A 137,418-nucleotide genomic window follows, 5' to 3' on the forward strand; every position below is an offset into this window, starting at 1 on the left:
ACTTCGTCTAGCTAGGGGGAATACTAGCCCCTTTGTTACACAATAATGGACTTAAGTCCGTAAAGAATTATCTTTCAATATAAAGGATCTATAAACTTAAAATTGACAGCCTTTATCGTGCTTTAATGACAGATAAAGATGTGAACGAAGCAACTTTACGTAGAGCATAAAGTTTGTAGCTCCTATATCTGAAAATATTCTTTTATCTTTTACGATATCATCAAAATTTAATTAGTACTAACTACGAGTAAGTTAATAAGGTATCTTCATCAAATAAAGCCCTTTCTTATTTGAATAGAGTGAAATAGAGAGTTAACGTTTGTAAGGGTCACCCATAAAACCAAGTGATATGAAAAGTCAGAGCTGTTTTTGGCAACAAAGAGTGATTCAAAGTCCTATTATTAATGTGAAACTGTTGAGGATGAATGGATATTGGTTACTCTTTCACACTAAAGTTTATTATTATACTAGTGACTCGCGCCAGCTCCGCATGGGTGCTAAGTATACATTAAACCTTCCTCTTGAATCACTCTATCTATTAAAGAACACTGTATCAAAATTCGTTACGTCGTTATAAAGATCTAAGCATACAAAGGGACAGACAGTGGAAAGCGACTTTGTTTTATACTATGTAGCGATTTATTCAACAGAATACATGTTGCGATATACAGAGTGTTAGGTAAATGAGTATATGAGCCGACACTAGCCCACGTAAACATAGGCATACAAAATAAATTTTATAAAATCCATTTGTATGAAAATTAAAATAATTAAAATGAAGATATCAATTTTCTGACTTCACCATACCATTTATATGCCCATGTTAACATGGGCTAGTGTCAGCTCATATACCCATTTATCAAACACCCTGTATAGGCGACAGTATCTTTAATCGCGTTCTTCTAAGACTTTCAATGAAGCGGGAAATCCTCAGACAAAAGCTTGTGTTATTATGTATAAAATATAATTATTGTGCACCCATTGTAACCCCGACTGTCTTATTACATAACGACAGCCCCGCACAATAACCACCGACAATGGGTTTAAATTCACAGCCAAACAACGGGTGGTATTGTCCCCGTAATGCCACCGTAATACGTCATTATCAGAGTAGCACAAAGAGAACAGACAGCACATTTATTGGACCCGTGGATGTACTTATACGCGCGATTCGGGGAGAAAATCCTAAACTCGTCTGGCCAGAGCGTGTAGACTGCAGGTCAAATCCTCCCTTTTGCCTCTTGTAATTATAAAGAGTCGTCCTCCTACAGTGGATACTAAATAACCTGGTGATGATAATGAAACACACAAAACAAAATCTGGGTACAGGTAGGTAGACGGCGTTGATACATAGGATGATAGTTATTATTTCGTCACCATTGAGTAATCTGTGGTTGAAGTCGATGAAGCACATGGTGCCGTGCCCTGCGTGCCCAAGCAACTGCACGCAGGAAGATTGAATGAATGCTACTGTCAATGCCTCTCTTGTAGCGGAGTTTTGGGCTGACACTGTGTAGGTTTGTTTTCGACACGACAAGAAGAAGAATCTGTGGTTTTAATTAATTCGTGTGCTGGCTGTTCTCTTTGATTCGCTGCGGTCAACAAATCACAAACCCGTGCTAGTCAACATTTTGTTTACACCGTGTTAATTAATGGTCATTAATTAATTGGAATCTGCAGCCCGGTATAATTAGTTTGGAGCTCTCGGGTTTGATACTAAGCTCGATTGATGCGAAACACAGTAAGAATATTTAAATGTAATTGCTTTAGGATTCGAGTTACTTAATTGTGGTTAATATAATTGATTCAGCGAGAATTTTAATTATTATTGATCTTGTACAAAGTTTAATGTATTGCTCTTGATCACAATCTCACCCTTTCACTAAGTACAACGAAAATTATAACAATTTGTAAAAAGGCTAATTTAATAAATTCTATTTTTATAATTCTTGCCCTCTCCTAAAATGCTGTGCCCGACAGGGTCCTTAATTGTATCTAAAATAATACCATACCATCTCTGTAACATTATGGATGCAATAAATAATTGAGTATTGCGTAGGTATAAAACATGTTTATGCCTTATGATCATTTAATGTACTCGTAAGTTTCGTGGTCTCAATAAATCATCCCATCACGGCTTTTCGCCCTTGTGCACTTATTTTAATAATTGTTGCTAATTAGAAACTACTTGTATTAGTAATATTTAGTAAACAACATAAAGTCCCACTGTGTTTAGCTTGATGTACTTATTTCAATCTGTAGAAGAAATTAACATAGTAGGTACAATGGAAGCCCTTAAAATAAGCCTGAAGTTTATTCTAGAAGGATCTTAACGTATCTAATGTCTTCACTGATGTCTTCATGAGCCCTTCGCGATGCATGATTAAATAAGGAAATTGGTTGCATAACAGCATCTATTCAACTACATACGATCCCACTGTGTTAAGCTTGATGTGCCTTCATATACAATCTGCAGAGAAATTAATTAAGTCCCCTAAATAAATGAGCCTAAAGTTAATTCTAGAAGGGTACTGAGGTTGGATGTGTACTCGATCGTTAATATAGACAACTTTCAATTGCCCCCGTTTCTGAAAATGGCCCAGTCGGAACAAGGTCCATCGGTTCCTTTCTAAACGATAGACCCATCGCAAGGTCGGGGCTTAGTGTCCACTCTTCTCTACAGTGGCAAGTGATAAGCGAATAGGTACTACCTACCACAAACTAAGTTTCAAACCTTATTTAGTTTCTTCTCTAATAAAATTGTTTTGGGGTTTTGCTCTCTACCTCTACCTCTCTAAATAATTTTAAACGTTTTTTGAGCGGTCATGGGATTCTGGATGAAATTAATTTCCAATCAACCAAGATCTACATCGATATTCGTACACATAAGAATGTTTTGAGAAAATGTACATACCATAAGTTTAGATAAAAATATTGATTTACCTATTACATACATGTTTGGTTAGAAATCTATAGATTTATCATGCTTAGAAGTCTTGATGTATGCTGAGCGGGTGCTTTTTTGTCAGCTGGGCACAAGCAGTTATCTGTCCACTTGCGTATCTCTCTCTCTCTGTATGTATCTCTGTCTTGCCTGCTTGTATACCTTTCTTTCAAATAAAAAGTTTTCTATTCTATTCTATTCTATTCTATTCTATTCTATTCTATTCTATTCTATTATAAGTCTATAAATATTGATGCAATAAACTGCATACAAATGCACTTTACACTTTACTAAAGTCGCTTAGAACTAATAACTCGAGCCACACGTCAAGTTAACGGCCCATTCGCGAAACGGCATAAGCGTCTGGGAATTTCCCACCATTGTGATATGGGCAGCCATTGTCGGTGCACCTTGGCCGAATTCATAGGATACGGTCAGGGGTCCATGATCGTAAAGGTTTCTTCTTTCTGAAGAATCATGATGATGGGATCAGCTTTGAAAAGGTAAATCCCATTCTGTCTCTGGTGTGAGACACTTTGGTTAAGAACTTGGTGGTAGAATTGGGGGGAAATCGCTTGATGAATTTCAAGATATTTCTTTGGTATTCTACTAATCCTATTAATATTAATATTATAATGCGAAAGTTTGGATATCTGGATGTTTGTTACTCTTTCACGCAAAAACTACTGAACGGATTTTGATGTAACTTTACAGTATTATTGTTTATAATCCAGAATAACACATATAATTTATGACGATATGTGACAAAATAAATTTCACGCGGAAGAAGTTGCGGGCAAAAGCTAGTGTACCAATAAAGTACTATGTACGAGTAAAGTTGTTTAAAATACTGCAGATTGGTGATGGATGTTAATTGAGGAAACCTCTCCAATAAAAAAACATGACTACACCATCACATAGTCCCACTCTGGATAGTTTTATAACGGTCAGTTTTTGGGGTTCCAGGAGAATCTCTTTTTTCCTATCATTTACTTAAAACTAATTTGATATTTCCTGTTTTTTTTCTAAATCGAGCTGTATCAAATTGTACAAAGAGATGTTGTGATTCGTTCAATCGTGCCAACATGCAAGACTTTCGAAGCACGGATAAGTATCAAGCTAAATCGGACCGCATAAAATTATTATTTGCCTAATATTTCTGTTCTGGAAATCAAACTTAGATTTTCGTCGCAATAAAGCGATACTGTACCGGAATCGGTACAGTACAGTTTGCTCCGAGCTTTCCTGCCTCGTGACAAGTTTCACCATTGACATTCAGCTATCGGTACTTAATCTGTGGCATAAACTGGAAATGTCTCTCTTGTCCACGTGTTTTAATCGTGCAGGAATTTAGAAAACTTTATCTCTCTAAGCTCTCTCTATAACTCGTGCAAATCATTTTGGCAGTTGGTAGGTACAAGATAATAATAAAATAGGGAATTGATAATATTAACAGTTAAAATTTCACAAAAATAGGAAGTGAAAATAATTACTTACAAAAAATATATTTCCAGGTTGCAAGCTTTAAGAGCTGTATTAAATTATGAAGGTAACTCATTGTCGATATTAATAGTAATGCATATTGCATGAAAGTAAACTTTTAATGAAAATATAGGTAGGCATTGTATCCGAAACTTTTGTTACAGAAAATTCATCCAGTTTCATTACGAAAACAATGTTGTTAACTTGAAAATTGCACTTAAAACTTTGGGGATTTCGTAAATTACCGACAAAAGATCCTTTGTTACTTGTTATTTAGATGAATACTTTAATGTAATGTAAATTGGGTCGGTTTTTGCCTGAAAATTATTTACTGAAATTAATAGATTTACAAAATTTTATACATCAAAGGAATCGATCGCTTATTAATTTGAAGTTTAATAAAATGTTCCCGAGGCTACCATCCTAATTGTCGCATAGGGAGATGAGATTGGCACATACATATTTTAATTACAAGCATAGCAAATTAACAGCACAACAATGCATTACGTTATTTTATTAATCTTATTACTTTTGAATACAAATCGTGCAACGTAAATTGCATAAATAATTATTAGTTTAATGTATCAAAAATAAATACTAGTCTCTATGAGCATTTTTTTATGCAATAAATGATCAGATGTCCTGGCGACTCTGCAGTCTTTATTAAACAAACTTAGTAGGTACCTACCTACGTACTAGGGCTGAGTTGCACCACCTAACTTTTACCGTAACTATAACGATAACCGATGTTTTTTGTATGGAGTTAGACAGATTTTTGACGTTTGTCAAAGTTAAAGTAAGATGGTGCAACCCAGCCTAATAAGTAAGTGTAGTTTAATAGCAAGCTTCCAACTCTACCTGCGGGGTATACAGACTAATTTCTATGGCATAAGATACAGATCTTCTGTCACTGACACCGCAGTCTGCTCCCAAATATTATAATTCCAGTTTCAAATAATTTCAACTTTGAACTCATAGTGTTACCAGATGCAGTGGGTTTACTGTTTCTTTTCATGTTTTTTGAGAGAGAAAGAGAGAGGGTTGAATTTATGTAAGTTTTATGCTGAAGTCAGATACTTACTGACCTACTAAAGACTGACTAAAGGTAGAAAACATAGCCATACCTTTATCTTCCTGCTAAATAACAATACAACTTGGTTTAGTAGGATTTGAATGTTACAAATCTTAAGCTTCTAAACTAACAAATTGAAAGAAAGAAAAAATGTTTATTCAGTATCATCGACAACACACTTACAATACTTAACATTATTTAATGAGAATTGCTGGATGATCTACCTACTTATAGACTTTGCTGACAACAATGTGCACACTCTCATTTTCAATGCATGGTTCTGACGGATTTAATTTCCATTTTATCATTTACTTATAAAGCCAACCGTACCTTCTTCCACTGTGAAGGTAAGGTTACAAACTCCGGTTATTCGGGCGCTACGAGTATGAACACCGTCCTCAACAAATTAATATTTAAGCGGGGTATAGGGGCTCGTGACGGCTGAGGTGATGGTAATTATTCAGTAATTAGCCACTGAAAAATTCATTAAACACCCTTATGGTAGAGCGAGATGCTTAAACGGCTGGAAATTGGTTCAAATAAGAAATTACACTTCGAATTCATTAATATCACAGATGATTATGTAAGTGCAGTCTTATTAAGGAATTTTCGGCTCTAGAAACTTAACTAAATTATCGTTATTACAGGATCATAAATCTGGCAAGTAGTTAATTAAATAAATTGAAGTTATGACGCTAAATGTAGACCGCAGATCCAGTTTTTAGCAAATTGTGGAAGTTTAAATTGAAATAAAGCACACACAACAACTTTTTTCTGTATAACCAGCAATTTATTATAGCAAATATTCCTAACTTCCTATTCCAAAGTGATCGAAGTTTTTAAGTGACGTTTAACTATTAGTTTTTAAAGTGAGCCTTTTAAACAATGCAAATAACATCTAATAAATTGAATTTAAGTTTAGTGTTATGAGAATAATTTCTCATAACACTTAACTCATAGTCCTTAAACATATAATTACGTTTAACCTCCTGAGACTCCCGGTGTCACTCGTGACACTTGAGTATAATATTTATTTTACAGCGCCATTTATTGGTATTTATGAAAATTAATAAAAGTGTGTGAAACGTTGGAATATGTTACATATCCAAAACATTGTGTGCCTCGCACGAAAGGGTTTTTGATTTTGTAAACATTAATTGAAATTTTGAATTCGCGCGATGTTTAAAACAAGTTTTTTGGTATTGTTTTGTGTTTTCTGTGTGCTACGGTAATACATCTCTCAGATTTTGCGATAAAACTATTAAAATGTCTCTATTGTAATACGTATTTTCGTCAATTAATTCGAGTGTCACTGGTGACACTTTGGGCACTCGTGACTTGTCATATGGTCCTTTTTAGGATTGTCTGATGGTAACGTCAAGTCAATGTTATGCAACTTTTATGAGACAGATGATAAAAAAAATTATGCTCCATCCTCAGATCAGACCCTGGATATCATCCAAGACCAGAGTACTTGTTACATCGTATAGTCACAGAGTTTCTATGGCTACCTTCCGTCTCCATCATCAGATCAGCTCCATGACCTCATTATATTAAAGTCTCATCTGTGTTACATGTCTATGCAAAATTTCAGCTCAATCGGTTGGCAGGAAGTAGCTCTAATTCAGCTTCCAAGATTTTACTCAAACATACATTCACACATTTATTGCAAGTTAATTAAAGTTTGTTATAACAAGTTCAATAAAAGCTGTTAAAAAGTAAATCTTATACGATTCTAAACAATTGCAGATCAATTTGAAACTAAAAACACCTATTTTACCATACCTGAAGTAATTAAAATATTAATTAATTCAAGCCCGTTTTAATGTCTTTGAAACCCGTAGTGTCACTGGTGACACCCCCCATTTTGGCGTATGTAGGGGGGCTAGATTTTTTTTCGCATTTTTTGTTAGTTGTACATAATATAAATATGAATCTTAGCCTGCCTTTCAAAATTCAAGACAATCCGACAATTTTTAGGGGTCTGGATCTCAGGAGGTTAATGCGAGAAACACGCACAAACCGTCACAGTTATGGTATTCTGTGAAGTAGTAGTCCTGAATCGAATGTACCTACTACTGCTATTTCTATTTATTTATATTAACCGACAGTCAGTGGTGACTGAGTTTGTTGCGGCGCTTCTTCTCAGCACTTGCCAAATGTTGGTCTCGAAGCGCTGGTAGGGTAAAAAGATTATGAGACATGTAGAGGCTCCTTAAGAGCAAAATGACGATTTGTAAGAACTATTTATTAATCTAAACAAATAAAGAAATTTTGACTTTTGACTTTGACATTAATGTGTTCGCAATAGTTATACCACCCAAGCATTAAACTATTGAGTAGATCCTGTTCGGAGCCTGACCGCAGACCCGGGAGGAATCGATCCAGTCATTTGTTAGTTTCGGCATTCGGTTAAACTATAACTGAGAAGGGTTAAGAGTAATACCAATCCATATCACAAAACAACTCTTTAAACTCAACCTGACTTTCGAAGATCTCTTGGAAATGAAAGGATCGAGTAGAAAATTTGCTATTATCTATTATTCATTTAAATAATTTGTATATACAGGGTGGAATTTTGAAATGCCACCTGAAAGTACTCTTAATAATGTAGATAGAAAATTTTACTCAAAGAAAACTTTTTTTACTAAAAGATTTTAGTTGGTTCGATTCCCGGGTGTGGCAAGCATATTTTTGGAAATCTTTGAATGCAGTTCTCTTTCTTTTCAAAAATGAAGGAATGTTTTCTTTGAGTAAAATTTTCTATCTACAGTATTAAGAGTACTTTCCCTCCAGGTGGTATTACAAAATTCCACTCTGTATAACATTCAACTAACTTTTCTTTTCTTCGTCAGATCTTGACTTTATAAGGTACCTACTTATAAAAACACATTGTTTGATATCTCCATTTGAAGACAGATTTAAAATTCTCTATTCAGCCCTGAAACATCTTGTTTTCAGTTTTTATTAAAAAAAGTTGCAGCTTAAAAATACTTACCAAAAGCTCACTTCACTTCACCTTCGGCTTGAATATTATTTTCCATCTTTTGGTTAAAAGTTAGTCAATTGAGTTATTATATAAAAATTATTGTGCTCGAAAAAATGGGTTTCTCTCCTTTGCTATTTTGTGTTACATCAAACTCCAAGAGTAGGTGTTCCCATATTTGATTAGGGAATTTGCGAACGTTGCCGCTTGCAAAATTGCGGTGGAATTGCTGGATCTGTTAATGAAGTCAAGTTTGTTTTAATATCATATCGCTCAATAAGGTACATGAGGATAAACATCGTGGTATCTTATGTGACTGTACTTAGATGATGCCAAATTTTAGGTACTCTATGAAGAGTCAGATTTGAAGAGTGAGACATGAGTAGAATGAAATGTTAGAAGAACCTACATGCAAAAAGTGTAGTCAATGAAAAAGGTTATTAATAATACAGCTTGAATTAATATTTATTTCTATTTCTAACTAAAACTTCAACATAATTATACAGAATAGCTAAAAAAACCTGATAAGTTTTCCAAGAAAATTTTACATTTACAGGATTTTAACAAAATAAATCATTTCACTCTAGTAACTCTGTGTGAAATTGAGTTACGTAAATAGGCACCTACCCACCATTTAACAGCAAACCTTTGTGCTTTTCCGAGTACCCAAGATTTTTAGAAATTTCTCTGTATAACGCCGAGAGTCCTTTTTAAAGGTAGTGCAGGTCTCTTAACGAGGGTTTGGCCCTATTTGCCTCTGAGATACCTTTGGTACACGACTTTTGTACTGACGAGCTCCCTTAGAAGTAAAAGTAAAAGAATTTCATGTAGAGTCGAGAATTCAGGCGATCTTCAATGTGTATTGTGTGTGATATTTAGTAAAGCGAGCTGTAGTTTTAAGCTATTTCTTGTTCTTAATACATGTACTCGATGATGTGGCGACCACGGGCTGGAAGACGTAGCGTGGGCAGGTTTCCTACTAGGTGGACCGACGATCTGGTACAGGTCGCGGGAAGAGCCTGGACGCGGGTATCGCAGGACCGTTCATTGTGGAAAACCTTGGGGGAGGCCTTTGTCCAGCAGTGGACGTCAATTGGCTAAACGATAGTTAAGTTGCTTTAAAAAGTTTTTCTTAATTAATAAACAACTTATAAACTTATCATAAACAAATAAATAAATAAATCAAAACATCAATTTGCAGTTCGCAGCTGAATCTAAAACAGAGCACGCAATCCCCCTTTTATAAGCCCTACTGATAGTTTTATCTATTTCTGGTTTGTCTATGAAAACAAAAGTACCATTTACTCTGCCATTTAACAGCACTTCACTTTGTCAAAGTACATTTTAGCTCGCTAAAAGAGCGTTTAGCCTTTTGCATACGTTTTCGGTGGTTATTTCGTTTCGTTCCACGGAGGACTATTAGGTACGTACGTATTCCCCAAACAGTCCGGATACTGAATGTGTAGAAACGGCACTTTAAGCTTTACACTGTGGCATCTTATGTAGTCTTAATAGGGGCGATTTTGGAACAAAAATGTACAGTGTGATATAAATACCTACTTTGTACAAACGCCTGCAGGCAAACTGAATGCAAAACTTTCCCCCGGCTGAATTGCATTGCCAGTTTAACCAGTAAAGATCTTTGTTGGTGTAAAACTTTTCCCATTCAAAACGCTTAACGGATAAGTGGAAATTGTCCCAGGAAAAGTTATCAGAAATTAAATATAAAGTGAGATTTGTTTGCATTTTATACTGCGTTGGAGTTTTAAAAGTGTTATGTATCGTTATTTTATATCGGTATTTAATTTGTTATTATAAGCGCGTATCCAAACGTAGCTAGTTTAAAAGCATTATTCAGGATGTGTATCCGAGATTCTTTCTTCTTGATACGCCAGACAAAATGGCGATAGGCAATCTTGTAAGCTCTGTGTTTAATCGAAAATAAAAGACAGTATCTTCAAATAGAAACAACTTTTATTTACGTCTCCAAGGCGGAGACATCACAAATATGGCGACGAGCAAAACATTTATCGGCGGCCAAGGCGGCATAGGCCACAACTTGAAACCCTACGAGGAGGGTGAGGACATAGCATGTTTCTTGGAACGCATGGAGCAATATTTCGAAGCAAATGCTATCCCTGAAGAAAGAAAAGTGGCATCTTTACTTGTAAGTTTGCATGAAGAAGTCTACAAAACATTGAAGAACGTTCTGCACCCAGATTTACCATCTACCAAAACCTACAAGCAAATCGAAGATGCACTCAAACTTCGCTTTAAACCTCGCATCTCTCACTACAGAAAGGTGATTGAGTTCGATAGGCTTCGACAAGATGACGGCGAGAGTGTGGCGAAATTCTATTCTCGAATTCGTGAGGCATCGACAGATTGCAATTTTCCAGCCAGCAGCATGGAAGCCATTGTCAAATATAAACTGGTGACAGGTCTGAGGCCAGGGCCTGTGCAGGATAGACTTTGTGAGGAGGATTCACAAAAGTCCCTGAAGGAGTTACTCGAAGTGGCGCTAAACAAGGAGTCAGCAATCGCGAGCAACCACAGAGCAGTCAACAAGGTATACAAGAACATAAGCGGCAAGGAGCACAACCAGGGCAAGGAGCACCATCAGGGCAAGGAGCACCATCAGGGCAAGGAGCACCACCAGGGCAAAGGACAAGGAAGCGTATTACAATGCGTTCATTGCGGTAAAAGTAATCACAATTTTTCTAAGTGTAAATTTAAAAGTTACAAATGCAAAATTTGCAAAAAGATTGGTCATTTAGCGGCTGTTTGTAAGAATAAAAATGCCAAATTAGTAAATGTTATTGAAGAAACAGTAGAACCTGTGCAAATGTTTACAACAAATGTTCAAAATGTTAACTATGTAAATCCATTTGTGATAAATTCACAAGCAAACGGTAAGTCGTTGCAAATGGAATTGGATACAGGGGCAGCAGTGTCATGTATTCCCGAGTCAATTTTTAAGGAAGTATTCGCACATAATACTATTTTAGAACCAACTGAAATTGAATTAAAAACTTATAATGGTGAAATTTTCAAGCCTACTGGCAAGGTTAATGTATTATTGAAAATAGGCAATAAAGAGTTAAACTGTGGATTATTTGTCGTAAATAATGGTCAAAAATGTTTATTTGGGCGAGACTTAATTGAGAAATTTCAGATTAATTTGCAAAAATCAGTACCTATTAACTCTGTGAAAGATTACACATTAGAACAAGTTTTACATGAGTATGCTGAAGTTTTCAAACCAGGTCTAGGTGTTATTAGAGGGGAAAAGATTAAGTTGGAATTAATAGATGAAAATGTTAGGCCCATTTTTCACAAACCCCGTTCCATTCCATACTCATTTAAAGACAAAGTTGATGCAGAGTTAAGTAAATTAGAAAAAGAAGGTGTTATTGTAAAAACTGAAAATTCAAAGTGGGGTACACCTTTAGTCCCAGTTGTCAAGGAGAATGGGAACATTAGATTGTGTGCTAATTATAAAATTTCAGTGAATAAATATTTGAAAGAGGTCAACCATCCATTGCCTAGAATTGAGGATATTTTTACAGCTTTGCAAGGGGGACAAAAGTTCACAAAGCTAGATTTGCGCAATGCATTTAATCATTTAATCTTGGATGATGAGACAAGTGAGCTATTAGCATGGTCAACACCGCAGGGTATTTTCAAATTAACAAGGTTACCTTATGGTACTAAGCCTGCTTCAGCTATTTTTCAGGCTAAGTTAGAAAAAGTGTTGTTAGGCGCTCAGGGAGTAGTCAATTTTATTGACGATGTCATAATCACTGGTCATGATGACATTTCTCATTTGCAGAACCTTAGGGAGGTCCTAAGAAGATTCAAAGATGTAGGCATTAGACTGAACAAGGAAAAGTGTTTGTTCTTTCAAGAGGAAGTCAAATATTTAGGCCACATCATTTCAAAGCAAGGGTTAAAGAAAGATCCATCAAAGTTAGAGGCTATTATTAATGCTCCAGCTCCTACAAACACAACTGAAGTTAGATCATGGATAGGTATGGTAAACTACTATTCCAAGTTTATTTCAAATGTTTCTATAAAATTAAAGCCCATGTATGATTTATTACAAAAGAATTGTAAATTTAATTGGACAAAGGAATGTCAAGAGAGTTTTTCAACTATAAAAAAGGATATTGTATCTGACAATGTACTAGTTCATTTTAATAGGAACCTGCCATTGAGACTAGCTTGTGATGCAGCTCAAAATGGAATAGGGGCAGTCTTGAGTCATGTCATGCCAGATGGGACAGACAGACCTATAAGTTTTATTTCTAGAGTTTTCACTAAGGCAGAGAAAAATTATTCAATGATTCACAAAGAAGCTTTAGCTATTTATTGGTCAGTACAAAAGTTTTATCAGTATCTAGTAGGTACCAAGTTTGAATTATTATCAGATCATAAACCTTTACAGGCATTATTTGGTGAGAATAAAAGCTTACCACAGATGGCAGCAGGGCGCTTGCAAAGATGGTCTTTGTATTTAGCTTCATTTGATTATACATTTAAACATGTAAAAGGTTGTGATAATGTAAAAGCAGATTGTATGTCAAGAATGCCATTAAAATGTAAAGAGAGTTTTAATATTAATTGTAAAAAGGAATGTGACTATATTAATTTTGTTGAAGAGCAAAGTGCAATTGATTTAAATGTCATTAGATCTGAGACTAGGAAAGATTCAATTTTGAGTACAGTTTACAATATGATTCGATATGGTTTTCCTATGGCAGTGAAAAATGAATCTTTAAAACCATTTTTACAAAGAAAAAGTGAATTGTACATTGACAAAGGTGTAATTATGTGGGGGTATCGTGTTGTTATTCCACATAAATTACAACAGCATTTTTTGAAGGAATTGCATAGTACTCATGAAGGAATAGTCAAAATGAAGAGCAATGCTCGTTCATACTTTTGGTGGCCTGGTTTAGATAAATCTATTGAAAATTATATTAGAAATTGTAATCTGTGTATGTCGGCCAGACCAGAACCTGAAAAATGTAATGTAATTCCATGGCCAAAGTGTAGTGCACCATATGAGCGTGTGCATGCAGATTTTTTAGGACCTATCAATGGCAAAACTGTATTAATTATTATTGATGCTTATTCAAAATGGCCGGAAACTTTTGTCATGAAAAGTTTAGATTCAAAAAGTACAGTAGAAAAGTTCAGGGAATGTTTCAGTAGATTTGGTTTACCTAAAGTTGTTGTCACAGACAATGCAGCTACATTTATTAGTAAAGATTTTTCTGAATTTCTTTTCAAAAATGGTATCAAGCATGAAACATCTCCACCTTTTCATCCTGCAACTAACGGGCTAGCTGAAAATGCTGTAAGAAATTTTAAGTTCAGTTTAAGTAAGGCACTTAAAGATAAAGCAAATTGTAATGTATCATTTGAAACATTAATGAATCGTTACTTATTTCATTACAGAAACTCAATACATGTTGCCACGAATGAGACTCCATCTCAGTTAATGTTTCAAAGGAAATTAAGAACTCGTTTTGATTTATTATTGAACAAGGAAAGTAATTGTATGTACAAGGAAGGGAACTTAAGTAGAAGAGAGGAATCGTTTGAGGAAGGGGAATATGTTTATTGTAGAGATTACAGAAACCCTAATAAGAAAGTTTTTACTAAATGTGTTATCGATGAGGTATTAGGAAAGAGAACATACTTGTGTAAAGTTTTAAATGAAGGTTTAATTTGGAAAAGACACTTAAATCAGATTATTCGTTCTGTACCTTCAGAAAGTAAAGATATTAATGATTCCATAGATTCTCAAACTTTACCTTTAATTAAATGTAATGATAACTTTAATAGTGAAAAAGAGTCTAGTATTATTTCAGAAAATGTTTCAATTCCTGTAAACGAGAAAACAATTCAGGCATCTCCAATTGTTTCCTCGGGTAGAACTGTAGAAGATTTAAAGTTAAATAGTGATAATATTCATTCCCCAACAAATGTAACTAAGGATAAAAATGTACCAGGCAATTCTCCAGTTCCTGTAGTCCGTTCACAGAGAGTCCGGAGACCTCCTGTTAAGTTAGATTTATAAGTACTGATTGGAATTGTAAGAGGGGAGTATATGTTATGTATCGTTATTTTATATCGGTATTTAATATGTTATTATAAGCGCGTATCCAAACGTAGCTAGTTTAAAAGCATTATTCAGGATGTGTATCCGAGATTCTTTCTTCTTGATACGCCAGACAAAATGGCGATAGGCAATCTTGTAAGCTCTGTGTTTAATCGAAAATAAAAGACAGTATCTTCAAATAGAAACAACTTTTATTTACGTCTCCAAGGCGGAGACATCACAAAAAGGACTGTAACTGTTTTGTTTTATGACTACCTTTTTCATCAACAAAGTAACTTGTTTTTTTTTATGCATAAAATTAATGTACAGGCTTTTCAAAATAAAAATGCAAAGCTTTGTGGAAATTCTTAAAAACGCAATCAATCACGCAGGTCGTTAGCAGCGCCGTGTTTCATCTTGGCATGATATAATTATTGTGCTTTTTTGTTCAGGTATTTCATAAGTAAGGGAGTGATCAATTTACAGAAAAGTGCAAAAATTGTGACGTAAATTAAAGTAACGCAGAAATTCAGGGTAACTGATTTTATGCACAAATGGATACCGATTTTAGTATTATGATTTAGCAGTAATTTGGGAATCCTACCAGATTAAAGCCGTGTATTTCCAAACTAATTTTAAACGTGGTCCATGAATTTGACAGCTACAAAAGCCTGCAAGAGAGCTGGAGGCATACCACAAATGCTCAGCATTTCCAACTGTATCTAGCAGGTGATTTATTTATTTATTTTTTATTTATTTAATAACAATCTTAGCAATTTATATGCTATCTCTCAACAACACTGCGTAGGTAAATCAAATTTCTATTTTACTATTCTGCATAAATAAAGCAGATCGCTGCTCGTTTCTGATTTTACTAGAATTCATTAATCATAATTATCACTGTAGTAGACTGTAGTGATGACAAATGGTGAAATTTCCCTTCAAATGCGAATCAATTTAACGGGATAGGGAGAAATAAGAGAGGTAACTCCGAATAGCTTTTACCTAACTCTCAGTTCTTAATAAAATTTTAAAAATTATATTTTGGTGATTTCTCCTGAAACTAGAACTGTCCTCAGTTCTAGGGAAAATTTGTAGAGCCATCTGGCAAGATAGTTTTAATCAATTCTTCACATATTTAATAGTAGAAACTTAGCTGCGGTTCCCGAGTTTCCATGGTTCACAATACATTTTGACACGAAAAAGGTAGGCTTAGGCTGTGGATTGACGGTGAAAGTGATTTTTCACGGGAGACCTTAAGAAATACACGCCATAAAGGATAGAAAGGGCCCTGGCTATAAAATCGTATCAAAAAGGTGTAGATGGGGACAATCTATCACGCTCACATGCGACGCCACACGTACGCGTTTCTTGTGTATTTTAGAGGCTTTTAAAATAATAGTTAATTTTTTTTAGGCTTATGCCGTACAAATGCTGCAGTTGTTAATCATAGCGATTTTTTCAGTTATAAATTGGATTAAATACTAACCAATAATTTATCAAACATTCATATAAGTTCTCTACAAATTGTCAAAACAATAACTGAATTCAATTTTCATTACCAACACCCACACGTCCAAATGGAATTACAAACAAATATGATTTAGGTACGTTTGTTATTTATCCAAAAATAAACTAAGTAGCTTTAAATGCTTATTCAAATCTAAATGTGCTAAAATGAATAAGTACTAGTAAATAAGTACTACTATTTTACTTGCTTTTAGAAAATGATATCTACGTATTTTATTACCTTTTTTTTTTTTTTTTTTTTTTTCTTTGGGTACCTACCTATCAGATACCAAATGTCATATAGGTAATAATTGTAATCGTAATAGGTATTAAGTGGGTACCTAACTAGGTAGATTTCTTATTTTAAGTACTGGCTTACCCCGCAAAACTTGGCATCACCTAACAGACTGGAATACCTTTTTTTTCGTCAGGAAAATACATTGATTTGTATACCCACCAGCCGCGGGGGCGGTTAGTGGGTTATGTGGGGTTCTCCCTGCCAGAAGGGCAGGGCCTACCCACTAAAAACCTGACGTTGCCCTCGGTAGCCATATGAGTCGGGAACGCGGGCCATCACTATCGGCATTTTGCCTCAAGCATTCGTCCGCGTTCCCTGCTCGGCATTTCACTCGCTTAAACCAAGCCCAGCCCAACCAAGGCGTTATTACGCCTTCAACCTCCTGCGAGCGGCACGCAGGACACGTGCTGCGCCGTCGCGGCCTCTTTAGACGCCACCAGACACCCCCGTATCTGATGGCCGAGGCCTATTAGGAAGGGGCAGATGGAGGTCATAGAGCCTCCTTCTTTGCCCATGACGTCGGCGGCGGGCAATGGGTGCGTCGGGTGATGCTTCCCGCTCCCTCTCCGCCGCTTCCTTCTGTGAAATGACTGCTTCACAGAAGGTGAGAACTCCACGCCACGCCTCCTCTCCGTTGGTCATATGGTGGACTAAGACCGGTAGAGAGAGGTCATTTCCTATACATATATTGAGGGCCGCACGCTCATCCGCCCAAGCTGGGCATTCTTGGAGCGTGTGCTCAGCTGTATCCACAATGTCAAGGTTGCAGTGATGTACGTATTTTATTACCTTACCTGACCACATTGTAATAAACTTTATTTGGTCATGGTACAAGTGTTTATTTTAGTTAAAAAAAAAAACAATTTTCTTAACTTCTAGAGGCAATTATGAAGGCTGAAAATGTTTCAAAATTACTTAAATGAACTGGAAAATGAAGACAAGTTAAACTGGCAAAAAGGTACCTAATTTATTAACGGTACCTTTGTAAATTATTCAGTCATGCAAATTGAGTTAAGGTCCCGGCACCGGGTTCCGTATCATAAATCGTAATGAATATTGTACTGCAAGTTATGATATGTGATAAAGTGGACGTTTTACCTGTGTTGTGCTTATATCACACTCTGAAGTCACCTATAATATTGATGGATTTATCAATAATAATTATGTCACTTTATGAGATCAAATCCACGAAGATTTTGATCTCATAAAGCGTCCCTATTAAATTGTAGTAACTAAATTTTTTCAATACTTCCAGCTACGATTTCTTGTTATTTATAATTTACAGAATGTTCCATTATAATAACCTACAATTTCCCAAAGTACATTGTACCCAAAGAGACAAATAAAATATGAGTATGTAAATAATTATTTCATTTAAGTAAAGTAATTTAAAAATATATTCTTACATATAATACCTACTTAAGTATTAACATTTCTAATCGGCCTATCGACATTTCATCTCCATGACTGGTCCTACCTTATTAGCTTCATTTTTGTAGACCTTGAGGACTAAGGCAAAAATTAGTACAGACAGACACATCTTTTTTCTTTTTAGGTATTTCTTACAGCTTGGAGACGGAGTTCAACCATCCATCCCATTTCAAAATTATTTTTGTCAATTCTAAGACCGCAAAGCATTTTTTCATGGAATTTAGTCTTACCTCGAAATTACTTATTCTGAAATCGTGACTTCACTTTGAACTTCAGTAAAGCACTTATTCCAATTTTTTATAATAAGTTTCAAGTGTCGAAAGTCTGGATCCTACGATATTTTAGTAAGTAAATTTATAAAACTAACTTTATTATGTAGGTACCTAGTTGGGTATTCAGTAGTAATACATAGTACTCAATCTATTGTTGATGTATGTACTTGTTAAAAAGGGACTTGACTTCTTCTTGATGCAGTAATAGAATGTTTTTCCTTGTCATAATATCATATAAAAAATGAGGACAGAAATGGCCAAGGCGCGGCGTAGAAGCGCTTCTCCATATAAAATGATAAAATGGGCCATCACGCGCTGAGTGGTTAAAACGACAAAGATAGACCCAAATGCTTAAAAGGCTCCAAAGTTTTTAGATGGAGTACTTAAAAATGTATAACAAAGTCTGAAAGAAAGATGCAAGCAAAAACTCAAACTTAATTATTTTAATTTAGTCGTGTGTGAGTTATGAGAACTAATATACCTGGCACTTAAGTATCTCAGTCAGAGACTGAGATGTGGGAGCAGCCGGGACGGGTGATTTTGACATATTATGATGTGGTAGAGCATTTAGGCCTCAGCCTCGAACATAGCGGGCAGCGGCGCGGGAGCGGCAGGATCTTATGCGTAAAATCAAATAGACCGGTTCTCGAACACAGCGGAGCGGCAGCGGCGCCGGAGCGGGCAACGAGCGGGCAGCGGCCAGGGAGCGGGCAACGAGCGGGCAGCGCACTCCTTCTTTTGCCCACAATAAATCGAGCGTAAGGAATAAATTTGAATCGAAATAAAATTGTCGCCGTTGTTCAGACATTTCGTTCGCGAATAAAAACAAATATCTCGACAACACAACCCCGAACACAACACTTCGCCGCTAAAGCGCCGCGCGAGCTGCCCGCTGGTTTCGAGAACGGGTCTGCGTTGCCCGCCCCACTCTCGCGCCGCCGCCGCCGCCGCCCCGCTGCCCGCTAAGTTCGAGGCTGAGGCCTTAAATCTGAAGTCTCGCTGACATTTTGCACAAAAACACCCTCCCGTGTCGCTCCCGTACCTCAGGCAATGAGTTAAGCGCTAGAACTATAGTATCAAACTCCTAAAGCTATAAAAAAACAAAATTAGTCTTTTACGAGCAGTCAGCTAAAACTAAAGCCATTTAAAGATATATTTATTGTTAACTAAATATTATGTTTTTCTAGTAAAAAATATAACAAAAGTACATTCAAAATTGTCCATCTTAAAAAAATCGGTAATAACAAAACAATCAGATGTAAATTAAAAATAAAAGTAACATAACTAGAGATAAATAGTAAAAATATTATATTATGGCAATTTATTCTTAGAATTACGTATAAGGTGCAAAGGACAGCCGGAAAATTCGTAAACCATAAATTCAAAACAAAATCCCGATTTCGGTATCATTTATCATTTTTCCTGGAAACAGGAGCCGAGCTTCTTTCATTTTTATATTTTTTTCTGTTCCTTATTTTAACATCTGATTTGGAGCTGATGTTTTATCGGTTAAGTTTGACATGTTGACACAGTTTTTGTTTTTGTTAAGGTAAACAAGGTAAAATGTCAAAATAACGATTTGAATCAAAGACAAAAGTGGTCCAATTTTACCGCATTTTTGTTGTTTTGTTTTATTAAGAAAAATAATCGTATTTCAATTTTCGCCAGTGTTACTTACTGTTACTTATATATATATATATACTCCCAAGCCGCTTTCGGCTACGGTAACCACGACAAAATTCCTTTAGTCCGCAATAAGAATATATAACTGTTACTTATACAGGGTGTTTCTTGTAAGGTGTCAAGCCGAAGGCAGGTGATAGGTGAGGACTAGACCTATCGATTTCACCCCCATGTATGTTTTACGATTTTTCATAGTTTAGAAGTTATCGTTAATTTTGTGATTTTTTCAAATTGTATGACCTAGTAGGCTTTAAATTTTTTTATCTTTTTTTTGGGTCGACTTTTCTCAGATTTCTTTTTTTTGACAGATTTCCTATTAATTGCAGATTTTTGAAAAAAATAATCAACTTCCTATCTTTGATGCAAGATACAAAATTTTTGCTAGAAACTCCTCGTTGTGGATAAAAAAATGTTCTGTTCAGTTATTGTCTTTAAATGTGTTCTAAGTAACGTAAACTTAGAGAATTGCAATCATTAGTTAGTCCTAAGAAAGTCAAAAACATGTAACGGAATCTCCGACTTACCACATTAGTGGAGCGATTACAGAAAATAATGGCCTATTAAGTACATGTTTTTTTGTGTTATTATGAAAGTTCAGAAAACTGCGCAGTTTTTAAAATTATTTTGGACCTATGGAATTTCTTCTTTTTTTTTAACTCTTAAGTTGAAAATTTTAGAATGTTCCGCTAATAGCATATTTTTTATGTTTCTAGCAAAAAAATTGTATCTTGCATCAAAGATAGGAAGTTGATTATTTTTTTCAAAAATCTGCAATTAATAGGGAATCTGTCAAAAAAAAGAAATCTGAGAAAAGTCGACCCAAAAAGAAAGATAAAAAAATTTAAAGCCTACTGGGTCATACAATTTGAAAAAATCACAAAATTGACGATAACTTCTAAACTATGAAAAATCGTAGAACATACATGGGGGTGAAATCGATAGGTCTAGTCCTCACCTATCACCTGCCTTCGGCTTGACACCTTACAAGAAACACCCTGTATAATCTGTATAAAGAATATCTATAAGTACTTTACTATTTTTATAAAATTGCTAACTATTTAGATTTACCTCACACATACATAAGTAATTTTGTATTTTCATACCACAGGGCGTAGAAGGGACAGTTTTATTGTGAACTAACTGTACCCGCGACTTCGTACGCGTGAAAACCCGTTTTAGCAATTTTTTTCATTTTTGCTCTGCAACTATTACTCGTAGCGTGAAGGTATATAGCCTATAGCTTATTCTAACACTGAAAGAATTTTTCAAATCGGGCCAGTAGTTTCTGAGATTTAGCGCGTTCAAGTATACAAACAAACAAACAAACTCTTCAGCTTTATAATATTAGTATAGATGATTAAAGGTTGATAAAGATGTGAATTGCTAGTGACTTGTGAACTAGGGGTTTACTCGTTACTTACTTGCTAACATGGCTGCTTGCCCAAGTACTTAGGGAGAGTTAGTTGGCCTGGAAACTCTAGTAGTTCTATACAAAGGTAATAAGCTATATTATTATCCAGCTTAGCTTAAAGGACGTAACTTGTTAACAAGCAACAAACTTGTGATATAAGTAATTGCTGTATAATATGCCCGTCTACTTTGACTTATTATCTACATCACTCAGTACTTGCTTTCAATTAAGTAGAGCTACTTATTAAACAACCTACTTACTTAAATCTAGCTATGTGCCTGATTAATTAAAACGAAAACTGTACCGTAATCTACTTATTTTTAGAATTCCAAAATAGAGTCAGCTACCTAGAAAACCGTCTGATCTAAATATATTTAATTTCACCGACGGCTAACAACGGATAAATATTCAAATCCCTTCTTTAAAATGTTTTTTAAGAAAATCTGCGAAATCCTATCCTACTAATATTATAAATGCGAAAGTTTGGATGTCTGGATGGATGTTTGTTGCTCTTTCACGCAAAAACTACTGAACGGATTTTTATGAAACTTTACAGTATTATTGTTTATAACCCAGAATAACATTAGGCTATAATTTATGACGATCTGTGACAAACTAAATTTCACGCGGGTGAAGCCGTTTTTTTTCGTCGGGAAATGCTTTGCGCATACCCACTGGTCTATGGGGACGGCCAGTGGGTTATGTGGGACTCTCCCCGCCTACCCACTAAAGGCGGGTTCTACCCACTAAAACCAGAGCCCAAAGAAACGGAGCCGCGAGTTATTGTCCTGGTTGGACATTCGTCCGCAGCTCCGCCTCAGGCTAGAGGCTCGCGAAGCCTAGTCTAGCCTTTCTAAACCGACCTTTTTGGAGCAAAGTCCATACTTCATTCTGTGTTTTTGAAAAAACAAAACGTCAAATAAGCTGTATGTAGGTCGGTTTGTCCCCCGAGTTGTTGACGTAAAACTTTTTTATTAAAAAGTGTAAACTGTGTAGAACGGTTCATTTGGAGAAAATGGCGCCTTGGGACCACTACTGCTGATGTACGGGCCCGTAAAAAGTTTAAGTGTGCTTTTGAGATTGAGTTAAGATTTATGCAACAATATTGTGAGTGGTATGGTCTTTTATAAAAGGAACTACAGAGGACAAAATAATGCTACAGTATAAAAGAAATAAAACATTTTATTTTAATTTTGATTTTTTTTTTAAAACTGAACGGAATTATACTATTAGAACTCTCCAAGGAATTATTGTTAAGTAAAATTAATTAAAAGCTCTTCCACTCAAAAAAGAAAGAAATATGTATGTTTTTTTTGCAGTTCGATTTAATGGCCAGATTTTCATTAACAATTTCTGAATACAAATACCTATTAACGAGCTTAATAAAAAAGTCTCATGACTAAATCTTTATTGCCTGATAGGAAATAATAGGAATGTACGCCACTTTTCCATAAACATTGTTATGATCACCAGATTTTCAATTCCAAAACATTGTCCTTTTACACGTAACCAGTTTCAGTCCAGGTTCAATATTAAATGAAATACTACTCGATTTCTAGACCGCTATTGAAATTCCCAACGTCTAGGTCCCGAACTAAAAGCACTTCGTATTCCTTGAAAAATTGGTAATATTTCAAACTTTATAATATTTTCAGATTCTTTTTACTGCAACGTCATTTTTCATTAATATTTATGGTAGAGGAGGAGGAAACCAATTTATGGAATAAGTAGAACCTAAGATCTTGAAAATTGAAAACACTTATTATATTGTAAAAGTATTATAATAGTTTACGATAAAATATCGTCTCCTCTTTTGTTCGTTCAATTCAAATAAAAAATTTACAATCGGCGAACAAATTTGTATCTGCTGTTTTGTTTTAATAAAAACGCAGTGTTTTGCTGCTGCGTTCTCCCTGCTGCCGGACTTGTGGACTCCTTTCTCCTCTTGCATCTCCGTCAGCAGGGGTACGCCGTGACAACAGAGGGCCCCCGCTGAAAATCAGTTTCAAGACAAGCCCTGGCGGTCTTGATGTACGCTGAGCGGGTGCCTTTTTGTCAGAGGGGCACAAGCAGTTAATTGTCCACTTGTTTATTTCTCTCTGTTTTAATCTATGTCTTACCTGCTTGTATACCTTTCTTGCAAATAAAAAGTTTTCTATTCTATTCTATTCTATTCTAGGGAATCGGCTTCGAGTGAAACAAAAAAGTTATTGTTTTGTAACTGTTGGAAAAAATCTAAATATGAAAAGCAGTTTCCAAAACGTCAACTAAACAACGAATCGATACAAAAACAAAATTTTCTGTATAATAGACAAAGTTATAATATTTAGAATGATTCATTTTTGTAAAATAATTTTATGGTATTACAAAGTAAATGTCACGAAAACAAATTGGCATATCTTTGTATGCAACAAAGTAACTAGAAACTACACATTGTCAAAAGCACATAATCAACTAAAGTAAGATTTTATGGTAGAGTTATGTGTATTATAATATTTATACAAATGCATTTATTATTCATTCTTACGCGACATAGGATAAAATACTAGAAACATCTTTCTAACAAGAAAGAATGCTAGAATCTAGAATATAAAAGGGAAATGGTATTACCTACTCCATACTAAAAGAAGACCATTTCAGCACAATTGAAAGAATTCAGTGACTCTGAGCATTGAAGTAATAAGAAATAAAGTCCAAGTCCAAAATACACAAATTCCAACACACATTTAAGTAATTGAAGGGCCCTAAAAAGAGCAATAAAAAAGTATGTGCTACTTAATATCTATCATTCAGATTGCTGTTAATAACATTAACTTTTAAGTGGATGTAACTTTTAGATTAGGAAATTTATGCCTTCAGTTCAATTTCATTCGTGTCAACGGCTCTACAGTGACCGCTTCCTAAACTGACCCCAATTGTATTCCCCTGGGGCCTATAGGCTTTCCCTTGTGCAGGCGTTGGGGCGCAAAAGGTAAGGAGGTAGGTTACTTTGAGTGACAATACCTCCATCACCTAAAAAGTTATTTGCGATTCAGTAACAAAGAATAACTTAACTTTAGAAGTATTGAGCTGAGAATGTACGTTAATTTATACGAGTAAATAAATTAAGTATGAAAGTAGTTTTCTTTTAACCCAAGTACAGAAGACGGCACATCAAGCAAACATCGTGGCATCGTTCTTTCGTTCGTTCGTTTCAGCTGAAAGACGTCCACAGCTGGACAAAGGCCTCCCCCAAGGATTTCCACAAAGACCGTACCTGCGTGGCATCGTATATCGTTGTAATAGTAGCCCTTTTGCCACCAAAAATATCGTCAGATGTACTAAAAAATCAGCTAAGTATTAGTAAATTTTCGTAAATGTCACAATTTCTATGTTTTTCGTTCAGCTCTACCGAGCGTGTAAGAAAATAACTCTTTATTCTTGACTGCGAGACTTTTCTTACACAATCTTACTCAGATAACTCAAATGTAACAAAGTAGATTTTATGACAAGCGCGTAGTAAAAGGATAAAGTCATTTTATGTCACTAGTTTAGCTTTAAAAGACTAGAATTGGTAACCATTTTTCTGTATGTTAACTGAGAACTCCCTTTTATATTTATTTTTAGAAACTAAAGACAGAACAAGAGACAAAATATGTTGTTCACATGCTACATTTGATTAAGTTTCAATAAAGGCATTTACTGGAATCTACCAAATTATAAGAGATTTTGACATACTAAGCAGGTACATACAATATGTACAAATAAACTAGAACTGGGCTAAAAAGCTTTACTAATTCGTTCTAAAAACTAATGTTATCATACCATGGCCACATTAACTGGCCACAAAATACGGCACACAAACATACAGGTAACTACATACTTGTTGCATACGAAAGTTTCAGTCTTCAGTTTCGTTCGGGCCCAGTCGGGCTTTACGTGGCGCACCGTGCGATCGTCTGCGCTCGGTCTTAGCGCGCGAGTTCGAATTTTTGAAATCGGAACGCAAAATCATTTGAAAATAAAAAAAGTTTACTATCTGTGACAGTTTTGGCGGGAGTTTTTTTTCTGTTTTTTTTTATGATGACGTGTAATGTTTGTTTTTAAATTGTTTTTGGATTAACGTATTGTGTGCACTGTGCAGTGAATTTGCAGTTTAATTTTTAATTTGGAGAAAGGTGAGCAGTTATTTTTTAATTCACCGAGAAATAAAATTGTTATAAATTATAATCGTCGCTTGTTAATTAATAATTAGAAATAAGAACAATATATTATTAGTATCACTCTGAATTAAACTTTTACATTTTTTTAATTTCGTAAATCTTCCTGAAATAATAAAAAAGTAATCCTACATTATTATTTTTTTCGTAATTATTGTCTGAATTTCTTACAAAACGTACCTACATAATTAATAATCCACCGTAGTTATCTTATACCATAAACGTGTAATAATTATTTTGTCAAAGTCAAAGTCAAAGTNAAATTTCAATCCAGTCTTTCGATTATCGATAGGTAGGGCTTTGCGATTCGATTTTTTGCAGTTTGACTGAGCCTTTTTTGTTATCGACCTCTTTTGCGATTTGTTTATTTGTTTGCGACTGGTTTGCGATGGGTTTGCGATTTTAAAGTGCGTTTTGACTAGACCCACTGGTCAGGCTATACCTTTTGAAACTATGTTACAGAATAATCTCGAGTTAGAGAAAATAATCTTTAACTGTTCGTCAGTAAAGTTCAAAATTATTCAGATCAAAGTTGTTTGACGATTTATCTTGTCAAGATTAATTATGATTGATAAACTAAAACCTTGTTGGTTCAACCTGCCATTATTATTTCTATTAAATAAAAAAAACTACATTTTGTAACATTTCATGGGATAGAATTTTTTTTTTTTTTTTTATTTTATTTGTGGCAACCAAACCTCTCTGGGAGGTTTATTTCTGCCAATGTCGAGTGAAAAATATTGACATAGTTATCAATAGAACGTGGGTGTTTCAGTTCTATTGATTTTTCATGGATTCCGTGGAGTTAAGTATGCCCGTAAGCAGGTTTCGAGACGCCACCGGGTCCAAAGCGGGTTGTTCATACGACAACCCACTCGACACTCGATGCGCGCTCAAATTCGAAGTATTTCAATGTTTTTTATAATTTATCACTTCACTGCACTTTAGAACACAAAATAACACCAAATTTGTACACTAAAGTCCATTAAATAATAAATTGAAACCATTAAAACAGATCGACCATGCTTCCCGTTCAACTACCCTCCACGGAATCCTCCGGATAGAAAATTAAACAAGCAAAACCTTATTCGTTAGCAAACGTCATATTTATTTAAATGTTAGCAGCACTGTTTCTTGCACTGTTATGTTGGCAGGTTTGACTCTTACAGTACCTAGTGCAAGCGAAAAAACCGACACTAAGGTGACGAACCTATTCATTCCGCGACTGTACATTGTGAACCAGCTGCACAAATCAATTTAAGGCAATTTATTTGTCAAGTTTTATCAAATGTTTATATATTTATTTATTTATTTATTTAAGGACAACCAACAAAACATACACCATACATTCACAGTTTCCTTATAAATAAATTAAGCTAAGATGTGCAAACCTCCTTGAACATGCCCGGGATGACGAATTTGTTCTCCACCTCCTGGATATCGGAGCGAGTGGGCCAGATGTCCCGGAGGAAGACTGGGCTGCCATCGGGACGGTTGCCTGAAAACCGATGTACATTGTGGTTTTAGACAAAATTGTCATAGAATTTAGAATTCATGATGCATTATGAACAATGTATAATGCATGATTTAAGATGCATTATGTATGATGGGGGAGGCCTATGTTCAGCAGTGGACGTCCTTTGGTTGAAATGATGATGATGTTACATTATACATGCTAGATAATGAATGATGCGTGATGCCGATGAATGATTGTACGATAAGTGATATAGGTTGTATTATGTAGGTACTATTAGAGGCCGGTAGATCTATTCTCATAAATAAAACACTGGATACTAAACTTTCACATTATATTGCCTAGTGTCTATGCTCGTATTATGTAAGAACCTTTGTATTCTAACATGGAGTAATAAAGAATTTGAAATTGATGATAATATGTGAACTTACCGAGAGGCTCTGTCCAAATCGATGTCCAGCTATCAACAGCAGAGGCGAGGCTAAGTAGTTAGCTCGCATATTTGGATGGATAGCTTACCAAGCCTTGTGAGTGACTCAAGTGTTTTGCTAGATAATAAAATATGGTAATAATTCTTGATACATAATTGATCATGCCTGATAGACGATACATGATAGGTACTTGATGCATGATTCACGATGCATGCATGATACTTAATGCATCTTGCTTACCGAGCGGCTGTGTGTCCAGAACTATATCAACTGTATCAGCCAAAGCATATGTAATCACCAATTTTTTATTTTTTTGATGCATAATGGATGATTCATGCATGACACTTGATGCATCTTGCTTACCGAGCGGCTGTGTGTCCAGATCTATGTCTATGTGACTGTGCCAGCTATAGCGTAAGCTATCACCAGAAGTGGCGAGGCAAGGTAGTCGGCGAGAGCCGACTATAGAGAGAATACGAGAGTATTAGGATGAATACGGCCTTCAAGTGGCTGAGTGTTACATTAGATAGTAAAAGAAGTATGATGATTATCCTTGACGTATAATGGGTTATGCCTGATAAATGATAGGTACTTGATGCATGATGGACGATGCATGCATGATAAATGATGCGTGAACTTACCGAGCGGCTGTGTGTCCAGATCTATGTCGACTGTGCCTGCTAAAGCATACGCAATCACCAACAGCGGTGAAGCAAGGTAGTTGGCTCTCGTACTAGATGATTACGGTCTTCCAGTGGCTAGTGTTACATTAGATAGTAAAAGAAGTATGATGATTAATGATTATTCTTGATGCATAATGGATTAGGTATGCCTGATTGGTGATGCCATGATAGATGAATATCATAGACGATGCACGATACACACGCTGCATCACTGATAGATGATGCATTATTTAAGCATGATAGATAATGGCTGACGACTTACCGAGCGGCTGTGTGTCCAGATCGATATCAACTGTGCCTGCTAAAGCATACGCAATCACCAACAGCGGTGAAGCAAGGTAGTTGGCTCGTGTATTAGGATGGATACGGCCTTCGAAGTTTCGGTTGCCCGATAGAACACCGCAGCAGACCAGCTCGTTCTGAAACATCATCATCAGTCATTTACGCCCGTTTTCACAAACATTACTATGAGGTCTCACAGTGCGCGTGGACGCACAGGGTGACACACGAACTAACCACAGAGATCTATTCAACGCTGTGCGTTCGATTTGCTGCTTCACTTAAGCAAGCATCGTTTGTGAATACGGGCGTTAGTCTCCTCGTTTAGAAGCGACGATAGCAGAACGGTGACGGTGTCGGATTGGCCTCGTGATCCGGGGAACGCGGGTTCGATCCTCGCCGCTGGACTATTGTGGTGAACGCACTCGTAACACAAACATATTTAGCTGATCGCGAGGGGTTAGCGGGATTGTTATAAATCTAGCGCTAACTCAGTCAGTGCTTGAGATATAGGAGCGGCACGGTAGGGGTGACATTGATATAATGAGGGCTATCGTTTTAGCGCTCACCAGTTGGCGCCACTGTAGAGTAAGGTCCTGTCACTTGCTAGTAGCGAAGACAGTGGCGCCAACTGGTGAGCGCTAAAGTGGTAGGAGGACTATCGCATTTGCACTCATCAAGATGGCGCCACTGTAGAGTAAGGTCCTGTCAATCGCCAGGGGTGCCAACTGTTAAGTATAAAAACGATAGCCCTCATTATGACGTGATGGAGCACATAAATCTGAAGTCTCGCTGACGTTTAACGTCTCAAATCACCCTTCCGTGCCGCTTGGATACTTCAGGCACTGACTGAGTTACTAGACCTATAGTAATTTGTATTTAAAGCCTGGTCCGTGAGCACGTAGAATTTTGTCCAATGACCCCTAGCTACCCATCCTTATCGCTCGCGCGTAATTATGCTGTCGCGACTGTGCGACGCGCGCCCGCAGTGAGTGTGCGAGCGCGACAGCAACATAATTACGCGCGAGCAATAAGGATGGGTAGCTTGGGGTCATGGGTCAAAATTCTACGTGCTCACGGACCAGACTATACAAATTGTTATTTTTATTTAAAAAAAATGAAATATTATGATGAGTTTAAATATAAATAAATATGGAATATTTGGTTAGATCAACAAAAGCCTAAGTAAAAAACTTCAATTTCAATTTTACCTTCTCTATGGTGTTGGCTATGTTGTCATCAATGGGCCCTGAGTTGCCGATGCACGTCATACACCCGTACCCCACAATATCGAAGCCGAGTTTCTCCAGGTACGGGATCACTCCGGATTCCTGCAAAAAAACACAAATTAAAATGCTATTACAAAGTTTAAAAAAAAGTTTGACTCGCGTTGATCACTAAAGTCTGGTCCGTGAGCACGTAGAATTTTGTCCAATGACCCCAAGCTACCCATCCTTATCGCTCGCGCGTAATTATATTGCTGTCGCGCTGGCACACTCACTGCGGGCGCCCGTCGCACAGTCGCGACAGCAATATAATTACGCGCGAGCGATAAGGATGGGTAGCTTGGGGTCATTGGACAAAATTCTACGTGCTCACGGACCAGGCTTTAGTTTAAATTGAAATTTACGAGTACAACCCGAGCAAGCTAACTGCGCACCTCGCTAGAATGCGACTCTCTCTCGCACTCACCCGCACACCCGCGTTCGCCCCGTCCGTACCAGAGCGGCGATGTGACGTCACGGCTGCCTGGTGCGCAGTTAATTCGACCGGGTGGAAATAAGTCACATGCAGTCCACGCTAGTAGTAATCTAAATATATTATACAGGGTGTTAGGTAAATGGGTATATGAGCCGACACTAGCCCATGTTAACATATGCATATAAATGGTATGGTGAAGTCAGAATACTAATATCATATTTTTTTTATTTTAATTTTCATACAAATCTGATTTTATAAATTTTATTTTGTATGAACATTTAAAAAAAATAAATGATGATATCAAAGGACAATGTTCATTTCTGGCCTGGCGTGGACAAGCTGCTAATGAAAATATGAATTTGCCAAAACTTTTTAATTAATTTTTAAAGAATTCACTTAGTGTAACTTTGTATCAATTTGCCTTTATAAAAATCCAATAAAAATAGTACTTTATGTGATAATTACAACTTCCTGTCTTTAACACTCAATTCAGTGTTGCCAAAATGAATCTTATCGGTAAGAATCGATTCAAATCGATTGTTTTTCGACTATGACAATTAGTATTTTTTTAAATACGTATTCATTAAAATGACATTTATAAAACCTTTTTAATATTCCAATCACACTACCAAAAATATTTAAATAACTAAATGAAACCTTATTTCACACACACCTTATTACACACCTTATTTCGAGTCATCAAAAAATACAATCGATTTTTATATCGATTATTTTTATTCATCACCACATTATTAACATGGCAACACTGAAAATATTCATCACAACTCACAGCTGTTTATCTGTCATTCGCTTTGTTTTGTATTTTTAATCGTGAGTGTTGTTTAGTTCTCAAAACCAAGTCTTTGCCAAAATAAAAGCAGAAGAGTGTTGTATAAGTTTCCCTTTTGACGACTTTATTTTTTTGACCATGGTCCTCGATGCTTCCCTTCCCGATGACCCTGGCATACTCTCGAACTTCGAATCTCACTCAACCAATGACCAAAGGCTCACTTTCGGACATCGAACCTTGCCTAAACGCCGACCACGGCTTACGTATGGACTCCGACCCGAGCCCCAATGTTAACCCCAGCCTGATTTTGGATAATGCAACCAGTAATTCCTCAATCTCATGAGGAACCTATGATATGTATCAATTGTATAGCTGACATGATGCAGAGGAGGTGACATAGCCTAGAGCTTATTCAAGTTCAGTTGGTTATAATGTCAGTGGATGACTCCTCAGCTGGTAAGTTATTGAATGAGCGTGTGGACTTGTTGAATACCTTTTACAATGTATTTGATGAACTACCTTTACCGTAGATTACCATAATCCTAATAAAACTTTTTTTTTAGATTGATAACAGCAGTTTATGTTGACACTCATGTTGGACCGTGGCCACGGTGTGGCTCTGCACCAATCAAGGACAAATAATATTTTAAATGAAGAAGCAACCACTAGCACTGGTCACATTTAACGTGGATTATCTGTTACAAATACGTTCCATAGACTGCATATTAACACGGAAAGAGAATCACATATTCGAAAATAATGTAATAATGGAACAGATTTCACCTTGTCAAGTAAGTTTTTTTTATAATTATTTTCATTATATTTTATTAAAGACATTGGCTTGATATATTTGAACAAAGTGTATATTTTTTTCTATACAAATATTTCTTACTGATAGATAAAAATTGACATCATATCTCAATATCTTAAAGAATGAATTTTGAATGATACCATAATTAATTTCTTTGTTTCAGCTGCGGGGATCTGACCAAATATGTCATCCCTGATGGCAGTGAGCTGATCGAGCTGCTACACATGCTGTGGAGCCCCAACAAACACATGATGGGACGAGGATTCATTTGCCCTTATATTGGCCGAATAACAGTAGGTTGCTGTGCTCATGTTATGACAATTTTGTGGTTTTTGAGCTGGGCAAGGTATCAGGAACATGTATTTCCACCTGCCTAGTTCCTAGACAATATTTTATTGGCCCGTGAGTCAGATTAAAAAAATAATATTAAAAAAAATTGTGTTTTATTTTGCTTCTAACCTTTCTAGTCTTAAGCAAAAAAAAATTTTTTTAAGGACTTGGATACAAAATGATATTTATATTCTGTTTCTTACTGGTATAGACTATTTAATAAATAACAAATTACATGCTGTAATGTCTGTCCACCTCAGGCCAAAGGTCCCATACTAAGTGGGCATAACCCTTTCTGACTTCGCCATACCATTTATACGCATATGTTAACATGGGCTTAGTGTCGGCTCATATACCCATTTACCTAACACCCTGTATAATTCAAAGGTGACTGACTGACTGACTGACATAGTGATCTATCAACGCACAGCCCAAACCACTGGACGGATCGGGCTGAAAGGCATGCAGGTAGTTGTTATGACGTAGGCATTCGCTAAGAAAGGATTTTACGAAATTCCACCCCTAAGGGGGTAAAACGGGATCCACGTGTACGAAGTCGCGGGCGGCCGCTAGTTATTATGATAAAAATCGAGTTAAAAGGAGATTCAACTGTCTCAAGTGTCCTTAAAATCACTACACTTTTCAAGCTAAGATAAGTCAACTGGTATCATTTGATTCGTCATAAATTGTTACGATCGTTTCAGCCACAGTACGTCCACTGCTGAACTAGGCCTCCCCCAATGACTTCCACATCGCCCGGTTGGTAGCGGCCTGCATCCAGCGCCTCCCTGCTACCTTTATGAGGTCGTCGGTCCAGCTCGCGGGTTACAACGTACCTTCAGATAGTAAGTAACCACTCCAGACCCTGGCGAGAGAGACGTCTTGATGTATGGCATCACGCTCAGACCGTTCTTCACAGCATTCTTGGCCAGGAGACCTGCGAAAGAATATTATTATTATTTTTTTATGTGACAGGAGGCAAACGAGCAGACGGATCACCTGATGGTAAGTTAGTGATTACCGTCGCCCATAGACACCCGCAGACCCAGGGGCGTTACAGGTGCGTTGCCGGCCTTTAAGGTGAAGATACGCTCTCCTCTTGAAAGCTTGCAGGTCGTATCCGTCCGGAAACACCGCAGACGATAGTCCATCCATTCCACAGCTGTATTACGATGAATAATCACGAAAAAGACAGAAAAGTAAGGATGTAAGTACCTACACTAGACTAAAGAACGGAGCACACTTAGTAAGTGCCGTGACGTCAACTCGAGGTCACAACAAACGAATAAGTTTTGCCCCTAGTAAAATGAAAGACTACGAAATTTTGCGTGCGTTAAAAAGGGTAGCGCATTTTCTTACATAACTTTTCAATTCCTATCATTGGAGGTCCGAAAATATTTCTCATACAATTTGATACCATAATGATCATTCTTCATAAAAAAACCTACATATTTAAAAACATAATCATTGATATTCATAATATCAGTAATCATACACTATTAGTTTTTACTAATATTTGTTTTCATATATTTTTCTATACTAATAATCGAAACTCATAATCATTCGAATAAATAACTATAATATTCATAAATGTGATGTATCCTAATATTTGTTTTCATAAATTTATTACTCATAAGTGTATTTATCCAATTATTGAAAATCATGATGTCTATATTCGTCTTAAATCGTATTTTAACATTATATTAATTTGAAATGGTCCAAAACAGACAATATTTTGTGCCACAAAACTAATCGCTGCAAAACCGACTCCACGTAGTCTTGTCTGCCCTACCCGCAGCGCCGGATACGAGGAGATACCAATGCATGCTGCGTGCTTGCTTTCATGCTGCATGCTCTACATGCTTATCTACTCTATTAAATTATATATGATTTTTTTTAAAGATACGATTATGTCTGATAAAGTAAATTATTCTGAACAACAACATTATGAGTTGAAGTATGTTCTTAGTAACAACATTATTAATTAAAACAATATGATCAATGAATGTTATGAAGAAAAAAGATCTGAAAATAAAAATTATGTATTTTAAATAGTTCTTGGTAGTAACAGTATTGATAAAAAAAATATGATTACTAACTGTTATGAGCTCCGATGGTAGTAATAAAAATGTATGAATAAAAAAAGTATGAAAAATAAAATTATGAAGAGAGATTATTATGAACNTGAAGAAAAAAGATCTGAAAATAAAAATTATGTATTTTAAATAGTTCTTGGTAGTAACAGTATTGATAAAAAAAATATGATTACTAACTGTTATGAGCTCCGATGGTAGTAATAAAAATGTATGAATAAAAAAAGTATGAAAAATAAAATTATGAAGAGAGATTATTATGAACACAAATCGGTAGTAAGACAAAGAATAGGATTTAGAATTTTATGTGAGCCAATATGGAACCGTTAAAAAGAAATACAGATAAAAAAGGCGTTCGGAAATGTTTATACAAGAAAATAAATATTCCAGGAAATTTTCTACAATGAAAAAACTAGATCGGAATTTTTTATACAAGTAAATAATAATATTGGAAAATGCATCTAACAAATCGCCGGTAACTACAGGGTGTTAGGTAAATGGGTATATGAGCCGGCACTAGCCCATGTTAACATGGTCATATAGGTAAATAAATAGTATGATGAAGTCACAAAATTATCTTCATTTTAATTATTTTAATTTTCATACAAATCGAACTTTATGAAATTTATTTTGTAAAAAAATTAAAATGATGGTAGGTACCTATTCAAATTTCTGACTTCATCATACCATTTATATGCCCATGTTAACATGGGCTAGAGTCGGCTCATATAGTACCCATTTACCTAACACCCTGTATAGTCGCACGTTGTCTGTAACTATAGTCACACGTCACAGTGCCTGGCTCCTAGAGTCCCCCTAATTCCTAGAGCCCTAGCTAGCTCCTAGAGTCCCCCTAGTTCCTAGAGTCTCTAGCCAGTTCCTAGAGTCCTTAGATAGTTACTAGAGTCTCAAGGTAGTTCCTAGAGTCCCTAGCTAGTTCCTAGAGTCCCTAGTCGCACGTCGCCTGTAAATAGTTGAGCGGACGACGATGATCACCTGCGCCCAGCATGACGCTCGGGTTTGAAGTGTTGGTGCACGAAGTGATGGCAGCGATGATGACGGAGCCGTGGGTGATGGTGTAAGTGTTGCCGTCGCTGAAGGTGAAGCTGCCCGATGATGACAGCTGCGCCGGGGACAGGCCATAGCCTTTGAAGCCGACCTGGTAGAGAAATAGTTCTTTTAGACAATAAAACTCATAAAAACTCATTTATTTCTGTAAATAGGCTTAAAAAAAGCACTTTTACACGTCCCAGTATTAACCCTACCACTGCTTCAGGACAATAAATGGGCCAGTGCTGAGAAGAAGCAGCGCAAGAAACTCAGTCACTATTGTCAGCCTCTTTTTCAAGGGTTTACAGGCTTTCAAATGTACAAAGTTATAAATATTTATGCGAGCTAGGCAGTAACGCATCCCAAACATTTTTATCTTTTAAATAATCTTATGTTTACTAAGATATTCCAGGGCAGGCCTTCGCACTAGGTTGACCGACGATCTGGTGTGGAAATCCTTGGGGGAAGCCTTTGTCCATCAGTGGACGTCGAACGACAAAAATAACGCAGACTAAAGACTTTTTGATCTCTCAAAAGCTTTTGAGTGCGTAGAACATCTAACGCTAATTCGCAAACTGCATTATTATGGGGTAAAGAACTCGGATTTGAATTTAATACAATCCTAGTTAAACTGTACACTTAAAAAAGTTGACATAAATGGTGTTTTGTCTTCTGGGTCACCTGTGAAAATAGGAGTTCCGCAGGGGTCCATTCTGGGTTCATTCTTGTTTCTTATATACATTAATGATCTACCATATTTTGGAATACCATATGTATGAAAAGTATGGTTTAAGAGCAAAATATTTGACGATTTGTAAGTACTATTTATTAGTCTAAACAATCCGTCTGCTCGTTTGCCTCACATAAATATCACATAAAAAAAAAAAAAAAAAAAGAAATCTTGACTGACTTTGTGGGCCGATAGTTGAGTCGGGCTGTTAATCAGTATGAATGTTACAGTCAAAACCACTTTTGACTGCAAACAAAAAAGTAGTTTCGCCCGATTTAAAATTTTACCAATCAGTCCAAATTCATATAAAGTTATGAATAACTAGCTGACCCTGCGAACTTTGTTCCGCCTTAGTGGCAATAAATAAGCAGACTTTTTTTTATTTCGAACGGGATAAAAGTATCCTATGTCCTTCTCCTGGCTCTAAACTACCTCCCTGACAATTTTCAGCTAAATCGGTTCAGCCGTTCTTGAGTTATAAGTGGAGTAACTAACATGTGGTGATCCGGCTCGAAGGACCAGGAAAATGTGGTGATCCGGCTCGAAGGACCAGGAAAATGTGGTGGACTGCAGTGGACTGTATGCGTTTGTGTGTGTTCGAGAGCGCTGACCGGACGATGATGACTGCCGTTGAGAGCTTGCCCTTACTATGTCAGGCGTAGTAGGTGCTACTTGCAGGAATAAAACCACTATTTCACTTGCTGAGACTTCTCGCGTTTATTATTCGCTTCCTTTTCTCAGTTCTTGCTTCTTCAGATCACTTGTTGCTTGGAGCACTTGTTCTCTGAACTGAACAAAACAATACATGCCAGCTGGAGCGGTCCATTCCGTATTTATGGGGAGCGGCTATCTCCGTCCCGCTTTCACACGCTATTGCTATCCCTGTCTTCGGGAAATCCACAGATTTTGCTAATTTTCTCCAACTGGCAGGTAGTTTTACAATGGTTTCTTATTTTCTACAGATGCGTAATTAAATTATCTACATTATACAAAAAGTTTCTTCACAAAATTCCCAAAATTGGCGAAGTTATTGACAAAAAACCTAAAACGGCTCTCTTTACGGTATTGCCTCGCGCAACGGACCATCCGTGCAAGACAAGGACAAAACATATTTTTGTTGGGGTTGTCGACCCCGAAGTGAGGTAAGTACCACGTCCTATCAGTGGTGGTCGCGGGGTCCATCAGCTCACTGGCGTAGTCGTTCTCTAATAAATGATTCACTCGTTCCTCATACCTTTTAGCGAACCCTGGGTCCTTACACATCTTCCTCTCGATACCCTTCATCCTGGTGAGCGCGGCGGGGTAGGCGTCGGGCATGCGGCGCGCGTCGCGCCACGGCAGGCGCACGCGCCAGCGGCCATCCCGCAGCGACGCGGACTCCTCCAGCAGCGCGACGGCGCGGACCTCCTCGGCGTTCTGGCGCGGCCTGCACGACACTCCTACAGAATCTAAAATAAAAGACCGCCGGACCTCCTCGTGCAGCTCCCGCAGGGCGCTCGCCTCGTCGCTCTCTGAAATAAATAGGTTAGTCTCGGCGTCGGCGGCGGCGGGACGACGGCGGTGGCCGGGGGCCCGGGTCAAACACATTCTACCATGTACACACCAGCCCAGGGGGGTAAGAGTAGCGGACGGCTCGTTTAATTTACCTAACTTAATTTGAGAAGGTAACAACAAATGATGATTGTCCTGTCCTATTAATAATTCAGGTTTCAAGTCAGACTTACACAGTTTCTCTTTTATATGTTTCAAGTGAGAATAATTTACACAATTCAAAATAGACAAGGTTTGTAAAGGTAAATTTAACTCGTCAACACAGCGCATCCTTATATTATGTACCTTATTGTCCATACCCGTAAGGTCCACATTCACAACCGTCGAGTCACATTGCAGTTCACTATCGCCGAATGCGCCCCGCACACGCATCGCGCACCTGCGGCCTCGGAGGCCGACGCGGGCCGCCAGGGAGGCGCTCATGAGCGACACCGACGAGCCATCGTCCAACAACGCCGTACTGTCCACAGCACCGTTAGGCCCGGAAACGCGCACTGACACTACTTTTAACAGCACTCGATCACTCGCGTTAATGAACGTTAGAGTCTCAGGTGGCACAGACGTAATTGCCGAACTCCGTTGGTCTTGAACGTTCGTCGTCGCACTAGTCGGTGCGCGCGGACTCGATGCCGCGGCCGGCGACTGCTCAGCTGTTGTAGGCCGGCGCTCGGTGTTGGATGCGTTGTTGTTGTTGTTGTTGTTGTAATGCAACAACCAGTGGTGCGCTTGCCCGCAGCCGTCTCTGTCGCACACAGGCGCCTTGCACGTATCACGTTCGTGTTTACTTAGTAAACATTTGAAGCACAAGCCATTTCTCTTTATGTATTGCCATCGTGTTTTGCGTAGGGCCTTTTTGAATTGCTTGCAGTCAGTCAATTTATGCGTAGACTTTTTGCAGAACTGACACATAGATTCGCTTTCTTCGGCTTGAACTAACACAGTGTGTGAACGTGTAGGTTTTTGATGATCAGGTCGTATTGACGTTTGACAGGTGGCGGATATCTTTACGGCTTCTTTGTGTAAGAACTCAGATAGAATTACCAATCTCGGTTCCTGTCCGTCCGTGATGATGTTGTAACTATAATCTGCCCATTTGGCGATCAGCACGGTAGGTAACTTGTTCAGGATTGTGTTGACGATACTGAAGCCTCGCAGGTATTCCTCTCGGCCCACCGCTCTGACCGCCTCCACGAAGCTCTGGACCTTGACGGCGAATGCGACTATGTCTTTATGATAATCCATTTGTAGCGGCTGCAGCTTATTTAGGTCTTGTAGGATGCGAGAAATAATGGCCTCTGGGTTTCCAAACCGTAGCTCTAAGGTGGCCATCACTTTATCCGGTGTTGTGGCGCTGATGAACAGGGCGGAGACAGCTTCCTTGGCGGCGCCCCGTAAACACTTTCGTAGCCTCCACAGATTTTCTTTTTCAGTGAAATTACAAACAGCTGACGACTCTTCGTAGGCCTGCTTGAATTGCAGCCACTCCAGCAGGTCACCCGAGAATTCAGGTAGGTCTTTAGGCGTACTGATGCGGCTGAGCAAACTGGCATTGGGCACAGTATTGGCACTGGCAGTGGTGGAAAGTTGCTGGAGAGCACTCGCCAAAAGGTGAACCGTACTATTGAGCGTCGCGAGGGTGCTGTCGAGCGCAGGGTGCGCCGGGACAGCGGCGGCGGCGGCGTGCGCCGGCGGGCACGTGGCGTGCGACGCCGGGATAGCGGTGGCGGCGGCGGCGACGACGGCGGCGGCGACGTGCGCCGGCGGACATGTAGCGTGCGACGCCGGGCCAGGGTGGCACCGCTCGCGCGTGGTGACGCCATGCTGCTCTTCGGGTTCAATATGTGTGCTCTGATGTTCCACCCACTGTTCTATGTGACGAGGAAGTTCATCTCCATCGATGAGCGACGTGTGTGGACTGTATACTTCTAGGTCTTCCTCGTCGCTGAGTGCCGCCAATTTTGCCTCTAGAGCTTTATCTATTAGCTCCATTTTTATCTTTGCCTTTTCCTTGGCGGCCTCTAAAATCAGTTGTTTTCGCTTGGCCGACGACTTGTGTGAATCCTTGCTGCGCGATTTGGTGTCACAGGAAGCAGTTTTCTTGTTTTTCACGTAGCCAATTTGTTGCACAGGTTCAGATTTCACGCTGTGCACTTTTTCGCAATCGGTGGCCACGTGCTCGCCGTCGCGTCCCAACATGGCGGTGCCGGTTTTTCGCTGTTGCAAAGCCGCACGCCGAGTTGTTGGCGGCGTGTGAAGCATGATCCTGGCTCGAAGACCACTTTGTTGCTTGTGTAGGGGCCAGGGGACGCGATGACAAATGAAAAACTGCTTATTCCAAACTGCACTGTTTTTATTGCACACGAGTCACATGCTAAGTACACTGAGAGTGACAGACAAAAAAGGACTGACAAATTTTTGCACAATCGGTTCGCTCCTTCCCCTCCCCGCCGCCGTGCCCGCCCCCCCTCGCACGTGGCGCCGCAGGGCGGCGGGTAGCGGAACCAAACGAATTTAAATCTTAGGCGCGAATTAGTTTAAATTTTAGGCGCGTCGCTAACAGTATATAAAAGATTTTTCTATTTATATCTCTATACCACTATAACTGAATATAGCTAGAGCAGCTTTTTGATACCTATCAAAAACTAATAACTTAAACTCATAAGCACCAATTTAACACAAGCTTTTTTCTTAGTAAATTAATTATCTATGTGTCATTTATTACAGACCTCTGAAGCTAGAACTTTGTGAAGTTTCATCAAAATCTATCCAGCAGTTTATGCAAAATTTATGCAATATGCGCTGACAGTATCACCTATTAGTAATAGATGTGAAAGGAGGATCATTTCAACTGATTGAGAAAATTAAAACTGCAATTCGACTATCAGAAGAAACAAGAGAAATGACTCAAAAAAGTACCAACTGAATTGAGAACCTCCTCCTTTTTTTAAGTCGGTTAAAAATACTTCCTAGGTCGGCATTGCCTAGGTCATGGCTGGCGGAAATCAAGTTAATTTTCTGATAAGAAAAACGATTCCGTGCTATACCTACCTCGGTCTAAGAGGTATTCTTTTTTTTTTATGTGATAGGAGGCAAACGAGCAGACGGATCACCTGATGGTATTCGTACGAAATCAATATTTATGTGCACACGCTGCCTTTATGTACTGATCTTATGCGGTTTTAATATATTGTTATACTCGTATGTGCTCGTACTATCTTGGAACAAATATGTAGGGAAGACCGAGGAGAGTTGTAACAGAGCTGGGTTATAACAAAGTCATTTTTTTTAATGCATGACAAGGCAGGTATTTGACCGTTATCGCACCTGGTATTAAGTGAGGTGCAGTTAAGGATGGTACTTACATATATCTGCCCTGTAAGTGCATATTCACTCTTGCCTTGAAAAGGCCCGGATTTTTCTGAATCCAAGACTAAGCTAGCAACTTCACGAATTCGTTGCTCTTTCGACACTCCACAGTGCGCAAAATTGTCAACTCGCTAACTGTCATAGGCGCCGAGAAGTCGGCTTTGTGACAACTCACATGTTAAGCATCCTGTCATTGGTCGCGCTTCCTGTCATTAACCTATGCACGCGTAATATTCGCCATCGCCGCGCCGACGCGATCTGCACGCGTTGGTTTGGCTGAACCTTTTATAAGTTACAATGTCCTCGGTCTCCCCTATCTGATGAGCACATACATTATTGATTTCTTGCTTTGAATTTTGGATGTCGCAATTAGGAAGTTCTTTTTATCTAGTTAAAGAAGCTTTCGTAAAAAGTTATTTGATCTTCGTTACACACGAATTGCTCTGAAATCTTGGCAACTGGGGCATTTCTGGTAATTATATTTATATTTATTTTTACAGTCTACTGCATGTCAAGTACAGAATAAAATTGATAGATCTTTTGTTATTGTTCCTAAAAAACAAACTTTGGAAATTATTAGGCTAATGACCCCTTTTATCAGTTTATCGGAAAAACGACAAAATTAATGATTCTTTTCGAACTTCCTAACAGACAATTTCACGACAACAACTTTGATTTATTAATTGTTAGTGCTAAGTTTCATTAGTTTCACCAGCGTTTTGTTTTTCCTCAGTTTACACATTCCAATACAAAATTATTAACAATAACCCTGCCACCGCCATTTATTACTTCAATGGCCACTGCCAAAAAGAAGCAGTGAAAGAAAAATAGTCACCATTTTCAGTCCCTTTCAATAACTATAAGTTTTTTATAAAATGTGCTGAAAAAAATTGGTTTTAAATAGTCACATTATCATCAGTCTATCAATTAGTGTTCTAATGTATTATGGTCCTTAATATTTAATTAAAACATTTACAAACGTTTCTCTATAATTTAATTAGTCATCCTTTGAAGCCTAAAAATATGGAACGGAATGTGTATTTTTATTCGTCATGAGTCATGACATGACACACTATTTTTAATTCCTTTTTTTTGTCCTTCTTTTCTTACGCCAGTATTCACAAAATATTACTATGAGGTATGACAGTGCGCGTGGACACACAGGGTCACACACGAACCAATCACAGAGCTCTATTCAACAATTTCTTAAATATAATAATTCATTCTTACGCCCGTATTCACAAATATTACTAAAAGATCATAGTGCGAGGGTGACACACAAACCAATCATAGAGATCTATTCATCGCTGTGCGTTCGTTTTGCAGCTTCACTTGAGCAAGCATTGGTGGTGAATACGGGTGTTATTCTCTTTGTTTTTTCCTTTCCTCTTTTCCTTTTAATCTTTCCACGTCCATCAAACATAACTAAAATGACCGGTCATTTGGCTATGTTAGTTTTAATATCGATGCGGCTGCGTGATTGGAAATCGATACTGTTCAAAAGAACTACACTGCTCATTTATTTATAGCTCGGACATCGTTTGTGTCAGATTGTCATAATGTAAAATAGAAACGAACAGTAGGTTTGAATGCGTTTTTTTCTGTATTAAAAATTTTTCTTCTGAATGATTTAATACGTTCAAAAGGAAGCAAGTGGTGAAGCGAAAAAATATTCTTTTTGCAATACCATCTGATGAAAATTAATAAGTTGGCGCAAGATAATAACATCTAGGTTAGGTGTACACTATCCCAATACCATGGTATCTCGAACTATGGGGTCCTTCATGTTATCGTTGTCCCAAACCCTTTCCCGACTCAGGCCTCTGGGAAATGCTTATCTACTGATTAGTTTTAATTACCATAAAATATGTATGTATTTACCCTATACGTATTCAAACATTAAAGCTTTTTGTTTATTCATGACAAGGGAACCCTTAAACAGCATCTCAGTGGAAAGGTGAAAGCGAGCTTCACCCGGAATCCTCACCCACAGATGAACTAGCTTAGCTATCTTACCTCTAACTGCCGGAACACAATAATGCTGTTTACATTGTTGTTTTTGCGATAGACTTAGGTAAGATGGTGGTAGCTATCATGTGCACTTAGCAAAAGCCCTACCACCAACCAAACCAAGCAGAAAATTTTGCCCCTACCGAGAATCCAACCCGGGACCTATGGGCTAGGTGGTCTTACTAGACTAAAGCCGCGGTTAAAATAATCTCATCTTATTTCACAAGCAGAGCTACTGTTACTTTTTATGTTGTAGTTAGATAAAATAGGTAGCTTTGCCACGCTACATTTTCTTATTGCAGCCTTAGCTTCGCGATTTCCATTGTCTCCGTCTTGAAAAGTTCTTTTGTGCGGCTGGTATTAATTACGTTTGTTTAATTAATCTCATTATAGCAGTGAAAAGGTTTATTTAAGAAGGTGGTTTAGCGGTTTTGGTAGACATGAAAGGAAGTTTAACTGTTTTCATCAATCTTGGTGTTTATATTTTTCCAACATATGTAGTTGCTTTAATGTAACGACCTTTAAATAAATGGTAGTTTAATGAGCATGGAAAAATAAAAATAATACGATCAGACACGACAACGAAAGAACTACAGAGAACGTGTTTTTTTAATGAAGAAAAAAGGGTATTAGTCATACCTACCAATATAAAATTGTAGGTACTCGTTCGTCACTCATGATAAAACTAGGAAGGTAGAGTATCCGCAAAAACCATTCAATAACCTTCCCAAATCGGGTATAGTTACCGCAATACATTTTTGATACCGGTCTGTCGTCCAAATTCTATCAAGGGACCCGCTTAGCGCCCTAAAGGTTCCCTTTGATGATTAATCGATGCCTTAGAGACGTGACTATGTCCCCAAATATGTACAGTACTGCACACTAGGCTTGATATTTTTATTAGAAAATCACACCTATTACAACTACGCAAGAGTTCAAAGTGTTTAGGTTGAAGTGCTGTCGTCTGTATAACTTTGTTCTGGCAAGATATATGAGAGGTTAGGTACTGAGGTAGACCATATACCTTGAAGTATATAAGGGCTACCTATGTGAAACGACGCAAAAAGGTAAATAGTATCTATGTTTACGCTGAAAATTATGTAACGGAATAGAATTAATAAGAAAGTAACAATATTAAATACACGTACCTAATACTACTTTCAGTAGGTAAGTTGGCAAAATCTATATTTAGAGAAGCTTTATGAAACTCCTACGAGTATTCGCAGAAAATACTTGTTTATTTTGTTATTTTATTTGTGGAAAACAAAGAGCTTATATTTCATGTTACAGCGAAATACCTAGGCAAAACGTGTAATTTTGAAGCCTTATGTTTTTCACTGACTAAAATGTAAGTTGAAAATTGAAAAAGCATACACTCGAATTGAGAACCTCCTCTTTTTTTAAGTCGGTTAAAACGACGAGCTAAATGAGAGTGAAAACAAAATATGAAACAAGTACATTTAAGTAGTGTACTATGTTCATTACCCTTGTACCACTCATAGTCAATCAACTAAAAAGAAAAGGCGGTTATTAGTCCTTTTGCGTTATTAATATCGTATCATGTCTTTGGATTTTTTTACCATGTACGTACGAGTATACTTATAGTTTTCATTCACAATACATCCACACTGAAATTTAGACAAAATTACATTGAATATCAGGAAAAGATAACAAAATCGCGCAAACTTCTGTGAATAATGTTGATCTCATAAGATCTTAATGTATTATTTATCACTCTGGTATCTAACTTTGCGGTCAGTCCGTCCTTGACTCTTCCAGCAAACATCCTCTCAATGGATCCCACACTCAGAACTGTCGGGAACACCTAAATAGCATGTGGTACTCATAAATCTAGATCTTCAGAGCTGGAGTGACACCTGTCCGCGAGATCTAGGCCAGAGCCATTACCTAAATAATGACCGGGTTATTTTCGTCCTGCCACAAAGATGTTCGTTCACACTTCACAGTGAAAAAATTAAATAGTAGTCTTAGGCTGAGTTGCACCACCTAACTTTAACGGTAACTATAATGATAATCGGTGCTTTTTGTATGGAGTTTGACAGATTTTTAACGTTTGACAAAGTTGAATTAAGATGGTGCAACCCAGCCTTAGAAATCTAGCTTTTTAAATAATTGGCTCAATCGGTAACCGGGAAGTGCATGAGTCATTAATTTGCAAGATTTGATGACAAACGTCAGACAGGTGAAACTAAATAAAAGCTTGTTAAATACGTAGTAGTCTTATCAGGAAACATGTGAAGCTTTACATTAATTTTCAACCGACTTCAAAAAAGGAGGAGGTTCTCAATTCGACCCGTATGTTTTTTTTTTTTTTTTTTTTTTTTTAAGTATCAATCATGGTATACCTACATAAATATTAATAATTCGTCCTAATAAATAAGTAGGTAATTAGTAATTATTTTTCTACGTTTTAGTGTAGGTTTTTTGGAGTCGGTTTTATTTTTTTTTATAAAATTTTTTCTATTAATTATATGTAGTATCCTGGTTTTACACAGCAAATATGGATTTTCCTCTATGGATTATAGGTTTAGGGATGTTTAATTCACCGAAGGCAATCGTTTTAGTGGTGGTGGTTACGTACGCGCGTTGATACTACGTCACTAATTAGGTAAGTCTGTGTGTTCTGGAAAAAGGCGATTTACTAATTCACATACACTGTGGTTCATGAATACCCGTTTTAATGAGCGCAAATGAAAAATCATACATAACCAATTACATCGTCAGGTTGTCACTTTGTATTTAAACATCATTTAGTCATTATTATTCCCTTTGGATCGGACATTTGGTGATTGAATGCAAATATTATTAAAATATCAATCATGTTTTATGAAAGTGTTGCCAGCTGGGCTAGGATGCGCGCTGTGATAAAATCTTATCGATGATTTTAGACGACAAATGTATGGGCCTATCGCGTAAAATCGATAAAACAGCGTGATAAATGCTTATCCTTGTAGGCCAGGACTCGAATAAGTGAACAGGTTTGGATTGAAATGTCATTTTCATTTACACAATAATTTATCCATATAACATAATCTAAAAGAGATAAACCGGATTATATCGGGTCTACTTTCCTTATTAGTATAGGTACCTACTGATTGATAAGATAACAAAAGATTCCATTAGCGGCGTGTTAGCTTTTACTTTGTGTGCTATCTAACACGCATAGCAACCGTAAATGTCAAACTATTCAACGCAAATGGTGTTTTATGGATTATAGTCAAAGGTTCAAATTTCTACGCCTGTCCAAAAATAATTGTCGCCTCCCACTTGCGACGATTTCGTTTGTCCTGAAATTAGTGTCAATGTTACGGGATTATTCCCACCACCTCTATTTCCTTACCTCTGCAACTCCTGTGTAGCCATAGTCTACAGTTCGACCGCCAATAAAAACCCAACCATTGAAGGTCAAGTTTGTCCCGGGGGAAAGTTAAACTGTCATAGGACCCGCAACGAAATTAATCAGAAGAACATAGGAGGAGTTCGAAGTGTCAATGTACCCGCAGCGAAATTAATCAGATGAACATAGGAGGAGTTCGAAGTGTCCATGTTAGTCTATTTTATTTGTATTAGATTCTGACCCAAGGGAAGTAGATGATGGAGTGTATGTAAATGGTAAGTTAAAGCAAATCGCAGCCTTTGAGTTTCAGTCCGAGGAATTAGTTTCAATAAGTTGGATGGGAAACTTCGGGAGTCTCGCTCGATAGTTCAGCAAATAGTATAATCCGGCGAATCCCTTTCGTTATTCATTTGTTTAGTTATGATTCCTGGGAAATCAAATCTTGGCTTTAACTTAATATACAAGTTATAGGGCAGGCCTCCTACTAGGTGGACCGACGATCTGGTACAGGTAGCGGGAGGAGCCTGTATGTGGGCAGCGCAGGACCGTTCAGTGTTGAAGGCCTTTGTTTAGCAGTGGACGTCATTTGGCTGAAACGAACGAACGAACGAACAAGTTATAGGTAGCCAGCATTTATAGTTATTACATTAATCACATTTTAAAGGATAAAGCTTATAGACAGTGTAAAGGATGACTGTCATTGGCAACAGGTTATGTTGTAGATTCTTCAGCTACATGTTAGTTATAGACAAGCTGTTAAAAGTTTTAAAATAAACAACAATAAAATAAAATGCCGTCATTTCTGCTGTTACGATGTATTGTCGTCTACATATAACTTTTCCTTCAACCAATGCGTCAAAGTTACTGAAAAAAAGAACTCAGCGCCATAAAAAGGTTCCAAAAGGAAATATTCCTTTTTATCTAGTAATTCCGTTCTGTGCGCCATTATCAGAGTTTTCTTCCAAAATATTCCTTTGCTGCGTCTGCCGCTGGAAGTAAGTGGTACTTAGCGCGATCTTTATACGCTCTCAGTTTGGCTGTTTAAATAAGTAATCGTCTATTCCTATGGTTTGCTCGCGTGGGATTTGGATTTTTGGCATTAAAAATAATTTGGCAGTAGCTCTATATTTTTGTCGGTTCAATATTGTTAAAGATTAAATTTTGGAAGCATAGTTAGCCGCAAAAATCTTTGAAAGGGTGAATATAAATGTGAATCAGAATCAGAATCATCATTTATTTGCTTTAAATGTGGTACAAAAGATGGATACAGTTAATGGTTAGGTCTCACAATTAGTCATTTCTGACATGCAAATATTAAATTAATTATTATTAAACATTTCAATAAATTCCAATATTATTCATGTAAGATGTTAATATATTTTATGCTTCGGATATTAAGAAAATTTTCAATGTTCAAGATCAGAAATAGTTTTTGCGATACGCAGGTAGTTGCAAGTACAAAATATTCTCAGTCAGACATCCTTCGGGAACTACTACTATCCGAAATCACCTTGTATCGATTTATTTAAGCTTGTATCGAACGAATTTCCCAGAATAACTATTCGCAACCAAATGCACTAGCCAAATGTGCAAATGTACTCGTACATCATAATACCTTGTCGTCTCAGAATATAGGGCAGCTCGTATCGAGAACTCGAAATCGTTCAAGTCCCGATTCTTTCTCGATTCTCGATTTAAACTAGATCGCAACTCGAGCGAGACGAGCACAATGCGACTGCTTGAGCAGATCCACCGATAAGTACTTGCGTCCTATTTTCAGATGCTTTAAACTTTCTTATTTCAATGCAGGTTGAGTTTAGAAATCGAATGGAGAGTCTGTACTTCAAATGAAATGGACGACCTTTTCATGTTGATCAGTGAAGTGGAATTAAAATCACAGAACAGTACTGAATTCGTTGGGGGCTTATCGAAATTAATAGACAGACAATTTTTGGACCGTGCACAATGTGAATACAAGGCTTGTATTCACATTGTGCACGGTCCAAAAATCTTGTATTACAAGCACATATTACAAGTATCAATATTTTTTGTCGTGAAAAATCGTTACGTAGTGTGTTTACACAACATAAATAAAGGAAAAGGTTTCCTACCTTTTCAGCCAAACAAAATGTCAAGGTCAAAATTTTACCTTACCAACAACTTATGTTCCAAGTATCAAATTTCTGTCAACGTTGCCTCACCTTGACCCGTATTCGAGGTATGGCCCTCTGAAGGACCCCATCCTCTGGTCCCTTGGAAGGACCCTTTGAGTGTGCCTAAGGGCGCAAGGTTAGGTTGGTCCTTTTGTCACCGATATTACGTCAGCATTGAGTTAAAATTGAATTTAAATTGAAATTTATGAATTACCAGTACTAAAACAGTTAAGCCTTAGTTTGTTTAGGCCCGTTTCGACCAAACTTTTATCTCGAGAATAACTCCTATTATAACTGGCACATTGACATTTTCAGTATGGGAAATAATATGTTAAAATGACAAGTTTTTTCTGACACTACCTTTCCGCCCGCGGCTTCGCGCTCGTGGACTACATTATCTAAATATTTTACGGAACACTATTTTTTTCCAAAATAAAATTTTGCCTATGTTACTCGTGGATAATGTAGCTTTCGAATGGTAAAAGATTTTTTTAAAACGGTCCAGTAATTTTTGAGCTTATTCATTACAACCAAACATTCAAACAAACAAAGTTTTCCTCTTTATAGTATTAGTGTAGATTAATATTAATCTTGTTTGGTCGAATCCACCCTTAGATGTGTAGTTTAGTGGTTAATCAGTTACACTGATGGAGGTGGCAGTTCTGGGTTCGACTAAGTAACAAGGAAACCGCAGCAGTCACTTTTATTATTGTGAAATACTTACGCATGAGAACTCGATGGAGAGACTGGTAGTTCAGGGCCAGGTGGAAGGCAGGAGAGCACGCGGTCGATCGCCAACCCGCTGGATAGACGCCATCACGAAGGCCACTGAGTCCACCATGGTCCAGTGTACTCGCGACTCCTCTAACCGTCAGAAATGGAAGCACATCGCCAGGAGAGCTACCCTCGGAGATAACATCACCCCACCATGTATCTCGTCAGCGCAACCACGACCACTCTGACAAGAGTGCCCGACTAAGAAGACCTACGCTTATCTTCAGCATTTATTTAGATAACAGATCCTATTCATCGATCATCGCGTGTTTATGCAAATTTTTATTATTTAGAAACTTGAATGAGTTATTCTGCTTTATGATTATAATTAGGTTAAATTAACCACAAAATAGACTTATCCATATTATGTACAGTTCACAAAACAGAAACCGCAGTTTAAATTGCCCATGATGCCGAATAATTTGAGTGGATAATGCTTGTTGAAGTGTTAAATTGAACGAATAACGTGCAGTACAGTCTGATACAAAAGTAAATTTGTCCCTTTAAAGGTATTTTGAAGAGAAGAAGATGAGAGAGATGCGTGAAAGGATTTTAGAGTGGCAGCTTTTCATGTGTCTCCAAAGAGGATCGAAAAATGTAGAAGATTTCGGTTTGCTATCGGTTTCTATCAGTTTAAACAAAATAAAACCGACTAACTGTGTGTTTATTATGAGTCAGTCATAATAAACACACAGTTATTATATGTTAATGCATTTTCTTGTTCTACTCAAAATTAATTCATCAAAAATCAGTTTTTTAATTTTTTTATTCTGGCTCTCACCTGGCACGAAAGCTTATTCTCCATGTTCCACGCACGCTTTTCTCTTTGATTCCGTATGCCACAAGGTAAAGGACACTCATATTGTTTTTTTAGGGTTCCAATTTTAATAAAAATCATAGTTTCCCACTTCTGAACGTGGCAATACTTTAAGTGGTCGCATGAATCATCGTTAAACATTAAACTCTCTCAATCTGGTGTCGCATTTCAAACAGAAATGAATAGATTTCACTGGGTGTTTTGATGTTAGAGTGCAAGTATACAGGGTGATAGTAAATTCTAAAGCCGAGTCCAGACGGGTGTAATGTGTATTGTAATACAAATTCTACGTGTGGACTGCATTACATGTAAAGTGCTGCCCATACTATTTCCATTAATTTACACGGTGGACTACATTACGCGTTACACCCATCTGGATCCGGCTTAATCTTCTAAACCTAGACCATTTTTTTACGAACGTTATATAGAATAGAAGCTATTACCATCTACAACGTGACAAAATTGAGAAATTAAATAAAAGTGAGTAAAGTGACGTCATAAGTAGCTGCTCTCACTTGGGGTTCTTTTTATCGTATAGGTAATTTGCGTAATTTATTCTAATAACATGACGTCATTTTACATTTTCATAATGTACGCAGTAAAATGTATTATAATATTTATCGTAAATGCCTTAGGAGATCTTAATATCTGGATAAGTTACTCGTTCAGTCTCATCAAGTTTTGTACAAGTTTTCAACTCACAGAAAACAGATTTATAAAAACCTTGTATTACTTATTAAATTTCCATTATTTTACTTAATTAATGGTTTTCGCTGGGGCTGAATAATTTACAAAGCTAAAGGTCGCTGTGGGTGTAAATAAATTGGAAATAAGCTTAATGGGTATTGCCGAAGATAATAAAGATACAAGCGGCTTATCTGCTGCACAACAAAATTGCAACTTTTGGCTGATGATTGACTTTCATTACATGATGTTTACTAATTTGACGTTGCTGATTCTGAATCTGCCGTCCATTTTTTCGTAGCAGCTCTTGTTTATGTGTTATAGCTTTCACTCAAAAATTGCTAAATTTCAGTCTTAATTCGCCGACAGTTCAAAAAATACTATGTTTTCTTTGTATAATTTAATATGGTAGCATTAAGAAGTGTTTGTGTGAATTATCTAAATCAATTTTGTTTCATTTGCGGAGAGGATATGTTTAAATAATCCGTTTAAATGTGACAAAGTTCGTAAAATTGGCTTAAAAAAATTAGTTTGGGGACCCAGTGGAAATGAAAGATAAGCCTTGAATTCCGCAAAAGGCGTGGAAAAGATGCGTTGAGTTTTTACGTTTATAAACAAATAAGAATATGTGTAGATTTAGGTACGAAACCGCTATGATCTGAAAGGAACCCTTGAACCATCGCGACGACTGTTATTTTTATTTTTGAACAAAAATGGTATTAACCAAAAAATATTGAACTAAATAGTAATTCCTTGCATACGTTTGGCATGTAGACGTCTTTTCAACCCTAAGAAGTCACCTGAACCTCATGTTGATACTTCACATGAGGATTTTGAGGCGAAAACTGTCAGTGTGGTAGAGACTTTGAATGTGACCCGAAATTTTCAAAACCATGTAGCCAAGATGGTTTAAACGATCGTTTTAGAGATTTAGGATCTTCAAGTCTTCCGAAAAGACATGGAATGAGTTATTTTGGCATTTTAATTTTTTTTTTTGGAAAATTCGAAAAAATCTTACTATTCTTACACATCGAACAACGTATGAGTCACTTACAAACATGTTTTTTTGGTTGGATGTAATATAAACATCGAATTACACTCTCTTCGCAATCACCTGAACAATTTTATCACAACTCTTAAGGATCTAAGTGAAGAACATGGCGAGCAAATCCACCAGGGCCTTCGTACGATAGAGGGACGCTATCAGGGCCACTGAAATGCACACATGATGGCTGACTGCTGTTGAATCATTCAGAAGAGCTGTCTGCCTTCAGCATCAGCAAGGAAGTCAAATAAAAGAAAGTTTTTTCAACTTAACAACTTCATAAAATAGGATCATCTCTAAAAAAAGAGTGTTTTTTTACAAAAAGACCCAAGTGTCATATTTTTTTAACCAGAGCTGATACAGATATTTCAATCACAGATTTGAAATCGTCATTAAAAATTGGACTAATATCATGTAACATAACCCAATCATCAGAAATGCTGTTGTGCAGTGAGGTATTTATAAAGTTTAACGAGTTTACAAAATAAATGTCATAACAAAAATGTGTTATATTCTCGTGTACCTACTTGTAGGAATTTTTGATCCAGGAGACTCTTTCAACTCCGAAGTTCTGAGTTCTATTCTCAATGGGACATGCATAGTTTCAGCTGATTTTCTATGTAGGTATTTGATTTGTACGCTATGTATAGGCTTACATTTTAAGTTTGATAAAGCCATATGATCAAAAAGTTTCTAGAGAAAATCACAACAAAATAATTATACAGCATGTTACCACCTATTGAGTAGGAGCATGGTTGACACGTTAAAGTATTTTTCATGACAGATTTGATTTCGCAATTGCTTTTAAATAAAAACGTAGTTAAAAAATGTTAAGTGGAAATCATACACAATTAAAATGTTACCTTTTGTAGACTTTAACTTTGTGTATGCTCTTGAGAATTAATACCTACCTACAGGTTTAAATAAAACAACACAAATAATTAAATATAGGTAATCCTGTATACCTTTAACCTTTAAACCTGACCTTGCTGATACGATCCAGCTTAGTTCAATGTTCCCTACGTGATACATTTACGCTGCTCATCAGTATGCCTCGTACCTCTCATAGTGCATTATTGAATTTTAAAGGAACCTTTCAATTTCCCAGGAGATACGGTGACGCGCGAGATTTTATCTAATACCTCATTTATCTAGATTCTAGAAAGACTTGTTTTATAAAAGAGACTAGCTGTGCCCGCGACTTCGTATGCGTTAAATAGTTTGGATATTTTTTCCGTTATTGCAACATTTTTCTTTACTCCGAAGCGAATTGTAATCTCATTATTGGTCATGAAGAGAAAAATTGGAAAAACTCATGCTCAAAGCAGACGATAGAAACTAGTGCTAAAAAGAAAAGGATAAAATGTTTCTTTTATTTCATGTGATATAGATTGGAAAATATCTAGCCTCTTAAAGAAATGGACTGTAATTTAATAAGATCAATAAAAAGAGCAAATGTTTTTTTATGTTCCGCTTGAAGAACAAATTACTACGACTAAAATAACGTTTTCGAGACAGCAAAAATTTTTTTCTATGTAAAGGAAGACTTAGTACCTAATTATTTTTGTAACACTTCGCAGCCTTACACTTTTGTTACAAAATAACATCTATTATTATGGATAATAACATTGTGGATGAAATAAATTTGAGTATTGAGTATTACTTACCTACCTACCTTACCTACTTAAGATTCTTTAGTTCCTCTAAACGTAAAGAAATACCTATTTACATTCGTTTCATAATTTTACGTCACAGTCTGTAATTTGCATTAAAATTTAAAGATATTATCGTCTTAACAAAGGGAAATTGAGTATTTTATCTTTCTCTTATTTCAAACCACCCAAAACATACATATCTGATTACTCTTATTCCTATACAAATAGGCTCTCCATTATTTTATCTTGCGTAAATACCAGGCACTCTCTCATTGAGTGCCTCCTCCAATAAAAGTAGGGTGTACAATAGACCTCCAAATTATAGATCAATATGGACCCTATTCCGTTGGATTAAGGCTATGTACTCATGGTGGACTGTACGGCGAAATGGGGGACATTCAATACTATGACGTCATCTACAAAATGTGTTTAGTCCTCAATAAATGGTACGCGAATAGTAAATGAGAATACAGAATACCATTAGATTCTATGAGAATGGAGATCCCTTTTCTGGACGCAGTTCTGCGACCAGAAAAGGGCAATGCGAAAGTAACTCTGTCAGTCTGTCTGTCTCTGTCGCTTTCACGCCTAAACCACTAATCCGATTCTGATGAAATTTGGCATAGAGATAGTTTGAGTCTCGGGAAAGGACATAGGATAATAATATATTTTATCCCGGTTTTTTTTAAATGGGAACGCCCGCGATTAAGTTTTTCTGTGACAGACAAAATTTCATGTGGGCGAAGCCGTTGGGCGGAAATGTAATAACCTACTTATAAATAAGAGTCTTGTATGAACGGAAAATAGGTAATACATACATAGGATCGGAAAAATTAAGGCTCTACTCTTTTAAAAAGATTTACACGCCTACCTACAGGTTAGACAACCTTCAACCTTAATAACTTTTGAAATTATAATACCTACCTATTTGAATAATCTAATATTTTATGTTAAGTGCCATATTTTCTACTTCTATAATTAAGGATTAGAGTATAGGAAACTTCATTCAACTGAAATACTTTTTATTAGAATAGTTACATGAAATACAAAATCTATGGGAGAGACGTCATGTTCTCTTCATTTTGTATTCGACAATGGGATCTATGACGTCATCAGGTTTCGAACTCACATGATGTAGTTAAGGTTACATGATGTAAAGTTGCAAAATTAACTACTGAAAAAATATTTTTACAGTCGGTTAGGTATGGTTTGAAGAAGCTCACCTTCAAATATTGGGTGTCAACATTTAGGACAATGCCTAATTCTCAAACTGTTTTTCTTTTGTTTTAAATTGAGTAAGGCTGGGTTGCACCATCTTACTTTAACTTAAACAAACGTCAAAAATCAGTCCAACTCCATACAAAAACCATCGGTTATCGTTATAGTCACAGTTAAAGTTAGGTGGTGCAACTCAGTCATGTCTTTTGTTGCCAAATAAAATTATTTTCTTTCTTCTTCTTTCATTTTTCCAAAGTAACTTTACTATAATGTTTCTGTGTATTTTCTTTAGTTTTACACGAGTATTTTATTCCCTGAATGCTACTCACGTTTTCCTGGTGTGTGATTGTGAAAAGTCCCGTTAATTCCCTCTGTTACATTAAATCGGTTCCCGGAATCTTGATATTTAACTAAAGCTTGCTTCCTAGAAAATATACATTGAACATAAGTTGAAAGCAAACATGGAAATGCAGTAAATATTTAGACTGAGGAATAATTTATTGAATCATGAGGTTTGTATTTGTGTGGTTAATAGTCTACTTATTGCTTGTGGCCAGTTAAAATGTGATAATTACTTACTTATTATTATGAATAATCTCCTAGTAGTTATGATACTAAATTTCTTAAATAGAATTCATTCTTAAATTCCTTAATTTAAATGACATTTTGATCAGACATTTACTGTGATCAATTTTGTGAACAGCTAGGGACTGGAATTCGATGCCTGCAGCTGCCTTTCCCGAAAACTATAATCCAGTTTTCAAGGCGAGAGTGAAGAGGCACTTACAGGGCAGATATGTAGCATCCTAGACTGCATCTCACTTAACACTAGGTGCGATTACGGTCAAATACCTGCAAAGTTATGCTTAAAAAAATGTCTACTTTCAGCGGGTCCCACCCACAACGGCGATAGAGTCAGTTAAGCAATACCTGGCTATGAGCAATATGGCAACAAGCGCCAAAATGGACAAAGCCTTTCAAAGCTCATAGCAGACTTATCAACGCCTTTCGCGAGCTGTCAATTGCGAGGCGAGGCGTTTATTACGGTGCGTATAAGTTGCGTTGCAGTAAAGAGTTTCATACAAAGAATACTGGCCGCCTCGAGTTGATACGGTTACGATTCCTTTCTGGGTTGATAAATGTGCGACGTCCTTAAAATATATTCTATAGTTCAATAACTTACTTGTCCTTTACCGATGAACAATCAGCTCATAGAATAGAATAAGTATCCACTACAAGGAATCAATTGAAATCTCCCGAATTTAGTTTCAACGAATAAAACCAGCCGCCTGACTAGAATTCAAAATGGCTACCAATTGGATGCACGTGACTAAAAAGATTATGATTTCGTAGCAATAAGACTCAAAACAATACGTTCGTTAGATGATCATTATGAATATTTGGCATAGTAGAGATGTAACACAGCAGAGCCACTACTTACTTATCATTTTCCGTACAGACCTGTAATTGGATCCTATAATTTTGTTTTTGGACCTTAGCACAAAACAATAAAGTTCAAAATAATGAAGTTACAAAGCCTGATTGTCTGTTTGAGCAATAATAAACTGCTGCGATCGAATATCGGATTTATTAAAAGTGGATTTTTTCTTCTTGACTTGCTTCAAAACCATATTTTTAGAAATGTGGTTTCTTCTGGACTAGTTCCTTCCTTCTATTAATACTCGTATACTAACTAAGATCATTACAAAGTTTGCGTGAGATTGTGATCAAGCGGTAGGGCATGAAATTGGGCCATAAACAAGATTTTATTAGGAACTACTAGCTGTTTTACTAGTGTGTGCGTAGGAAAATTGTTTGCATTTTCTTTCGTCAAGGATTCCATGGAAGAAAGTCTAATTACACTAATTTACATCAAATTCTGTTAATGGTTGAAAACGTGACGTCATTGTCTATGTCATTGTAAATAAGTACGTAATAAATGTATGTGTGAGGGATCATTTACCTGCTGCTAAAGCACTGACACGCTCTTGTTTATAACCATACTTTGGAGAGATTCAAAATCAAAATTAACCCCGATTTCCTTCAGAATGTATATTACGCCTTTGCCAAAGTGGCTTAGGCCCAAAAATGTAATAAGTAGATAGAAATAGAGTTGTTTTGCGTTCCTAATGAGATGATAATATAATTACAGAAGATTGAAGTTACTGCGTATTTATATGTTGTGTAGTTATAAGGATGTGAGGCATCGCAGTTGCCGGGGGAAACTTATTTGAATAAATCTACATGTTAATATTAACTGATTGCTTTTCTTAAGCAACATAATGTAAGTATTTTCAAAGTAAGTAGAGTCATCATTATAGAAGTTCATCAAGGTACCGATTTAACTTACACCCCTAAGTTGAATTACGTACCTCTAAAATTTAACCTTATTGATGTATCCCAGTTTTCTGATAAACTTCAAGCAATTTATTTAGTTATATCATGAAGGACAAACTAAAGTTTCGAGACGTCGCTACTCGGTTTAAATCAAAACTTTGAGTTATTTTAAAGTTATAACTGAGTTTGTTTGAACTTATGTAGAACGTAATTAGTTTACGAAACCAATAACGGTTGTAACTCTATTATTAGTATGATAATAGTAGTTTCTGTATCCACGAAATATTTAAACAGCCACCTGGCTTGTTGTTGTAACGGGTTTAAAGCAGAATGTGCACTTCACAAAATGCAAAAGTTTTCTATACAAATGTAAGGGCTGAAGAGTTTGTTTGTATAACTTTATTATGGAACATTTTGCGATGTGCATTCTGAATAAGAAATAAGTATTAAAGCAGAAACAATTTAATTAAATATAAATAATGAAGTTGAATCTCAACTGTATGCTGAACAAAATCTAAAAGGATTGCATCTAAACTAGCTAGCTGATTGCGCTGCTTGTACGTTTTTGCATTGCAATGAGCTTTATTTGCATGCATTCAGGATGTTATTTGCATCAAATTAATATTTATTCTTTTTTTCATTCATTCTTTCCGTCCGGAGAAGCGAGCTGAAACAAATATCTACATACATACCTACATTATATTTGTAACATTGTTCTTTATAAGAGCTTTTTATTATATTAATTAATCTTAAAAATCCTGATCATGACCTCTAGTTAGTTAGAACCTCTATAACTGTATATTGTTTTAAAATTTCATGGTCACTAACATAATAAATACTATTATTGACAGAATTGTTACCATGTACCTTAATTTCGAGTTTCCGATATTTCAGCACTGTTGCAAGCGCCATGATCACGGAGTACATGGTAGCAATCCCGTCAATATTAATTATCTCTATAGTGGTAGTTTTCACATCCAGTAGCTATAATTCTGGCAAAGTAGAGTGGGCCCAAACTCTTCCCGTGGATTTCGTTAAATTATGCGAACATCAGGCCCCTCGAACTCGTTTTTCCAACGTAAGGAGTGCAAGGCAAATCCTCTATTTTTTATTTTTTGTAAATTAGAGACTGGGTACAACACGGGCATTTGACATGATTTTTATTGTGTGGCCAGTGGGCGGGGAACATAGCTCGAAGATGACCGCTGGGGCAGGAAAGTTCTTGAGTGGCGACCACGAGCCGGAAGACGTAGCGTAGGCAGGCCTCCCACTAGGTGGGCCGACGATCTGGTGAAGGTCCCGGGAGGTGCCTGGATGCGAGCGGCGCAGGACCGGTCTTTGTGGAAATCCTTGGGGGAGGCCTTTGTCCAGCAGTGGACGTCTTTCGGCTGAAACGAAGGAAATTAGAGAGATTTGTGTCCCCGCAGGGAAGAAATGGAGACTTAATAACCAGATGATGATAGTATTCAAAAATACAGTAGCTAAAGCCTAATGTCCAATCTGAAGTTTATAATCTACTATCGATTCTACACAACTATACTTTCAACTACAGTCTAGTTTAACTAATTTCCGTAAGTTCTTGAAGTTCAGTATTCTAATAATAGTTTTATGGAGTTAGCGTTTCGGCGTGTTGTTTTAAAACCGACGTTTAACATCGGTTCTCCTCTTGTTTTTAAACTGGACCAGAAACGTGGGGAATAAATAAAAATGTTTTTCAGTTTGTTACGTGAAAGCTTTGCGTTTAAGTAAAAAGTTTTTGGTCAGCCATCTTCCAATTCCATTAAAAGCCAGTTATATGAAAACACATTTTTTTTCTTTATTGGAAAAACATAAAGCTTAGCTTAGAGTATTTCAGTTTTAAATGGGTCTAATAAGTCTTGTAATACATATTTAATTACATAAAAACAGGCACAAAAGTAAATTACACACTTTATCATCATCATTTCAGCCATAGGACATTCACTGCTGAACATAGGCCTCCCCCAACGATTTTCACATCGCCCGGTTGGTAGCGACCTGCATCCAGCGCCGTCTTGCTACCTTTATGAGGTCTTCGTTCCATCTTGTGGGTCACATCATTACCTACACAACGTATGTTAACAACTTATCTTAGCGCGAATATTAGTAATTTGAGGAGGAAATTACTAATTATGTTTTTTTAAATTTGTGAATACGGGAGTCAAAATGAATAAAAATATTATTATGTAAGAACATTATTATAATTCAGACATGTTGTTTAATGCTCTAACATGTTCTCAAGGGACACGGATTTGTGTGGACTATGATTTAGCGTCTGCCAGTCTGCGCCAGAATATTTAGAAGCACTAAATTCTGTATTCACATAATAAATGGTTCCTCCCAAAGTACGAGCTTATCCGTTATTAATAGTGCACTTTGCTAATTCTGACACATCCTTGTGGCTTGAGAGAAGCACGTGTGATATTCTAAACTAGTAAGTCATCAGCTTAAGAGATTACACATTTTAAGAATAAAGAAAGAAAGAAAACACATTTCTTTAGTACCAAAAAAATTAAACAATAAGTACAATCAATTTAAAAAGCAAAATACGTTGTACTAAATTGGTCTCTGCTCAGTATGAGGTCATAACGTACTGAAGAGCACGTTACGGCCACTGGTATTCTGCAGAAACCATGAAAGAGGGGTGCGTGGCCCACAGCGAACGTTACGCATTTTGGTTCATCATTTCAGCACATAGCACATCCACTGCTGAGCATAGGCCTTCGTCAATGACTTCCATAATGACCGGTTGCTAGGGGCCTGCATCCAGCGCCTTCCTGCTTCCTTTGTAATATCGTTGGTCCACATTGTAGGTGGACGTCTCACGGTGCGTTTTCCGGTTTTGGTTTGGTTTTGCCGCATTTTGGTTGCTTAAACAAATCTATTACAACTGTTCAGGACATGACAGTGTATAGTGTGATTTGAGGAAGGTAAGGCAGAAGAAGACAGATGATTGAAAGACTGAAAATGTAGGTACAGTCAACAGCAAATTAGACTAGCTATACATTTCTCTCAATTTGCTAAATCTATACTTATAATAAATCTGTAGAGAGGTCAATTCTGTACATTAAACATATTTTCAAAATAACTATCAGGGGGTGAGTAGTGTTCGATACTGATGCCAAAAATGCAATCAGTAAAATTTTTGTCTGTCTGTCTGTCTGTCTGTCTGTATGTTCCTTATAGAAACAAAAACTACTCGACGGATTTTAACGAAACTTGGTACAATTATTCTTCATACTCCTTGGCAGGCTATAGTATACTTAGGAATTCCCACGGGAACGGGAATTAGCGGGAAAATCCTTTTGTATGAAAAATCTAAACCGCTTAAGTTAGACGCTTGAAATTTGGCATGCAGGTACCTTAGTAAACTTAAAGCTTAGTTACAACGGGATATTGCAAAATTCTCACGGAAACGGGAGTTAGCGCGAAAAAAACATTTGTATGAAAAAATCTAAACCGCGTAAGATAGACGCTTGAAATTTGGCATGCAGGTACCTTAGTAAACTTGAAGCTTAGTTACAACGGGATATTGCAAAATTCTCACGGAGTTAGCGAGAAAAAAACATTTGTATGAAAAAATCTAAACCGCGTAAGAAACACGCTTGAAATTTGGCATGCAGGTACCTTAGTAAACTTAAAGCTTAGTTACAACAGGATATTGCAAAATTCCCACGGAAACGGTAGTTAGCGGGAAAAAACATTTGTTTGAAAAAATCTAAACCGCGTAAGATAGATGAAGGGGGTAAAACGGGATCCACGCGTACGAAGTCGCGGGCGGCCGCTAGTTGCTAATTAAAAACTTAAGACGTCATTCCTGAATATTCCAAATAAAAATTGAGCTTCTTTAACACCTCAATACAAATTAATAAAATTTTCCTTGGTTTATTCAAAAAAGATATTGAATGTTAAAAAGGTCATAAGTAACTAAGTACTATTGATAAAATTATAATTTCTAACACTTACTTATTCTCAGGCCGCTTATACTGTAATTGAAGCATTGGGAGCAACAAGGGCGTACGGCACCGAAAGCCCGTTTAGATGTTATTACATCAAAACATGCACTGTACCATCTAGTTTAACATCCCAAAAACTCGTTTCGATCAGCCGCTCCCTGATGGCGTGAGAATAATTTATGTCACAAGTGGCGCTACGCCCTTGTTGCACACAGTAACAAAAGTGCGTTTAAATTCGACCTGTATGCAGTTTTTGAAAACTTATTAATGTAAAAAATGACTGTAGACTAATTTTGAGTCTTCCAGTGACTTGGCCCCCTTTTAGATTGGTCCACGGACCAAGTCGCCAGACTGAATTTTTAATAATTTATTCCTCCGGCAAATAGACTCACTCTAAGATTCTAGAGTAGATTTGTGTTGATTTGGTGTTTAATTTATTAACAAAAACACGTTCACGTTTTTAGCTCCGGAAATTGCGGAAACCAGTTAAAAATAGAAGAAAATATTTAAAAATCAAATCCGGCGACTTGGTCCGTAGACCTAGCTAAAAGTGAGCCAAATGAGTGGTTGAAACTGGTCCTGACCTTCCAGGTAGGCTTGGAGGATCAGGCTGGACCTTCCAGGCCAGTTGCAGCTGATTCGGAAGATTCCCTTCAGTCTAGTGAATATTTTGATAAATCTGATTAAAACACGAAATTTCGGAAAAAAATATTAAGAAAGTTGAATATTTTAACGGTGGTTGTAATAAATGTTGGTTGTAACACATGTTTAACTTACATTTTAGTTAAAATAATAAAATAAGTATTCAAATTGTTATTTATTTTCCATAAAAACTAATAATTAAATTAACGTCCTATCTGTTTACCAGTTTGGTGCAACAAGGGCGGATAACACAAGTAAAAAAAATCGCATTTTAAGATATTTCCGATTGCTTTAAAATAGTTATAATACCTTAATCTTATTGCTAAATCATGAGACTAACAAATAATAAAGTAAGTGTAAGTCTAAGTATAAACATTAAAAAAATATAAGACATTAAAACTTTCATCGTCAATTTTCTCGAAACTCAATTTTACGAGATACGCCCTTGTTGCACCCAATGCTTCAATTGTATTGGCGAATTTTCTATTTACTTTCGAATATAATAAGGCCAGGGGATCAGAAACGTAAGCTTCAGCTAAGTGATATTGATAGGTTCCGAACTCAAGGCCAGTCGTCTCGGGCAAACTACCCATTAATCTTAGTGTAGTAGTCAGGATGACGAGCAGTTTCTACGTGGGACGCTTAATTTGATTGGAATTTCTATTTACTTTTGTCAAAGTAGATTACAGTTAATATAGATTTATTAGAATAGAAACTATTAGGTAACGTATCTAGGATAAGTTTTTATAAGGTTATTTATAGACTAACTTTTTTTTTTTGGAACGTGTGGGCTACCATAATAGTCGATTGGCGGCGGGGTTCAAACCCGTATTCCTCGGGTGACGAGTCGGCCAGTTTGACCCCTTCACCGATTGGCTATCGTGGCTTCAAAACTGCCCAAAAGATGTAAATGTGAAATGTAAAGTGATATGTAAAGAGTCCCCTAAGGGCTATCTTTAATTTATTTTGTGTCAACTGTTGGTATAAATTGAATAAATGACATCTTATTTTATTGATCAATACGTCTAGACGGTATGAGGAGTATAGCCTAAACTGAATTGAATTTAAACAAGACTCCTCGATTTCTCTCATTTTAGCCAAATTACGCCCACTGCTGGACAAAGGCCTCCCCCATGGACTTCCTTAACGACCGGTCTTGCGCTGCCCGCATCCAGGTCGCCTTCACATCGTCGGTCCTCCATTTACCTGTGGAAAGTGAAAATGTTAGCAGCATTGTTGTGTTCCGTCAGTTAGAGGTAAGATAGCCAGTTCCTCCGTGGTTGAGGATTCCGGGTGAAGCTCGCTTCCACCTTCGGCCTGATCGTCACTTACCATCAGGTGAGATACAGGCCAAGAGCTTCCTCGTTGTGGATAAAAAAAACAAAAGTACCTAGAGAGGGTCTTGTAGACTAAATTACTCATGATGATGAATAAAGCTATGACTGTTACTTTGAAGTTTTCAAAACATACCTACTAACATTAGTCATAATATTATGTTCAAAAAGCGATTCCATCTCATTTCAAGATTATTTTATTTCTTAACATGTTTGAGTTCTGGTTAATATAAAATAAATTCTTTACATTTGTCGGGAATAATATATCAAAGGATTTCTTATTTCTAGTATTCATCTCGGTCCTTTTCATAATGTCTAAAGCGATTTCATCCCTTTTAATAAAAAGCTTAAGATATTAGTATTATATTTTATATTTATATTGAATACTCTTTATACGTATGGTTACATCTTTTGAAGAATCAAGAACTATTTGTAAGGGAAAAATATTTGTATTTTCCAACCAACTAAACCAATAAATTAACTATCTGAATACTTATCTAGGTATTTACTTAGAGTTCGTCTTCAGCAGAATTTGAACTGGCAACCTCAGCTGATATTTGGTAAAAAAAAAACAAAAGAAAGATACACCTATGATGATTAGTTTAGCCTTAATGGATAAAAATATTATATTCAAATATCAAATATGTCTTGCTTTTTCAATTAAACGATGTAAATGGACAAGGCCACCCCCAAAAATATACTAGTAGCAACTGTGCATAAAAATGTACTGTTCAATTTAGTCCCAGAATATTCAATTTACAGTCAACAAATGTAACATTTCATTGTCAACATTTTTCAGGAAAAGTGGAGTATTTTATACTCGTACACAGCAACATTTCGTTCTGGTTAACAACATGCGACAATTTTCGCTTTGTAACACAGCGTGTTACATTTCCATTTGACAGCACATATTATTATCACAGCTCACAGAAATATCAATAGCAGAGAATAGTGGCACGATTATAAAACAAAGATTATACTGCGCTTAATGATAAGTATGTGAATACTCGTGTCTTGTTAATTAATTACTTAATGTGTTATCGAAGCGAAATATTATTAAAAAGAAAGAAGTCGTTATGTACATTGTACATGTACATACCTATATAGTTTTTTTTTTCGTCCTACGTAAAAAATGCACCGCGAATCCTGAAATTATGCTAATACTTTATGCTATTTTAGATGGATAAATATTCACTGTTCCTATCCAAATTCTACTTTAAAAAGCAAGAGCCTAGTTGCCTGAAAAAATAAAGTCATTAACCGAAAATAAATCATTACAAAATTCAAAGCATCATAAAAATAATTCGCATACTTACAATAGTGTTCGGATTTACGATTACATTTCTGCAATAGTGTTTTAATTTTTGTGGCGACACATAAATTATTTCTTTTGGACTAATGCCAGAATCATAATAATGGGTTCAGTGTCCCGCTATAATGAACATAACTAGTACAGTATGTTTGTTCCTATATATAATATAGACACCGATAAATTAATTCTAACATCAATGTCAACTATGACAATGTTATACAGCAACTTACATACAAGCCTTTCTATTAAACGCCCATATTCACAAACGATGCTTGCTTAAGTAAAGCAGCAAATCGAACGCACAGCGTTGAATAGAGCTCTATGATTGGTTCGCGTGTGACCCTGTGCGTCCACGCGCACTGCGAGACCTCATAACGTAATGTTTGTGAATACGGGCGTAAGTCAACTTGCGAAAAACTGTTTACAATGTAATAGGCATAAAATACAAAACTCGAGAATCCAAACTTAAACATGAATGAATCTGGAATAATTATGAACATTATTAAACTGTATTTACGAGTATTTTATGTTGTTTCCGAAACACGTGTCACGGGAAATAATTTCACAAACATTTTCAGTTTCCATAAATTCCATACAAATTTGCGCGTTCCACTTGATTTACCCACTCCGAACTATTTTCATAGCCTTAGGTCATAGCTGTAAACATAAATTAGTTTTATAGGCGAACAGAAAGTGTTGGTTTACTTCCAGATATCCCGATATTCTGCGGTGCTGGAGATTAATGTAAATACATACTGAACTTCGGTAGGTTGGTTGAAAATAGATTTTTATTGTGACTTTTTACTCATGAGCTGCCACAATCTAAATTCTCTTCAATCTCAATGTATATTTTTTCTCGAAAAATCAGGACACTGCAGTATTAAGCTTGCTATTTAAACATAATGACTCGGAACTCAGAGATAGATTTATTGCTCATAAAGAAAGTAATTTGATCTTGAAAGTCCTGGCTGAGTCATTTATACTTTTTTTTACGTCGGGAAATGCTTTGCGCATATACCCACTGGTCGATGGAGACGGCCAGTGGGTTATGTGGTACTCTCCCCGCCTTGCACACTGAAAGCGGGGCCTACCCGCTAAAACTTGACAGTGTCCACCAGAGCCCAAAGAAACTGAGCCGCGAGATATTGTCCTAGCCCGTACATTCATCCGCAGCTCCGCCTTAGGCTAGAGGCTCGCTCATTTGTACTATTGTGCCTTCGTTCCTACCCCATACAACCAATACTGTAATTATTTTAGACCACCAAACCCCAAGCGGTCGCATTAAACCACGTAACAATAGTGTCTCGATTCGTGGGGCCTGAAAGGCTACACAAATACATGCGATACTGACCGAATTTCAACTTTATTGTAACCTTTTTAAGAAGTTTTAATTTATATTTTCACGCGCCCGTATTCACAAACATTACTATGAGGTCTCACAGTGCACGTGGACGCACAGAGTGACACACGAACCAATCACAGAGCTCTATTCAAGGCAGTGCATTCGATTTGCTGCTTCACTTAAGCAAGCATCGTTTGTGAATCTTCTGTGACTGACCGAATTTCAGGCAGGCTTTCAGGAAAAGTTAGCCGATTATAATGTAACCTTTTTAAAAAGTATTTAATGTATTCGAATTTTTCATAGCAGACTCTATCTTTTTGACGATGAGCGTACTTGATTTGTGTTACTTAGTACAACTTTGTATTCTAAGTAGATACGTATATTCTCATATTGAAGATGCAGTGACAAAGCTTCTGTGAGATACCGGCGACGTGAGTCACCTCATTTGCAAGCTTCTCTTGGCAAGGTGCTTGACACACCAATCTGCTAGCGAGCTTTAATGAGCTTTCAGAACTTGTGCCCGTAAGCTTTGTATAGGTATCATGATATCACTTGCCACTTTATTTTTCTTATCCGATGAGATACACTATTCACAAATTCATTCTTTGTACAGACTGTACTATCATCTTATGTAGGTAGTTTTTAATGCTATATTGATTTCACCACCATAAAATTGATTTCAGTTACATTCCTGTTGTAAAACATTATTTCAAAAGCAAAAACTTGTTTTCCGTAACAAGTAATAGATTCTTAATAAGTACTAAAACATGAAGACTGATTTTGATGTTGTTACTTCGATAGTGAGTGTAGTGGAAGTTAATTAAATGAAAGAGTGGACTGTATACAATTAATTGTCTATTCGGTATAAATTAACAATGATATTGAGACCGTTTAGTGCAAAGTCGTTGAAGAGAGTACGTCAGGATCGTCTTCTTAGATGTTCGCTCGCGAACCGAACATTGCTCGTTCGTTCGCCGAACGCTCGCCGCTCCCTCCGGTCACGCCGCCCGCGGGCAATGTCCGTGAGTAGACAGATGTTAAACCAAAGATTATTTTGGTACCTCTTACAAAACCATTTACACGATAAAGCTGCGTACCAAGACGACATTAAACGGATTTACGCGTTTGTACCACAAACACAAACAAATACATTCAAGTGATTGATCCTACGGTTACAGAAGCGTTTTACAAGGGCAAACAGCTTAAGTGATCACACATTTTAATTATCACCAAGACTTATAGCGAATTGAACGTAAATAAATAAACATTGGGGGATTTGGCATACACTCTCCACGCAGGCCAGTGAATTTACCTATGGTGAATTAGAGAGGGTCGCGCTCCTGCAGTAAATCTATACTTCTATACTAATATTATAAATGCGAAAGTAACTCTGTCTGTCTGTCTCTCTTTCACGCCTAAACCACTGAACCGATTTTGATGAAATTTGGCATAGAGATAGTTTGAGTCCCGGGAAAGGACATAGGATAGTTTTTATCCCGGTTTTTGAAACAGGGACGCGCACGATAAGTTTCTGTGACAGACAAAATTCCACGCGGACGAAGCCGCGGGCGGAAAGCTAGTACTAAATGAAATGAAAATGACTAAATGAAAATAAACATTGCGTTGCATTGTTGAGTCGACACTCGACACTGCTCGACACTCGTTGGTATTTATCGTGGCTGAGGACTGTTATTCAAATATTTAGCTACGTTAAAAACTCTACTTCGTATTGTTATTCGCTATAGCGAGTGTCCTGAAAAAGGCCGACTTACTAATATAGAAGTTGATTTGAAAAGAAAGGTTCACGTGTTACAGTTTTGAAGATTTAACAGTGTGCCTACCATGAGTTTACGTTAGGTGAGCTCGCTAGCGAATACGTCAAAAGATTCTATGAAGATTTTATTTCTTGAAAGTAGCCGCTAGGGGCGCTGCACAATATGTCATACATTTAAATGTCATTTTTTTACGCAGTCGCTAGCGAGCACACCTAACGTAAACTCATGGTAGGCACACTGGTCTTTTTGATTGTTAACTGATGTGCTTTTGCATTTCACAATGTGTCAGTATGTTATTCACTACTAAGTACATACATACGATAGGTCTCATCTGCTGTTTCGTTACCGAACTCCGGTGGGCACTTTACTATGGAATCTGGGCGTAAAACCAACAGAAATGTAACTACTATTATTTGTTAGGACTTAATATCAGAAATATATTTTCATATAAATAACTACCAAAAACTCCCGGGTTTGCTTGGAAATTGACATAATGTGTAATAGTAATAGGTGCTTTATTGCGCAAACAAAAAATATTATTAATTAATATACTTATCTACTTACATTTCAAATACATTAAGTTACTTATCCATTATTATGTCCAACAGTTCAGGAGTGGGACCAACAAAATGGTATATTTAAACCATGTTCTACATTATAAGCGTAGGTATGGTCCTAGGTACCATTTAGAGAAATGACATGAACACAGTCATGTTTCAATGGGATTTCTACCATTTAAGTTGTAGTGTTGTCGCATAATCGATCACGGATCGATTATTAATCGATATTCCCAAATAACGATTTATCGATTAACAATTCGATTAATCGATTTTATTGATTACCATCATTACTATCATTTGATTGTTAATTCAATTCCTTATTTTCAGCAATATAATCGATTATTGCAATCGAATAATCGATTATGATTTATTCGGTATACATACTTACTAAATCGATAGAATCGATAGTAAGATATGATACAATACTCTCAATATGATCGATAAAAGCAATCTAATTGACCTAATACTATTTTTATTACCCTAATGTGATGTGAAATACTATGGAAACTTTGCATATTCAACGACCTCTATCTCCGTATCCCCGCGTATTTCAGGATTGTTGTCATACTATGAAATGAAGTACTAGTATTAAGCTTTAATTTAGTATACTTTTTGTTTCTGTTGGTTTAACGCCCAATATGCCCATCATCCTTTAAATTTGTGACTAAAAAAAATTCTTCGATAGGTATGTGATGCATTATAGAAACTAAGTTATTTGTCTCTTTGGATTCTTTAAAAAACACAAAGCAATAAAAATGAGTTTCTTTAAACGGACACTTACAATCCACTGAATTTGGACTGGGAATGGAAGATAAAAGTTTTAAAATCTAAACGACTGAAGTTTTTATGAGGAGAGTCGAACTTTTTATCTTAATAAAGGGGCTATAAATAAATAGACGTCGCGGAGCAGCCTAGATTATGAGTGAGGATAGTTCAGGGAGAACAGCCACCACACGTCTTTATTTTACATACTTATTTGTATATTCATGATATTCTTGTTCTTTAGGTGCATAAATTTTTATCTTTCATCATCATTATCATTTCAATTACAGGACGTCGACTGCTGAACACAGGCCTCCCCCAATGATATCCAGAATAGCAGAAGCCAGTTGGTAGTAGCCTGCAATGAGCGCCTTACTACAACCTTTTTGAGCTCGTCCTTGATTGTGATTTGTGAGCATCTATCTGAAAAAATATACAAAGCAAAGTATTTACATATTATTTGAAAATTATTCTGACGTAAACTCTTTTTCCCAATATGTGCCTGGCTTTTTTTAATGCTTCACTATGCACTTAACTTTATTAATATAGCTTTATAGTATTACTTTAGTACCTACATTTTCCAGACACACTGAAAAGGCGCAGTAAAAATTCATTCAGGGTTTTTAAGTTTATAGTCCCAATAAAATTGGAAAGTCACAACAATAAATTGGTTTATTGTGAAAACATTGAAGTGGAATTTAAACACGACTTTTTTATCAACACAAGCTGTGCCCGCGACATCGTACGCGTGAAAATATATGTTTGAATATTTTATCCCGTTTCCGCAACTTTTTTCTTTACTGCTCCACCCAAGGCCAAAAGCCTTCCTCGATAAATGGTATCCAACACAAAAATATTTTTTGAAATCGAACTAATAGTTACTGAGATTAGCGCGTTCAAGCAAACAAACAAACTCTTCAGCTTTGTAAATACTCGTAGATGTGCTCAACCAACTTTACCGAAGTGAGCTGGCTGTTTTGTTTTAGCTGCGGTAAAATAAAAATAAAAGCGTTTTGTATTGTTTATACTACGGTAACTAGAGCGTGCCGCCTGTGTCAACATGAAAAGATTTAGCGCGATTGGGTTTATTTACGGACTTTATGTATCCGCAGAAAAACCCCGGAGTAATGTCTAAAGAACTGTACAGTGTTATTTGAAATTATTTTTAAGTCTGTTACGTTTTTGTAGTGGATATGTGGTTTGAGATATATTAATGACTAGCTTTTGCACGCGGCTTCAACCGCGTAAAATTTAGCGTCACAGATCGGCATAAATTATAGCCTATATGTATATTAATCTGGGTTACAAACAATAATACTGTAAAGTTTCAACAAAATCCGTTCAGTAGTTTTTGCGTGAAAGAGTAACAAACATCCAGACATCCAGCCAAACTTTCGCATTTATAATATTAAGTAGGATTAGTAGGATATTAGTAGGAAGTAGGATGTTTCATATAATTTGCTTTTGAATTGAATTAAAAGTAAAATTAAAGTAACTAAGGGACAAACATGTGAATATCAAGCCTCGCCACCCAAATGATCTGATGATAATGATGATTAAAGGATACAACATGTGGCAGCTACTACAATATTTAATTTTATTTGGGAAACACAATAATATATTTATATTGGGTGAAAAGCAAGTAGGTATTAGTAATTTATTTGGTTCATTGGAATATTGTAAGATATTTACTACCGATACTTGTTTTTGATCGATCAACATAGAACGCATTGGACCTATGTTCAGCAGTGGACGTCCTATGGCTGAAATGATGATGACTTGTGTTTGGGTAGTTTGGCGCCATAATGCTACTAAAATAAAATTTTAATACTGCTTTCGTTTTACGCGGATTCATTTAAAACTGAAGCTAACATTTTGAACCATAACCTGTTTTAGGATTAAGAGATTTTGTGGAACGGAACGTGGATTAAAATAAATTATGGCAGCTATTGCAATGTTTTTTTGCCAATTTAAATCCGAATGCAATATTAATATTTTCAGTGCTTTCAAAAACAACATTTCACAGATAAGAAGTACGAGTATGTACGAAAAATGGGTACCTATTTTCAGTAAAAACAAAATAATTATCTACAAGGTAACACAATTTAAAATATAATGAATTTTTCCTATAGTCGAATAAATTGGAGCTTTACCTATTTGAATTGGTTTTAATTAATTTCCTATAGGAAACAACGAAGCAAGCATTTAATTGTCTTGGTTCAGCAAATTAAACAACTGGGAACCAATTGAGGAAATAATTAAATACCTACCTTCATAGTAGTGGAAATTTGATAGATTTGTTTATTTCCCGAGCCGTGCTAAGCTTAAAAAGAAATTATCTGAAGTTTTTAATTCTTATCCTGAAGATTTTAGGGAAAAAGATAAAAAAGAAATATTCTGGCATTTTTAATTCAAATGCCGGTCCCAAAGACACTGAAAGCAAATTTAAAGTAAACAAAAATAAATTGTTTTAAAAGAATTTGAGCGCACCGTGAAAGGTTCTGTAGATTAAAGCCACTTTAAGGTGGCACTGAAAAACGAGTCTTTAAATATTCAGTAGAAATTGTCGGTCGAATGAAGGAAAGTAGATGAAAAAAGCGGAAAATCGAGCTTGGCTCCCCAAAGGTAGGTAATTTAAAAGGTGAACTGTACCTCTAGCATGAACAACTTTCGTCTTCGAATCGTTTGCGTATTCGATAAAATTCGATACTCAATCTTCGAATTAAACGATAACGTGACAATTTTGATTCTCAAAATAAGTTTCTTGCAACCACATCTCCTACTAAGTTTACTTTACGACACGTTCACGAGGGCGCTGTTGTAGTTTTCTTACTAAATCTTTTGATGGCGATTCGAGTACGCAAACGATTTGAACTCGAAAGTTTTTTGTGCTAGCCGTACTGAACATCCATTAAACGGTGATGATGAATGAGTATAATGTAGTACAGTCAGTGTCAAATAGTTTGTGACACCTAGAGCAGCCAAAAAGTTCTTTCTTACAACTGAAATAAGGTTGTGTTGTCAACTTTTGGCCACTTTGGGCGTCACGAACTACCTGACGCTGAGTGTACCTACCTACAATAAAATAACATAGGGATGTTTACACTATTTCAAAGTGAGCTTGAGAAAGAAAATTTTTTGTTCATTTGGGTATAATAAGAAACATCAAAAAGATTTTGCGCTTATTCCGTAATGTGCAACGATCCTGTGAAATATCAAAAGCGACATCAAATCGAGTTTTATAGATTAACCAATAAAATCATAAATTAGATCAGTATCCGTTATTTTTAATATTAAACCGTCACGTAACCTTACATGATAAATGTATCCAACAGATAACCTAAAAGCAAAAATAAGTCGGTGACGCGAAATGAATGTTTTTGAGTCTGCTGAAATGTTTTCCAAACTAATTGCAGTATAAAGTCCTATTCTTTATTGGTTTGGTTACAACTGTTTACATTCCGTTACGAATATTTCCGTTTCAGTAAGAACTGAAGTGTTTGTTATTGACGCGCGTATTCACAAACGATGCTTGCATAAGTGAAGCAGCAAATCGAACGCACAGCGTTGAATAGAGCTCTGTGATTGGTTCGTGTGTCACCATGCGCACTGTGAGACCTCATAGTAATGTTTCTGAATACGGGCGTAAGATGCCACTGTGTTTACGAAATGCTATCGTCTTTACAGTCCACTTCCCACAAAAAGGCGAACTTCCCAAATTGTATTTTGAAGTTTGTTAAAAAGTTATAAGTTTCAAGGCTCATAAAGGTTCAGTTGAAACTTTTGTATTGTTTCTGTGGTAAAGTATTAGATATTACCCAGATGAAACCTTGAAAAAAGAAATTGGTATTCTAAATGTAGAGAAAGTTGCGGGGTTGTTACTAGTATAAAGACAAATTAAATACCAGTTTTATAGCAGAAAGTTTATCAGATCCATAGCAAGCGTAAAACTTATAAGTAGGTTCCTTTAGATAAATATCTTTATTGTATTATTGCCCTTGAAAACAACGAACTCCTAACGTCAAGTGTTTCCTTATATTCTGATGGCTCAGGGACGCGGGCCCTGCATGATGAAGTAAGAAAACTTTTCAAGAACGTTCGAGAACAAAGCACTCATGTTTTACTTTTTGACAGCCTCGAATACGATGTTTGTAATATACGGGTTGGTTGTTTGAAAGTGGCAGAGTTAAATTCAGAACGTTAAAATTGGTAAAAGTAAACCTCTTTATAATAATTATGTTGATGTAGAAAAAAAAACAATAATCTGGTTGGTCATGAAAATCTTGCCCCTGGCCGCACTCGCGCAAACTACAGAAAAAGAAGTTATTTGAATTTCGAACTGTTATACCCGGTCTTTGTATAGAATAAGGCTGACCCGCCGCTGTCGCGCCGAGTCAGCGTTTCTAAACTATGGGAGCGCCCGAGACCCCACTGTAAAGTTTAGTTCGGTTTGAGAGCTTGCTGCAACGGGTTGTCTTTAAAATTAATGTTTAAAAAGTGAATAAACTTCAAATACCTCGTACAACAGAACGTCATACGTAGAGACGAAAGAAAATTTTAATTTTTGGACTTTTTGGCGGGATAGATTTTAACATGACATTTAGCAGTTTTATTTTAATTTAGTTTCAATTTACATAATGTTACTTAGTTTTTCGTGACAGTCTTTAAATGTGAAATAATGGTGGATATTAACGTGGAGAACTGACCTGACCGGGAATTCCTTTATCATTACGTGTCCCATTTAATATTTTAACTTCTTGCTCAAATGTGAAACAAAATATCCTTTAAGGTCAGTTATCTACCTAGAGCCAAAGCACACGATGTCCCGCAAAGAATTTTCGCCGTACTTATCGCGCGACGCTGCACCGCTCGTGTGCCCGCCATAGATATTTCTATGTTACTTGTAAGACGACGCCACGCTGCGACACCGCTCTGGCGTCGCACCGCGCCGTGCTTTGGCTCTTATTGGCATGAAAACACGTGTAAATTAAATTATTTAGTGCGATGGCCAAGTCAATAATTTATGTAAAACGTTAAAGATTTCCTGGCCTGGACTTGGTATTACATGGATCTCACAACTTTTTACCGTAGAACAACTGAGTTGCGAGACTTGGTTTTTTTGACAAGTATTGTTTTTGATGGGATCCAATATACTCGTAGATCGTTTCATCCACGATGATGCGCCCCACCAAGGGTTGGACGAGGGAAGCGCGAAGTGCGGGGAGTTTGATCCGAGCAATCCGAGCGTCATTATTGTAGTGTGCGTGTGCACTCATGGATGATTTAGCGCGTACCGATAACACTCAAACTTTAGCGGAAGAATGGTGGGGCGCGCCTTCGTGGATGTCACGATTTATATCAGCGCCGTCGCAACGCAACAATGTGATTTGGCTCTTCATAATAAATCCAATATTACGTATATCCTTGGATTTATTTAATATTCGCACCATTTTACACAGTACATCATGAATCACTTCAATTATCCCCGTTTAAAACACTTGCACTTGTCCGCAGGAGGTCAGGAGGAGCGCGATGACGACGGACAGTGCGCTCAATTCTCAACGGTAAGTCTTGATGTTAGAGTACAAATTAGAAGTGGCAGTAAAATTTTAGTGCAATTAATGTACATTGGCCAATTTATTGGATGGTTGAATAGTTGATGATTGTAGATAGCAGTTTGTGGGTAGTATTTTTATGAGTCTTCATAAAAACAGCAATGTTGAATCACGTTCATATTTTTACCAAATAAGAAATTCATATTTAATTTAATGAACGTGAAGCTTAATATAATCTTTAATTTCTAAAAATATAAGTACAGACTTACATAATCACACGCTCTATTTATGTGACAAATTAACTATCAGAATTGATACAAATAGAATTCTCTTTCGTATAGAGCTATCAAATCACCAACATGTACTCGAAACCATCCAAATAAATAACGCTAATTAAAAATTATCAATAATTATATTGAAGGCAATTAAAGCTAATTCGTAAAAATGATATAAAATCAAACTTAATTTTTACATTATTACAGTTTATAAAGCCTTTTAAAAAGTAGAAATAAACTTTGCATGTTAAAACGAATTCCATAACAGCACCCGTTTTCATTGTTTTCCCTTCCAACCATCGCCATTACTTTTAATGATGACGCACCCCATGGGAGTAAATAAATACCATTTAAAACAACCATCACATTTGCATATGGGTCTACGTCGACAGCTTTGGAGTTTATTGTCATTGTAAAAAATCGTCCGTCCGTGTGCGAAATCGTGTGTACTGTTGATTCGTATGTACTATGTATTGCACGGTTAAGTTGGGTAGGGTTAGAAAGTTCTATAAAAGTATTTTATGTGTTTTTCGGTTAGTTTGGAAGTGACTATTTCCTTCTTCTTATTCTTTATTTAATGACAAAGACGTGCATAATAACGACAAGGTTCAAATAATGTGACGTCATAAATCGAATTGCCCGCAATGATTCTTGCAGGAATCATAATATACTTTGCTAATCTGTAGATTATTAGCTTAAAGTATTATTAGCTTATACATGTAATGTACCTACTATAAGCTAATAATCTACAAAATAGCAAAGTATCATCAAAATCCATCTAGTAGTTTGTGCATGAAGTCAAACTTCCATTCCATCCATTCTCTTACTTTCACGATTATGAATTTTGTTAGCAGGTAATTGGTATCTATAGAGATTTATTTCCCATTGTACATAGTAAATAATATTATTATGAAAGTACTTCAAAACAGTTCATAACGTGGGTTGGACATAACGTGTGTTGTTTATTTGTTTTACCTGAATTTATTCCCCATTCATCTATATTGATGTGGCAGAAACTTTGAACTATAAAGTTGAAGATAATAAAGTAAGGTATTAGAAATAATTTATGTTGAACTTTTGGAAAGTTGTGCTTTTTAGGATATACCTAGGTAGAGATATTGTTGCCAATATAATGTGGTAGGTAATTATTTATTAACACTGTTAGAAAATTTAAAACATCATCATCATCATCTTTCAGCCACAGGACATCCACTGCTAAACATAAGCCTCCCCCCCAATGACTTCCACATCGCACGGTTGCTAGCGGCCTGTATCCAGCGCCTTCCTGCCACCTTTATCAGGTCGTCGGTCCACCTACGAAAACACTATTTAATTTGATACTGTTGCCATATAGAGAGTTCACGTTGATATTAATTCTCTTTTTTTCATACAGGGTGTTCAAAAAATCGTCGCCAAACAACAAGTTAACCCTCTACCTGGCGTCCAGAGACCTGATAGTGGAGAACGGAGCCATAGACAAAATACAGGGTGTGCTGCACGTAGACCCCGAAGACCTGGTGAACAAGAAGCTCTATGGACAAGTTACTTTGACATTCAGGTACTGTTTACAAACTTTACGACAAAACTATTACGGCTGAGTTGCACCACCTAATTTTAACGGTCACAACTATAACGATAACCAGTGCTTTTTGTTTGGAGTTTGACAGATTTTTGACGTTTGTCAAAGTTAAAGTAAGATGGTGCAACCCAGCCTTAGATAGTTAGATGGTTGCAAGTCAAATTCTGAGCATATTGACGTTCCAAATAAATAGTTCAACTATTACTTGGTACGTGGACATGACGATGGTCTCGCTTGGTGGTCAGTGATCAGGACTACAAAGTTAGTGAGCACGATTGATTATAATGTTTTAAATAGCACTTGTTAGTCAAGCAAGTCATCTTTATAAAATACCAATTTTTTCTCTACATATTAAATCCACTAAATATGGACAAAAAACTAGTCAACAATTTTTCACTAAAAATACCCCATTATAACATTATAATATGTATTAGTATCTAAAATTATACCTAAACAAAAAACATACAGAGGGAAAGAAATTACTGTATAAATCAGTCTCTCATTACACTCAGGGTTAAATTGGCACCAGGGCCGCATTTAGAAGCGTATCGCGAACCTTTTTATTTTAACCCTCAAAAGTCACTCTTTATTTAGGCCCTGACCGTTACCTCCCAAAACGGAATACGTTCCCAAATAGTCATTTATATTCATTTGGACGAAGGAAACGTTTATCCATTTCACACTGCATAATGGCCGCTTAGAGCCAGTTAAAAGTTAATTTAATTTGAATTATTAATACTCTACAGAGTAATTTTAGTGTTATAATAATAATTATGTTACCGATATATTAGACTCTTTTGTTAATGAGGTTGGGTTATGTTCAGAAGTAATTATTTGGCTTGTTATTTTCAGAAATACAGACACGATTTCAAATAAGTAATATACTTGGATTTATATTTTAGTTATAATTATTATCCCGTGTAGGTTCATTAATTTCATATCAAGGTAAGGCATTATGCAATAATTATTGCGAGGATCAGATAAAATCGTCAGTTGTCAATTTTTACCAAACCTAATTAGTATGATTACATAATGCCTTACCTTGATATGAAATTAATGAACCTACACGGGATAATAATTATTGATAATAATCTTATCAATCTCATAAAAAGTAGTGGACAGTGGTATCATTACTTCGAAAAGCATTTTTTATCACACACCCTATATTTTCAGAATGGCCACTCCTAATTTCCAAGTCAAACATCAATGTTTGATTTAATGTTCGTTTGGTTATTTCACCTGAAAGAATACCTACGAAAGCGCTACTGAACTATGTAGTAAACGCTACTAAATTCGTAGTAAACAGTATAAATCAAAAGCTCTTCCCTCTCATTTCTCTATAAGCTCTGATAAAGCAGAGATAAATTGAATGCAGCTCGTCTTATCGCGTTGTTACGTCAATACTAGAGCACACCCATTTGATAAACGCTCGACGTTTCAGGGTTGCCTCTTCGGAGTTTACAGCTTTTGTCTTTACCTGTTACGAAACGATTCTCCAAACTCAACTCAAACTCAAGCAAAGTGTCACAAATGTGATTGGATAGAGTTCTTCCATACTACTGTATTTGGGCGTCAATCATTCTTGGATCTTTGGATCAAAATCTAGAAGTATTTTTGAGGTATCATAGGCCCATTGCAGGACAGTTTTTTTTTTGCAGAAGCCCATGATATGATGACAGTTTAAAAATAACCCACTTCTCTTTGTAATTATGGTTATCGGTTGCCTGTCAACATACTCGTAGTTTACAGATAACATTTATAACAATTTAGGTTGAGTTGCACCACCAAACTTTCACCGAAACTATAACGTTAATCGGTGATTTTTGTATGGAGTTCGACAGATTTTTGACGTTTGTAAAAGCCCAAGTGAGATGGTGCAACCCAGCCTTAGTATAATGTTGCTTGGCAATACTTAAATTACATAACTACGTATTTTTTCTCCTTGACCTTTTACGATTTCCTATATTCACGACCTAGAGTTAGAAGGTTTTATCACGTAACTAAATATCTAATTTTCATACTAAACTGGCTATACTCTAATATTACGTACCTACATAATATTTGCAATTCAGAGTGAGAAACACTATAAATTCTTACAAAGGTAGATTGTTATGGTAATATTATGTTGCTTATAAAGTACCTAATGTTTAAGGCTTCTTAGCGCGTATTGATAAAAGCTAATATTCATAAATATTCTCGAGTATTTTTATACGAGGAAAACACAGCTATCGTGTTATTACGTTGTCTTCATTATGTCAGCAAAAGGCGCCCCGTGGCCCCGTTAGCCGTTGCCTTCGACTGATTCAACCTTGCTCATAGCCATTGCAGATTCTTTTATTGATAGACACTAGCTTTTGCCCGCGGCTTCACCCGCTTTAAATTTTATATGACATAGAAAAACCTTATCGCGCGCGAAAACCGGGATAAAAACTATCCTGTGTCCTTTCTCTGGACTCAAAGTAACTCTTTCGTCAAAATCGGTTAAAAGTTCTTATTTTGTTCAGAAAAACACAAATTAAACTCTAATAACGTTAATTAGTTATGAATATGAATGAAAAGTTCGTACGTACGTACTGGTCGAAGAACTAATGGATGCTTTAAGTGATTTTATTAACACCAGTATTTCACAGCTGCAAACCAAAACCTTGTTAGCGAGAGAGAACTCTAACCCCCTGAACCAAAGAGCTGATCATAGCATGATTAAATAAACACATCCAGAAATGCAAACGTAGAACATTATTGTGATTGGCACCGTCGAACTAATTAGATATTCCCAGTTGAACTTGATATTAGACTAATTACATATTTACATAGAGTTAAACTTGATATCAACTGATGAGATAATTTGCAAATGCAGGAAGTGCTAATTGGCGTAGACAGAACCACTGTTTCTTTGTAAAGAGTAAAATCTTATGAGTTCATCATGTAATATATTAACTGTTGTTTCTTTGTCTATTTATTGCCGTATAATAACAATATTTTTATAGTCAGTATATTTCTCCGTGTGATAAACAAAAATATGGATGTTATCGGTAGTCGCTGCTTCTTCTCAGCACTGGCCCATTTATTGTCCCAAAGCAGTGGTAGGGTTAATACTGGGACGTGTAAAAGTGCTTTTAAAACCCTACTTACAAAAATAAATGTTTTTTTGTGAGTCAGGAAAAAAACCTATAAAAAAATATGAACTTACAGCAAGTATAAGACCAAATAGATACTATCGCCAACAGTGTTAACTGCCCATTGAAAGTCATGTCATCTCGTTCTATCACAAAGAATCGCCATTTGATTAGAGCGAGAGCAAAAACGGAAATGGATGGTTAACAGTGTGGGCGTGTGTACAATCAAACGGTGTTTTTTTGCGATAGAACGAGATGACATGACTGGCAATGGGCAGTTAACACCGTTGCCGATAGCACCCGATAGTACATCAAAACATTAACTTTTAATTTTGGCGTGGTACAACATACCTGCCCAAAAAAACCTATTCACTCTCGCCATGAAGAAGTGCAGGCACAAAGTTCGGAGAAGATGATTTTCAGTCCTTAGCTGTCCCTTTTGTACTTTTCACATAAATTACTTACTGCACCTAAGTTAAATTATATTGTAACTGTATGTTTCCCAAAAATAAATAAATAAAATAAAATAAAAATAAATATAAAATTTTTACATTTACAATAACAAAATTGTATTACAAACGTTCCTGTTTCACAGGTATGGCAGAGAAGATGAAGAAGTTATGGGCCTCAAGTTCTGCAACGAAGCCATCATGAGCCTGGCACAAATATGGCCTCTACACTGCAACCACGAAAGGGAACCTAACACACCCTTACAGGTAAAGACGAAACCCTTTATGGGGCTATGGAACCTTAACTTTGAATTCCTCCTATGTTCTTCTGATTAATTTCGTTGCGAGTCCAATGACAATTTAACTTTCCCCCGGGACAAACTTGACCTTCACTGGTTAGGTTTTTATTGGCGGTCAAGTTGTCTACACAGAAGTTGCAGAGGTGGGGATAGTCCCGTTTATGGGGCATGGGACTGCGCAAACGTATGTCAGATAATAAATATACTCCAAAAATTAGAACATGGTGCATGTTGATTATCGCCTATACAAAAAATGTTAAATAACCGATTGTCGATGCTAAGGGCTCTTTCGAATTAGCATTATTCAACGCAGTTTACGCTCGTGTGCTTACACGCGCAAATTTTCGCGATTCAAAAAATCAAACGCACGAAAAAATACGCCAAGGCTGGCCAAACCCAGACACCTCTTGAAACACGCATACAATCTTTTTAACTGTAATTATGCACAAGGAGTGCGAGCTTACAAAATCAGGTTATTCGCGCTGATAAGCACTCCGAAGTTTTAAAGTAGTTTCTTGGTCCCCTCGTTATAATGTATAACAATGCTGTTGTTTTTTGTCTAGAGCTCACTGTGGTATTCTAATTGGTAAACTCCCATTTCTAATACTTGTCTTGGAAATGCTAATGATGATCCTATAGCAGTAAGTATTTATTGAAGATAATGATGATAATTTTCCTCAGGATGCTCTAATAAAGAGGTTAGGAGCCAACACATTCCCGTTCCACCTGGAGCTCACACCACTGGCGCCTCCCAGCGTGCAGCTGGTGCCAGCCAAGCAATACCACGGCGCGCCCATCGGGACTTCTTATGATGTTCGGGCTTTCATTGGTAAGTAAAAACAGAGTAAATACAAATGAGTAGGTCATCTTCATAGAAACGCACCATCCGTCAATATACGTATGCGGCGCGCACGCACACACTGACAAAATTCGGTCACATACAAACCGCGCTCGGTGCGTTTCTATGAAGATGACCTACTCATTTGTATTTACTCTGGTTATAATCATAAGCCTTACAAATAAAACTTACACCCGTATTCACAAACATTTCTATGAGGTCTCACAGTGCGCGTGGACGCACAGGGTCCAAAAAACCTGTTCATAGACAATACTTTAGTGGCAGAGTGACACACACGAACAAACATTATTAGGTCTCACAGTGCGCGTGGACGTACAGGGTGACACACGAACCAATCACAGAGCTCTATTCAACGCTATGCGTTCGATTTTCTACTTCACTTAAGGCCATGATTTCCCAAATTGTCGATATTTGACCGATTTTGTTTGCAGATAGCTTCTAAATGAAAAGATATTTTAGCAAACAAAAAATTGTACGAGTAAGTTAATGTCTTTAACTAGGGCGACAACTTTTCCAAAACACGATATTGCATAGTTTGTCCGATAAAAAAAAATCCCAAAGAAGTACGTCGACGGCTTTTTTGTTTTACTCTCATATATTCATTTTTAACATTTTACACTTAAAATATATACTAATAGATAGGACTTTGTATTTTCTAGGTCGACAACTTTTCAAACTTTTGTTATTGCGTCTTATTTAGTTACTATGTTGAAAAAATGTGAAAAAATCGGCCATGACGGCTTGGACAATCTTAATCAGTCGCGCGGTGGCGCTTACGGAGGACGGACGCGTGTCAGTTTTATTCCTGTGACAGTTCGCGACTTGTCAATATTTTTGACAAAATCGCCTCTGTCTGGCGGGTGGCGAGTCACAGTATAATAATATCAGTATTACTGGAGAAAGCTAAGAATTTTCAATCATGATACATAGTACATTTTCCAAAATAAAACATGTTTGTTAAATCGTTTTCACAGTATTTTTATAAAAATTTCAGCTTGTAAACTGACGCTAAAGTGGAAATTTACAAAACCTGTGTGGACTTATCTTGATAGAATTCCTGAATACTAAACTAATCGCAATATTTTCTCAATTAACTATTTAGACGACGAAATTGCCTAACTATTTATGCCTATAACATATTTGTAGTATTACTGGTTAATGATTGTAACGAGTTGAAAAAGTACTGTTTTTGCGCCAAACGGCGTAAACGCTCTTAACTATTTGAAGATTACGTAAACCGTCATCCAACTTACGGTTTGTTTTTATACTGTGGCGTCAACGCGTCGCGCGAGTGTCAGCGCGAGCGTCAGTGCGAGGTGTGCGGGGGCTGAGGTAAACAAATGCACGGCATCGAGGCGGTAAATCCTAGCCTTAAGCAAGCATCGTTTGCGAATACGGGTGTTAAACGCGCGTTAAAATCTACAGGGTTGGCGCATAACAGTGCCTGAGGTATGAGAGCGGCACGGGAGGGTTATTTTGTGACGTCAAACGTCAGCAAGACATTAGAATTAGATGTTATAATAATAATAATAAATCTTTATTTGGCACGGGACAAAAAATGACAATTACAAGTGTAAAAAGGTACATAAAGAAGAAAAAAATAATAAAATAAAAAACAGTAAAATAATCCAGCCAGACCAGTAAAGATCCCGAGCCAAAAAGGCGCCCGCTCAGCGATACTCGGGACTTATGTGAAAGTCCCGACGCTGATTTTCAGCGAGTACCCTTCCCTGATGTGCTTCATACTTGTAAGTTCTGTCATGTCGTATGTCACCCCTCCCATGCCGCTCTTATAACTACCTCAGGCACTGCCTCAGCTACGTGCAGTAGTTTAAACTTTAAAGTGATGTCTAGTAGATTTGTTAGATGCATTTTCCAATATTTTTATTTTCTCGTATAAAAAATTCCGATCGAGTTTTTTCACTGTAGAAAAAAATCCTGGAATATTTATTTTCTTGTATAAAAATTTCCGAACGCCTTTTTTCTCTGTATTTCTTTTTAAAACGCACGCAAAATTTCGTTGACGTTTATTTTACTTGAGGCAAAACTTCTTATTCGTTTGTTGTGACCCTGTTTGTAATGTACTTCGAAAGATGAGATAAGTTTAAAAAAAAGCCTAGACAGTTTAGATAAATTTTCAGAGAATGCAGTTAGTTTCTCGCTATTGTATACGAGCAAATTAAACTTGAATGACAACTTTGCCCGTCTTTCGAATTTACAAATAAGTTACATTGGCAATTACAGAGTTCTTCAATAAGGTTTCTCTTAAACGAAATTCAAAACTCGATTCAAATTACTGTACTTAAGCCTTATAAACGGCTTAAATTTTGTTAAATCTGGTGATTGTCTTAGTTTCAAAGTACTTTTATTATTCTGTGGTTTCAATGTTTAGTCTGGAATCTAAAGATAAAGCTGTTTTAAAATATCTAGGGCCTAAACTCGTTTTGTTAGGCTTTAAACCTTATCTTTATTCATGACTCTAACTTTTACAATAAGGGTATTATCCTGCGCATATCTATCAAGTCGTAATAATATACAGGGTTTCCCAAAATTAGCACGCAACACTGACACTGGAGGTAGCTGAGTCTAAGACGCAACAAACAAGCTTAGTATGTCCATAGAAAAGTTTTATAAGTCCATTTAAAAAATACTAATATGAGTCATATTTCAAAACTCATCAAACTTTTCTATGGAAATGAATAAATAAAATTGGTCATACCTTAAAACTTTAACATGTTAGATGCGTCTTAAGCTCATTTTCCTCTGGTGTCAGTGTGACGTGCAAATTTTGGGACACCCTGTATACTTTTACGTAGGATAAAAATATCACTGGCCCTTTTATTGTACCGAAGCAGTAGTAGGGTTGTTACTGGGACGTGTAAAAGTACTTTTTTAAAGCAAAAATAAAATAAGTTTTATGAGTTTTTATAAGCAAATAGCTTCAGCAGCGTAAATGTTTGTGATTTTTCAGAATTCTATTCTTGAATAGCCTTACGTCCTTGGGACTTAACAATAACATACATTTTACCTTCAATATTATCCAAATGGACTCTTGATTACAATCTACCCCGGTTTGTAAATACGATATATGATGGAGCGATTTCGCAGCCCAAAAGCTGTCTATTCAGAGCTTTCAAAGCCTTTGTACGGCACTTCAGACCACAAACTTTTGTTGCAAATTCGCTCCTATTCCAACTTCTTAAGAACCAACAGTGTTTACCTTATTATGCCGTCGTTTGTACATTCGGAAACATGAACGTGGGACTGGGAAGGGTATTTTGCTCACGGCAGGGCTTTTCTCTAATACAGTTTACGGAGGTTCCGATCTATCTGTTACTTTCGCTCATGTTCACATCTCGCTTTACGTGAAAGAGATGGCAACATTCAAAACTACGGATAACGTTGCTAGTGGCCCCACTGGTTGTAAACTCTATACAGGATTGACTATGTTCCACCAAAATACTACAAGAATAGAACTGTCCTTGAAACTGTTTGTTTTGTGTTAGAGAAATACCGTTTTTATAGCTATGGGTTTACGAGTAGTAGTTTACTACGCCTAATTGGCATAAATTACCCTGTTTACGTTTAAAGATTTCGTATCGCATTTCAAAATTCAATGTCTACGGTCCTGTAAAGGTTGGAAATAAACAACAATGTTAACAGCATTATTGTGTTCCGGCAGTTAGAGGTAAGATAGCCAGTTCCCCCGTGGTTGAGGATTCCAGGTGAAGCTCGCTTCCATCTTCGGCCTGATCGTCACTTACTGAGATACAGGCCAAGAGCTTCCTCGTTGTGGATAAAAAAATCTCATGTTATGATCACACACAAATTTAAACACTTTAAAAAGAAAAACAATTTATTTTGCACGAAAGTAGGTACATAACTAATTTGTCATCCATTACGTACACATCGATCCGTCATATAAATATCTTATTTTCCCTCTTAATGAACCAAATAGCAATGAAAGGGAGGATTTTATTCGTAATCCGATGTGTCTACACAGACATTAATTGGTTTGGACTAAAATATACGACCTTAATTAAGCTATTTGATATTTTCTACTTAAGTATACTTAATTGCTGACGATTATTATAAATAGACTCTATTTCTTACTAGCTGACCCCGCGAACTCTGTTCCGCCTTAAAGGCAATAAATAAGCCATCGCAATTTTTCCTTATTTGCTCACCGTATAGACCTACCCTGGACTACGACAAACATTTTAAAACCAAAATCAGCTCAATCGGCCCAGCCGTTCGTTTTAATCAGACTAACGAACAGCAATTCATTTTTATTTATATAGAAGATATTTGAACAAAGATGTTAACATTAGGAACATACTCTTTGCATAAGTTATTAAAAAGATATTGAGACAAATATCCCACAATTCATTGTTCTCGAGTTCCTGAGTCAAATTCCCTTCTTAAACATCTCGTTTGTCTTTCATTCAAAACGGCTGATTCATAAGCTCTGTCAATACTTAAAGCTACAAAGTTTGCTGCCTGAGCTTTCCGACCTCTTCGGAACAAAATAAAGCTTTACCTTGAATTGGGTTGTCTTACTGCGGGTATTTCAATTTATTGTCTTGTCGACAGAATATAATGATGAATTGAGCAGAGATCAATGGACAAATAAGGACTAGATTTAAGTCCCAAAGTGACTAACAATCTAAATTTATGAGACGCAAATATTGTATCCTAAAGGTTCAGCCAAACCAACGCGATCAGCCGGCGTGGAGCGATGGCGATTTATGCCACAGAATAAGTAATAGTACCAAGGTCAATGCTTTTAAGTCAGATCGCCATTGAAGCACGTCGACTTATCGCCGCGTAAGTTTGGCTAAACCTTATGGGTGTCGGCCTAAGGCTAAGAACTCACGGCGCGATTTTCACCCGCGCCCGCGGCGGTTATGGATTTGCGGTTTTATTTCAAAACTCACGACACTGTTATTGTAAGAACTCACATGCTAAGTCACTGGTACAAAATGGTCGCCCGCCGATCGGGCGGTTTACGCACCCGCTGCGGGCGAAAACCGCATCGTGAGTTCTGGCATTAGTTTTTACATAAGTATCTGCATTCTACAGAAGCTGCGGGCCCGCAACCGCCGCGGGCGCGGGTGAAAATCGCACCATGAGTTCTTAGCCTAAGACTGTGAGGTGTAAGCTTAAGGCCTCAGCCTCGAACTTAGCGGGCAGCGGGGCGGCGGCGGCGGCGGCGCGGGAGCGGCAGGATCTTATGCGTAAAATCAAATAGACCGGTTCTCGAAAACAGCGGCGCGGCAGCGGCGCCGGAGCGGGCAACGAGCGGGCAGCGGCGAGGGAGCGGGCAACGAGCGGGCAGCGCACTCCTTCTTTAGCCCATAATAAATCGAGCGTTAGGAATAAATTTGAATCGAAATAAAATTGTCGCCGTTGTTCAGACATTTCGTTTGCGAATAAAAACAAATATCTCGATAACACAAGCCCGAACACAACACTTCGCCGCTAAAGCGCCGCGCGAGCTGCCCGCTTGTTTCGAGAACGGGTCTGCGTTGCCCGCCCCGCTCCAGCGCCGCCGCCGCTCCCGCCCCGCTGCCCGCTAAGTTCGAGGCTGAGGCCTAAGACTGCCGAATAGAGATTCGATGAAAGTTAAGTCGATCCCTGTCTACCGCCAGCCTATGTGCCAAACCCACTCCTAGTAGATTACAAATCTTTAAAAAAATACGAATATGTTGTTTACATACGATACTAGTCTGTAAATTAACAGTTTTGAGGTAAAGATGCAGCAAATTGTGCGAATCTTCTCTCTTCATGTACCTCGAGAGAATTAGTAAGACTTCCAATCCCTATTGGGAACGACCGGATCGTGTTGTTCCGTTCCTTGCCATTTTCTAGTCCGGAACAACGTGGAATTACTAGGTACCAGAGGAGTCCTAAGGGATTCACACGACTTGTGAGGATCTTAGAACAGCTTATTCTCGGACGTAGTCGCTTGCACACTGGTCAACAGTCACTTTGAAATATAAATGCCGAATATAAATACCGAAATTGTTTTTATTTCATTGTTAATTTACATTTTAACTGTAGATAAATACGGATTGAGGTTACGGCATGGGATTGGTATTGAAAATATATTTTAGGGATTTTATTATATTTTAAGGATGTTTAAAAATCGATTGTTAAAGAGGTAATTTTAAGTAACATGGTTTGATAGTAGGTCAAAATTAGTAACTAATGTCCTGTCAATTAAGCAATTAATTACCTACTTTTTACCATTGCTTTTTAGTGGTTTCGTTCGTAAGTTCGTTCGTTTCAGTTAAATGACGTCCATTGCCTAACAAAGGCCTCCCTCAAGGCTTTCCACAATGAACGGTCCTGCGCTGTGTTGCAGTAGTTTATCTTCTCGATTTCCCAAAAATAATAAGTTAGTAGAGAAAGGTCCTATTGATACCTTAAAAGTGATAAAGTGATATCAGAATCAAAATTTCAATATTTCTTTTCCCCACAGCAGAAAGAGCAGATGAGAAGGTGTCTCGGCGTAACACAGTCAGGATGGGCATCCGGGTCCTGCAGGGCCCAGGTCGGCCGGCGGCGACGCTCCCTCTGACGCATTCGCCACACCACACGCTAAGTGCGCTGGCGCACCACAACGTTCTCAGGTAAGACATACTAACCCCAGTAGGCCTAAGATGCGCACCGCGATAAGCGGTTATCATGCCATTTTATCGATTTTCCCCATACATTTTGACGTCGATAAAAGTTATCACGGCGCGCATCTTAAGCCTACTGGTTTCTAATTGACTTTTCATATAAAATTCATACGGTGAAGGTTAAAATCTCAATTCAGAAACCGGGCTTCAGTATCTCAACAATTATTATATTTTATTCTCACTCTTCGTGGTTCCACTATGTCTGATGATTGAGTAGTACCTACTTGATAAACTAAAAAGTTATGATAGAGAAAAATTAAATTGAAAAAAAGAAATCGTTTAAAATCTTGAATATTCCCAGAAACTTTTTGACTGAAGAAATCTCTGTTATTTGCCGGTTCTTTACACTCTGTTGCAGGACATTTTCAAAAGCAATAATCACATCCCAAAACAGATTTAAGGTGGCACATAAAGGTACAGAACAGAAAATAATAATCAGCAGTCTTAATTTCATTTGTCTTTATTACAACGGATTTCCCTGAAATTATACCCATTTGTAACGACTTTGAATGAAAACTGAGTAATTCGACTCCGACTGCTCCATAAATTTCATCTCCTTTCATGATATCAATATCAGAACATCAGAGTTTTCATCACAAAGAGCGAATACTTACTTGGAGTCTTGGATTAATTACGACATTATCTAGTTCCTAGAATCCGTTTGCGATTTTCAACGGGATTAATAGGAAACTTAAAAGATGGTTCAGTGTGGTGAAAATCATAAGATACGTACGAAAATAGCCTTCGTTATATCGACAGGAATAGACGCTTCCTACGGAATTCCTGTGAAAAGGTATATTTTTATTTGAATGCTTAATGATTGAATATATTTTTAGAAGTCAAAAGACTACATAGGAATACTTGTTGAACTTGTTCTTAATAAGTCGGGGCCTTTGTTTGTACTTTCGTATTAGTATTGAAGTTTCTCATAAACTTGTCAGTTTTTAATGCTAGGGATATCTATGCCCCAATTATTTTTTTATCCACAGCGATAAAGCCCTTGGTCTGTATCTCAGCTAACGTGAATTGTGATCAAGCCGAAAGTGAATGTGATCTTCACCTGAAATCAAAATCAAAAAATCAAAATCAAAAATNCCCTTCTATGATCTGAGGTGGGAATTCTTTGGCGGAGTAGAGCCTATAGTCGACAAAACTTTCTGTGGTCACGTAATATTGTGGACAGTAGAAGCCATTCGACTGGTTGTACAAGCGCTTGAATAGCGTAATAACTGACATAACTGTGATCACATGCGTAGGAGCTACTATTACTTATTCTGTGATAGGAGTATTTATAAAGGCTACATCTTTGATAGTGTCGCATATTGTAATAGACTGTCGTAAAACAGGCCCTAGCACTGCCAAATAATAAGAATAGTAGAGGATGTCCACTGGCTACCTAGTGGTCCACTCCACGGTGGCCAAGAACTTAGAGGGTGCCCGAACAAATATTTTAACAACCCAGGCACAGGACAAACTGTCCTGAAGTATCCATAACCATAGATCACCAGTCTCCACAAACAGGTTACATATATTTGGTTATACCTAATCGTAAGCATGTTACATTGTATCTACTTGTTTGTGGTGAGAAATAAATTCCATTTTAAGTATTATTTATTATCCTGGCGCCTCAGAACAAGGAGAGCCGATACTAAATAAATATGAAAAAGAAGAGAAGAAGATACTTTGATAGTGTTGGTTAGTTACAAAGTATGGTCCGTATTACAAAACTCTAAACTTGATTCAGTCTCAGTCATAGATTATATCCTGAAATTGGTCTAGATATTAACATACAGCCTCTAGAATTTTTTAGCTACTTAGGTATAAAGGTAAACACAATGTGTTAATCGTTGCGCTATAAAATATCTACCTTTTAGTATGTAAACCATGAGTATGCAAGATAAATAAGAGAGCTCGATCGGAAACGGCTTAATGGACACCTCGATGGACCGGCGCGTTTGAACGTCACTGAAAAAGGGAAACACACAGCTACATAATATGAACGGTTTTCCAACGATTCTTCATAGAACCATCCTCGATAAATTGTCTTTCGGTTCAAATAATAAGGCAGAGAAAAATAATAATTTCAGTTTATTTTATTCTTATTTTTAGTTATGACCATGCAAAAAACGGGATGTCTCTGTGGGAAGAGCCCTTACATTACATTAGGTATAAGTAGCCCGCAAAATTGCTAAAATCCTAAAATCAAGTGGCAATGGGCAGGGCACATAGCTTGTAGAGATGATGACCGTTGGGGCAGAAAAAATCTCGAGTGGCGACCACGGACGGGCCGGTAGACGTAGCGTGGCCTACTAGGTGGACCGACGATCTGGTCAATGTCGCGGGTAGAGCCTAGAAGCGGGCAGTGCAGGACCGGTTATGGAAATCCTTATGGGAGGCCTTTGTCCAGCAGTGGACGTTATTTGCCTGAAACGAAAGATAAGCAGTCTAAGTTAAAATGTAGACCCGTATCGTGCGTCTTCCTTACCAAAATAAGCGGGACGTTTCCGCCTAATGCGTTTTTCAGCGTCATTCATTTGGACTGTTGCTCATCACTCATCTTTTATTACCACACTCAATCAAATTACAATTAATTATTATTTACGTGTCCATTTGTGTCGGTAATCAATCAGTATCAATCTTGTCATTATTCATATTTTACGATAATTAGGTTAATATGATCCAATTCAGGAAATGTGTCCTCTTTTTCATATCGTGCTATTTTACCTTATTTTTTTCCGTACTGTTAGGTTAGTATTTGAACTACATTTTTTGATGTATTTTTTGTCGTAACATGTTTATATTTCTGGCCACTGCGAATGCGATACAAGCATATTAATCGATACTCCATACAAGAACGTGGAAAACCCTAAGCGTGTTTTGTTTTAAATATCAATAAAACATTCTCGCTGATGTCTCCGAATATTTTATAATAAAGTACCTACCCAAAAACATTTCGTGGCTCGTCATTAGGATATTAGGAAAGTCGACTGAATATTGCTGGAGGAATTTTTTATTTCTACGTTGATAGTACTTTGATTTCGTCCGTTAAATGTTACGACGAAGATTTTCTTGACGAAGTATCAAGAATTCTTTTCGATCTAAAACGTATTTCGTTAAGAAAGTGTAATGCTAACCGCTTATCATTTCTCGTAGAAAATAATCATGTGAAATTCTTTAGAATCTTTAAGAAATAACTAAGAACTATTTATATTATAAGGTTTTGTGGTGCATGTTCCATTTTAAATGTGAAATGTTGTAAGGATGTATGGGTGTATGTTTGTTACTATTTCACGCAAAAACTACTGAACGGATTTTGATGAAACTTTACAGTAGTATCTAAATTGTATATAACTCAAAGGTGACTGACTGACTGACTGACGGACATAGTGATCTATCAACGCACAGCCCACCAAACCTCTGGACGGATCGGGCTGAAAGGCATGCAGGTAGATGTTATGAGTCATAACATCTACCTGCATGCCTTTCAAAATTCTATATTATAGCGGATGCCTACGTCATAAGTTATGACGTAGGCATCCGCTAAGAAAGAATTTTACGAAAATTCACCCCTTAGGGCAGTGTTTTTCAACCTTTTTCATGACGCTACCCCCCTAGCATGAAAAAAGTTTTTGCGACCCCCCGACCGTTCGCTTTTTTTCATACCTTTTACGAAAATGTTGTAGGGACCGAATTCTTCAATCTATACAACATTTATGCATTTGCATAGGGTAAACTGCCAGTAATAGGACACTTAAGGGAGTTATTGGACAGTTTTTATTTATTGGTTATTTATTGAACAAAAATAGCATTTCTATTCCAACAACTGAGAGGTTCCAACTGTTGGGGACAAAAGGGTGTTAAGTTGAAATTTGCATTTGAAGGAATATTCATTAAGAAAATTTAAGGGATGTTTTGTCTAATGACTGGCAGTGTCCAATGACTGTCGGTTTACCCTAATTAGATTTCGGATAAATCTAGCTTTAAAACTTTACTGTTTTATTTCAACTTGCGACCCCCCAGGGGGTCGCGACCCACAGGTTGAAAAACACTGCCTTAGGGGGTAAAACGGGATCCACGCGTACGAAGTCGCGGGCGGCCGCTAGTTACTTATACATCAGAGCACATAATAGGTTTGGTTATTGTATAATGCTTAGGACCGTGGTGCGTATGGTTCTATTCCTGACCAAAGGAACACTCAGGCGTTCTTCTCGTATTCAAATAACTAGCGTAAGAAGATATGGTTTTCTGCATTCCTCAAAAATCTTTTGTCTCTTTGCATTCCGTATATGAAACCCTGCATTCAGGGTTGTCGAGTTCCAAAATATTCCATGATCATAATTAAGTACATAATATTTTATAGTCATTCCGTTTTCTGAAAGATGATAAAAAATTTTATATTTAATAGATACGCTAACAATTATTAAACCAAGGTACAATTAAAAATTTACAATTATGGTTGGAAACTTCTGTACTTTGGTTAAAGTACCTACTAGATAGTGGTGTACAAAGCGTCAAAGCAAGTATTCGATAGTATTAAATTAATTTTATTACCATTATCATAATTTCAGCCACAGGACGTCTACTGCTGAACATAGGCCTCTCCCAATGATTTGCAGCCTTCATCCTGCGCCTTCCTGCTACCTTTGTGAGGTCGCCTGTGTGTCACCAGTGTCCACCTTCTGACGTCCACCCAAGTCCTACGCTACGCTTGCCGGTACGTGACCTCCAATAATATGTAGTATTATTATGCCCAGTTTCAGCATCAATCCCTAATTTTTAAGAACCCCTATGAAAACAAAATTCCTTTTATTTGTTACCATAGCGGTCACTTAAAAATTAGGGATTGATGGTGAAAACGGGCGTTAGACAATTAAAGTAAAGATAATAATTGTTACTCTACTATTGTAGAGGCTCTACTATTAGTGTCAACCATAGAGATGTAGAGAGATGCCAACTAATGCGCTGATTTCGAAGCTCAGAGTCGCATTAGAAATTGACACACACAAAGTAGGTACTCAAAATATGTGCTCATTATCCACTGCGGTATCAGTACTCAACGTTCGAATAATCTTTAGTACTACGCAAGCAATGTAAACTGTTTACATTATGACGTCTGCAGCATTGTGTTCTGTTTTTGGACATATTGCTGCGACACCGGCCCCGCCCCTTGTCACATCTCCCTTTAGTTTCTGTGATCTGTGGTGTCAACCCTATGTTCTGCAATAAAGGTGCAGCGTAACTGATAGTGGGCGACGTTCCTACTCCGCTGACATTATGGCGGGTAGTTCAATATTTCGGTTGCCTGGGACGCTTTTATTGCGTTTAAAGCATAGCGAAGGCAGAATTGCTGGGAAATTACCTTTGGAACAGGGATTTCATTATACCAATGAAGGTGGATTCGACTAGACAAGAGTAAATATTAATCTCAGAATAAATAGGTCAGTTTTGACATGTTTTTGTTCCCCATACTGAAACTGTCAATGTGCCAGTTATACCAGGAGTTATTCTCGCATATAAGTTTGGTCGAATCGGGCCTGAGTTGAATATAATAAGATAAGTAAGTAATTGATCGTCTCTATTTATTAGCACCGACTTTAATTCAATTCGAATTTAATTCGCCGGCAATGGGCAGGGCACATAGTACGCAGAACTGACGGCCGATGGGGCAGCAAGGTTCTGGAGTGGAGGCCGCGTACCGGAAAACGCAGCGTGAGACGTCCACCCAAGGTGGACCGACGACATCATAAAGGTAGCAGGAAGGCGCTGGACGCAGGCCGCTACTAACCGGGCAGCATGGAAAGCATTGGGGGAGGCCTATGTTCAGCAGTGGACGTCCTATGGCTGAGATGATGATGATGATGATTAACCAGAGAGATCAGTAAATAGTTAAATCTGCAGTTTAGTTATGACTGAGACTATTTCTTACAGCACTTATAAACCCTATAACTCGAATATACTAATGCCCGTTTTCACCTTCAATCCCAAATTTTTAAGTGACCCCTGTGGTAACACATACTTCTACATAAGTATGTGTAATTGTATTCCTGTAAAGTGACTCCTAGATCACTTTAAAATTAGGGATTGATGGTGAAAACTGGCATCAGTCTCTCAGACTAGGTAACCAAGGATAATTATTACCTACCTACATGCGTTAGCGTTAGGCCCAGAACAGATGGTGACACGCAACTGCAACGAAACTGCAACTGCTAGTTACTTTTGAGTTGCATCTAAGTTTCTGCCATAGCGTCCGTTGAGAGACCACGCATGACGCGACCAGTTTGAAACTTTCAGTTTCAGTTTCATTCATAAGAATCATCAGAAAGTTGCAGTTTCGTTGCAGTTGCGTATCGACGTATCTACGAATATTTTTATATATTTAATTAATCTTAGCTCGATGTTTATTCATCCCCATTTAAATAATTCCATTTGTAAAAACAGTCAATAAAGTATTCCGTTTTGTGTCACCACAGTTCCGTACCTCTAGTACGAAAAACTTTCGAGTTCGTTTCGTTTGCGTATTCAAAGTGTCATCGAAAAATTTTGTATGAAAAATTAAACAGCGCCCCCTAGGGCGGCTATAATATAGGGGGCGCTGTTTAAATTTTCATACAAAATTTTTCGATGACACTTTGAATATGCAAACGAAACGAACTCGAAAGTTTTTCGTACTAGAGGTACCGAATGTGAACGCGGCGCTGCGGTCTTTGTATTAGATTATTCTGCGCTATCGTACTGTTGGAGGAAAATGTACGAATGCGCCTACATTTTAGCGACCGGTAAAAAAGCTGGTATTGACCACTAGTATATCGGACGTAAAAACCCCGGGTCTAAAGCATAAAGTCCAACGTCGACAATAAACGGAAAACAGGAAGAATCTCCGAGTCTCACTGTTTTTTGAAAAATAAATGAAAGTTAGTCAGTTAGCAATAACGATTAGGCATTTATCGTTTATAACTTCCCAATTAAAACTTCCTGGCAATTAAGCGACGATTTATCAAAAAGTTTTTTAAACTCAGTTCATTTCCCATGACACCACTTTACAAGATGGACGTCAAAAAAACTAAAGAGACACACCCTCAGTGGTACTACTTGAAGATAATATGCAAGCTCATTTACTACGTGGGCATTGGCGACTGCTGGTACGAAGAAACCAAAAGAAGTCGCACTCACAAGGTTCTGTACGCGATTTGGGCTGTACTTATCAACGGGTACATAATATTAGAGACCTGCAACGAAGTGCTGGCCAACTTCAGAACAGATCTGACTATCAAGGAAAAGAACGACTTGATTCAGTTCACTTTTGCGCACCCTTTACTCAGCGCCAAATACATTTGCTTGATACTCCAGAGAAAAAGAGTGAGGGTTCTTTTCAAGAAATTGGTCGGTGAAGAATGGTTGTATGTCTGCCTGGATATAGATAAGAAATCTGTGAAGAAAGCCATGCTTTACTCACTTACTTTGGCAGCCGTGACTTACACTACGTTGTTCTTCACTGCGATAGACGCTTTGAGGGGTACTATTAGAGAAGGTATTTATTTGACTACCTCAGATGTTTTTCATTCGTTCGTTTCGTTTTCAGCCAAATGACGTCCACTGCTGGANCAAGGTTGTGTGGTATTTTGTTAAATATGGTAATACATTTCCCCAAGAATGAATTACCTATCTTATGCAACCTAAATGATGGAACAGCAAGTTTATTCTTATGTCTCGTGTTAAATGAGTGGACGTCACTTTTCTTAGTAAATAAATGTATATGTTTACGGACATACATAATGTTATCAAATATGTATTGCGAAGCCACAGTCAATATATTGATTTCTTTAAAAACTTCTCTAAGCGAGTCACGTGGTTTAAGACCGTATATTGCCCGAACAGCTCTTTTCTGTAAAATGAAAATTGATTCTATGTCTGCTGCTGAGCCCCACAGTAAAAGACCATAAGACATAATACTATGAAAATAACTAAAATATACAAGCCTTGCTGTTTCAACATCAGTCAAGTTTCTGATCTTTCTCACCGCAAAGGCAGCTGAACTAAGTCTTCCCGCCAAGGCAGCAATATGCAAATCCTCAACCATAGAAGAACTAGCTCAATACCTCTATCTGCTGAAACAATGCTGATAACGTTCTTGTATGGTGACGGACTTAGGTACAGTGGTAGTAGTAACTAGCCAGGTGAACTTAGAACGACTTACTACCACTACCTATCACCAACTAACCGAGTAGAAAATGTTGACCACACTGGGGATCGAGCCCGGAACCTCTGGGTCCGGGTCTTAGGCTGAGTTGCACCACCTAACTTTGACTGTCCTGAGCTAGCACGAAGCAAATAGATATTTGATGTCTATCTTGCTTTGTTTTATAATGTTGTGTTCATAAGGGCATACAATATTTCAACTTAAATGTCTCAGACCGATAACCGGTGTTTCTATGGAGTTTGACAGATTAGGTAAGATGGTGCAAGCCCAGCCTTAGTCAGTAGATCTTACCATTAGATCACAGGTGTGTTTAAAATCGATGGCAGTTATTTAGAAGAGTGATTGCTTTCTGCTTTCACTCCTATCTTTACGACACTATAGATACAATAGGGATTCCGTGGAGGGTAGTTGAACGGGAAGCATGGTCGATCTGTTTTAATGGTTTCAATTTATTATTTAATGGACTTTAGTGTACAAATTTGGTGTTATTTTGTGTTCTAAAGTGCAGTGAAGTGATAAATTATAAAAAACATTGAAATACTTCGAATTTGAGCGCGCATCGAGTGTCGAGTGGGTTGTCGTATGAACAACCCGCTTTGGACCCGGTGGCGTCTCGAAACCTGCTTACGGGCATACTTAACTCCACGGAATCCATGAAAAATCAATAGAACTGAAACACCCACGTTCTATTGATAACTATGTCAATATTTTTCACTCGACATTGGCAGAAATAAACCTCCCAGAGAGGTTTGGTTGCCACAAATAAAAAATAAAAAATAAAAAATAGATACAATAGAGGTATACAATAGAGTAGTACCTGATACACGTATACAATAGAGGAAGCGCGTTAATATGTCAAAGTGGACCGAAATAGTGGACGTTAAGTCAAGGCGTGACCTTTGAGTTTTCACGCACGTTTCCTGCTTATCTAATACAATATTTAAGGGTGTTGAATTAGTAAGGGATAGAAGCGAAGAAATGCTAGAGCGTGTTTGTAGATGAAAAGGAAGATTCACCTTGAGGCAAGACATGGGTGCCGGTTTTGAAGCAAATAACATACAAACAGAAATGTTGTTTGAATATCATATAGGTACCCCATTTATTTGAATCTTGTTACCCAGTTTTATTGGATGTTCCAAATCCCTTACACATAGGTACTTAAATGCCCGTTTTCGCCATCAATGCCTATTTTTTTAAGTAACCCATAGGGTAATAATAAAAATAGTACCATAGGGTAACACATAATAGGAATTGTGTTTTCATAGTACTTACTTAAAAATTAGGGATTGATGGTGAAAACGGGCAATAATATCTCAAAAGATTCGTAAATCAGTATCGACTATTTCAATTTTGTTTCTTTCTACTCTACTAGGTACCTACTTCTCCACTATTTCTACACTACTTCTACTCTACTACTTTATAAACTGAATATGTTGGGATTTTCATCGTGTATTTTTTAAGTAAAAGGTAACCACACTATTAACATTTTATGTGTTAGTGATGAAAGTTTAAAAAGAAATTCCCAGGAAGTCAATATTGAAACCAAATGACTTGGTAGTTGGTATGCAGGAGTGGGAGCAATTCTCATTACTCGAAAATCCAATAATCTTTAGACCTACCTTGGGTTCATCATTTTATTTTCCCTGGGTCAGACCCTTGACAATAAAGGGTGTGATCAAGTCTTAAATTACATTTTAATAAGCGTATGTTTACTGTCAACCTTGTCTTTACCCAAAGTTCACTAATAATTACCAACAAAATTGTCCAAGTAACTGTCCAAGAGTGAAGATGTTTATCGGTGCTTCTTCTTAGTTCTTGTCAAATGTTCCAAGTTATTAAAATTTTAGTTTAACTATTAACGCTAAACATGTTTATCTTGTATGTATGCACAAGATTATGTAAAAGTTCCTTAGGAGCATAATTTATACAAATTCATTTATTCCATACAAATAAATAAACATTCAAATATTTCATTTGTAAATCTTGATTTTCAAAAAATCTAATTATTCCCTGTCCCTTATTGAGGGTTTCATAAATATTAAAACAACACCCTGTACACCAGCGGGCATTCCTCATACACGTGTGTTATTTCGGAATGGCCTTTCGGGCGACCGCGGTGCCTGCACGCTCGCCAGAGCATAAATAATTCAGATTATCCTACTCCGCTGAATACTACCGGGTTGGTACGATTCATGAGAGGATATTAGGAAATAGCTGCCTTTTTTCTTCATTATAAACCTCACTTTAGCCTAACGACGTCCACTGCTGTTAAAAGGACTGTATCTCACTAAACCTAGGCGCAAACCACCGACTTTTAATTGGCCGATAGTTGGGCCCTACTTAATTTGTATGTAGAATCGGCTGATACCAAATCAGTGTAATGTGTGTACTTTCATACATCTCCATACTGATTAACAGCCCGACCCAACTATCACCCAGCTAAAAATCGGTACCTAGTCTGCGCCTAGGCTTAACATCAGGTGCAATGAGGGCTATCGTTTTAGCGCTCACCAGTTTGCGCCACTGTAGAGTAAGGTCCTGTCACTTGCTAGTAGCGAAGACAGTGGCACCATCTGGTGAGTGCTAAAGTGGTAGGAGGACTATCGCATTTGCACTCATCAAGATGGCGCCACTGTAGAGTAAGGTCCTGTCAATCGCCAGGGGTTCCAACTGTTAAGTATAAAAACGATAGCCCTCATTGCGGTCAAATACCTTCCCTGTTCTGCAAAAATAAATAGGCCTCACCTCAAAGTATTTTCACAACGAGCGGTCCTGCACTGCCTGCATCCAGGTACTTCATCTGCCCACACTACGTCTGACGTCCCGTGGTCGCCACTCGAGACCCTTTTTGTTAACTACTTCGATAGCTTATCCGAATATGAGTTCCCCAGTGTCGTCCAGGCACAACACAATCAACAAAACACAGAAACAATCGAACAGGTACCTTGTCTGCCGCCGCGCTGCTGGTAGGTACTCTGTAGGACGCCGCCGGCCGGTAGTTAGGGCTTCGCCAGGTGTCTTCGGTGGTTCACTTGAGTCACTAACTTCAAGCAAAGTACGGTGGAGGCCTCACACACAAAACATTTCCAAAAAGTCACCAAATTTCACATTTCCGTTGGAGCACACAATAAGCGTGGCACTCGCGATGCCGGCCCAAACGCGAGAGCACGCGTTGCATAGTTTTCGTTCGTTTGCCGTCGTGGAGCGCGGCGCTGCTGTAGTCGCGCGCGCTCGCCGTGTAAGTTTTGGCGGGACGGAGTTGGCGGCAGATTTAAATAGGTCCCGCGCAATCGTACCGTGCTCATTGAAAGCATGTGTGCCTGAACACTTTTTTACCCTAACGGCCATCACCTCTACTATGTGCCCCACTCACTGCCACTTAAGTTTGACACATAAAGGACTCCGTTAGTAAATAAATTCCATTTATTTTCAATAGCTTGTAAAGAACGTGTCCCAAATTCCCAGTAATGTTTAAACGTAACATTTTCCGATTCCGAAACCGTTGGGCTGTTTGAGACGATTGAGGGTTCCGGTATTAGGCCGCTAGTGTGATTTCCGTTTGACCCGGCCTGGACTATTGTGATGTCCCACTCGTAACACAAACGGTCAGTTAACCTGGAGAGCTAAAAGTGGAATATTATTATCACAAATCAATACTCTTTAAAAAAGTGTCTAAAAAAGCTAAAAAAAAATCAATCTGGTAGGTACCTGTTCTTATGCTAAGTAGAGTTCTAGAAGATTAAAGAGATACGCATGATTATTTATGATATTATGATAATACTAGCTTTTACCCGCGGCTTCACCCACGTGAAAATTAGTTTGTCACAGATCGTCATAAATTATAGCCTATATGTTATTCAGGGTTATCTAAATATATAAAAGGAGAAACTGACTGACTGACTGACAGATCAACGCACAGCCTAAACGGCTAAACGTAGGCACTTGAAATTTGGAAGGGACGTAGTTTAGGTACCGTAGAGGTGCACTAAGAAAGGAATTCCCGAAATTCCCACGAGAACGGGAATTAGCGGAAAATCCTTTTGTATGAAAAATCTAAACCGCTTAAGTTAGATGCTTGAAATTAGGTGTGCAGGTACCTTAGTAAACTTAAAGCTTAGGTACAACAGGATATCGTAAAATTCCCACGGGAACGGGAGTTAGCGGGAAAAAACATATGTATGAAAAAATCTAAACTGCGTAAGATAGACGCTTGAAATTTGGCATGCAGGTACCTTAGTAAACTTAAAGCTTAGATACAACAGGATATTGCAAAATTCCTACGGGAACGGGAGTTAGCGGGAAAAAACATTTGTATGAAAAAAATCTAAACCGCTTAAGATAGATGAAGGGGGTAAAACGGGATCCACGCGTACGAAGTCGCGGGCGGCCGCTAGCTATCATCTATCTATCTATATAAATAAAAATGAATTGATGTTCGTTAGTCTGATTATAACTCGAGAACGGCTGGGCCGATTGAGCTGATTGAAATGTTTGTCGTAGGTCTAAACGGTGAGTAAATACGCGCGCGATATTGTTTTTCTGTGACAGACAAAATTCCACGCGGGCGAAGCCGCGGGCGGAAAGCTAGTAAAGAATAATACTGTAAAGTTTCATCAAAATCCATTCAGTAGTTTTTGCGTGAAAGAGTCAAACATCCAGACATCCAGACATCCAAACATCCAAACTTTCGCATTTATAATATTAGTAGGATTATGATATTTGTCCAAAATCACACCTCTGCTACAGATTTTAGTATGAAATGCTGTCGTTTGTACATAAGTACATATATGAAGTTAGCAGAGCTATTTACACATTTCTAAGTAAACATTATTATCGAAAAGCTTTTGCCTTGGAGCTTACTTAACATTGGATTATCTGGGTCAATGTTTCACTTAGTTTCAAATGCCTAGAGTTTACCCTTTTTATTACAACTAAATTGCCTTTTCGTGTACTTTCCCTTGATAAACAATAAGTAAGTTGTGGTTGGCTTATAATAATAGTTATTGAAAGTTTACAACGACCTAGTTAAGCTTTAATAATGTCGTTAGTTCGATCACAATTATAGTAATTTAATGTCTTTTAATATTTCATAGTTAGCACGCCGTTCTCTTATAAAAATATTAACTGTTATAATGTGTTTATGGTTAAATATTTAAATGACTAGACTTTTCATTTGTATCTGCCTAACTCGTACTTATTATATCTAGTAAATTATGTTTTCTGGCTGAAAAAGGTGACTGAGTCATCTTCCGCCACTTCCCAGAATCAGTCAATATCTCTTTCATGATGCTAAAGGAAATCTACATTTGTTATGACAACGTTAGCGATAAGGCTTTGAAAATGACTTGTATACTTTTAAAAAATTGGAATAACATACCAATAGGGAACACACTGGAATGAACGCGTGTACGGGCTTTCAATTTATTTTAGCGCGAAATTTAGAGCCGAATGTCGACCTATAACACGAGATAAACGCTAATCTGAAAGAAAAACGAGCTACAACAAAGCCTTGTTTAGGCATAAATAAAAATAAATGACACAAACATGACAACGAACTTTTAAAGGTCGAGGCCCCGGGATATTACGTTATAATACAAAAATTCATCGCGGTGATTAATTAAAAAGTTTTGACTCGAATAACTTAAGCAATTTTACTAAGGTACCAAATTACGGAAGCCCAAAGCGTCTTTGTTAGAACAACGTTAAACATGACGCTTGGTAACTAAAAGTCCTTTTTGGTTAATTATACTTTTAATAAGACAATAAAAGCTTCATTTAGAAGCTAATGGGGGTGTATGAAGTACATGATCGATTTAAGGAAGGCTTACGCAGTTAATTTGTTAGGGACTCGACTCAGACGCGACTCGGTTCTGTGTTCATTGGGACAAACATTATGTCACACCAAAAGTTCCTTCCACTGGGATTAACAGCAGCATTCAGTGACCGTATATACTTTTCCGCTTTCCCTGAGCTTCTCTTAAGGTACCATTTAAATCTGGAAACCTTATGATAAATATGCATATGAGTTTATCCAAATGCAAGATTCTTACGCTACAGTGCTTGGCTGAGCTTTCACAAAAGCACATCTGAGTTGCACTGCAAAAGTCGCTCCTAATGTGCATAAAATAAGGTCAATACGCTAGCTACGTCTCTGTACAAGTTGTGTATATGTTTCTGTTGGTGGACTCACTCAGGTGAACACTTGCGTAACGGTGGACCAGAATTGCGGCAGAAAATCAAAGCAAAATCTCAACATGAAATAATCGGAAAATGAAATAAACAGAGAGGTAGAAGGTAAACAAATAAACAGACCCACTATTTGCATACTTTCAAAGTTCTCAAAATATTTACACCGACTTTACCAAAAACATACCTTAGGTGCAAGTTCGTAGCCCACTCTACATAGCAGCAGCGTGTCGTCGCACTATTTTCCATGTATTTTTATGAAAAACTTGCACTTTCAGACTACTTGTCATTTCATAGAAATCCGTATTATCGCAACGACACTTAGGTACGTTGTTTGCTGCTGCTGCTGCTGTTGCTGTGTGCCTATACTGTTAAGGCTTAGTGACTTTTTTTAGTCTTGCGTTTCTTAATTGTTTGCACAATTATGGTTTAGAAGGCTGCTCAACTTTTTGAAGAGTCGGGCCAAACGGTGGGTTCAGTCGTTAGCGAGCAAGCGCAATAAAAACTCAGTTATTAAGATCAAACTATAGTTGCGGGGGCCATTTAAAATTACTTCCTGGCCTGGCCTGGGGTTGAGCAGCCTTGTTAGTTTATGAAACTCTTTTCCCTAAAATTTAAGAATATCTGAGCATTAGCCATCGATACAATTGACGACAAACTTAACCAATCTAATAATTTTCACTGAAAATTAAAACGTTCTCCAGCAACCTATTCAAACATCGGCTACGAAATGATTGATATGAATTCTGAAGCTGATTAATAATAACTCCGTTTTACCCGTAAACCCACCTAATAGTAAACACTGACGAAAGCTGCCGAGGCCACACTGATTACAATAAATATCTAAACATAGCTGTACCCGCGACATCACGCGCGTTAAAATTTTCCCGTTTTTGCAACATTTTTCATTTAAACTCCACTTCTTTTGGTGTTAGCCTGATGTTATACAGGATGTTTTTATATTTGAGCAAACAAAAAGAGTCGCTTTTACTATTCAAACATTACTACTTACAGGACCAATTTATATCAAATTCTCAAAAAAATACTTTCCTATACTAAATGACTGATTGCTGATGACAATTTGTATGGAAAGATAATATTTTTCAAATAAGTATTTTTACTTAGGTCGGAAAGTTATAGTTTTTGTTTTGTTTGATAAAGTAAGTTTAAAAATAACACACTGTATAATCTGTAAGGAGAGCTACCTCGATATAATAGACTATCCAACACAAAAATATAATTTTTCAAATCGGACCAGTAATTCCCGAGATTAGCGCGTTCCACCAACCAAACAAACAAACTCTCCAGCATTATCATATTAGCATGGATATCTAATCATAGGCCTCAATAGACGTTTCGTAACATGTTTTGTTTCTGTAGGGACCGATTCCGGGAATATTTTGCTCTCCTTTGAACAACTGATGGACATCATGATTACCTGTCAAAACATTGGATAAGTAAAAATAGAGTTTAGAAACTGAGCGAGAACATTATTCGTTTTGACAGATCGTCAGCCGTTAAAGGGAGTCGTTAAGGCGAATTAAGCATGTTTGTGTATGAGTTTTATCTTTTAGTCCAGCTTCTGTAATCATGTAAATAACTTTAAATGTAAATAAATTGATTTCAAATAGCTACTTCAACAAGCTAAATATCTCAGTATTTAGCTTAATATCTTTTTATAAATCTCTATAGTAAGTGACATTCTAAACGTACAACTTTACAACAGAAGTTGTAGTAGTAGTAATTTTAATCAGAAACTGACGATAATATTTTTAGAATCGGACCCTGTGATTGTGCTGCGTATAATTGATAGTAGCCAAAGTCCACTCAATACTTGAGCTTATAGTTTGATATGTGGCTTGTTTTAACAGCCTAATGCGTTGCCCAACTGGTATTCTTATTCATTGAGTTCTGAAAATTAGTGATCTTGAATTATCTAGCACGATGATTTAGTAACTCAAAGTCCCTGTATAAATCATTATGTTATGCATTTAAAGTGAAACCCTGATCCATTATTTATAAGCATGACATAATATTTCAGCACAAACAAAATATTCATAGATATTTTAACCCTGTAGTCTTTATTTATCTGAAGTCAAGTACTTTAAAATTATCACTCTCACGGGATTTTTGGAACAAAAACTTGTATAACGGTATACAAATATTTACCCTCTCGACGTTTAAAATATATAAAGGCAAGTACTTGTCTAGGGTAGTACAAACTAGCTATGTACTCGTACAAATAAATAGGTGCCTTTTCACTTTAGCCTTGAAAATACCCAAATCTTATTATTGTTCGGAGAAGACTAATCCCAACTAATATTATAAATGCGAAAGTAACTCTGTCTGTCTGTGTGTCTGTCTGTCTGTTACGCTTTCCCGCTTAAACCTCGCAACCGATTTTGATGAAATTTGGCATAGAGATAGTTTGAGTCCCGGGAAAGAACATAGGATAGTTTTTATCCCGGTTTTTGAAACAGGGACGCGCGCGATAAAGTTTTTCTGTGACAGACAAAATTCCACGCGGGCGAAGCCGCGGGCGGAAAGCTAGTAATAAATAAATAGTAAGCGATGTCTAGTCCCTGTTCCATAAATAGAGTTAGCGAACCGCTTTGTGTTCATTTCGTACCCTTTATTTTGCAAAGTGCTTTTACCAAGTAATTGAAGTTATGAAACTTTAGGCGTAAGCGTATAATTACTTTTTAAAGCTAAAGAGTAAAGAAGAGTTATATTTATAGAAATAGCCTATAGATAATTTGACACATAAAATATGTAGATACCTAATATGAGAACAATACAAACCAAGCACATGCTCAGTAAGTTTCAGAGAAGAATGAAAAACTGTCGTAGGTAAGTGCATATTATTTTCTAAAGCGAAAAAAGAGTTCTACTTATCAAAGACCCTCTTTCATAACTCTATACATTAAGATATTTTCAGGGCAATAATGCAACGTGTACATTTTTCAATAATAATTATTTACCGTTCGTTCGTTCGTTCGTTCGTTCGTTTCAGCCAAAAGACGTCCACTGTTGGACAAAGGCCTCCCCCATGGATTTCCAAAAAGACCCGTCCTGTATTTACCGTACGACCATAATATTATAAGTTCAGTACTTACTTCCATTATAGGGTAAAAGTGCACGTTCTTAATTTTTCTGAGCTTTTACTCCATATAAACTAATTTCCATAGTAAAAAGCTTCCAAGATAAGTCTCTATTACTATTACACAAGATTCTATTGCCTCCATCACACGACTTCCGGCGCTGTAATGAGGAAGGCTCATTTCCTCCAACTAATACCAAAACAATGTTAAAGTGAACTAACTTACTCAATAAGTTGCCGGCGATACTCTTCAACATACTTATGACGTCAGGAAATTCCGAGACATAATACTAATGACGTCAGAGGTATAATGGAGTAACTAAAAGAAGTACCTGACATTATTATCTTTTCCATACAAGGAAACGACAGTCAAGTGGAAATACTTGTCTCGTTTTCATTGTACTGCAAAGACTAAACTTCATTCTTGCCTTGTTATAAATAAAATAAAAACTTTCGAGTATGTATGTTGACTGTTTAGCTAATTTTGATATAATAAGTCCACTTGATCAATGAAAAAAGTTGCACCTGGGTGAATTAATTCCTAGGTGAACAAAGGCGACCGCTTTAGTCAACTTAATTCACTTGAAATGAGGACACTAAAAATCTACTTTGTTCACCTAGGTCCGTGCCTAGGTGATATCACCCAGGTGAACAACATGGAAAAAAACGTTCAGCTGGTTTTGTGGATGCTTGAACTTTTTGTTTATAGAACAAATAGGAGTAGTGTCTGGACAAACCGCACAATACGACATTAAACGAAAAATATAATAGTTGAAAAATAAATAAATTGAAAAAGACTATTATTGACACACAGCAGTATACTATTACATACATATATTAGTATGCTTTAAACTTCCGTGACTTTAACTATAAATTCCCATGTTTAAAACATAAATGCCCATGTTTAAAACACTCGCGGGTTTCAAACCCCCAAACCAGACGACATCAACTTATTGTGTTGTCGTGTTACGCAACAATCTAATCTAGTTTATATTCTACAGACCTTGTTATTGTTGTATTCACGTTTAATCATCCAAATAAGAGATATTGTAATATCAAAAGCTATTGTTAAGTAATAACTAAGGAATAAAGTACCATTGTAGGTATTTGGCGAAGCCCCAAATTTTCACATTCAGATATCCAATGTCGTTGCCAGGACTAACTAACACGGTCAAGGTCAAAGCCGTAAATGAAGAAATTGGTGTAAATAATGTATCAAGAAATCCGTATCCACTTGCCAAGTCAAGAGGAAAAAGAGCCACCAAGTTTTAATGGCGTTCACGCACTTGGCAGCTCTGAACATTTTCAAAGCGGGGTATGGAATCGATTAACACACGCATTTTATGTTCGTTTGAAGCCAAACAATTTATCCTTACTTATAGCAATTTTATAGTGTGACTAACACGCATATTCACAAACGATGCTTGCTACAGTTGAATAGAGCTCTGTCATTGGTTCGTGTGTGACCCTGTGCGTCCACGCGCACTGTGAGACCCCATAGTAATGTTTGTGAATACGGGCGTAGGTAAGTAGCTGTGCCCGCGACTTTATACGCGTGAAAATAGTTTGAATAATATTTCCCATTTATGCAACGTTTTTCTTTACTGCTCCGCCCCTATTGCATGTAGGGTGATGTTATGCTTAAAGACCTTCCTCGATAAAAGGGCTACCCAACACAATTTCTCAAATAGGCTAGTAGTTTTTGAGATTAGCGTGTTCAACTAAACAAACAAACTCTTCAGCTTTTTTAATATTAGTAAGTATAGATACGTATAGTTTTGAATTAATAAACTGACTAGTCTAAAATTAAATCGTAACATGATCAAATTATTCCAGTTTATTCCAGCGAGCAAAAGGAATGCCATGTTTGAGTAGTGAACTACCAAATTTTAAATTTTTTTTAACGACACCAAGTTTTCCGTTGCGTGCTATTTATTATTATTATTGTTGGTTTTTGGGCCTTTATTTGCGCCAACTCGACCAGGTTTGATCTATTGTGGCAGCCCTTGTCTTTAGAGTTCACTGCTTAGTCCCGTTGAGTCTATAAATTTCCAGATTCTTTGGAGCGTGATATCTGCTATCTCATCCGGGTGCATGATGTGTCGCCCGAGATGGATACTTCTTTTGCTCATAAGCGGGAAGCATGAGCAAAGAACATGCATGGCCGTTTCTTCTTCTGTATGGCAGAATCTGCACAGAGTTTCCTCGGTCATGTTCATGTTCGATTTATGTTTGTTTAGTTTGCAGTGGCCGGTCAGTATTCTAGTCACTGCACAGGTGCAGGCACAGGTTGCGTGCTAAGCCTTATGTGTGTTGTTAACCGGCAGTAAAAGTTGTTTATGTCTGCATTAAATTGATTAAAAGTAGTTAATGGTTAATTCCCATTAGTAATAGTTACCTATAGTTTGTGCGTATTTTTAGGGCCAAGAGACAAACGAACGCACCGGTCTCATACACACCCCACGTATTCCCCACGTACCTACGCCCCGTTATTTTGACAATGAACCGCTAAGGCTGGGTTGCACCATCTTACTTAAACTTTGTCAAATGTCAAAAATCTGTCAAACTCCATACAAAAAAACACTGGTTATCGTCATAGTTACGGTCAAAGTAAGATGGTGCAACTCAGCCTAAGCACATAAATAACGAAAGTTTCAAACCTTAGCAAAGTAAATTACATTTGCGCGCGTCCTAAACAAACCAACACCTAGCGAGGTCGTATATAAATAAGTGACATTCGCTCTCCAGAGATATACTCGTACTTACTTTCGATTGCTTTCTGATAACTTTCGTACTTCAATTTATGGACTAAATCTACCAGATGAAATATCAATTCAACACAAACTTTGCCCTTTTCGATATGAATTTCACGTTAACGTATTCTTATGTTATCATCATCATCATCACTTCAGCCATAGGACATCCACTGCTGAACATAGACCTCCCCCAATGATTTCCACAATGGCCGGTTGGTGGCGGCCTGCATCCAGCGTCTTCCTGATATCTTTATGAGGTCGTCGGTCCACCTGCATCCAGCGCCTTCCTGATACCTTTATGAGGTCGTCGGTCCACCTTTTTCTTTGTATTCTTATGTATACTTATAATTTAATGTCTTCATGTTTCAAGCTAGTATTTTAAACTTTCACCATCATCATTGGCTTGTAATAATCCACTGCTGGGTGTAAGCCTCCCTGAGTCCTTCCTTCTATAATATTATAAATGCGAAAGTTTTGATGTCTGGATGTTTGTTACTTTTTCACGCAAAAACTACAGAACCGATTTTGATGAAACTTTACAGTATTATTGTTTATAACCCAGAATAACATATAGGCTATAATTTATGACGGTCTGTGACAAACTAAATTTCACGTGGTTGAAACCGCGGGCAAAAGCTAGTATGAAATATTTTACATTTTTCCTTGTCTTTCGGCTTGTCTCTTGTCTGTCTTGGCCCATGCAAGCCAAGCTGGACTATTCCCACCTTTCGTTCTTAACGCAACTCCTGTGTAGCCAGGATCTACAGCTTGACCGCCAATAAAACACAACCAGTGAAGGTCAAGTTTGTCCAGAGGGAAAGTTAAACTGTCATTGGACCCGCAACGAAATTAATCAGAAGAACATAGGAGGAGTTCGAAGTTAGGGTTCGACTTCCCTCCAGTGCGAAGCGGATGACAGGTCTAACTCCAATCCAATCCAACTTTTGCTCAGCGAACTTTTGCAAATCGTTACTCCACCTAGCTGAAGGGTGTTTTACAAAGCTTTCCGAGGCACTGTTCCATAAATGATGGACAAAAAGAACTGACAAAAATAAATGCCGTAATACCTTATTCCCGAAGTAAATAAGAATGTTAAGGTGTAAAGAAACCTATCGGATCCGAAAAGGGGTGATTTTGTAGCTGAAATACAATAATGCCCGTTTTCACCAGCGATCCCTAAGTTTTAAGTGACCCCTATGGTAACACATAACAGGAATTTTGTTTTCATAGGGATCACTTAAAAATTAGGGATTGATGGTGAAAACGGGCATAACTTTTTGTGTGTCTACGTGTACCATTACACCTGTATTTATCGAACAAAACATATTATGATAATATCGAGTTGATAAGTTTAAGAGTAACTTTAAAAGCTTTTCCCAATCAAATCGCCATTAGCCATCGATTTTTATTATCTGTCGATAAAGTAATCAAATATAATAAAAATCAGCCTTGCATTCAAGTATGCAGTTATCTGCATGACGCATGTTAGTACTTTATGCTCTTATAACATTTTGCACTTTACGAGAAATAGATAAACGACGTTTCTTTATTAAATTCTTTGAAGTTATCGACATGCATTTCGTTGGAATGCATTATTATTAGCATCTTTCATATTGTAGAATCTATATAAAATAGCAAATAGAATTGCGCTCTATTCCTAGAAAATGTTACCAAAGACGCTACTCAAAGCGTTTTGCTAATAAAATCATATCTATTGCTTTATAAAGGATCCTTTTAGGATTCCGTACAACTTTTGGCAAAACGGAACGCTTATGAGAGCACGCTCGTTTCAAAGAGTTTGAAAGACTTGTGCACAAGAAAAACCTCTTACCGTGTCTTAGACCCTAATAAGCTTAATTTTTAGTAAATTGTCTCAACGCGTCATTTTTATATGAGTTAGTACCTACATATGGACTTCACTTGTTGGGTTTTTATTGGCAGTCAAGCTGTAGATCCTGGCTTCACAGGGGAGAATAGTGCATATAAACTCAACGACAGGTGAGAATAGTTGTGTAATTAAAGTATTTTTGATCGGGAATTCTTTGTGAAAGTCACGGTCAGAAGCAGTACTAGCTATCATCCATGATATCATAAAATATAATATACAGGACCCTCAACAAGCCATTTAATAATGCTAGTACCACAATATCTTGGCGCAAATCCTCGACCTTTCCCTCGGGTCCGGCGTTTAATCAAGCCCAGCGTAGTGCCGGTTCGACGACCCGGGGGAGCAGAGAAGTCCTGTTTGACTTTGGCGTGTTTGTAAACACCCACACGCTGATTGTGGCCACAGGGTAGATAGATCAGTATTTACATTTGTATAGAAGTGTAGGATAAAAATAGATTGGGGAGTAACAGTATTTAATTGAGTTTATTTTCTTAGAACCTGATGAAGTAAAGGTTATTTTGGTTAGTTTTGTAGATTTAAGCCTGCAATAAGAGACCAAGAAGATGCTTACTGATAGGCAGAACTTTAATCGCTACATTACAAGATATGTTTACTTCGGGCCTAGGAAATTAGTGTGACAGTTAAAACATTTCTCATTCCATCATAATGTCAAATGACGCATAAATGCACCCCCTGGGTGAAACTGCTATCAAGAGTAAGCCCATAGTACATAAAAAAATCAAAGAACAATATTTACAAAGGAAGGTATGCTATCCAGCCCCAAATTAGTAAGTCAGGCTTATTTAATCAAAATTACTAATAACAGTAGGTGAGTATTTCTCAAAAAAAATGTACGTAACGAAACGGTAGTAACGAAATAGTAAGGCCATAAGGCTTGATATACATTGGCGAAATATTATGAATGCTCTTTATTTATTCAATTCGAAATATTTGTAAGTATGCACCCAAATACGGGGTAATATTAAGGGGTTAGAAATAAAATAAGGGAGTAATCATTCATACTATTTTAATAAAATTATTTTTGTTCCATCATGTTTATTCATTTTGAGTCGTTCTCTGTAAGCTTTTTGCCTTTCGGCATTGGTTTTTGGCGGCATTCCTAAAAAAACAAAAGAAGTAATCACATAAAAACGTAATCTAAATGATTTGATAATTTTTTGCTGGTGGCACTTCTGTAAAGCAGATAGTATCCAATCCTTTTGTTATTAACGCTCTATATTTTTTGAAATTAATTAAGTAGTGAATATTACTATGCTTAGTCAGGTAATAACAGTATACACTCAGCATTATGTTGTACTTTTTCGTAACGTAACGAAATTCGCAAAAAACGTAACGAAATATTAGACAAAATGAGATCAGAAACAAGTATTTTTTTGATAAAATTTGTTACAGCAAATATAAAAGCTTACTAAATGTTCGTACCACACGTATTACAAAAAATGGTTAAATGAAGACTTACCGTTCTATATAAAATCGCTGATTTTACTGCCTGTTACGAAAAAGTAATCCCACAAAACACACACGTTTTCACTAATTTTCGCGATAGATGTTATGGCGGAGACGTCAGGCCAACAGCCATTCAGAGTGCAGCTATTGTTGTCCGTGTAAAATAAATACGGAATTGTTCAGAAACCATGGGAAAGTAGAAATAAATCGTAACTAAAGAGTAAATAACGAAATAGTAAATGAGAGCGACTCATTTTGTTTTTTTGCTTTAAATTGCCAATTCATTATGACACCCCATAGAAAATCAATTTGATACAGAAACTGCGATTACTGTAGAACGATAATACAAAGAAATTTACAATAATTTAGTTACGTATCGCATTTTATGACCAAAAATACATGAAAAAGCTAGGGGTGGCAAACAGGTTTTTGTATGAAAGGTAAAAAAGGACTATTTTTAAAATATCTAAATATTTGGTAATAAGTAGGATTATAGCTATAATTCTTCGTTATCTTAAAGATTAATATTCATCCTTCAAAATTGTGTGTGTGTTTTTTTTGTGTGATGATTTATAAATATAAAACTTTTGAACTGTTTCAAAGCACACTTTTTTTTTTCAAAATGTACATTTTTTTTGAGAAATACTCAGGTATGAAAATGCTAGACAACGCCTGAAAACTACTAATGTTGTAGTAGCTGTTCACTTTGGGCTGTGAAAGTTTCTTTCTACAGACAAATAAAGCAATGAAGGGGACTATAGAAAATGGCGACAAATTTATTGAACGATCACTTTGTGTTTGCTCACACGGAGTCTGTAAATACGTACAACATAGCAAACAGTTTTTATTGTACAGTCCGACAACACATCAGACATTTTTGCTGCAAAATAGCTCTTATTTTAAGATGCCACAGTGTTTACCGTAATTCATGTGTCTTAGCCCGTTCCTATTTCATCATCATCATCATCTCAGCCATAGGACGTCCACTGCTGAACATAGGCCTCCCCTAATGTTTTCCATGTTACCCGGTTGGTAGCGGCCTGCGTCCAGCGCTTTCCTGCTACCTTTATGATGTCGTCGGTCCACCTTGTAGGTGGACGTCTTATTTAGACTTACCTAAACCTTTGCGTTGAAATTTGCGATTAAATATTTTAGCCTGGAATGAAACGACGCTTATATGCGACTCTACATTAAGAACAGAATCCAGCCTGTGATTGTAAATATTTAAATTCTACTAATCAAGGCTTAAATTGTGTTGAGTCTAAATCTAGTTGACAGTCGTTTCATTATACATAGATACGAACCAAGGTCGTACGTTAAACTCACGAGAGTGTTTGCTCTCTTAATTGTAATAGAAAATATGATATATTATCGAGGTAAAAAAGAGAGAGATATCGAGAGTATCATCATTCAGCTTCTAGCAGTCTCTTGCTGGAACAAGCCTCCACCATTCAACAAGAAATTAATACGATCACCTCTTGTTTTTTCATGGCAGCAGGAAAAGAACGTTTATAAAATAATAAAAAAATTAAGCATGAAAGTTATTATAAGATTTTAAACTTTCGCGTTCCATTTCAATTAAAATAGTAAGAACGGACGACGCCGCGAACCGCCAGTCTGCTTGTGACCACGGCTGCAGCATCGCAGCCGAAAAGTCAAGCCGTGAGTACATAATGTAACTCATTAATAAACGTCGCGTTAAGACCCGTGTCTTACTATTTTAAATTAAAGTTAATTATCATAGATTTGTTTATGGCTTACATAATACCGCGATTTCTCTCAACAGTAATCCACAATCGTTTATCTTAATTACATACAAGGCACCGTAAAGACAACTTTTATCATTATCTCTAAGTCCCACCACAACACAAATCACTCTATCTCTAAATCCTGCTAATTAGTCTAATTACGGTGCCAAAAGTTTTGTCGAGCGCCTATTGTGGAGCCCACAAGCACTCCAAATTCGCTTTGAAGTTAGGAAGGTTAACTCTTGAACATCTTTTGTTCTGTTGGGGCTTGTTCTTGAGTTGGGAAACTTGGACTGGACCAGTCAATAGGGTAATCACCTCTAGTGGTATACTTTTTGTGAGCTGTCAAAATGTCACTGTCCCTTAACTACGTCTTGTAAGGCAAAGGGTACCTATATCTTTTACTAGCTTTTGCCCGCGGCTTCACCCGCGTGAAATTTCGTTTGACACAGATCGTCATAAATATGTTATTCTGTGTTATAAACAATAATACTGCAAAGTTTCATCAAAATCCGTTCAGTAGTTTTTGCGTGAAAGAGTAACAAACATCCAGACATCATGACATCCAGACATCCAAACTTTCGCATTTATAATATTAGTAGGAAGTAGGATAATGCTAACAGCTAGGGACTGGATCTCCCTGCCTGCTGCTGTCTTTCCTGAACACTATAATCCGGGCCATTTCAAGGCGAGAGTGAATAGGCACTTACAGGGCAGATATGTACTATCCTAGACTGCATCTCACTTAACATCAGGTGCGATTGCGGTCAAATACCTGCCTTGTCTTGCATAAAAAAAATCTATAACATCAGTTAGCGAATTTGACTAAGGCCCGGTTTCTGATATATTTTTGGCTTGAGCGTGCTCAGCTCATCAACTTTTTTTTAAGACAAATTACTAATTGTCTCGTTAGCCCCTCGTGGTAAGCAAAATATAATTACTTGTGTTACGAGTGGGCTCACCACAATAGTCGAGTGACGGTGGGATTTTGTATCAACATTTAAATGTAACAATAATAAAGAGGCAGCAAAGCACTATTCTATTATTAAACTCTACCTTTATTAAAGTGAAATCGTTAACTCATAGTCCAATTGTTCTTTTGATAGTACGCTGAAGCGGTTAAAACAAACGTTCAATTCGCTTTTCACAAAGGCGGGCATGAAATAATTGCGTTTGCAGCGGAACGCGCGGTTTGTACAGTAAACCGCACAACCTTTTTGTTGCATATTCGCACCTATTTACAACTGCAGAAGATATACTATGAAGTGCTGTTGTCGGTGTTAGTTTCGAACGGACGGACTTCGGAAAGTTTTGACTAAAACTGCGTTAGATTCTGACGTCAAAAGTTTCAAATTCACCGTTTTTCAGCCTCCGATATGCTACAAACAAAACAGCTCTTTATTTTGACATTTTAATGGATCATTTTAGATTAATTTAATTGAAATAATTAAAGGATAGTTCGATACTAATTTATTTTATTTCTAAATAGGTACTAAAAGCTCCAAAAACATGTGAAGCAATATAAAATACAGACGTTTCTCCTACCGAAAGTATAGCTTTATTTCTGTAACAATCTACAGCAAAAACATACTATTTTAATTTCGTAAAATTTACGAGGAAAACTGATTTACAGCTTTCATAAAAGCTCCTAAAAGTAAAGCTTTAAAGGTAAAATATGCGAGTATTACTCCAATCACCTGCCTACACATAAAATGGCGTGACACAGAGGAAATGAAAATGATTTCCGGTTATATTATCAAATAAGTTTGAATGAAAGACTCAGTAAAAAGTGTAATTCATGCCATAAATCAACGTAATAAGGTTTCATTTCAAATGTGATTTAGTAGATGATTTATTAAAATACTCAATGTTTTTGTTGCAGGCTCAAAAACAAATCGAAATTGGAAACTGATGAGAATTGTCGAACGAAAAGCGCTGAAATTGGTGAGTTTTATATATTTTTTTATCAAAATATCGGATCTGTTTCAAATAAGACTGTGTATTTTTGTTGTTTAGAACTTATCTATTACAACTACGTAAGAAGTGTTAAGCTTTATTTGACACCGACCGTACAGTCGATGGAAAATGGAATGAAAATGAAACCCACACGGAATAGGGCCCTTTTTGTAACAATCAAACTTTTACCTGATAAATAACAGAACGAAACTTCTGTACCTACGCAATATCCAGTAAACCAGTTATTATTTTATTCAATTCCAAAACTCCCGCAGATTCCAAATCCCAGATATCTGCTACGCGATTTCAATTTAGATGTATTAATAAAACCGCGTTCAGTTCGTGTTGTTTTTTAACGAAACGTAGCAAATAAGTTACGAATTAGTCAAACAAACCCGCTTTTTACCCGACTGCGGCAAAAGGAGGGTTATGTTTTTCTTGTTCAAACTCAAATATGAGGTAAATTATTGGAATACTACTTGTTTCAGAAAACGTCGAGCCGGCGCCTCCTAGGGCAGCAGTGGAAAAGCCCTTTCTGCTCTCCGATGGAAGGTAAAAGTTCATTTGTTATTCTCCTTTGTTTATTAGGACCATTTACATACCACGACTTTACATAAAAGGTCCAGAATTCATCAACTCCAAAACAGCCTATCTCGCTTTTATCTGATTTATTTCATTCCCCATAAGCAATGGAAAAGCCCTTCCCGCTCTCCGATGAAAGGTAGGTTCATTTCTTATTCTCCTTTGTTTATTAGGACCATTTACACACCACGACTTTTCATAAAAGGTCCAGAATTCACAGATCATAAAATTAAAACATCCTATTTTTCCTTTAGCTCTTTTTTCGATACCCATGCGACGCAACACACAGTGTAAATTTTTATTTATTCGCAATATTTTATTAGTCAATAATAAAATCTAGATTATACTCATGACTTGGTAGTACATACTCCTGTTCTCCTGAAAACATTTTACAGCAATAACAGTAGGATTATTTTGGAGGATATTGTACCAACACAGATAGAAAAGAGTGAATAAAGGTTCCGATTTTTCGAACTTGTAGGGAACAAAATGAAATCACTTCACTAATCCGTACAAAACCCCGCACGTTGAGGCGAAGCATTAAGGGATTGGTGTGGATTTTTGCGTTTTTAGACAATGATGATGTTGGTTCAGCCGCCGTGTCAGTGATTGAGTGGCTTATCCTTACCTTACCTTCTATCCGGATCACCGCCGGTGTAGCCGAATTTTGCAATCTTGGAATTGAGGTCGAATAACTTAGGTACTTTACCTACTACATCCCTAGTGTAAAATCGTATTATTAGGGCTCGTTCTCACGGCAATCCAGTTTTGAGGGATCCAGTAATGTAGGATCCTGGAACTGTCGTGTGATTACAGATTATGGAGTGTTTGAAATTCAAATTACAAATTCCAACGGATCGATTCAATATCTCGAGTTCATAAAATAGCTTAATTTTTTAAAAGTAATATTTTGAGTTATTTTTACTTACGTACCTACCTTCCTATATTACTGCTAAGTCAATATCGCTAGGTGTAAAGGTTTTTTGTGATCTAATTTTATGCTTACATAAAAGAAACCTCGTGAATGCTTATTTACCGAGAAAATATGAATATTTAATAAATAATACATCTTGTTCTGGGTACTATGAAATTACTTCGAGAATGGTTTCCAAGTACCATAAATAACCCTCCTTCTGGCGCAGTCGAGTAAAAATACATTGATGATATAAGGTAAAACTAAGTAGCCAAAAGTCTATTAAATGCTAAAGGTGCAATTTCACCAGCAATCAAAAGTTTTTTAATTGTGTTGAAAAGTACACGATAGAATAAAATACAAAATGTATTTTAAGGTTAACACTTGCATAAAAGTTAGAACAAAATCTCACTCCGTTTCTGTCAAGTCGTCTTCAACCCATTTCAACTCTTACGAACGTTGTAAATTAATTTGCAAGAATTCGGCGAACGTTTGTCACGTACAAGAGTTTTATTTGTTTTGGCCGCCTTTGGTGCTATCAATTTGTATTTATTTGTTTTATCTCGTAGAACGTTTTTTTCTCTGTTAACTTCAATTATGTTTAAAATGAACGAATAATATTTGTGTAAAAAAATCCAAACTAATGCCACGGCTAAGCCGGGAAACCAATTTAAATATGTATTAGTAAGGGGTCGTATGAGAAAGTCCATGCTATCTTAAGTTTATAGGGATGATATTTTCATGTTGATATACTGAGATTATAATATGAATAAAATGTAAGACGTCCATCCACAAGGTTGACAAGACCTAATAAAGTTGCAAAAAATCGCTGAATGCAGGTACCAACCGATCAATCTGGAAATCGTTGGGGGAGGCCTATGATCAGCAGTGGACGTCCTGAAGCTAAAATGATGATGATGAATTTTACTTCATAACAGGCACGAGGCACTCGCGAGTACTCTAGTAGTTAAAGTTTAATATCAAAATAATGAGAACACGAAAAAACTGGTCATATTTCATCAAACACAGATCAAAAACTTAATAAAGTTCTTGATTACTTGTTTTGTTTTTTGGGCGAGAAGATTCAATTTCTCTGTTTTGCCCTTTGTTCTATTAATTTCGCTTTGCTCCACCTCTTCGTTCCCCTGATTAAAGTACGAGGTCCCCTAAGTGGGACGCTTAGGGAATATAACGCTTCATTTAACGTACTAAATTGTGTGGAGGATGAGACAAAATTTGTTCTACTTGGGACTTTTATACAGTAGAATGCATTAGCTAACTAAACGAATGAAAAACACTATTGATTGAAACTTCAAAAACAGGTTATTTAATTATAGTTGATTTTAGGTTTATTTCAATGCTTAATTTATTTAAGTAGGTACCACTTGGCCATTTACTATCTGGCATGACCCAAAACTGCCCAATCAATTAAAAACAAATGATCACATTCGACTTACTTTAACATGTTATTATGATAATCACAACCAATTGTTTTGTTCTACAAAATTTATTCTCATTAAGGCCGGGTAGCAGAGAAAATGGCGAAAATGAGGTTTTCATTTTTCATTTTTGAGGTACTAAACAGTAAAATTAAAGGCTAAGATTTTTATTGGGCATAGTTGAGGATATTTTCTAGGGCTATTAACGGATGGAAACACGATTTGATGAAGTTGACTCGATAGAATAAATTCCCAAATTTACCTCTATTCGTTTTCTATTTATGGTTTTATTTTTAAAATAAGCGATTTGAGATTCTAAATCTTTTACTAAACTAAAGTTCAGAAATAACTTGAGGGCTTTTAACGGATGAAATTTTTATATTGCGTCTTATTTAGTTACTATGTTAAAAAATGTGGAAAAAATCGTCCATGACGGCTTGGACAATCTCAATCAGTCGCGCGGTGGCGCTTACGGAGGACGGACGCGTGTCAGTTTTTTGGCCGTGACATTTCGCGATTTGTCAATATTTTTGACAATGATGACTTTGATGAGTCACAGTATAATAATATCAGTGTTACTGGAGAAAGATAGGGCATGAATATCGGAATCTCGGAATCTCGTAATATCGGAATCTCGGACTTCCAGATCCGATATTTCAATTCCGATATTGAGCGATCCAATATCGTAATATCGGAATCAGATAAAAGTTTTAATTGAGATTTTAAACAAAGCGTTTAAACTCGCCACAACCTGCCACAAAGCCCAAAGTACATGATTGGCAAAGACCAATGATTTTCTCATGTCTCTCACCATCACTATTTATGGTTAATTTAACTTGTTCTAAATAAATTTTAGCATTTGCCATAGGTACTTGGTCAACAAAGAAAGACATCTCAACTCCTTTTCAAACATTAATTTTACTGGACTATGGAGTTCTGCGTACTATGTGCCTTGCCCATTGCCACTTCAGCTTACTAATCCGTCGGGCTATATCAGCGACTTTAGTTAGTTTACGGAGCTGATTAGATCTCGTAAAGAAACACCAAGCTTATCCCTCTCCATAGCACGCTGTGCCATAAATTCAAAGGCCACGTTTTCGAGCCGTATATCATCACTGGTAACACACACTAATGGAAGACTTTCATCTTCGTATTCGACGATTTACCTCTTTCTCGAAATTGCATCTAACTACCTAGCTAAGCGTTTGTCCGAGATAGACATACTTACTTGTCAACAATCTCGAGAATTGACCTCCTAACCGAAACTGGGTAAGGGGCAACATGGACATTCGACAAAAGCTTCGTTTTTTCCATATACATACTCTTCGAGCATTGTGATAATGTCTTGCAACGGTTCTGCCTTAGAACGCAAAACAGACTGACGATGAGGCAGCAAGATTCTGAAGTGGAGGCCACGTACCGGAAAGTGCAGCGTAGGACTCATAACCACAAGGTGGACCGACGACCTCATAAAGGTAGCAGGAAGGCGCTGGATGCAGGCCGCCACCAACCGGACATTGTGAAAACAGCATCAGAGCCTGTGTTCAGCAGTGGACTTCCTATGGCTAACATGATGACCTTTGTGAGATAGTATTATTTGCTGAGATGCAGCATATAATTTTTAAAACTGACAGGCGTCAGGAAATATTTGACGACGTGAATAATGCTCTTTCCAAAGTATTAGACTGGTTTACAACTAATAATTTGCTATTAAACGCAAAAAAAACTATATGTTTAAAATTCACTATGCCTAATGTCAAACAAGTTAATACTAATATTACAGTAAATAATGAACGCATTGAACTGATAAACTCTACTGTCTTTCTAGGTATTACCCTAGACTGTAAATTACAATGGGGCCCCCATATTGCTGCCTTGGCGGGAAGACTTAGTTCAGCTGCCTTTGCGGTGAGAAAGATCAGAAACTTGACTGATGTTGAAACAGCAAGGCTTGTATATAGGGCATGAATATCGGAATCTCGGAATCTCGTAATATCGGAATCTCGGACTTCCAGATCCGATATTTCAATTCCGATATTGAGCGATCCAATATCGTAATATCGGAATCAGATAAAAGTTTTAATTGAGATTTTAAACAAAGCGTTTAAACTCGCCACAACCTGCCACAAAGCCCAAAGTACATGATTGGCAAAGACCAATGATTTTCTCATGTCTCTCACCATCACTATTTATGGTTAATTTAACTTGTTCTAAATAAATTTTAGCATTTGCCATAGGTACTTGGTCAACAAAGAAAGACATCTCAACTCCTTTTCAAACATTAATTTTNTCAAACTACGAAGAAATTTTACCACAATGCAAGAACCTCTAGGATAGATTAAACATAATTATTTGAATATTTTTTCATTACGTGAGAGTTATATTGATATAACCCAAAAATTATATTCCGCACAAAGTGTCCGTCATGCAACAACTAATCGTTGAAAAGTTATCAAAGAATCGATTAAAAGAAAAGCAGCAGGCTAATCTAGAAAATTACATTGAATTATATTCTTAAATTTTGAATTTAATTATTATTATGTATAAATATTCTTTATAAAGGTCTTATTTATTTAAATAACGTATTTATCATAGTTTTGATTTCACTAAAGCTCTCTAAACATCTACCTGGTAAATATGAAAATCTCGAGGATGCAGCGACGAAGTATAATTTATGGTTAAACAAACTTACCTTAAGTGAAGTTTGACCGTAATTATACGAGTCGCTGCATCCGAAGAGATTTTNAAGTGAATATACCTACAAGTATAAAGCTTTGAAATAAAATACGTTTCATTTTTGTCCGCCCTGGGGCATTTTCTCATATTAAAGTTCCCAATGTCCTTTACACCGACCCAAAGTTTGTTGTGTGTACGGACGACAGCACTTCAAGGTAAACACAATGGTATCTTATGTGCTTGTATTAAATGTGATTTTACAACAAAAATGTAAAGTCTTTTGTGCTTTCGACTGTACAACCAAAATTAGATTGTCACTGTTGATAAAACTTGGTCAATTTTCTGATAACGTGATACATTTTACAATTCACCGAGATAATATGTTGAACAAAAACCATTTCTGTAGACAATGGTATAAAGTTAAATGTTCTAAAGCTTTGACTCGGTATTTAATCATGAATTTATCTCTTTCATCAGCCAGGTAGCTTTTCAATACAAATTTTCATCTCATAAATAATAACTTTCATCACAAAGTATGGTGTTGTGTTGACACAAATTACTAATAGTCCCGTTTACCTAAGCTCATATGCTGCTACGAGTGGATTCACCATAATAGTCCAGCGGCGGGATTCGAACCAGCGTTCCTCGGATCTTGATTCGGCCAGTCCGACACAAACACCATTGGGCTATTGACGTTTATTTTAGTATATTAATGATAAGTATTATATTCAAATTCAAATTCAAATTGTGTTTATTGTGAAATCACAGGTACATAAGTCAGGTCATTAAATTTGTATGATAGATCAGCTGTGTTTCGCCGCATGGGCATACAATAATGGTAAGATACATGATTGGTCAAATTACATTTTAAGAAATTGATAGGTAGTAAAAATCTATGACACAAAAAATGATACAATTCAAATACAAGTCAATTATTAATAATTATAAGTTAATTAAGTCATACAGAAAATGTCAGCAGAATACAATATTATGTCAGTCGCAGAGAAAAAAAAACATTTCGTTAATAAATACTTAGGTACTCAAATTGTCACACAAATCATTATAAATTGTCAGAAAGATATTCATTTACAGAGTAGTAACCTTTTTTTAACAAAAGGTCCTTTAGCTTAGCTTTAAATACAAGTATACATGTAGTTTCAATTATATCTTTTCTATTCATCATCATCATCATCATCATCAACAACCCTTTACTGTCCACTGCTGGACTATGAGTCTCCTCCACTTTAGTGGACGATTTTGCCATAATCTCCACGCTTGGCAGGCAGGATTGATGTTTTTCAGAGAGCGCTGCTGCTCGTTCTCTGTTTAATGTGTAGACCCTAAGCTAAGTATTATATTAATAATAACTATGTTTCAAAAACAAGTGAATATAATCATACAATATCATCTACAGGGTGGAGTTGGAAGCGTGGCTGGACAAGGCGACGTACTCGCACGGGGAATCGATCGGCGTTAGCGTGGTGGTGGCCAACAACTCGTCCAAAACGGTGCGACGCATTAAGGTCAGTACATTGAGTACATTACTGTCTTATGCCCTTACTAATAAAACTTACACGCTCGTTGAACAGTGTTTTAAAGTGACGTTTAGTATGGAAATGTCATTTTAAAACAGTGTTCAACAACTGTGTAACTTTTTATTAGTAAGGGGGTAAGTATACAGGGTGTTTTTTTGGAAGGTTAGAAAAACTTCGTGGGTGTATAGGTAAGGTCATTTCCGCCTGTCTAACCTTTCGCCAAACACCCTGTATAGTATAATTTGTGTAATATTTGGCTGTAACAAGACAGAAAACAAGATAAGTGCACTCCAAAAATTAAAATGATGTAGATTTCAATATAGGAAATTTTAATTTAAGGTATTACACATTTCTTTTCAGCAATTAAGTAACCTCATTTTCCAGTCTTTCAAGCTTTGGTAGTAACAAACTATCCACTTTTAATTTTATCTGTCGTTTGTTGTTTTAGGTATCGAGTAGAGTCGATTTCATAATTCGGACGAAGCATATTTAATACTTTCCTCACGATCTAAAAGAAGCTGTTTCTCAAGTTGTGCTACCTAAATTATCGTGCCAGAGAGTCACTGCTAATTTCCTGTACACTCTTGATCTAAACAATAGACAAAATAGGCCCAGTTTATAAATTGGGATTTCCAGCTTAAGTGTGCTCCATCATCTACTCAAGGATAAGTATTAACTAAAAGTTAATTCTTGAACGCTCAAAACAAAATCTCAATTCTGAAACCAGAGGGCGTAGTGTGAGTTTACGTCAAATGCATTATCGACTGCGTAAAAAACTGACAATGTATGACGGATTGTACAGCGCCCCTAGCGGAAACTTTCAAGAACTAAAATCTTCATACATTTCCCTTTATATCACCGTGTGACATAACAGTTACAAACCAATTACTTCGTCATAAAATTCCAAACATAAATTTTATTCCATTTTAAATCAATGTCGCACGACGGTGACAAACCGTTCTATGCATTTTAGTGCCTTTTGTGCATACGAGATGGCGTTACTTGTATCAAAAGTTGGACGAAAGTCACTTCCCGCCAATTTGTAAGAACCGTTCGCGAGTCGTAAATGGAAAAATCGAAAAAAAAATACTATATAGANGTATTTAGTAGACTATTTTACTACACAGGTCTCGTTAGTGGTGGACATTTGGACCACACTCCATACATTTTTGGTCATTGTCCTTTCAGCTCAATCGGTTGAGGAAAACTGGTCTTAAATTCAGTTGCAGGATTTGTCCCACACATACTAACAAGTGAAGTCAATATAAAAGCTTGTAAGTAATAATAAAAAGCTTGTAATAAAAAACAAACTCTTTTCGCTTGTATTGGAGTGAGACCCTAATATACACGATCAAAGAGCTTGTCGCCTTTGTTTCGATTCATCCATCTGGATTATTGGATTTTTATCTGAAATTGTCCAGAAAGCTAATTAAACGAGATGACGATTATAGGATAACTTGTTTGAAGGAGTTATTTATTGGTTTTTAAGGAAATAATAACTAGGAAAGGGTTTGTAACAACACTCAATTATTTTGCGGGTAAAATCAACTTTGAGCTATTTCTAAATTTAAAGGACTGCGGTTAACTTAATTTTAGTTTGAGGAAAATTTATTGTATGATTTTTAACGGGTGATTTGTTTACGTTATAAGAGGGAGATTTATAAAATACAACAAGAAATTATTTCCCTTATCCCTAACATTATTTTTTCCCAAGACTTTTTGGAACTTGGTACCCATTTAGAACTAAATTCTTGCATGTCCGGTTAATACTAGAGTTGAATCCCAATTTTACATGACTGTTTTTTATGCATAACAAGGCAGGTATTTGACCACAATCGTACCTGGTGTTAAGTGGGATGCAGTCTAGCCCTTTATATCACCGTGTGACATAACAGTTACAAACCAATTACTTCGTCACGGTAATACTATCATACAGTATTGTAACTTCATATAAACGGACGAAGCGCGAGCTTTCCTTCGAAATTCAAATCTCGGTATGCGCTCGACATGCAAAAGTCGGGGGTGTCGCGAATGTGGCACAGTAATAAACTGACGATGTGTTGTTTTGTAAAGAGTGTGTTTCTTTTATAAAAATAATTACAAGCACCCTATTTATACAGGGTGTTAGGTAAATGTACGTATAAGCCGACACTAGCCCATGTTAACATTGTATGTAAATGGTATGGTGTAGTCAGTGATATCATTTTTTTTAAATTTTCATACAAAATAAATTTTTGTATAATCAGATTTGTATGAAAATTAAAATTATTAAAATGCTGATATCAATTTTCTGCCTTCACCATACCATTTATATGGACACGTTAACATGGGATAGTGTCTGCTTATAAACCCATTTACCTAACACCCTGTATAATAAATCAAGCATTTTGTACGCCTCAGTCGAGGCGCATACATTTTACGGTTATTTGTTACTAAATCTTAACACTAATATATTTTTTTAGTTAAATCTACTAATGACAAGACAACATGCATTTTTATCTTATTTCATTCACAAAGTATTTTGTTTGTCAAAATAAAATAAAAAATTACAATCACAAAATACATTCACCAAACTAGATAGAAATTCTAAGTAGGCAGATGTAGTGATAATAGGGTCTGCAGGTGAGCAGCCCTATCGCATGTTGTCATACGGTGACGTTCCGCGCGGCTGTTGACATTTATTTCAAAAATTTGGCCGAGTTGGAATACTGTATAGATAGTATTACCGTGACTTCGTCATAAAATTCCAAACATAAATTTTATTCCATTTTAAATCAATGTCGCACGACGGTGACAAACCGTTCTATGCATTTTAGTGCCTTTTGTGCATACGAGATGGCGTTACTTGTATCAAAAGTTGGACGTCACTTCCCGCCAATTTGTAAGAACCTTTCGCGAGTCGTAAATGGAAAAATCGAAAAAAAATACGATATCGAAGTAAACTACGAAGCTGTTGTATAATCTAGTAGGTAAGTTTATGATTATGACTATTTGTTGTTAGTAACGCATAATTTTTCGTAATTCTTGATAAATTCATCGAATATTTGTTTGTGACATTTCTGTTACATTGCGTTGTAATGTTCCCTTAGTGCAGTATATTGAACTTTGTTTTATTATTTGACAGAATGGCTTCTCGGAGTCTAAGAGAAGAAGAAATTGAGCAACATCTCTTTTGATTATGAGGTAAGCTAGGACGGATATGAAGATGATGACGACAGCGTTGCGGACCCTGACTTTATTCCAGATCTGGAGCACCCGTTCGAAGATGATGCTGTTAAAGTGGTTGAAGGATTAGATATCGATGATATTATTGAGAACTTAGAGCACAATGTAAGTACTTCTCAGCCTTCAGCTACCTAGAATCTTCTTCTCAGCCAGGACCATCAGCTCGTCGTCAAAGCAAGCCTAAACTGAATGTACGCTGGAGAAAGAAAAACTTACAACGAAACGCTACTCGGTTGAGTATGTTGACAGTGTAGAAGAATCGGAGATATCCACAGTCGCCTGGAAAAAAAATTCTTGGACCTTGTCATGTCTAATGCCTGGATTTTATATAAAAGGGTCCGCAAGGCGAACAACCCGCAAGATGCGCAGCTGTTGTCTTCAGCAGATTTTCGCGAAGAGATTGCTACAATATTGTGCAAAATNGGGTACGCAAGGCGAATAACCCGCAAGATGCGCAGCTGTTGTCTTCAGCAGATTTTCGCGAAGAGATTGCTACAATATTGTGCAAAATTGGTACCAAAGCGAACACAACACGGCGAACCATTGAACCTGAAATTCAGGCCAAAAAACGAAAAGGTCCAGCCCAATATGTCCCTCCGATAGCTGTGCGACAGGACCAAGTAGGGCATTGGCCTGTATGGGCAGAAAAGAGGATTCGTTGCAAGTACCCTAACTGCGCTGGCGTATCACAAACATTACGTGAAAAGTGGGGCGTAGCATTATGCTACAACAAACAAAACAATTGTTTCAAAGCGTTTCATACGTCTTAAAGAAAACATTAAGACGTATGAAACGCTTTTAAGACAGTGTAACAGATATGTCACACTCCCTATTTTGTAATTTTGTTACTTTCATAATTAAAAAATAACAAAAATAAAAAATACGTGTTTAGTTATTTACTAAAACCTATTAAAAAATCAACTTTTTAAAGAAATCATAGTTGTTGAATTATAAAGGGTTAAAACGGAACATCTCACATCCAGGTAATTGGTTATCGTAAATATTATAATATTCAGTTAGTTTTATTTCAAATTCAATTTTTTATTGCGCATTAAGTGTCTTTACACAAGGTCTTNGAATTAAAAAATAACAAAAATAAAAAATACGTGTTTAGTTATTTACTAGAACCTATTAAAAAATCAACTTTTAAAAAAAATCATAGTTGTTGAATTATAAAGGGTTAATCCGCTCTCTAGTGACGACGTTTTATGTAAACTCAAAGTCAAAAGTCAAAGTCAAAATTTCTTTATTTGTATAGACTATTATTATAGTGCTTACAAATCGTCAAATATTTTGCTCTTAAGGAGCCTCTACCTACATGTCTCATAATCTTTTTACCCTACCAGCGCTTCGAGACCAACATTTGGCAAGTGCTGAGAGAAGCGCTCACACTAAACCCTCAGGCCACTCAAACTAATACATAGTCCTTACAGTGGCTAACTCGCTAATCGCTCTAATATCACACGAAATCAGATTATTGTCTGTCCCGACTCAAGCAAATGTGGCTGCTTTAAAGCTATTAGGGGCAAGATGAGATTATGGCAGCATCAATTAGGCTTAATAAGAGGCGATGGGAGCTGGAATGGACCGTGTAATTAATGCACAAATCTATGAGATTATCTTGTTTGTTTGTCACATATCTTGATAGCAGTGATAATTCTTAACGATGTCTATTATGGTTTTGGTAATCATCTTTACTCTTTACATTGGCACTCGTAGCCTGAAGGTTAGGGACTTCAAACAAAGCCGTGGGACTCAGTTTTTCCCATACATTCTGAAAGTTTTGACAATACCAGACACAAAACATATCTATGATGACAATGACAATGTTTTTACCTCTCTTTAGTTAGACGAACAGTTTATAGCAATAATAGAGTAATTCGAGAGGAAGGTCATGGTGTATAGTAATGTGCATCATACTGGAAAAAATTGTGTATCTACATCGAACTGAGTGTGAAGCGAGACCGACACTCGTCGCTACCTAGTTATCAAGGTATCATTAATTAGTAATCAATTGATATAAAAAATAACGGTTCAAAATTCTAATATACCATCTTTGATTTTATGTTAGACTTCTCAATAACCTAATCAAAATATCAAATCAAAAATTATACTCCAACTTCTAATTACTCCGCCGTTGTAATAGACAAAATTAATGAAGAATCTTCCAAAACAATAATATTTATTCCGAAATTCAACTTACGAAGACGATTTATGTTTCTAATCTCAGAAGTTTGTTCTAAGGTTACCTATTTTAATTGGGTAGCATTATTTGTTTGAGATTTAAAGGCAAAGTTTTTAATAATGTTTCCCTTAGGTTGTCGTAAATAATATTTTAATGCTAGGTATAATAAAACTAAATCTACGCAGAAAAACTCTTCAAACTCCGAACACCTTTTAACATTTTAACGGCATCAAAGCAGGTGTTTTTCATATTTTCTGTCAAAAGCAAAGAACAAAAGAAAAAGCAAAGCTGCCAGTGATTTAAATCCACGTAACGCAACACCGCAAAAAATGGAACCTTGAAATATTTTTTGCACATTATTTTTTACAGCGTTGGACTAATAATGCGATCGTCCTAATGAAAAACAAGACTGTCATCGCATTATGAACTTTAAGCAACAAGTGTTTAGGGACGAAGCTAATTACTTACCATCTGCGCGTGTATCATAACCATAACATAAAAAATGTCTAAGTAATACAATAAATTATACTGTTAATTTCGTTGAGTACTTCACATTAATATTAATGTATACATAATGTATCAGTTTTTCAAGACGAGGTTAGCGGTGGACACTCACATTATTGTATTAAATTCATAAGCATTATGGAAATTGTGAAAAAGTGCAGTATTTCAACATATTTTATTCATATTCCCATCTTCATATTCAGTATTTGTATTTAATTTCAAATACCTACACACATTACTTCTATGTATACTTAAACTAGCGGCTGTCCACGACTTCGTACGCGTAGATCCCGTTTTACCCCCATAAGGGTTGAACTTTGCAAAATCTCGTCTTAGTGAGCTAGGTGCTAGGTTTTGAAAAGAATCCCCATGCAAAATTTGAGACTCCTAGTCACAGTCAGTGACCTTTCGCTTTAAATACACTTCTGGACACTCATCTATTGGCCCACCTTGTATTCGCTGGGTGCGAAGTACTAGGTGGGGGTAACATAATCTATCGCAGCGCTCATGGTGGTCAAAAGTAGAAATAATGTAAGCGCTGTCATCAGATGTATCTGTCAATGGCAAAGCGATTCTACATAATACATTTTAATATCATTAATTAATCGCATGAAAAGGGTCCTACTGGGAACTTAAATAAAAGAGTGGACTGTATTTCGATAGGGCTGGTTTAATAGTCGTTTACAATTTGGAAATAACTTGACTATACAACGTGGTAGTACAAAAATGAGTCACAGTNATAAAGGGCTAGGATGGTACATAAATCTGCCCCGTACCTATTTAATCTCGTTTTGAAAAGGCTCGGATTATAGCGTTGGGAAAGACAGCAGCATTCAACGAATTCCAGTCCCTAGCTGTTCGCATTATAAAAGAATTTACTAGTATTTTCTTAAGCATCTGGGGTTTCGGAAGAACCCCCTACAAGACGAACCATGCGAAGCGCAAACTCAAACGGCCATGCCACATATTAAATTTGTACCTACTAAGCGCGTAGTTTGAGTCCTTTATAATGTTGAGTGCAAAAACACAAGCGTAATTAAAAAGTATTTCTTAGTAATTTGGGGTCGCAGATTACGAATCTGCTATAATTTTCCAGATTTTCAGCCTTCATCTTGGAAAATTCATATACCAACAATTGTATCAAACTGGGCCCTCCACTTCCCACGTACAATTGTGAGGGTCAAAATTGTAAGGGTTTTGGACATTTTATCAATGGCATGTATTCCGAAAAACGTATTTATAACCAGTAAGGAATAAACAGGTTCCATTTTTATACCAGTATTTGCCATTTAATATTGATTTGTGGGCAAAACCATCTGTTCCATGAGCTCAACAGTAAATATAGCGCTCGAAATATTCCTATGGAGTTTTAATATCTCCTGGATCATGAACAGCATCTCCTGGAATATGTTGACGATTGAAGGGCTTCGTCTGTTACGCCGCTTGCATGTTCAGAGGTATGTATCGTCATGAATGTCTGAGCCTAGATCAGTAGAAGAGGAGTAGTTCATCTGAAGTAGCCGAAACTAGCAGCTTTTGTCGTTGTCATCGCTCTCATCCTCAGATGCATTGAGCATCTCTGCGATAGTAGCGTCGTTTAAAATCGGAAACATGGAGCGCAAACCATGAAAAATTAATAATTATGAGAATTTTTAAATACGCATAAGGTATTGTAGGGCCCACGTAAAGTTCGTTAGGCCGTTACGCCAAAGCCTTTGCTTACAAGTAGTCACTGTTATCACAAAAAGATGCTATTTTTAACTATTTGTCTAATCAATAACTTGTACATTACTACAATTACAAAATAAAACCATAGTAGGTATTTTCTTTCGCCAAGTCGGGGAGTGCAATCAGTCATGAACTGTACAGGTTGTAACCTGCTCACCAACTACGCTTCGGACAAAATTTGTACGGGAGGTGAAAGAGCGCATCCCGCACAATCGTACGATACTCAGCCCATCCACTTCCGATGTAAAACTAATGAGATAATCTCGATTTTGTAACCCGCACAATTGTATTGGAGCGGTCCGAAAGGATTAGTTTTATGTTATTTATTAGGTAATTTTGAAATTTTCAGCCTTTGGCATACCTCTGCCAGTAGTTATTTTGAAATCACTTTGTTTCGGTGTTTTTTTTAAACTATTTTGAATGTTGCTTATTATTTTTTTCCTAGGCCTGAGGTGTAAGTCTTATCGATTTATCAATTTTAGACAATAATCTCATGTTGTCTTCTAAAATCTATAAAAAATTGTATCGTATTCGTGGTGCTTATCATATGCCGACTGAACGCTCCTCTTGCTACGTTTGTCAGGATGCATTGTGATTCAAGAATATTAAACAAAATACCTCCGTTACTTACGCAATATACGCAAGCACATACACACACCAAACGCAACCTAAAATATGTGGTGATTCTGTTACTTTTTGGTTATGATAAAAAAAAAATGTTACTCAATGTTAATTTGTTAAGGAAGAGCGACTCCTTCTGGCACAGGTGTCATTGCACTTACAAGAAAGAGTCCACCTCAGTTCCTATTAATTGTTGTTGTTAACGAAATAAACATTTTTCATTTTCATTTTTTCACTTACTCATTACTTTATTATTGTGAAAAATCTAAAACGTTAAAATAACGGTATCGTTGTAGTCAATGACCTGTTGTCATAGTGACATTGACGTAATATCACACTAGAAACGTCATAATAGAGGGACGCGCGCCGGACGACTCCGCGCGCTTTTGTGATAGTATGATAGATAGAATAAAACTAGAATACTTAGATCTACTGGCCTCGGATTACTAATGTTTGGCCAAAAAACGTTTCCCAAATTATCACATCGCAAACAACGTTTCGCAAATTTTTATTTGGCAAATTTTCATTTGGCAAAACAACTTATTGCAAATTTTTAATTCGCAAATGTCGTGTTTGGCATATTATTGTTTACCAAATTATTGTTTGGCAAAGTATGTTTTGTCAAATGTTTCATTTGGCAAAAATATTTCACGATAAACAATTTACAAAATAATTTGAATGGTGCATAGAATGGGATACAAATAAGCCTGTGGTTATTATTTTGTTTCGTGAGTAGTAAATATAAAAAAATCTATATTAATTTCCATGTTTCATTCTTTTTTTTTCGTTTCCAAATGATTCATTAACAATAAAGGTGATTCTAGCGCTCGGCGGCCGCTGCCGCGGCACGCTTCGCTCGCCTTCGCGCGTTAATGGTCACTGTTCTAACCTAACCTAACCTACTATTTTCTGCAATACCTACTTTCTGCAACCATACTGTTTTCTGCAATCTCTTTGTTTTACATAAAATTCTTGTAAAAATCATGATCATGTGCCTATGTTTTGATTTGTGGGTAACGGTGGGTAAGTATGTGAAGTGTCAATTTGACCAAAGAAATTATTTGGGATATAATATTTGGCAAAATAAAACATTTGCTATATAAACATTTGCCAAGTAAAATTTGGCCAAATGATAATTTGACCAAATGAATTAGTTGCGAAAAGTACAGTTGCTAAAAGTTCATTTGGGAAATGAAACTTTGGCGATAAATTGTTTGCGAAGTGAAATTTGGCGAAAAGTAATTTGGCCAAACGGAAGGATACCACTGGCCTCTAATATTACTAGAAACTTTGACAACAATGTTCGTTGAAAATTGAAAAACAAGGCACCTATTGCCACAGTGTCTAGCTTGATTTGCTACCGTCTGTAAATCGAAGCCGATTCCACTATCGGTTCCCAAAAATAGACAGCTCATGCCATCGTAACTCGATAGGTAGATCATTTGTCAACGATGATCGATTCTGACGGATTGAAGGGCTCTTAAAAGGGGTCAGGGGTCAAAAAGGGGTCAGGGGTCAAAAGATTCCGACATAATCGACTCCTTCCGCGTCTATTACTCACAATGGTTTCTGATATGAGTGAATAGGACACTCCTTAGACTATAGACTTTTTGTCGGCCGATACTTTGGTCGGACGATAATCAGTATGAACATGTATGGAAGTGCGCGCATTGCACCGGTTTTGTGTCAGCCGATGCCTCGTTACAAATTAGACGGAGACCAAAATTTCGGCCGACAAAAAATCTGCAGTCTATGGGGAGCCTAATAATTATACTGATCTAAGAGTTAAAGCCCTCATCACTGAGTAAAGTGTCAACAAGTAAAAGGCTACTCGTTGCATAAAGTCGTCACAAGCACCTATCACCGTACTCTTCCTATGTTCTTCTGATTAATTTCGTTGCGGGTCCAATGACAGTTTAACTTTCCCCCAGGACAAACTTGACCTTCATTGGTTGGGTTTCTGTGGCGGTCAAGCTGTATATCCAGGCTACACAGGAGTTGCAGTGGCAACGAGAGGTGGGAATAGTCCCGATCACCGAAACCATGACACTGACAAGACTTTGACACTAAAATACTTCATAAAGTCAAACGATTCTGAAATATCAAGTGGCAAAAGTCGAAACTATTAGCCCAGTATTGATAGTAGTGCCCTCATATAGCTTATAGCTGGGACGGCTCAGTGTTGACCAACTATACTTTTACTTATTACAAATAGCAATGCCAGATTTTGTATGGAAGGTGGCGTCTTTTTTTTTCGCGCGGCCATCGACCAAACCTTATTTTTTTTATTACAAAACAGTGTAATAAACCAAACTTACTATGACATGTACTATATCTCCTCTAAACTCGGTCTGAACTGAGTTAAGAGCGTTTGTGAAGTTTGATGATTTTACGTATTAAGTTTGCCTTTTGCGCGCAAGTTTTCTAAGAAATTGCAACAAAATAGTGACGTTTTATGTGTAAACAAACAATACCACTTATTTATTATAGGCTCCAGCCATCAGTTTGGAGCCTATAATAAATAAGTGTCAGAATCAGCACAATAAAAAATATTGGCACATAATGATTATGCGTACATTCTAGTAAGTACATTGAGTAATATGTGTCCATATGGGGGGTATATACCTAGTGCGTTTTTTTTTAAAAAGACGCCAATTTCCGGCATTGTCTTTTTAAATCAGGAAGTAACTAAGTACTCAGACCCGGAGATCGTGTACAAGTATAGGCTTAAGATTTTAATCCTACGAAGTTAATTAGGTAATTTAATTATCAGGATCAATGTGCTAACAAACCCAAACCCATCTAACCACTAGACCCTTTGAAACTTATTCAAACCAATCTTTAAATTCTAGTAACAAACTGAAGATAACCTAAAATTGATCCTGTAAATATTGAAACTCCTCGCTCAAACTTTGCATACAATTTACTCTGTTAATTAAATTTCTCGAATCCAAGACAAGATAATCTAGTTTTATAATAAGAAATTTACTTCAAAATCTATTCATGAGATCGGCAAAAATATCTGAGAAAAAACTATTTGAATGCTAATGTCGTTGTGACTTACCTGGACTGAAAACAAAAACATATTCGACCCTGTGACCTTTATTTTTAGTCTAAAGAACTGCGCGACTTCGTAAGTGTGAAAATAGTTTGAATAATATTTCCCGTTTTTGCAACAGTTTTCTTTACTTCTCCGTCTCTATTGGCTATAGGGTGATGTTATAGCCTATATACAGGATGTCCCAAAAAGTAGTGTCAAGCTGAAGCCCAGAGGTAGAGCATCACTAGGGCTACCCAAATCACCGTGACTTTTGATGGTTTTCGAGTTATGGTTTTTTTTTACAACAAGAATTTTAGTTTATATTCGTGTTATGGATGTAAAAACATCAGCTAGGTCTAGTATTCATCTAATAATAATAAAAAAATCTTGTATGTAACTTGACTATTCGCGCCACAGTGACCAAAAAAGTGCCTAAGCACAGAAATTTAGAACAATCATAACTCGAAAACTACTTATCATAAATCGCGGAACATAGGTGTGATTTGAAATATTCCTAGTGATGCTGCTCTATCTCCTGGGCTTCGGCTTGACACTACTTTTTGGGACACCCTGTATTTATACGGACAATGAGTTTTTAGTCAAATTTCTTTCTGTGAAAAACTGAAAATCACGTGGGCGAAGTCGCAAACAAAAGCTAGTATCAAAGTTATTTCCAAAAACACGTTAAAAGCAGTAAATTCTCAGAAAACTAACAGCTATTGACTTGTTTAGACTCATATCGTTTTCAGTCATATTGCGAAATTGCGATGAACTTTCAAACATGTGAACTAGCGATAATGCAAAAATAGACAGGTTATTATGTTTAGTTTTTGTTGTTTGAATAGTTACTGAAATAGAAGTATCAAACAACTTGTTCCAATATTTGAGCTTGGGACCTATAATAAAGATCACGAAAACATTATAATAAAATTATTACGTTCAACATTATTATGTTTTCTATATAAAAATGATCATACTTGGCAAATAACGTGTCAAGCACCTGGTGGTAGGTGCCTATGATGGTTTTGATGGTATAAAAACTAGCTTATGCCCGCGGCTTCGCCCACGTTAATATTGGTTCGCGCGCGTCCCCCTTTTGAAAAAATTGTTGTGTATTTGACAACTTTTTGACGATTGTTAAAGTTAAAGTAAAATGGTGCAACTTAGCCTTAGTATCTAAACCTTCGACTCTATTTATTGGTGACTACATGAAAATCCGTACAGTAGGTAGTATTTGAGTTTATAACGAACAGCCAGACAAAGCGCGATGGAGGACTTTGTTTCATACTCGTAGGTATGTTATAGTAATTATTATGCTAAGATAAACCACAAAAAGGTAGCAAGGAAGGCGCTAAATGCAGCCCACTATCAACCGTCCAATCAGGAAATCATTGGAAAGGCCTATGTTCGGCAGTGGACGTCCTGTGGCTGAAATGATGATGTGATATGAAAATTGAACATTAATTTCGATCGCTCGTTTTTTTTTTCAGCTGAATGACGTCCACTGCTGGACAAAGGCCTCCAAGGATTTCCACAGAGACCGGTCCTGCACCACGCGCATCCAGACTCCACCCGTGACCTTCACCAGATCGTCGGTCCACCTAGTGGAGGCCTGCCCACACTACGTCTTCCGGCTCGTGGTTACCACTCGAGAACTTTTCTGCCCTAGGGGCCATCAGCTCTACGAGCTATGTGCCCCGCCCACATTCATGTATTATGAAATAAAGTCCCTCGGAAAAAAGTTATCAGGTAAAGCCAGATGCTAAAGCGAACAAAAAAGAAATTTTCAGATCAATAGCTATTAAGTCTATTGGTATTTTTATTACTTTGAGCTTGTTAGTGCCACCAAAGCCTTTTAGACTTAAACGGATCAAGCGCCCCATTTAGCAACATACAAAACGCGTACCAGAATAATGAATGTTCTTGTGCACCTTAAAATATGAATGGGCCTGTACTTGAAGGGATGGGACGAGGTTCGGCTCGAAGCCGAAAACTTTTAGTGCCAAATTAGGTTATTAAAATTACAATATTTATTTTAATAGTGAGGCCCTCTTCAGGGCGCGTAGACAGTGTAGACACGTCCCAAATATAGCTTGGTCTACCATCACTTTGGACAACAAAAGTGACGAAAAAAACTGATGGCCTAATTTTTGAGTGACCCCTTTGAAAACAAAATTCCTGAAGTGTTACCATAGGGGTTACTTAAAAATTAGGGATTGGTGGTGAAAACTGGCATCAGCCACCTTTAGTTACCTACTTTACCAATAGTTTAAATTATGCATCTAACTTCAAGTTACAATGTTCTACATTGTGGCTGTGGAAAATGGAACTCGTTATCTATTTCGACTAAATAACATTTATAATATTAAGATGTTGCTATAGTATTAATTTTAATTAAAACTGTTACGTTATAAAATATCTCCCATTACTCTATTAACAAAAGAAGAATATGTGTCTGAATAGTAACTGCTTAATCCGGTGATGCACGTCCCTAGTCCTAACTGAGTAGGTTACCCTCAACCCAACAACACCCTCCTTTTTACCACTCAAATTTAAACCATATCTCAAAGGTTTACAGTCTAGTATTGTATTTACTTATCTGGCGGTTAAGTTCACTTGTAAAAACAAACCTCCTGGATAGTTGCCAACGTTAAAATCTGAAACTAAGCTGTGTATTTTAATCTAAATTATTTGAGCCTAAAATAATTTTGTTCGTAAACTTTATGGTGTGGAAGCACAGATAAAATATGGATGCTGCGACGGGATTCAGATTTGACTTACTAAATGTACAGATTTTTTTTCATGTAAAAGGAGGCAAATGAGCAGATTTATTTGGGTTATAACAAAACTCTTCTTCTTCGTCGCTACACTCTTGCCAGAGTGGTCGTGGTCGTTACACCAGGTCCGGTGGCAAGTCTCACAATCCGTCGCCATTCCTCCCGCACTGCAGCCTTTCTTGTGCACTCGTGGAGTGGACCATTGAGTGCGGTTTTGATCTGGTCAGTCCAGCGCATGGGCGACCTGCCGCGCGCTCTTGTGCCCTCAACCTTCCCCTGCACGACAAGTCGTTCAACAGAAGCGACGTCTCCACGTGTTATATGGCCAAAGAAAGTGAGTATACGACTTTGGACGATGGAAGAAAGACGCTGTTTGACATCAAGCTCTTGGATGATCGATGAGATCAAGCGGCGTATGGCTATTACCAGGTCCGCCATGGACCGGCTCAGGAAAATATGGAGAAACAGAAACATCACAAAGGCCACCAAAATGCGACTTGTCAGGGCATTAGTGTTTCCCATATTTCTTTACGGTGCTGAGACGTGGACTCTGAGAGAAAGTGAGAAGAAGAAGATAGACGCTCTAGAGATGTGGTGCTGGAGAAGGATGCTTGGCATAACCTGGACAGAGTTCCGAACCAACGTCTCGATCATCCAAGAGCTTGATGTCAAACAGCGTCTTTCTTCCATCGTCCAAAGTCGTATACTCACTTTCTTTGGCCATATAACACGTGGAGACGTCGCTTCTGTTGAACGACTTGTCGTGCAGGGGAAGGTTGAGGGCACAAGAGCGCGCGGCAGGTCGCCCATGCGCTGGACTGACCAGATCAAAACCGCACTCAATGGTCCACTCCACGAGTGCACNTGACCAGATCATAACAAAACATAGTTGAGTAAAAATATAATAATAAAATGTCTCCCAAATATCCCAAATGCTAGTGGCAACTAGAGCCCAAATACAGCGTGTGGCGTACATGGTGGTCCAAAGCAAAAGGGTCGATACACTGTACACTGAGGTACCCTATACCATAGGTAGTATAGGTACCGTATATGTTACGTTAAAGGGTGATCAAAAAGTAAAGGTAAAGTCAACCGATTTCCTAGTATTGAATTTCGAAACAAACTTGTTTTTAAAATTTTGTAAAGAAATTATTGAAATACTTAGTTAATACATAATGTAATGAAAATTTTAACGCAAGGTACCAATAAAAAAAAATTAACAACCTTGAAAAAAATTGTTTTTCAATTCTGGTATGTGGTAACCTCAGTGTACAGTGTATCGACCCCTTTGCTTCGGACCACTATTTACGACACACCCTGTATATTAGCCCTCATTGCACCCTCCCAACTTTATATTCCTTCTTGGACAATCGGTTGACTTTAAACAGTCTGTCAGGGATTTTGTTGAAAAATTAAATGCTCTTTAAAATAAGTTTATTTTACATCTTTTAAAATAAATCACTTAGCTTTAGGCACGCTTTAAATAGTACCCATTTAAATGGGAGCACTTAATCATTAAAGAGGCCTTGAATTTGAGTTGAAACAGATTAATTGATCGGATTCAGCACCAATTGTTCACGGACTAGAATATCCTCATTAATTATGTAGTGGATTGTAATAATGGATCCTAAATTAATACC

General features: G+C 36.9%; 1 protein-coding gene across 1 annotated transcript; it reads left to right on the forward strand.

Moving 5' to 3' along the window:
- Positions 1 to 25,221: 25,221 nt before the first annotated feature.
- Positions 25,222 to 121,686, forward strand: LOC114364039 (arrestin, lateral eye; the record flags this gene model as incomplete). The annotated part of the gene is made up of 9 exons (XM_028320022.1): positions 25,222 to 25,354; positions 73,952 to 74,001; positions 75,661 to 75,825; positions 79,558 to 79,678; positions 80,392 to 80,539; positions 87,054 to 87,204; positions 114,480 to 114,541; positions 115,042 to 115,105; positions 121,578 to 121,686. Coding segments are annotated over exons 2-9 (852 nt in total), but the record flags the coding sequence as incomplete, so codon positions are not given.
- Between the last annotated feature and the right edge of the window lie 15,732 nt (positions 121,687 to 137,418).

Source organism: Ostrinia furnacalis, unplaced genomic scaffold, assembly GCF_004193835.3.
Source record: "Ostrinia furnacalis isolate ACB-3 unplaced genomic scaffold, ASM419383v2 OfSCF0412, whole genome shotgun sequence".
Lineage (NCBI taxonomy): Eukaryota > Metazoa > Arthropoda > Insecta > Lepidoptera > Crambidae > Ostrinia > Ostrinia furnacalis.